Source organism: Ictalurus punctatus, chromosome 22, assembly GCF_001660625.3.
Source record: "Ictalurus punctatus breed USDA103 chromosome 22, Coco_2.0, whole genome shotgun sequence".
Lineage (NCBI taxonomy): Eukaryota > Metazoa > Chordata > Actinopteri > Siluriformes > Ictaluridae > Ictalurus > Ictalurus punctatus.
This window is the reverse complement of record NC_030437.2, coordinates 5,429,083-5,573,261: the sequence shown is the minus strand read 5'-3', so window position 1 is coordinate 5,573,261 and position 144,179 is coordinate 5,429,083. Positions and strand designations below refer to the sequence as shown.

The 144,179-nt window shown below is 39.9% G+C and overlaps 8 protein-coding genes across 14 annotated transcripts; 4 read left to right on the top strand and 4 right to left on the bottom strand.

The window, feature by feature from the left end:
- Positions 1–38,799: 38,799 nt before the first annotated feature.
- Positions 38,800–70,329, bottom strand: ebf2 (EBF transcription factor 2). 3 transcript variants are annotated; one of them, XM_053674645.1, is made up of 17 exons: positions 69,942–70,329; positions 69,730–69,839; positions 67,747–67,903; positions 66,122–66,179; positions 65,659–65,714; positions 65,465–65,538; positions 64,353–64,421; positions 47,781–47,862; positions 46,259–46,409; positions 45,591–45,721; positions 45,222–45,348; positions 44,960–45,048; positions 44,800–44,865; positions 43,493–43,670; positions 42,491–42,673; positions 40,327–40,494; positions 38,800–40,018 (listed from the first exon to the last, which is right to left on the bottom strand). In XM_053674645.1, exons 2-17 carry the CDS (start codon positions 69,792–69,794, stop codon positions 39,987–39,989), a joined length of 1,686 nt encoding a protein of 561 aa, XP_053530620.1. In that variant the 5' UTR covers positions 69,795–69,839; positions 69,942–70,329; the 3' UTR covers positions 38,800–39,986. The 3 variants fall into 3 exon arrangements, with proteins under 3 accessions (XP_053530620.1, XP_047005856.1, XP_017306849.1); XM_047149900.2 differs by having other exon boundaries at positions 69,730–70,329; XM_017451360.3 differs by having other exon boundaries at positions 46,268–46,409; positions 69,730–70,329.
- Positions 70,330–81,067: 10,738 nt separating this feature from the next.
- dguok (deoxyguanosine kinase) lies at positions 81,068–88,391 on the bottom strand. 2 transcript variants are annotated; one of them, XM_017452548.3, is made up of 7 exons: positions 87,994–88,391; positions 87,281–87,399; positions 86,936–87,132; positions 86,693–86,840; positions 83,221–83,336; positions 82,711–82,810; positions 81,068–82,502 (listed from the first exon to the last, which is right to left on the bottom strand). In XM_017452548.3, exons 1-7 carry the CDS (start codon positions 88,247–88,249, stop codon positions 82,476–82,478), a joined length of 963 nt encoding a protein of 320 aa, XP_017308037.1. In that variant the 5' UTR covers positions 88,250–88,391; the 3' UTR covers positions 81,068–82,475. The 2 variants fall into 2 exon arrangements, 1 of the variants encoding a protein (XP_017308037.1); XR_008393251.1 differs by lacking the exons at positions 81,068–82,502; positions 86,693–86,840; positions 86,936–87,132; positions 87,281–87,399; positions 87,994–88,391 and adding an exon at positions 84,344–86,674 and having other exon boundaries at positions 82,789–82,810.
- Positions 88,392–93,668: 5,277 nt separating this feature from the next.
- Positions 93,669–106,260, bottom strand: mob1a (MOB kinase activator 1A). Its single transcript, XM_017452054.3, has 6 exons — positions 105,965–106,260; positions 99,164–99,330; positions 98,741–98,834; positions 98,527–98,660; positions 94,731–94,894; positions 93,669–94,582 (listed from the first exon to the last, which is right to left on the bottom strand). The coding sequence occupies exons 1-6, from the start codon at positions 105,976–105,978 to the stop codon at positions 94,505–94,507; spliced, it is 651 nt and encodes a 216-aa protein (XP_017307543.1). The 5' UTR covers positions 105,979–106,260; the 3' UTR covers positions 93,669–94,504.
- A 7,517-nt stretch (positions 106,261–113,777) lies between these two features.
- mthfd2 (methylenetetrahydrofolate dehydrogenase (NADP+ dependent) 2, methenyltetrahydrofolate cyclohydrolase) lies at positions 113,778–123,211 on the top strand. The gene is made up of 8 exons (XM_017452055.3): positions 113,778–114,001; positions 117,052–117,236; positions 118,864–118,986; positions 119,483–119,635; positions 119,891–119,998; positions 121,097–121,189; positions 121,441–121,566; positions 122,179–123,211. The coding sequence occupies exons 1-8, from the start codon at positions 113,922–113,924 to the stop codon at positions 122,325–122,327; spliced, it is 1,017 nt and encodes a 338-aa protein (XP_017307544.1). The 5' UTR covers positions 113,778–113,921; the 3' UTR covers positions 122,328–123,211.
- Positions 123,212–124,201: 990 nt separating this feature from the next.
- Positions 124,202–132,476, top strand: arl6ip4 (ADP-ribosylation factor-like 6 interacting protein 4). 4 transcript variants are annotated; one of them, XM_047149720.1, is made up of 6 exons: positions 124,202–124,357; positions 126,903–127,089; positions 128,037–128,406; positions 128,679–128,796; positions 128,945–129,014; positions 132,167–132,476. In XM_047149720.1, exons 2-6 carry the CDS (start codon positions 126,961–126,963, stop codon positions 132,221–132,223), a joined length of 744 nt encoding a protein of 247 aa, XP_047005676.1. In that variant the 5' UTR covers positions 124,202–124,357; positions 126,903–126,960; the 3' UTR covers positions 132,224–132,476. The 4 variants fall into 4 exon arrangements, with proteins under 4 accessions (XP_047005676.1, XP_017307546.1, XP_047005677.1 ...); XM_017452057.2 differs by having other exon boundaries at positions 124,203–124,357; positions 128,071–128,406; XM_047149721.2 differs by having other exon boundaries at positions 124,220–124,357; positions 126,846–127,089.
- Positions 124,801–126,630, bottom strand: LOC128628965 (uncharacterized). Its single transcript, XM_053674663.1, has one exon. The coding sequence runs from the start codon at positions 126,628–126,630 to the stop codon at positions 124,801–124,803; it is 1,830 nt and encodes a 609-aa protein (XP_053530638.1).
- A 1,424-nt stretch (positions 132,477–133,900) lies between the features above and the next one.
- On the top strand, positions 133,901–136,090 carry mtrfr (mitochondrial translation release factor in rescue). The gene is made up of 3 exons (XM_017452445.2): positions 133,901–134,223; positions 134,297–134,528; positions 135,822–136,090. The coding sequence occupies exons 1-2, from the start codon at positions 133,954–133,956 to the stop codon at positions 134,516–134,518; spliced, it is 492 nt and encodes a 163-aa protein (XP_017307934.1). The 5' UTR covers positions 133,901–133,953; the 3' UTR covers positions 134,519–134,528; positions 135,822–136,090.
- A 1,732-nt stretch (positions 136,091–137,822) lies between these two features.
- Positions 137,823–143,916, top strand: rilpl2 (Rab interacting lysosomal protein-like 2). The gene is made up of 4 exons (XM_017452443.3): positions 137,823–138,414; positions 138,824–138,972; positions 140,155–140,292; positions 141,837–143,916. The coding sequence occupies exons 1-4, from the start codon at positions 138,121–138,123 to the stop codon at positions 141,856–141,858; spliced, it is 603 nt and encodes a 200-aa protein (XP_017307932.1). The 5' UTR covers positions 137,823–138,120; the 3' UTR covers positions 141,859–143,916.
- The last annotated feature ends 263 nt before the right edge of the window (positions 143,917–144,179 follow it).

Here is a 144,179-nt window from a genome sequence, read left to right as displayed (position 1 = left end):
CAGGATTCCCCCTGTGAGGCAGCAGTGTGTCTGACGTAACCAAGTGCCTAGCGTTGATCAAAAGCAGTGTGAGGTGCTGAGCTATCACTGGGACCATCTGGAGCCTGAACGGCTCCCACACCTATATATGGGCACAGTAGATTCATAGGAATGAAACTGGTTCATATTACCTCGGGGTGATAGGTAAGGAAATAAGAAAAAAAATGAGCATGCCAGAATGAAGCACATTTTACTGCACAAGCAGTGGGAGTAAAAAAAAAAGAGTAGAATACAAGCAGCTAATATTTTAATAATGATGCATCTATAGAGGTGAAATTGTTAGTTATGTGACTAAGTTATATATTCGTTGTTAAAATGTTTCCTATAATTTATTGTACAATAAAAAATGTGAGTGTGATGATTAACATTAACTAGTAGTTGATAAAGTTTAAGGCAGTCTTACGTATTGTTATAGGAAGCGACAGTATAATTAGACATGGACCAATTTGGTTAATTATGTGTCTAATGTCTTGGAATGGAAGATTTTAACATTTGGCATGGCGGATTTAGTCATACGTGGTCAGGGAAGGAGGCTTTCATAAGGAAAGATCAGTTTCAGTGTGGACATAACAGATGGTGTGAAAATGCTGGTTTTGCCTAGAGGGACTCCATTACACTGCATCATGAACTGGATGTACAAGGGGAAAGTGTGTGTGTGTGAGTTGGAGAGATAGAGAGGGGGTAAGCGAGGGCATATGAGCTGATAAACCATTCTGGCTGGCAGTGAGAGAGGCAGTACATGAATTTACATCATTTGAACTGGTACAGTGTATCAACACTAGAGGGCGATGTCTGTATCTGCTTCACCAAAAATAACATTCAACTACATCTTATTTGGTATTCGAAGTAATAATGCATCCCACCTCAAATTCATGAATATTTCTTAACGAAAATGTCATGGCCTAGTATTCAATAATTCTGCGGTGACTCTTTACATTTTGTAAAATTGAGACCTTGGATAAGTTAATGTTTTAAATATGTTATTTATACTTGCCATTGAATATATGTGCGAATATTGCCCAAAAGTATTTTTAAAAATAAAGACATATCTGCTAACGCTTATGGTTATTTTTTATTTATGGCTCATTGTCTTAAAATCACAGAATTGTCAGATAGAGCTTTATTAATTGAAAGGTCTCAAATTGTCACGCCATAAGTATTACCATATTACAGCAATAAAGAAGTCTCTAAAACTAGTTAAGCATATATTTTGCTGTTTAAAGCTCTTTTTAAAATATTGCTTCATCTCATCATAGAAAGTTAGATTAGCTCATCAACATATACATATACCTTCAGCTATATTTATTACTTATTGAAAGATTTAAATGATTCTTTTTAAAATCTTTCTGCACAACAATTGAATTCATTTATATAATTAATGTTTGAAAACAGTCTGTTGTTTTTGGAGAAAAAATTTTTTAGAAGTGGATTTGTTTGTGTATGAATTTATAAATATGTAAAATATATAAAATAAAAAATACAAATAAAAATTTTACAAATGTAAAATTTAAATCCTGAATTTATATATTTCTGTAAAGCTGCTTTATGAATAAAATTGAATTGAATTGAAATTAGAGCTCTCCATTGAATTTATCTGGCCAGTTTGTATATAAAATATTGTCATATACCAGTATTTCTATTAGTATGTTGAGGACAGGATCATTTATTTGATATTTTCATCAGCTATTTTTGCCACTTTCTTGCTTCCTCTCTGACATTAATATATGTTTATATATATATATATATATATATATATATATATATATATATATATATATATATATATATATATATATATATATATATATATATATATATATATAAATATATATGTGGCAAATACAGCTTAATGTACGTATATATAAATAAATTTAAAAACTAAATCCTAGGGCCTTTTCAGTTTTAATACTTGTCTCCATGAGGGTGGGATGTTTGCTGCAGCACAGAATTGGTAGGACAGGAAAGGTTGTAACAATGCAAAGCACAGCACTGACCAAGGACAGAGTCATGGTTCTGTCCTTTTTAATGTACAAACTGCATTTGGAAATTATCGCTAGGATTCCATTTCATCCTTGTTGATGACCATGATGGAGTAAGAGAATGTGAATAATAAAATAAATGGAAGAGACTGTCATAGGCCATAGTGAGGTTATATAGTCTGGAAATTACTTCTGGTGCATCACTGTCCACCAGGCTCGCTGGAATCTTTGATCACTCTTCCATGCAATATTCTTTCAGTTGCAATATTCTTGATTGTATCCTTCCCAAATTCCCAAATTCTTCTTTTTGAGCCATTCCTTGGTGGAGTTGCTAGTGTGTTTAATATCATTATCCTGTTGAAATGTCCAGTTTCAATTCAACTTCAACTTCTGGACAGATGGCCTCACGTTATCTTCAAGCACACTTTGATATGATGCAGAATTCTTAGTGCCTGAGGCAGCAAAGCAACCGTAAACCATAACATTTCCACCACCGTGCTTCACAGTTGGTATGAGGTGCTTCTCCTGAAAAGCTGTCTTTAGTCTGTGCCAAACATGTCTGCTGTTACTGTGGCCAAACAACTCTATCTTTGATTCGTCTGTCCAGAGCACATTATTCCAAAAGGCCTGGTCTATTCCTATATGCTCATTGGCAAACTGTAGTCTTGCTTTAATGTTCTTTTAAGACAACAAAGGCTTTTTCCTGGCACACCTCCCATGCAGGTCAAATTTGTGCAATCTCTTTCTGATTGTAGAAGCATGAACTTTGACACCAACAGCTGCAAGATTTACTAGCAGAACCTGTGATGAAATTTTGGGTTCTTGGAGACTTCATTTTGCATCAGAGAGTCTGCTCTTTGGCTCAGTGTGGGAATGTGCTCAGTCGCCCAGTCCTGGACAAATTGATAGTCGTTTGGCTCAATTCTAAAATGTTCTAGCATTAAGATTTCATTTATACAAACTGACTTTATCTGGCTTTCTGAGTTTATTAAGATATGACAAGAAAAAAATTCAAGCAGTACATTTAGTTCAAGATAAATGAATGTAGCAGCAGCGAACCATTCCTCCAAAGCAAACACCTTAATAGAGCCATTTCCACTCTATAATTAATGCAGCAGTAAAACCCTAAAGTCTGCCTTCTTAAAGAAATACATCAATCTATGCATATACTTTATATATATATATATATATATATATATATATATATATATATATATATATATATATATATATATATATATATATATATATATAAAAGTCATATGAATATACCAGGACTATTTTTCATAGAATTTTAATGATAGCACAACTACAGTGTCAGTCCATTTCCTTTCTGAAAAATCTCTCTCTCTCTCTCTCTCTCTCTCTCTCTCTCTCTCTCTCTCTTTTGTTTTGTTTACTGTTCTATAGTGTAAGCTGATGTTTTGTATTACGCTTAAGAACAGTGCTCAATGGTTTATAACAGTTTATAAGTAGTGTGGACTGTTGTGCCTATATAAGAGCTTAAAGCCTTTTAAAGTGCAGATGGTAATCAGTTACATGTATGAAGTACTTTTAACAATTTCTGAACGAAGTAGAGGAAACCTTTAGTTGAGAAAAAATAATCATCTTCAGTAGATGTGTATAACCACAAACCAAATTACAGTGCAAATCTTAACTCTGAGCCTAGCAGAGAAATAAACCCTAAATAATGTACGTTTCACCTACACATGGACCTGCAAGTTTAAGTAAGGGAGAAACTCCTGAACAGCTGTGGATAACCACAACACAATATAAGCTCCAATTCTAAACCCAGTCCCCAGACACGGCACAGAATTAATATTTTCAGCCTAATCAAAACCTTAAGGAAATCTATCTTAGCCTTATCTGGGATAACCAATAAAAATTTAATAATGACACCATCTTTATCCACGAAAGAAAGAAGAGCTCTATACGGAAAATAAAAATCAATCAGCTCATTGCTTCAGGTCACCTTTGACCCAAAATAACACAGAGTCCAGTACATTGATTGTAACAGGTAAAGATAAAGAAATCAATGTATCTTTATAAATAGGTAGAATATTTCTTTCCACATTTATCAGCAACAACAACTTTTTTTCCCCCAAAAAAAGTATCATTAACTATCTTACTTTATAAACGATTCAGAAATGGTTCATTCAAAATGGCATAGAAAAAACATTGGAGACCAAGTAAGCAATTGAGCCCAGTTAGCATAAACTGCATAATCCTAACTGGTTCATAATTTGTTAATAGAATTATTAAACATAATTTGGCGTATAGTATACCTTTAGAGATGAATACTGCCATTTTCTAAATACAATTCTGAAACAGTTGGGACAATATGGAAAATACAAAAAAACAAAAAAAACAAACAAACAAAAAGAGTCAAGCAAAATTTCAGTTTGCCCTGTAATATATTGAAAACACATTATTAACACATTGATGTTTTACTTTGTGAATTTATTATTGAAAATGTGCACTCATTGAAAATCTGATGACTGCAATACACTCTAAAAAAGGTGGGACAATATCGACTGTTTACCGCCGTGTAACATCACCTTTTCTTTTAATAAGACTTATTAAGTTTTTGGATGCTGAGTGAAGACACCATTTGGTTAAATTTAGCAAGAGGAATTTTCCCCCATTGATCCATTATGCATTTCTTCAGATGTACAACTGCACGAGGCCTTCATTGCCTTATTTTGCGCTTCATAATGTGCCACACATTCTCAATGGGAGACGGGTCAGGACTGCAGCAGGCCATGCTAGCACCCGCACTCTCTGCTTACGCAACCATGCGCTTGTAATCCGGGCAGAATGTGGTTTGGCGTTGTTCTGCTCTGGATGGCAGCATGTGTTGCTCCAAAATGTGTACATATCTTTCTGAATTAATGCTGCCCTCTCAGGTGTGCAAGTTACCCATGCCATGGACACTGACACACTCACATACCATGACAGGCTTTTGGACCTGACACTGATAACAGCTTGGATGGTCCTTTTCCTCTTTGGCTCAGAGAACACAATGGCTGTTTTATCCAAAAACGATTTGAAATGTTGACTCATCGGACCACAAAACACGATTCCACTGTGCTACTGTCCATCTCAGATGAGACTGAGCCCAGAGAAGTCGGCGGCGCTTCAGGACAGTGTTGATGTATGGCGTCTGCTTTGCATAGTAAAGCCTTAACTTGCATCTGTGGATGCAGCGGCGAATGGTGCTGAGTGAGAAAGGTTTACCAAAGTATTCCCGAGCCCATGTCAGGATCTCCATTACAGACTCGTGATGGTTTTTAATACAGTGACGTCTGAGGGATCGGAGATCACGCGCATTCAGAAGTGGTTTTCAGCCTCGCTCTTTACGCACCGAGATTTAACCGGATTCCCTGAATCTTTTAATGATATTGTGCACTGTAGAAGGTGAAATGCCCAAAATCCTACCGATTTGTCTTTGGGGAATGTTCTTCTCAAAGTGTTGGATTATTCACTGACGCATCTGTTGGCAGATTGGCGAGCCTCGATCGATCCTTGCTCCTGAAGGACTAGGCCTTTTTTGAAGACTCCTTATATACTATGATTAGACGATTTCCTCACCTGTTTCACATCACCTTCTTATTTCAACTTCTCCCATCGCTATTAGTCCTAACTTTTTTGGAAAATGTTGCATGCATCAATTTCAAAATAATTTACTTTAAAAAGAAACTATGCTGTTGATTAATTAAAACATCAAACACCTTGTCTTTATATGTTTTTTGTTTAAATACAAGTCAAAGCACATTTACAAATCACTCCTCTTTGTTTTTATTAGCATTTTCCATTCTGTCCCAACTTTTTCAGAATTGGGGTTGTAGTAACTGAAAATTATTTAACTGTCCACTTGTCCCAGCTTTCAGAACCAAGCTAAACAGACACTTATAGTGTAATTACACATTTGGTTAATTAATAATAAACACAGCTGGCAAATATCCCTTTGGCCTTTTTTGTATTTTTTAGAGTATAACATACAATATAAGATGTACAAATCATTTTGATAACCTCACTCAAATAAAACATGTCTTAAATATTTCAGTAGGATATTAATATTATTAGCGTCATGGTGAGCTACTGTCAATTTTGAATTGATTAAATTCAGTCTTTGGAGGAAGAATCGTTAATTTCTTCCTAATATAAGTCTAAACACACAAACACACACACACACACACACACACACACACACACACACACACACACACACACACAGAGGTGCAGAAACACCCACATTCCCTAAATTGCAGAGTCACGCAAGCTCTACAACCTGCTATAAAAATGATTGAATTATTCGGGAGTGTGTTGTGCTGAGTCATGCACAGGACTCCCTCCGGGGAAGGAGCCAGAGCACAGAATGGCAATCACCAGCTGAATGCAGCTGGAAAATAACAGTGCACCAGTCAACTGGACATGGGTTTAACTTCAATTAACTATCTTAGTCAAAACAGAAAAAGAAAGAACTCTTTGCTGAAGGCCAGAGCTAATATGGCATCACATTATTTTGGATATTTTATTATTTTGGGGAGAATTTTAGTTAAGACTGTGGTTATATATGAATATCTGAAAGAAGATCCATAGACGTGGGTTTTATTAATTCATTAAGTGCAACAAAAGCGTGAGCTGCATAGTGCTAGAAACAGCTATGTTTTTGTTCAGAGTCTTGAGTCACATATATACATACATACATACATACATACATACATACATACATACATACATACAGAGCTTAACAGGATCCTCTAAAACCTCTAAAACAAAGCACACCTGCATTCCGGAACCTATTTACGTGGATCCAGCACCTCTGCAGCTGGATGTAAAGTCTATCGCAGCAATATTATCAAAACAAATTGTTTTAGTTTTTAATTCACCAAAAGTAAAACAGAACAACAAGAAAAAACAGCAACAGAAATGCTCAACTAACACTAAGAGCTGATCAATGCCTCTTTCACATAACGTAATCATTTCAAGATCAGTGTTCACCTGAATTTGTTGTCATGAAGCGAAGCCTACATTCACGTAGTATGTATTGTGGAGTGTTTTCATGGCAAAAAGAAAGCCGTTCTCGTTACCAGCAAGAACACAAACAAAATACTAAAAAGGCAATAGTCCAAGAGAGCGAGCAGCAGCAGGTCTCTGATGAAGCAGTTTGGTGACCGTTCCCACAGCTAGCAGTGATAACGCTAACCTGACTGTGAAAGGCTTTTAGATGCGCTTACGAGGCTAAACGTTGTCAATCTGCACATGGCTTTGAAATTGAGATTGACTGCCAGAAATGAAATACAGTTAACAGCCCATGTACAGTCATTCGGGCTTTAAGGGACTACAGGGACTCAAATAGACAAAAAGTTCCAGAAGGACGGAGGCAACTGATGGCTACTGTGAACACCACACTGATCTCGAGTGGAGCGTGAGCAGGGTTTCCCCAAAATGAATCTCATTTGTCGCTCGCAGCGTGAATCCCTTCTAATCCCCACCATCTCATCTCCGAAGTTTTTGAACATCATGGGTCCACCGCTTACAGAGTTCAATCCGTTTGTGCGCTTGGATACGTAAGGGACACAGGGAAGAGGAGGAGGACGTCGACATGACAGCTTTGTGGAATATTTTGTTTTAGATAAGATGATTTTTTTCTTGATTATATTGTGCAGTTAATGTTTATTGTACGTACGTTTACTGTATTAAATGTAGCTTTGTTTTTGAAGTACTTTGGGCAAATGTGTTTTGTAGTTAACTGAGGTGACAGCACATAAACTGATAGAATGTGCAACCCATAAATGTTTCCCTTTGTACTGAGAATACTCACTGCTGTTAAGTTCATTATGCTATTATGTCGCTGTACCAGTGTGATCAGTTACACAGGCCTACCTGTCAGCACTGAATATCGTTGGCTACCTGGGATGCTGAAAGCACTTTTACATGTCTGTACGTTCGAGGACCGTGACCTTTCGCATGCCTCCCGACCTGATGGATCACTACCCTGTTATTATTCCGGAACCTGCAGGTTTGAAAGTTATGCGCTGCATACATACGTACATACATACATACGTACATACATATATACATACATACATACATACATACATACATACATATATACATACATACAGTTGCAATCAAACTTATTCAACCCCCAATGCAAATCAGGTTTATTGTCAAAATTTAAAAGCAAACTGAAAATGCAACTTAAAATGATTTCTCCAGTTTCAAAATTATTCAACCCCCTGAATAGAATCCCTCACAACAGCACAAATATGGAAAATATATGTTGTTTCAAGCAAGGGCTTTATTAGATGCACCAGGTGTTCTTGAGCTGGAACACGTGAAATACCTGAACTGGCTAGGGGTAGAAAATGTATGAAATACCTGAACAGGGCAGAAAAAGCAAGCTATAAATGGCTGCAAGCAGATTTCTGAGAAGACAAGTTGTGAAAAACCCACGAAAGACTACAAAAGACCTGCAGCAAGACTTGGTGGCAGCAGGCACTGAAGTTTCAGTGAGCACAGTATGGCACGTACTAAACACAGAAGGTTTCCATGACAGAACTCCAAGACGTTAACCACTACTGACCCAAAATCGCAAGAAAAGTTGCTCAAAATCATATAAATAAACCACAGAAGTTTTAGGATTCTATTCTGTGGAGCGACGAAAAAAAAACTGGATCTTTTCAGCACGATGGATCAGCGGTATGTGAGGAGGAAGAAGAATGAAGAAAGAACACTCTTTTCACAGTTGAGCATGGTGGTGGCTCGGTGATGCTCCGGGGCTGCTTTGCGTCCTCTGCCACTGGAAACCTGCAGCGTGTAGAAGGCGAGATGGATTCATTGAAGTATCAGGAAATCCACGGAGAAAACATCATGCCATCTGTGAGGAAGCTGAAGCTTGGGCGTTATTGGACATTCCAACAGGACAATGATCCCAAGCACACCTCAAATTCCACCAAGGCTTAGATGCAGAAGAAGTCCTGGAAGATTCTACAGGGGCATCACAGTCACCTGACTTGAACCCCATCGAAAATCTCTGGTAGGATTTGAAGGAGCTTGCAGCACGCAAACCCAAGAATATTACTGAACTGGAGGCCATTGCTCATGAGGAATGGGTTAATATTCCCCAGGAACGCTGCCAGAAGCCATGCATCTCGTTTGCAGCAGGTCATAACAGCAAAAGGAGCTCTAGTAAGTACTAAAGATGCTCGCCATGAAGGGGGTGAATAATTTTGAAACTGGAGAAATCATTATAAGTTGCATTTTCAGTTGAATTTGGGGAAACCGCTTGAAGCATTCGTTGTGTCAAACTATTTCAATTGCTTTTGTTTGATTTGTTCATCACAGACAGCTGAAAGTCTGTAAATTTTGACAATAAACCTGATTTGCACTGGGGGTCGAATCATTTTGATTGCAGCTGTACATACATACATACATACATACATACATACATATATACATACATAATTAAATAACTTTATTAAAAACGTGTCTGAATTTCTGAAACTATAACCAAACTCTGACTTTGCAGAGAGGTCAGTCAATAATATAATTAGGAAGCTAATGTTACCACATCTACTTAATCGTTGGATATTGTTACTCATTCGGTGTGATATTGACAGCTTTTTCAGTATATTTTCTTTCCTCAGACACACCTCCCTGATGTGTTGGGAATTTTAGTTGGGAATTTAAGAATGATTCTTATTAAGTACTAACACTAACCATTTTTCCAATTACAGTTAATGTTTGGATTTTTTTTTTTTTAACTCTAATGTAGCTACCTACAGAAAGGTGTGTTTTGCTTAATAGTCTTCTGAATTATCTAGATTATTTAATACTTTGAATGTCAGGTCAGATTTGAGATGTAGCTCATGACAACAATCACAAGAACAGCAAAAGTTTTATAGACAAAGAGAGCTTGTCAGTGTGTGTACTGCTGTGCATGAAATCATCTTTTACAGTCCGGATGTGGAAACCACCAGGACTGGGATGTTTTGGCTCTGATGTGCCATCTAGTGAACAATGCTTTTAAATCTTCTGGAGGTATATGAGATACACAGGCAAGTGTGTGAACAATGGCACTCACATCACTGCTGCTTCTGCATGCACACACAGTGTCATGTATAAACCCAGTTTTTCTGCTTCATGTCTGTCCGTATCACACCACCCAGGCATGTATCATTTTCAGTCAGTGACAGGAACATTCATTTGGTTTTTAGTCACTTACATCATGCTTATGTATTCTTACTGACATAATAAATGTTCAAATATTACAGTAGTCCTAAATGATACATTTGGGATTTAAGGCATGTAAGATGGTCATCGCTAGGGGTCGCAGAAAATCCATAATATCCATTTAGAATCATTTGCCCAAAACGTTTGGGAACCCCTGCATTAATGTAAGCTAGTATAAAATAAACTATTACTTTCTGTAACATACATTAGCCCCATAGTATTAAACATTTATTTCGAGCTTAAAATAATACTCATTTCATTTATTAATTTTTCATGCATTCATTTTCCTTCCATTTTTCCAAGTGGATAATACAGTGACAACAAGCTAGAGATACAGAAATCCAGCCAGAATTTCTCTATCCCCAACTGCAGGATCGAGCTCCTCTTTGCTTTGGGATCCCTAGATGTATATTCACCTCAAGGTGAAATATAATCTCTTCTGCATGTCCTGGGTCTGCCCCAAGGTATCTGTCCAGTGGGGTGTACTTGGTACAGCTCTACCAGGGAGCTTCCTTGTGAGGTGCCCAAACCACCTTGACTGACTTGATTCACAGGAGCAGTGGCTATACTCCAAGTTTCTTCTGGATTATTGAGCACCTCACCCAATCAGGGAGAGTAAGTCAGCAACCCTACTGAGGAACCTAATTTCTGGTGCTAGTACTTGCAACCTTATTCTTTCTGTCAGCTTGTGACCGTAGGATATGGACATAGATAGACCAGTACACAGACCAGTACACAGACCAGTACAGCAACTGCAACACTGCTGCTGCTGACCCAATCCATTTATCAATCTCACAGCATTCTTGAATAAGATCCCAAGATACTCCTCCACCAGGGGCAAGGCCAGGAATATCCCACTCTTTTCTGGGAGAAAACCATGACCTTGGTGCAGATGTTCATCCTGCTGCTTCACACTCAGCAGCAGCAAAATGTCGCAGTGCAGGTCCACATCCCATACTGGACACCTCTCCATCCTTGCCTGTGTCTTGATATCCTGTCCATGAAAACCACAAACAGGATTGAAGGCAAGACACACCCTTGTTGGAGTCTGACAACCTCCGACAACTACCACAAATGGTTTTAACTTAATGTAAAGAAACATGACACTCTCACTGCACTCCTACAGAGACTGGACTGCAGTGCTGTACCACCCACAAAAAATGTTACAGACCTTCTCCAAATCCACAAAATATGTGTAGACTAGATTAGCATACTCCCATGACCCCCAAAAGAGTTGATTCACAGTTCCACTAGCTGGACAGTAACTGTACTGTTCCTTCGGAATCCTAAGAGCGACTATCAGACGGAGTCGGATGGAGTCAGAACCCTAGCATAGACTTGTGAAGTGTGATTCCTGTAGATTCCTGTGATTCAAGGCTGTGAAAAGTGATTCCTGAACCCAATTAGCAGTGCAATTTGTAGTTCCGAGACTATGCTGATGTGCTGTATGAATAGCATAAAAGTCAATAAACATGAATTAAAATGTTTAGATTATGAAAACATATACACAGTACACATATTAAGTTCAGGTGAATGAGCTAATGGTGGTGTTGAACAGTCTGATGGCTGCAAGGACAAAAAGGACCTGCAAAGGCAGGACTAGCCAGCTGCTCAATGTTCCCTACAACACACTGTCTTTTGAAGTGGGTGGGAGTGGTTTCTCATGATGGCTGAGATCTAACTATTACTTGTGAACATGGGACAGCCAGAACGTGATCAAATTCAATAAATAAAACACATTTTAGGTGGTTGAAGTACCTAACTATTATGAAGAAGCAAAGCTATCTGTTCTTTAGGTAAGTTGAAGTCTTTGTCTGTTTTTGAAGTTTGAGGTTTGAGGACTATGATGAGCTGCACAATAGTGTGGAATTTTGCTTAAATGAACCTTAAACTTAAATTATGAAGATTATAGAGAGCCTCTCATTCCCAGTCACTATGAATACCAATACATAGTAAAATTTGTAGACCCAAGAGCGGTAGCGTTTTAAGTTGACTGGAGGCCCCAGGCTACGCATTGTGTAGACTGTCCAACCCACGAGTTTAGAACAAAAGCTTACTTCTACCGAGTCGAGCAGAATATGACGCAGAGTACACAGGGGACACACACGTACATAGGGAACAGTAGTAGAATAGCCTACGCTACTATCCCGATTACAGCATTGTTTCACAGACTAAGCTCACCGGGATGGAATAAATTCAACCACATACTATAAAGTATACATTCATAAGATTGTTGCCCCACAATTCATTTAGCGTTTAACTATTTTCAGATAAACTCAACAGGTGTACTGTTAGTGAATGTACAAATGATTCACAGCCAAACTGCAAACTGACAACAGAGCTAATTTGCACACTAGCTGAGACTGGCCATCAGCACCAATAACAGCAACTGTAGCATCAAATAAAACTTAGCTATATTACAGCCAATAGACTGTAATAAACCATTAACATGGCTACGGATATAGAATAGGACAGATAGCCTGATAAAAGACAGTAAATAAATAAAATGGCATTGCATAACAACAAAGCATGTTCTTACCTTTAGTGGATTTTCTTTCTTGTTTTTCTGGCAGCAGATTCAATCTGCACATGATATCACTCTCTATGGACATCAGAACCAGCTGATTTAGCCTCTTCTGATCCATTGTCGATCTAAGCCTAGTTTAACCAGTGCCGGTTTTGAAAAAGATCACTCCCTGTCTAACTGGCAAAGTCGGGAAAAATCGGAGCGCAATATCAACAATTGGAAATACTGACTGCAGTTTCCTCCACCTAATTTGTTGTAGTCACAGCCTTGCTGATGTGTTCTCATTTCCTTTAATAAATTCCCTGATTTATCAGATTTCATTTGCAAACTCCCCCTCCAAATCACATGCATATTCCTGCTGGACATTAGTTGCTGATACACAGTAGTGACATGAAATCCACAAAAATCAATTGAACATTTGAACTCATCACAGATTACCAATCGTCAAATCATAAATCTTAGACCCCCTAATCTGGCCGGTACCTAGGATACAGTCTGCTAGCCTGTGTGTTAATCTGCCTTTGCCCAAGAGCCTCTCACAAATCTTAACTAAACATTATGTGATTCTGCTTATTCCACAGTTGCAGAGGGCAATAATATTTCTGCTCAGTTCTTGAACACCAACAGTGTTGTTGGAGAGAAGGCTTTCTCACCCGCCTGAAGTATCTTTTTAGGCTTCCTAATGTACTGGGTTACATTTTTTCTGTGTTCAATCATACTGGCTTGTTATTACCTAAGCAAAGTGGCCTAAACCTTGTCCTTGAAATCAGTAATTAACAGTGTTTAATACTTCCATCAATCCATCCATTTTCTGTACCGCATATCCAACACAGGATCGCAGGGAACCTGGAGCCTATCCCATACTTCAACATTATTAAATAACTGTTGAGGCTCTAAGCACATGTATGCCAATTATGGGTGACTTTTCACTTCTAAATCTCTTAACCTGTCATATGTTTCCACTGATGACCTCATGAATCCTATTAGCATGTTACAAGCTCAAATATAGTTAAAGCCTGTAATCACTGAGAGGCTTGTTATAAAAAAAAAAAAAAATTAAAAAGAAAGAAAAAAGAAAGAAAGCCTAAATGATGAAGCAGAGAAAAAAATAGCTAAAAAAAAAAAAAAAAAGCAAATTATGAGCAAAATACTACTATAGCTTCAAATAGCATAATCATGGCATTGTTCTGGACAGGGTGTGGATGGTCTGGGATCCTGGGAGATCCTGATTAGAGCAGCATGTCTTTGCAAGGTGGTGTGTTGGTATTCTGCTGCTTTATAAGCAAATTTAAGGTTAAGTTGTTCTTGGCCATGTCAATTTCAAACATTACAGTAAGGTGGAGGGGAATACTGGCTCAGAAGATGATTCTGTTGGTAAGTTCAACTCTCACATAATGTCACCCATCAGTAAACCTGAACCTCAGTTTTTTGGGGGCAGATGTCATCAACGTTGTGAGAGAAAGCAACCATTTGGTCTCCAGCAGTGGCATTAGATTTTGTCTGTGCTGCTTTTTTAAACAGGACGATTCAAAGTGGTGGTCTCTCCATTAGAATAATAATGCTGATGTTGTGCAGATATAGAAGGTTGATCCTCTCATCAGTCAAGTCATCTGTCTGAAGGAAGCCAAAGACTGCTAATTTGCTTAGGTTAAGCCAGACTAACCAGATCTCCAACCAAATTTAAGATGATGAAATTGAATCCCAGTGCCGGCTTGTAGTTTCTGAGGTCCTCGGGCTAACTGGCTTCCAGAATCACCACGAGATGGGCCATTTATGGGTTGAACACATTTAACAAGGTGTCAGTTTTACTAGTCACAAACACAGATGTCGAGGGGAAAGTAAAGACTTCTCCTCTTATTAACATTCAGACAACCAATGAAATTAGAGGTCATCTCAACAGAGCTAGTCACTAAAGATATTCTTGTCACAACCTATCACTTTACTAATGCAATAGTAATGGCAATGAAAGAACAAAAGCAAGTCATGTAGCAAGATGCCTGTCGGGAATATCATTAGTGCTTTTTGGTGTCCTGAAAAAACTTTTGACAAGCAAATCAATTTTGAATCCCACACCATTAAAGAACCGCACTCCTTTCATTATCCCTAGGATATTAAAAATCAGAACGAGGGCCATATTTTGTATGTTGGACATGTTGAACACATAGAAGATACCTATAGATATTGCCTTTGGACTCCTAGCAACCAACAAAGGCTTTGTCATGTCAATAAATGAGAAATCTTTACAGTCATTCCTAACAACTTAGCAGATATTGAGAATTTAGGAACGGTTGAGAAAAATCAAGACAAGTATTCACAAGGCTTTCAGTGAAATAGTTCATAGGTTTAGAGAACTGGGTCTTGGCTCTTCCTTAGAAACAAGCACCAGTTTTCAGATTGCTAGGAGCCTGATATCTATATTGTCACCAAAGGTATGGGAGCTCTACCTGTCAAGTCATGCCATTTCATAGTATTACAAAGTTCAAAATCAAGGCTATTTTTTTCTATATCCCTGAAATTATTGGAGTGAGATGACTGCACTAAATCCACACTTGATCCATTTTATAACTTTTGAAAGTATTGGTATGCAGCTGCACTAGGGTTGAGCCACCTTATCATGATATACAGATGGTTGACATATTGAAGTGAAAAATGTAAAGTGCCTTAGTATGGTTTTGAACTGGCAGATTTCTTCCCCGTGGTAAAGGCACACCTTTGCACCAAATTGGAAACAAAATGCTCACATTTCAGCTGTTGCTGCAAACTCCCACTGCCGTCCATGCATATACATCTTATTATTAAAATGGCTTTCAACAAAAAAAGCAGCCTCAGCTTCAGATGGTCCAGACATGGTCTACAGAAACTGGTTTCTAATGAGAAAACAATCTGTTGAATATTACCACACAATGAGTTTTCAGAGCCATTATAGACTGACAGAAGAAGAAAAAAATCATTAAAAAGGTTATTATAGAGTTTTATTTGATTAAACAAGGTAATCTTGTGTGTATGCAGATTGCCTGTGATCAAAAGTCAGTGGTTGATCATCTGTCATGAGAGTCTCTCTATCCAATGTTAAAATTCTTGTTTGCTAGACCAATAAAAAAATAAAAACGAGAGAGACAGATGGTGTTGACCTGCACAATTGCACAGTTTAGCTCATCGCTTGGGTTTCAAATGAACTGTTATTTATGACCTCCATACAATGAGCTGTTTAGAGAGGTTGCAGGAAAGCAGCCCTTCCCGAGAGCCCCACATATAATGCAGCACCTAAACACCACCACATGTGAATAGAATTACTACGACATTTCTCTGTTATGCTCAGAAAATGAGAACTAATGAAGAATGATGATATCATGAATTCTGCTAAGTACCAAGATATTTTGGCCCAAAATCCCAATTATGACCCCAAATTAACATAGAAATGGTTTTGCAATGGACAGTCTCTGGGTTTAAACCATGGGGAACCTGTGGTCTGAATTGAAGAGAACACTTCGCATATATAATACACCTTTTTTAATTAAAGTGGAAAGCATATTTGGGAATGTGTAAAGATTTCAGTCTGACTGAAAGTGAATAGCCGATTGATATGGATGGCACTCTGAATGTAGCAACATTCTAAAAAGTAAATCAAGATCTTATCAACAAAGATACGAAGCTGGATTGATCACCAAGACTGTATACAAACTAGTGAAAATGTGTGCATGAAATATCAGCAACACTGCAGTGCTACGTATTCTAAACAACATACCGTCTCTGCAACAAAACAACTACACTGTTACTTGTTCTTGTATAAATTCTTTTATACCAAAGACAATAGAGAAGACAAATATAAGATGATTTTTTTCCCCCTGAGGGAGACACCGAGTCATGACTCTTCGTTCCATAGCATACAGCATAAATCATGCTCCAAAGTAGTAGGCAGGAAGAGACTTAGAGAGTGCTGGCTCAGCACCAATGGGACCAAGAGCAGCACAGAGCCTGTCTTGGCTTAACACTGAATATAATGTTGTGTTTGTGAATACTGTACACGTTGCTTATTATTATATTTCAGGCAGTCATGTGTCCACGCACAAAACTGTCTCATCATTGAAAATTTTCATCATTTTGTATAAATAAAGTCATCAGATGTTAAACCAGTAAACCGGTCTCTATTCCTAACTATTGTTTGCGTATCTTTTGAGTTGGGAAGGGTGAATCCTTCTGATGACAGAAGGATTCTACAACTAACTACAACAAACACAACAATAAATGTTCAGTCAGTAGTACTATAAGGGGTTATAATTTGAGATAGCAATATTTGTAGATACAAACTCTAGCAAACTTGAGCGCCAAGATGAAAGCCTCTAAGCATTTCAAATATAACCCCAAAGTGTGTGTGTGTGTGTGTGTGTGTGTGTGTGTGTGTGTGTGTGTGTGTGTGTGTGTGTGTGTGTGTGTGTGTGTGTGTGTGAAGCTTTGTGGTATTAATATAATAACCACATGTAGCAGACAGGCAGACAGAGAGAGAGATAGATAGATAGATAGATAGATAGATAGATAGATAGATAGATAGATGATAGACAGACAGACAGACAGAGAGACAGATAGATAGATAGATAGATCGATAGATAGATCGATAGATAGATAGATGATAGACAGACAGACAGACAGACAGAGAGATAGATAGATAGATAGATAGATAGATAGATAGATAGATAGATAGATAGATAGATAGATAGATAGGATGACAGGCAGGCAGACACATAGAAAGATAAGCAGTCCACATGGACAAACAGTATAAAATCCCTGAATAATACTACATTTAAAGGACAACAGTCTTAAAACAGCATGTGAATACAGGTATGAATGTAGACAATTCTCACCAAATATCTTTTCAGACTACAACAAAAACGTTTTTGTTTTTTTTTCTTCATTATTTGATTGTTTTGCATGGTTTTTTGGTTATATATTGAAACAGTCACCCAACTGTGGTCTTTTCATTCAGCAAACAAGCACAATAGACAGAGAGAGAGGGAGAGAGAGAAATGATTTATGTCTGTCCCACCACAGACACAGGTACACAGACACCCTTCCAGTGAGCTGCACTAATATAACACTCTGCAGTGCTCCGGAGGAAACTAGAATCACAGCTTGCATTGCACTGACCATCAGCATGACAAGCAGAAACCAATTCTGCTCCATACAATTCATAATTGGTCTCATAGAGGTGTTGTACTGTGTATATTCACAGAGGAACCGGTACATGCCAGAGGAACCGGTACATGTTCATGATGTGCTTGAGGCTTGCACTGCACTCTGTGCACCTTCCTAGAATGAGTATGTCTGTGTGCTGTTCATATTCCTTACTGTCCCTCCTCATGTCTCATGCATGGCTTAGTATGTAGATGTCTGGGAGCATGTTTTCTGCAGGTGTGTTTCCCACGTTGCACCACTGCTGTCCCAACACCTATCTAAAAAAATGATCTGCGTCCAGTCTTTTCTCGTTCTCCCGCTGCTTTTCCCTTCCCTACCCGTTGCTCCATCGTTCCCTCTCCCCACGCTCCATCTGTCTTACCCCCTTACCTTGCGCTTTTTGTCCCGTGAGCGACTCCTCTTCTTCACTCTCTCCTCCTCCTTTTCTTTCCTCTCTTGCTCAGCAAGAGCCTCTAAATCCTTGTTCTTACGCAGGTGTTTGGCGGCTTGTGCCATGGCCGGTGGTCCAGGACTCGGCTGCTGGGTCTGTGCTGGTGCAAGTGTGTGCCACCGGAGAGTGCTGCGTTGCTTCTGCTACGCAGCCCCGCAGCGGCCAAATGAGCCTGCCCACCCTCCTTTGTCAGTTCCCTCTCACACACTCTCTCTGTCTTTTGCACGCTCGCTCTCTCTCTCTCGCTCTCTCTCTCTCTCTCTCTCTCTCTCTCTCTCTCTCGTTTGTGCTGCAGGGGTTGTCAGGCAGGCTGAGCCACAAACCGTTTAGTGAGCGTAATGCTGCAGCAGCATAATGCACATCTCTCTCTATGTCTTAAACCCTTGCTCACTCACACCCAACTGTATTTTCCTGCATCTCTCTCTCTCTCTCTCTCTCTCTCTCTCTCTCTCATATCTGTTTCATATTGCGCAGAAGAGCAACAGTAAGTGTAAAGGCATTAGACAATCAATGCAGGGATCTCTTGCATGTTCTCTCTTACTTTGCCGCTTTACTTTGCTTACTTTCCCCCGCACCTCTCTGCTGTTACCGCTGAGCATGTCCATTCAATCATATGGAAGCAGTAGGCACCAAACACTGAGTGATAAATGGGAATTTGACGTGCTTAAGGAAGTATCAGTGGACCAGATCTGTGTCTTTACCCGTCATTTAGAGGCTTCTATGCTGCTCATTACAGGATGCAGCACACAGTTCTCTGAGCACACGGGAGGCATAGGGGGAGGGGTGGTGGTGGCACGACAGTAATCTTGCCTCCCTCCATCCTGCTGTGTTGTTTCAGTCCCCCACCCAATACACAACTCTCACCTTTCTCAGACGCAGTGATGAGGGCCCATTAGGTCTGTGTGTACATGGATACGTCTCTGTATGTGTGTGTGTGTGTGTGTGTGTGTGTGTGTGTGTGTTACAGACATACCAATTCACCCTACACAGAAATGGAAAAGTGAAAAAAAGTGAAAAAGTCTGATCACTATGATCACCACCATTCTCTCTCTCTCTCTCTCTCTCTCTCTCTCTCTCTCTCTCTCTCACACACACACACACACACACACACTCTCTCTCTCTCTCCCTCTCTCTCTCCCTCTCTCTCTCCCCCTCTGCCCCCTCTCTCTCTCACCCTCTCCCTCTAGCTCTCTTCCTCTCTCTATCTATCTCTCTCCCTCCCTCTCTCCCTCTCTCTCTCTCTCCCTCTCTCTCTCTCACCCTCACCCTCTCTCTCTCCCTCTCTCTCTCTCACCCTCCCTCTCTCCCTCTCTCTCTCTCACCCTCACCCTCACCCTCTCCCTCTCTCTCTCCCTCTCTCACCCTCACCCTCTCCCTCTCTCTCTCTCCCTCGCTCTCTCACACCCTCTCCCCCTCTCTCTCCCTCACTCTGAATTCAATTCCGTTCAAAATTGCTTTAACAAGACAAATATGAACATTTTTGTTGTAGTGTTGTAAGTTTAAAGACTTAAAGACAAACACTCAAAAAGATGAAACACTTATTATAAGAAGATTGTGAATAAAACCAAATAGAAAATAGAAATATTAGGTGTTGCGTGTGTGTGTGTGTGTGTGTGTGTGTGTGTGTGTGTGTGTGTGTGTGTGTGTGTGTGTGTTTCCCTCTATTTTGCCAGGTTTTCTCTGCGTAATGATTCCTTCAGGACAATCCAGAGAAATAGAGACATCTCAGACTTTCTCTGCTGGGCGTATGAAACAAATAGAGCCTGCACCGCTTTGCTTTTATTGCTACATATGCTGTATATCCATGGCTCCGTCTGCTTCTCATTCACTCACCAGTGCTGCTGATGCAGGCAAAAAAACTCTACCTCTCGTGCTGCTACAGAAACAGAATAGATAATATATAAGAAAAGCCTGGCATTAGAATCTCCTTTGTTTAAACTATGTTTAGATAAGGGAATAGCACTTTGAACAGTGCTTATAATGTATGGCATAAATTATGCATGGATGCAGACACACCTCTGTGCTGCAGATATTTATGCATTTTAAGGTTATTGAGATCAGTTCATTCATTTGTCTTTACAATAGTAAATAATTCTCTGCTCTGAAAATATTCACTGTGAACTGTATTAGTAATCTTCAGCATAACAGCCACTATTAACTTCCATAACAGCTGCTGTTTGAATGAATGTTTGAATGAATTCCAGCATTGAATCATAATAAATCTAGAGTGAACATCTGTGTTCTCATGCCCATCTTTGTAAATGACTTTAAATGAGTTTAAAGAACACAACACATGGCTGCCAGAATTCATTTGAAATTCTGCATTTTTCAACTCAGCAGTGAAGGCAGGACATTGCACAGCATAGTATTAAAAATCCATGAGCTTGTTTGACTGTCAGGGAAAAATGCTGAGAGCATGTGCCCTCTAGTGGTAGGATATATGTCTCACTTTCACTGGTAAAAAGCAGCACAACTAAGCCTATTAAAAAGAGTGGCATTAGATATTATTTAATAGTATCAGAGCAAAGATAGCAAATGTTACAGAATAAAAATATATTCTCAAGCCCTGGTATTAGGGTCTAATTCTGAGTGTTATATCTCACAACAGCAAAAAAATGATGCATTCATTTTCCTTTTACATTTTTTTTTTGCAAGTCTAATGCATGCATATAGGACAAATCCTTTCTAATAACATCATATTTAAAAAAAAAAATACTGATTGATTACAGAGGTAGATATTGACCTGCTATGACATTACTGCGTGTCTCACCTCCTCCAGTGCCCATAAGATTACCACTCTTCCTTCAGCCTTGCCAGCATGCCTAATGGAATCAAAACTATACAAGCCTCCCCAGTGACTAAAACTGTAGCAAGCCTCACTGGCACCATTAATGCATGCTCAGTGCCACTGGTTCCATATGGTTTCCTCCTGTTAAATCTAATACCACTCAGGCATGCTTGCTTAACACAACCAGAGCCATACAGACCTTCCCAGTGAATAAGGATGTGACAAGCCCCACTGGCATCATTAATGCATGCTCAGTGCCACTGGTTCCGTATGGCATAGGTCGTCACCTGGCATAGGTCGTCCCCTGGAACGTCTCCTGGTGGCGGAGCAGTGGTAGGGACATCTCCCTGCCCCCTGTTTCTAGACCTTGGGTTAGATATTATTACCCCAACACTTCTCCTTTCTCCTCACCCAAAGCCAAAAACTGCTGTTCTTGCCTCTTCAGCCAGGTCTTTCAGGGCCTTTTGCTGGTTTGCTCCAGTTACTCCCATATCCTTCAGGAGGTGAACAGATGGTGTTCCAATAAAGCCATGGCATCCTACTTCTACCAGATGATGGTTCTTCAGCCAGCCGTCTTACACTCATCGATGAGATCTGAGTACTTCAGTCTCTTTCTCTCAAAGGCAGCTTCTATTCCTTCCTCCCATGGGTCAGTTAACTTGATGAGACTTGTGTTGGTGATCTCAATAGAGAAATGGAGTTTTTTGCCAAGATCGACTCTCATTCTCCAGTCCTGGGTGAAAGAACCTATCCTTGATGGAACTCTTGGCATGGTGCTTGTTCTGCTCTTCTCCTGCTTGTAGCCCATGCTGATGGATTGCAATAGCAGCTGTAAAATGTTCTTTCCAAAGAGACCGGTTTCATAGCAGCATCATGGAAAGCCCAGCTACTGTCAGATGAAAGAGTTGGCTTTCCCATCCATCTTGCTTATTGTGGATAGAGGGATTTCACACAACTTCAATGTTGTGCCATGTTATTCTCTGATACAGTGAGGTATAGAAGCACCACACCTTTTCCTTTCCTGGAAGCTGACTTTGGTCAATCATTGCCAAACTGTCAGAAAGCAGTTTCAGCAAGCTCTTCCCCATGTGTTTATCCGAGAGCTCAGCCTTGTATTGTCTCTCATGCTTTTGAGACACTATTCAGCCAGCAGTGGGATTTTTTCACAGCCCATGACAAAGATGGTGTTGTCATTCCTAACCACTTTCCTGTGTGAGAGACTTTGGGACTTTTAGCAGCCTAGCTTTACATGGCACTGTCAGTAGGAGGCTTGTGACGTCATCCATGTAGCTTCTTGTAACATCATCATGAGCTCTGATGTGGCACTGATCCATACTTGTTCATGAGGTCAAGCCGAATGATGTGCAGATCTTTCCTTATCATGCTTGGCCAGTTGGATTTACTCCCAAATCAAAGATGAGCGCTCCACACACCCTGGGAAGCCTGAAACCCCTGCCATCTGGCAGCTGTCAACATAGCCATTCTCTGTGAGGTAGTTGATTATTCTCTGTGACAAAACAGAGAAGAAGCTCTTTCCTTCAACGTTGAGCAAGGTGATGCTCTTGAATTGACTGATCACTCTAGAGTCCTTTTCCTTGAGGATGAATACCACACCGTTCTTTGCCACTTTGATGGGAAGCATTGCTTTTTCCAGGAGGCTTACACGAGGGTCCACATCAGCTTCAGCACTGCAGGCCAGTTCCTATAGAGCTTGTAGAGTATCCCATTGGGGCCTGAAGCTGCTAATGATCTGGCCTTTCTTACAGCCTCTCTGACCTTGCTGAGCTTGGGGGGGCAAGATGTTAAACTGGGACATGAGTAGGGCTGGACGAGGCACGTACCCTGGCAAACCCAATGGCTCATTTGTTGCTGGGTTATTATACTGCCTTCTGATGTATTCTTCCAGCTCCTCCCTTGTCGTTTCTAGATTCCCACTCTTTGCTTCCTCCAACAGCTGCCTGGCATGCTTGAAGGTATTCTTGTAGAAGTTGGCTCGTTCCTTCTCCTTTCTCTTCGTGTGCTTTCAGATGTGCTCAGCCCTAACCAGGCTGGCTAGTCTGTTTGATATCCTTCCACAGCAATTTGAGACCTTCAATCTAACCCGGTGTTGCCTTCATCCAGTTCTTTCGGTTTTGTCGTTGCTGCTACACAGTTACTCGATCTCTCTCGCCTCCCTTTTTGTACTGGCGCAGTGATTTTCTTGGTGGTAGTCAAGCAGTGCTAAGTCTGTAAAAGGAACTTGAGTATGAGAATCAGTAGCGTTTTAAGTTTAAGTGTCTTGTATCAAACTAAAGTTATCAACTGTTCAGTGATGGAGAATTGAGAGTAAACTGTTCTTAACAATTGCTGTCTTAAGGCTATCCAAGAAAGAACATCAACTGCCATCTTTAGGGTATGTGTGTGATACCATCCACAGGAAACCCATGGTGATCTGTAGACTAACCATGCATGGCCATATAGTAAGAGTGAGTGATGTTTATGTGAGTGAGACTCCAAGCAGAAGTGTGTCCATCAGGAACATCAGGCATGTCAGGAGGGCAGAAGGTGTCAGGATCAGTGGTATCTCATGAGTAAAATATGAATCTGAACATGCAGACAGCAAAGCATTACAGTCATTCAACCTAGAGGTAACAAAAGCATGAACTAGTTTTTCCTGCATCATGTAGTGACATTATATTTCTTATCTTTGCAATATTTTTTAGATGAAAGAAAGTTATTATCTACGTAAGCTTCAAATGTGAGACTGGAGTCAATAGTCAAACCAATGTGTTTTACTGCTGTACATGATGAAACAGAAAGGCCAATCAGAGTTACTATGTACTCAGAAAGCTTACTTCTAGCTGCCTGTGGTCCTAGTAGAAGTACTTCTGTCCAGTCAGAATGATGAAGGAGGAAGTTACTCAGCAACCAGTGTCTAATGTCCATTAAACATTCCTCAGCTTTATTAAGCTGTTGTCTATAATTTGGCTTTACTGAAAGGTAACCGTGCTAACAGAACAACAGTGGAAGCTACAGTAATACCATGTTTGCAAATACAGTGCATCCGGAAAGTATTCACAGCGCTTCACTTTTCCCACGTTTTGTTATGTTACAGCCTTATTCCAAAATGGATTAAATTCATTATTTTCCTCAAAATTCTACAAACAATACCCCATAATGACAATGTGAAAGAAGTTAGTTTGAATCTTTGCAAATGTATTAAAAATAAAAAAAATAAAAGCGCATTTACATAGATATTCACAGCCTTTGCTCAATACTTTGTTGAAGCTCCTTTGGCACCAATTACAGCCTCAAGTCTTTTTGAGTATGATGCTACAAGCTTGGCACTCCTATTTTTGGGCAGTTTCTCCCATTCTTCTTTGCAGGACCTCTCAAGCTCCATCAGGTTGGATGGGGATGTTCAATCGGGTTGAAGTCTGGGCTCTGGCTGGGCCACTCAAGGACATTCACAGAGTTGTCCTGTAGGCACTCCTTTGTTATCTTGGCTGTGTGCTTAGGGTTGTTGTCCTGTTGGAAGATGAACCTTCACCCCAGTCTGAGGTCCAGAGCGCTCTGGAGCAGGTTTTCATCAAGGATGTCTCTGTACATTTCTGCATTCATCTTTTCCTCGATCCTGACTAGTCTCCCAGTTCCTGCCGCTGAAAAACATCCCCGCAGCATGATGCTGCCTCCACCATGCTTCACTGTAGGGATGGTATTGGCCAGGTGATGAGTGGTGCCTGGTTTCCTCCAAACATGACGCTTGCCATTCAGGCCAAAGAGTTCAATCTTTGTTGAATCTTTGGTCTGAGAGTCCTTCAGGTGCCTTTTGGCAAACTCCAGGTGTGCTGTCATGTGCCTTTTACTGAGGAGTGGCTTCCGTCTGGCCACTCTACCATACAGGCCTGATTGGTGGAGTGCTGCAGAGATGGTTCTTCTGGAAGGTTCTCCTCTCTCCACAGAGACACGCTGGAGCTCTGTCAGAGTGGCCATTGGGTTTTTGGTCACCTCCTTGACTAAAGCCCTTCTCCCCCGATCTCTCAGTTTGGCCGGGCGGCCAGCTCTAGGAAAAGTCCTGCTGGTTCCAGACTTCTTCCATTAATGGATTATGGAGGCCGCTGTGCTCATTGGGACCTTCAATGCTGCAGAAATGTTTCTGTACCCTTCCCCAGATCTGTGCCTCGATACAATCCTGTCTCGGAGGTCTACAGACAATTCCTTGGACTTCATGGCTTGGTTTGTGCTCTGACATGCATTGTTAACTGTGGGACCGTATATAGACAGGTATGTGCCTTTCCAAATCATGTCCAATCAGCTGAATTTACCACAGGTGGACTTCAATCGAGTTGTAGAAACATCTCAAGGATGATCAGTGGAAACAGGATGCACCTGAGCTCAGTTTTGAGTGTCATGGCAAAGGCTGTGAATACTTATGTACATGTGCTTTTTTATTGTTTTTTATTTTTAATAAATTTGCAAAGATTTCAAACAAACCTCTTTCACATTGACATTATGGGGTACTGTTTGTAGAATTTTGAGGAAAATAATGAATTTAATCCATTTTGGAATAAGGCTGTAACCTAACAAAATGTTGAAAAAGTGAAGCGCTGTGAATACTTTCCGGATGCACTTTATGTTTGAATAAATGTGTAGGAAAGGGATCTAGTACACAAGTTGATGATGTTGATGAGGAAATCAGTGAAATTAGATCAGTCTCTTGCAGGGGAGTGAAGCGTGATAATCACTGAATTGATGTGGTCATATCACCATTTACAAGGTCGGTTGTCATAATGTCTGGCTCCACAGAGGACATAGCCCCCCCCCAGCTTTGCAGTAGTTGTCGCTCTCCCTCTGGCTTTGCCCTGAGCTGTGCTCCCCTAGCTGGCTTTGTGGTGGCCATCACGCCACTCACATTGCTCCACCTCACTGCTCTGAGAAGGACGTTGCATCTCTGGCCTGCAACTCTAAAGGTACCAGTCCTCGAATGGGTAGATTTATTTTTTCTGTGGCTACATATGTTATGATAATATAAAAAACTTCAAATGAATCAAATTCATGTCCAGGTTTTTGTGAGGTACCTAGATTATCATTATAAATAACTGCGACATCTCCTCCTCTGTCAGAAAGATGAGGCTGATGTATAAAAGTGTATCTGGGAGAATTAGCTTTATTCATGGTTTAATACACAGTTCTGTTAAACACAGTACATTAAACTCCTAATCAGTAATGATTTCATTTACAATAAGCACAACAATAAAATACAAGAGATCTAATATTTAACAGTTCTAGCTTCAGATCAAAGGTGCTGGGTGTACATTCGATATGATATAATGTTATGTTAATTAGGTTACTAAAGCAAACTTCCTGAGTGTTTTTAGATTTTTGTTTAGCTCAGGGAACAGACAATATGGTGGAACCTGAGTGACGTCTCAAAGCAGCTAGCAGACGGTCAGTTTAGCCTGCTTGTCTGCTCCCTGGCTCTGGATCGTCATCAATTAACTAGGCCTGTTATGAGAGTATGAGTTGTGTTGCAAGTAATGAGAAAAGCACCTTCCCTAGTGAGATGGGTACTGACCTGCCCTGCCCTAACAATCCAGTCTTGCCCTCAAAACTACTCCAATTATCAATAAAGCCCACATTGTTTTCAGAGCACTACCGGGACATTCAGCAGTTTGGCAACCATAACCTGCTCTAAGCTACATCACCATCCAGTCTCTGGAGTGTACAAAGTATGGTGAAAAAACTGGAGAGTTGAAGATCAGATCAACCTTGCCTTGTCTAATGAATCTTGATTCATACAGAATCAGAACATACACATAGTTGGCTCATAATTTTGTCTCAAGAGCATGAATCCATGGACTCAACCTGCCTTATATCAACAGTTCAGGCCAGTGGTGGGGTAAAGGTGTGGGAAATGTTTTCATGGTACACACTGGGCTGGTTAATACTAATTAAGAATCGTTTGAATGCTACAGCCTATTTTGAGAGTTGTTTCCATGAGAAATATGGCATTCATAAAAACCGCATACATTCAGAAAAACATTCATATGCTTCTCCTGCTTGTTAATTTATACATAACAAGACTAATTATGTAAACCTAATATAACTAATGTAAACCTCAACTTGATTGACTTATATTGACAAATAAGATAATTTGCTTGGATTACTGCATCCTTATATATATATATATATATATATATATATATATATATATATATATATATATATATATATATATATATATATATATATATATATATATGCATTATACTGTCAAGGATAAATATCTTATTTAGAGTAAGTTTTTACATTAAGCAGACGACCTTATCGAAAGCCTCTTATGGAAGTGCTTTGGATTCTTTATCAAAAACACATCCTAGATCAGGGACTAAGAGTACAATCGAGAAAATATTTATATTATTATTGGTTTTAATGAAAGAATATGAAAAATACAGAAACCAAGACAAACCCATAACTTAAGACAAATAATACTACTCATTCAATTATGACAAAATAATGATAATGTCAATGAAAATGAGTCTTTATTGGTCACCTATACATTATAGCGCAGTGAAATTATTTTCTTCGCATACCCCAGCATACCAGGAAGCTGGGGTCAGAGTGCAGGGTCAGCAATGATGCAGCGCCCCTGGAGCAGAGAGGGTTAAGGACCTTGCTCAAGGGCCCGACAGTGGCACCAGGGTTTGAAATGGCACCGTATGAACAGAAGACGGGGCTGGTCTGGCTGCGCACAGCTGTAAGCCATAAGCAAATGCCTCAGCTGACAGAAAATTTAGCACTTGCTTATTATTATTAATACTATATATATATATATATATATATATATATATATATATATATATATATATATATAGTATTACATATTTATACTGGCATAGTAGTGTAGGTTTCTCATTTGTAAGTCGCTTTGGGTAAAAGCGTCTGCTAAGTGAATAAATGTAAATGTAAATGTAAATGTAGTGGTGAGTCAAATTAACTTCCACTTCTATCTTTCAGTCTTTGCCCTCATAATAAACTTTCAAAATAACTTTCAACATATCATTACCATAGCAGTTCAGAGCATTGGGTTAAAGACCTTGTGTCACTGTAAGTCCAATTTTATATCCCACACATTAACAGCACACTGTAAAATAAACCTCAGTATTTTATGTTTTATTGGCAAATGAAAGCTAAAATGTCTTTTGGAAAACACAAGACACTTATTTTAATCATAATTATTATGTTATCATAATTTCTTTTTTTTTTTCTTTCTTTCTGAAAATGAGATTGTGAATGTAGCTGATGTCTGACCTGAAATAGATTTTTCTAAGTGCCTGTCACACATGAAACCCAGCATTCGGGTTTTTTTTTGTTTGTTTTTTTTTGGGGGGGGGGGGGGTTGTTTTGCCTGATAATCCTACACATGAATAAAGATTCAATATTAAATATCTATAGCCATTCTTACATATTACCTCCTGTAATAACTCCCTCTGCTCTGTTTGTGGGTGGTAATTTTGAAGGTTAGCTGAAATCTACAAGTATGTCTGACATTTTATTCATGCTAGAGAAGTTAAATCATCACATACATATAAGCAGAGTTCAAATGTGAGATCAGGTATTCTGTAGTCACTGGCTGAAACAAAGACCAATGAAACAAAATTAACATCAGATTTCAGTGACATATCTTAACTTTTTTTTTTTGTGACGATGATGATTCATCGTCACACACACACACACACACACACAATCAATTCCTAATGTAATGTAATGTAAAGATGTGCTATGTAATTATTAATTTTAAAAAAAAAGGGAATATATTCAGAAGTCTGTATTTTTAATGTGTTTTAAAGACATCTTGCAAAAGGGGGGCCTCGGTCAAATGTTAATTCCATTTGGGGGGCCTTGCCCTGGAAAAGTTTGGGAGTTTGGGAACCCCTGGTATAATGGACGTTAATGATAAAAGCTAACTAAGTTCTGCTTCCATAAAGCCTGTGTAGTTACATCTTCTGACCAGAAGATGGATTCCTAACTCATAAAATTCCTCTACAGACCACAATGTAAGGAAGTAAGATACCCATTACATTTTATCCTAGGTGAGCCATGGTATATTTACATTAAGATATATATATATATATAAAATCAGACTCCAATTATTAAAAAAATAAAGAATCTTCCAGGTTTTACTAAAAGAAAACACTTTCATGCACACATTTGACAAATGTGTTCAAAGCCTGATTTAAAAGATAAAAATCACAGAAGTAATATACCCATGTTTCACGGTCGTATTTATCTGTAAATTTGACTGTAAACTGTAACATTAAAAATTATGTAAAAGTCTTTATTCTAATATTTTGAGCTACTAGATTTTAAAGCCGTAATCATCGAGATTAAAACAAAAACAAAAAAAAGCTTGAAATATTTCACTTTATGTGTAATGAATCACTTTTTGAATTAAATTACTGAAATAAATGAACTTTTCCCACGATATAAATTTTTTTGAGATGCACCTGTACGTATATCCAGTGAGAACAGAGAACAGTGAAGGAAAGAAACCAGGAAAGTAAAGTTTTTTGAGTAATTTACTTTTATATCAATTCTGACTGGTCGTTCGACCGCTAATGGATAACTTCTGGTGACATAATGATTTTCCAAAGATTTTAAGTGTGGGTCATTTCCTCAGGGAAATCAGAAAACAATAAGCTCTGCATCTGTTGTTCCAGATGTGATGTGGTTCCGTGTATCCAAGTCCGTTGCGTCTCTACAGCAGGGGACAGCATTGAGCCAGTGTCAGCGTCTCACCTGTTCAAGCCAGAGAGGAAAGCTGAAGTTTCTGTAACATAACACAACATTTCAAAATGAGTCATGGTCCTACATATGCACGCTAATAAGAGAGAAATGAAAATCTGACAATTTACATAAAACCTATGACTTATTGCTCATTACTATCCGCTGGCTATTTCATGCATTTGTTACTAGGGTAAACAAAATCTGAATATGGAAAATTCCAGCACATAAACAGAGTCTTAATTTGATCAGTAATCACATATCCACACACACACACACACACACACACACACACACACGGAGGCAGCAGGTGCTCCTTCTTGAGCTTTAATTACATGATCTCTGATTCATCTAATTGATATGCTAATGAAAATGTAATTAATGCATGAGAGAAAACATTCGCACCCCTATTAATTAATGGATTTATTTGATCATATATAGCCCGCATATTTAATTATAGACTGCACTTCAGTGTGGGGTTGAGAATAAAAAAATAAAAAAGAAATAAAAAATTCTTAAACAGTTTGAGGTTTTATTTTAGGGGGATTAACTCACACAGATGCTACTGTGTGCTTTAAAGTGTCTTTCCTAACGTTTTTATTTCATCCTTGTCCTGTTGAGATGCTTTTTAGAAGATGAATATGTTCAAAATTGTGAATTTAATTGTTGTTGTTTTTTTAGTTTTTTTAGATATGATGTAGATGGAGAAATGATGTCCATTTACTACATGGTTTCTCCTGCATGCCTGCATGAGATAAAATATCAATTTATTTATCATTGTTTTAAACTTTGTGCTCAGTTGAAGATGAGATTAATGTGTGTGCATGAGTTTTGCATTTTCTCCCCATGTCTATGTGGGCTTCCTCCAGGTTCTTCAGGTTTCCTTATGGATAACCTAAAAAAATAAGATCATCTGAGTATCATCCATTTTTTAGTGGAGAACCTCAGTTGGATGCTATCGATTTAAAGCCAAACGTTCTACTAAAATCATAAAAGACCCTGCTGCTCATAATGAACATTCTTTCACACACAGTTTGAGCGTGTGAAACTCCAGTTCGTGACTTTACAGCATACGGTTGTGGAAGCGTAATGATTTATAATCACACAATACGGTGTCACCCACATGAGGACGCGTTCCCTTTTTGCGTCTGGTACCTCGCAAGGTTTCTTCCACCACCGTTGTCACTGGCTTGCTCATTAGGAATCCAAATCCACATCTGGATTTCTCCAAAACTGCTTTGTGTTATTGTCCATTGTTAAACGTGGTATACAAACAAAAATGTAATTGAACTGAACTGCCCCTAGGTGAGTGTGTATACATGTGTGCATGACGCCTTGTGATGGAATGGTGGCCTAGTATTCCTGCGCTGGATAGGCTCCAGATCCACTGCACCGCTGCACAGGATAAAGTGGTTACTGAAGATGAATAAATGAAAAATCCTTTGGTTTCAACAAATCTGAATTGTGCATGCACGACAGTATTACAGATCATATAAACCTGTGTAAGATACGATGTATATGATACTACAAGATTTATAATGATTTTTACTCTGTAAAAATAAGAGAAGGACTAGATGCCAGGATGAACCCCACAAGCCCATGTTCATGTAGCCGCAGAAGTGTGGCAGAGGTGTAGAGGTATTCTTCCACATTAATAGATCTTATTAAGGTAATCTCACCTTGAGCTTCATGAAGAACAGAGAAATCCATGCCTTGTAATAAATTGCTTGATTATTGTATGTCAACAAAAACCCGGCTTTACTGCAGCTGCAAACAAATTTATCAAATGTATCCACATGTTCTTTTCGCTGAACTGGACACAACAACAAACCATACAACAGAAAGAGACAACACATCACAAACCAGGCAAGTAGGATCAGAAAATGTCTATTAAGTAGACTTTGGTTGCAGCTGCAGTAATGCCAGGTTTTTGTTGACATACAATAATGTGAAGGATGCCACGTTAATCATCAATTTATTACAAAGCATGGATTTCTCCTTCTGTTCATCCCTTCTAATAACTAAAGGTAGTGCATAAACCTGAATATCTCCTTGTGCACATGTAGGCTAAGGTTTTCCACCAAAATAAATAAATAAATAAATAAATGGTCACGCACTGACATATGATGCTGTATTCACTGTAATTACTGCCATCATACAGCAATCATGCTCTCATTCTTTATTACCTTCTTACATATTTACTCCATGACATACATCCCTTGAAATACCATGCACCGCTAAATGCTTTTTAATTGCTAAGCCTATTATTTTTAGGTGGATTCTTGCTTATTCGACAATCTTTGTTTTGGTGCATTCCCCATACACAGATACTTGTTTTTCTACACTTGGGTCAGCTTGGCCACATATTCCATGTTGTACCAAGTGGGTAGTCAGTAATAACCATGCTCATGCAGTCAGAGTCTGCATCTCTTGGAAGCTGAGGATGGGCACACACCAACGTAGAGCTGCAACCAATAGGAAGCCCAGAAAACAGACTTACTCTCTAGAACAGAGGTGCCCAAACAAGGGCTCGTGGGCCAAAGTTGGCCCGTGGTGACTTTTGATTTGGCCCACCATGCCATATGTGAGAAGAGGGAAAGTGTTGAAAAAGTGAATTAAACTGGGAGAATATGGCAGATATTACACCTGATGGAGTCCCGGCAATGGTAGGGAGGAAATGTGGCCTTGACACCTTGGTGTCTCAAAGTCAGTGAATGTGGGAGGAAAGTGGTAAAGTACTACTGTATTTTACATCAAGTAGAGCTGTGTGTCAAATCCATCAGGCTTGTGGATGTGATGCATGACTTTGTGTTGTTTGCTCAACCCTTCACCATCAGTGTGGACACAGTCAGAGATGATCTTCAGATGGAACTAATTGAGCTTCAGTGTGATTAAGAACTCAAACACAAGTCCCTTCCCTTGATAGACTTCAACAAGCCTGTCCCACCAAACAGGTACCTAAAGATGTGCAAACAGGCACAAGTGATGCTGTCTGTTTGGCATACCTACCTCTGTGAGCAGACTTTTGATGAACTTAAACAAGTGTAAACTGAGAAGCAAAGTAACTGACTCTCACCTACATAATACCCTGACTTTGTCAGTAAGTCAGCTGCAGCCCAATTTGGAAAAACTTTTGAAAAATAAGGACCAGCTTCATGTCTATCATTAGATGTCACTGATATTGCAAGCATATGGATGCATTGCTTATAGCTTGAATTATTAGGCATTGAACTCTACTGTACTATAAATGGGATTGTTTCTATGTTTTCATTGTACTGTAAGTTTCATTGAACTATAAAACTTGAAAATAAACCTTAGTTAAGCAGATAACAGAGTAATGTTTTCTATTTATTTATTTATTTTTAAATATTATAAACGAGGGGAACCATGGCAACTTTAATTTTAATATCATACAGTTTGATATAATGCAGCGTTTACTTTCGGCCCCCAGCCCTTAATCAAGTTTGTTTTTTGGCCCTTTACAGAAAAAGTTTGGGCACCTCTGCTCTAGAAGAATCAACAACTTTGGGGCAGACATGGATTAGCTGAATTCAGGAGCTGAGGCCATAGAATTCAGAGGCTTGAACTTTTCAACAAAGATTTCCTTACAGTTCAATTGTCTGCCATCTTTCTCACTGCTTATCAAATAAGCACAATTATATGTGTCTACAGCACTGTCGAGAAGATTCTTTCAGGCTGAGAATAACCAACCATCTAAGATGCCACATTCATCTCTGGTCTCAGCAATGTCTGAGGAAGGGTTTAGTTCTGCCTCCGCCAGCTAGCAGGCACTGCTGATAGTCTCTAAACCAGTGCTCCCCAGCCCTGTTCCTGGAGATCTACCTTCCTGAAGACTTTAACTCCAACCATAATCGTGCCCACCTGACCATCTAATCATTGCCTTAAGAAGTTCTTAATCAACTTAAACAGATTTAGGCTAGAGATGAAACCTGCAGAAAGGTAGATCTCAAGGATTGAGATACTTGGCAGCCCAAGTAGAGTTGGAGAGTACAATGGAACTCACAATACTGGCCCTGGGTATGACAGCACACATCTCAAAATCACAAAGCCAGAATGGCTAAATAGACCATTTGCGTGATACCTTTTACTTCACCACAATCTGGTTTTGTAGTCCAGTGCCCACAAGGGACTTGCCTTCCTCTCACTAACCTTGGTGGAGAAAGACTCACATACATTTAAGGCATCTTGGTACTTCTCATCTATCCCATGGGGTGGACAGTTACTTCTACATTCGTCTCTGGATGAAATTTGTGTGTGTTGCCTCCAAGCCCAGCCCATGACAACTGATTGTTTTGTTACTATAACCAACCCATAGCTAGAACTACACATGGGAGTAGCCAGTAAGGTACTTAATAAAAAAAAAAAAAACAAACAATTATCATATATCTGGAGATCTATGAAATTCTATTGTTTTGAAATTGAAGGGTTTTATCAGTTTTGATTCAATTCTATTCAATTAAATTACACTTATATCACGCTGAAAACAATGGACATTGTCACAAAGCAGCTTCACAGAAATCCAGATATAGATGTCGATTTCGATCCCTAATGAGCACAGAACTAGACTCAAAGGGCAACACATCCTTTCAGGGTGACACCAGACAGTGTGATTATGAGCTATTACTCTTCCACAACTGTACACTATAGAGACAAGCAGTGTTAAGTGTGTTGAAAGGAACTTCAGTACAAGCATCAGGGTCATTTTTAAAAATGTATCTCATTATAAACTTTATGTCTATAGTATCCAAGTGAAGTGATCCTCTGTATAAAGAATAAGAGTGGAGACAACATCCAAACATCCCAGTTTGCCAGAACTCTCTATAACACATAAAAACAAAACACACACACACAAAAAAATGGTTTTAAAAAATTCCAAAGCAGTAAATCTTTCTAATAAATTGTTTTCTTCAGAGCACTCTGCACGACTGTGTTTGCTTCCCAACTGGTGAATTACTGTATACTGTACTTCTGAAAAATCCCCCCTTAAAACTTTATAAAAAATAAAACCTATAACTATACAATACTATACTACATTACACAATAAAATTATATAACTCAAATATAGCCAAGCATTGCAGTTATGAACGATAATTACGGTGAAAAGTATTTAGCACGCAGCCTTTATGAAGTGGTAAAACACTGGACATCCATAATCTAGTGAATTGTCCAGAACTGTTAAAACATATACCGTGTTGCATGCGCCACCACGATAAGTGAAGCGATCTATTTATACTTGTGCTCTCTCACACAATAGCATAATATTGGGACTATCAGTCTCCTTGTGAGTTGGTCCTATTTCAATATGAGCCTTTAGGCTATTGATTATTTTAAAAAAAGTGTCAACTGACCACCAGGCACCAGTAACCACCCCCACCCCAACACACATCACTCTGCTCCTATACCCCAGCACACACACACACACACACACACACACACACACACACACACACACACACACACACACACACACACATATCTGATGCACTTAGAGGATCTAATAACATTACATCAACCTAGTCACTATTAAGTTGGTTAAGTAAGAAAGCCCTTGCTTAACGCCTCACAGACTGGGGGCTTGGTTGAACCCCCAGAGTGATTGATGGTCTAACAGAAGCCAGGTCAATTAGCCGGTGGCTTTTCCTCCATACGTACTGTTGGGGGCTGCTGTCCGTCCCACTGCTGCCGCTGTCAAACAACACCAGTTTAATTTATCACCCAGCCAAAAGCTTCACTGTAGTATACACTGCAATTACAAAAGAGCCAGTGTTCACATAAAAAGTAAGCTGGTGAAGACAGAGAACAAAGACAAAGTTTATTAAATGGCTTGACTCATTTTCAAGAGACATAGAATGTCATGAGAATAAATTCAAGAGGATTGATTTGGAAATTCTTCTTCTTTGAGGACAGGTGTTATGCAGGTGAGATTTAGTTAATCAGCAAGCCAGAAGTGGCAGTGGCAAGAAAAAACTCACCGAGATGGCATGAAGAAGACACCTTGAGAGGAACCAGATGCGAACGGGAACCCATCCTCTTCCGGATGACACTGGATTGTTGCAGACGAGTAAAAACAAACAGTACTAAGTGCGTTGAATGTGTACAGAATGTTCCGATGATCATGTCTCTACAGTAAATAGGAGTCACTATTCGGAATCACTTCACTTTTCTTTTCATTCAGAAATATGAATTCAGGTTATGTTTATATGATATGATTATAATCATTTATTACACAACAGTTACTTCCAGTCCACTCATTTGACTGGACATGCGGTGTTTCCAAGAGTGCTTATATAATAAATATAAGCACTCTTGGAAATGTGGTTTCCAAGAATTATCTCGGTGGTTATCCACACCGAGAAGTTCCACGGTTTGAATCCCTCCACTCGTCTGTGTTTGGCATGTAAAATTCCAATTCTAGCCATATTTTTTTACACTACTATAGTACTGTTCACAACATCATCAGCAGAAATGGCAATGGACGCATTTTTTTTTTAATGATATACCTTTCTACTTAAAATATGAAAGCTTGTCAGATGAAGGTGAAAAAAAAGAAGGAAGCCAATTGCACTGGAAGCACCATTAACGGGAATGTCCAAATCAACGTGAGCTATCTAGCCAACGGCTATATAGCGAGTGTAGCATTTTCAGGATCTACAGTAGAGTGCTCTGGCTTGTGCAATATTGCTTAATTATAACCATTAAATAATCTAATTATTGTTCATGGTTCTTCATATGTATCCAAGCATAGCATTATGTAAGTAATATCATTAAATTACAAGAGATGTTTAGTATGACAACACAGAGAGGTATTCCAAGATTTTCTTTGTGTTCATTTGAGTTGCATCATATGGCCTCTCACATGAATTACACTGAGCATGCTGTTGAACGTTGCTCAGATGTAGATAATAAGCAAGGATATAAAATGTGCATTAGGTCCTTGTAGAAAGTGTTTAGTAGAGATTTTAGTGTGTGTGTGTGTGTGTGTGTGTGTGTGTGTGTGTGTGTGTGTGTGTGTGTGTGTGTGTGTGTGTGTTTTGTTTTGTTTTGTTTTGGGAAATGTCCCATGAGACTGCTCCTTGTCAGTTCCATCTGCCACCCCACTCTACTGACACCCAGGGGAGTGGGGAAGGGAGTATGGGTCCACATAAGCTATAATGGTCTACAAAAAAGGACACACTGATTGGACCAAAAGTGTGGCGAAGGGGCTTGTGCACACAAATAAATATATTTCCCCATAGGCAGTGCCCTGAAAGCCTTGCCTCAGAAATTCCGAGCACAAACGCATACAGTCAAACAGATGCACACACACGGACAATGCTGGTCATATTAGCTGAGTAGCCACATAGCTAATTGAGGAAATTAACTCTACATCTCCCTTGAGGAGAGAGAGCTCCCTTTTTTTTTTAATGATACTGTATGTTTACAGGTTATTTAAATATAGACATTGTAGATTTGGGGCCTCTCAGTTTTGTGTAGATCAATCACATTCTCTGTGTTCTGGGAATTAAAAGTGTATAAAAGCAAAGAAGTAGAGGGGGGGGACTGAATTAAAATCAGACAATGTTAAAAAGGCATGTCTGATCACTCAGCCAGATAAACATCAACAAAATCAAGCCAAGGAATCATTTCGAAAGCAACATATGGCTGCTGTGCCTCTAGGCAGAAGGATGTATTAGACTGATGAGTGCCGAGGCGCTGACAACAAAGCAGAATTTAACTTGTCAAATTAGTAGAAAGAAGAGGAGGGGGAGGGTGACGGAGTCAGAGACTGAGAGAGAGAGAGAGAGAGAGAGAGAGAGAGAGAGAGATGACAGAGAAGGAAGAAGGAAATTGAGGCGTAGACAACAGCTTGGATTTTCATAGCAAGTGCCACTCGAAGGTGACAGAAGTAGTCAGGGACTGCATTTGTAATAACTCCTATCCTTCTGAGAGCAGTGGGGGGAAAAAAACTTTGCTGACTCCACCGCAGCTCCTGAGAGGCACGACTGTGAGATCTTCAGTGAGACACAGTGAAATCTGCACTCTGCGAATGATAGTTTTTAGGTCTTCTGTGTGTGGCGCATTCGAATGAAACAACATCTTTGAGGTTATATTGCACGCGGCGCAGAAGTTTAAGTTGCTGCCTCACATCTCCACAGTCTCCAGTTTGATCCTGAGCTCGGGATACTACTGTATCTGTGAGTTCCGCATGTTCTCCCATTGTGCACACAGGTTTCCTTTGAGTTCTCCATTTGCCTCCCAGCACCCAAAAAAAAAATGCTACACTCAATAACCCCTAGGTGTGATGAGAGTGCAAATATGTGTGTGACACCCTTTGATGGACTGGCAACCTTTCCACAGCACTGTGCTCCTGCCTCTCACACAGTGTTCCCAGGATAAGTTGTGAAGCCACTGCAGCCCCGACCCGGTTAAAGAGCTCAGAGAAGATGAATGTGAATGACCTGAGATTAAAAATAATGTTGCTCAGTTACACTTAGCATTGAACCATCACACCTTGTACTGCACATGCTATGAAAAAGAGCCTTATTTCATGTTTGTCAGGTACCATGTTAGCTTAGCTTTGTTTGTGGCAATCATTGTTGCAATACTACGATGTAACATTCACATAGTGATTTCTGTATGTCTGTCGACACCAAATCACTGGAACCCAGCATCAAATGACTTTGAAGGAATGCATCACAGATGTAAAAGGAAAATGCACTTTTTTTGCTGTTGTGTTTTTTTCTAAGTTAATTCGACTAAACTTTATGGAGAAAGAAATATAAATAAGATTGTTGACATTTTTTATTTCTAAACGCAATGTCGTATTATAATGCTTCTTTTATTTGCGTTAATGACATACAGTGATCACAAACAGTTCAAGCCTAACCATGTACTGCATAGTTACAGAGTGGTTCTGTGGGGGGAAACAAAGTGTAACACTGCTGGAACTCTCCAACACACTACTGATCAAAATGCAGCTGTGACTAACTGGATTACACAGTATTTCTCATCTAGAATTTCTCTCAACTACACAATTTTGTAAACATGTACAGTAGTATTTACTGTACAGCCTATGCAATAAGAGCTTGCAAGCAAACTCTGAATATAAAGCTAAGAATTATCCAAATTACCAAACAACAAGAGGCAAGTTTATCTACGATCCTGGGGGATAACACCTTATAACTGTATGCAGTGCCACACTTGATACAGTTTAAAAAATATTTCGTTTTTTTTTTTTTCGATAAGAAAATGATTTCGGGATTTAAACCCGGAAACACTTGGATTGGAAAAGAATAAGGTCATACCATTCATTATAAACTGACAACATAAAAATAATATCAACATAGTAATAAGATATATCAAGTAGAACAATTACAAATAGGATAATTAAAAAAAAAAGGTTTTATTATCACTTAAGCTAGAAAATAATAACTTATATAGCATTTTCTTTAAATAAGTCAATATATGAGGTCATCAAATCACATCTCTGAGAGGTACAAAGTATAGTTTCCCTTGTTTCGAAGCAAAGAAAGAAAATAAAATTCTCCACATCTATAAATGGAATGTTCAGGTTATCGTTGTAAAACGTCTTTTATGGCCAACCTTGAAAAAGCTTTGGACAGTTCTCTCAGAGAGTTGCACCGTGCTTCTTTAAAGTGTGGTGTGAGTCCTCTGATCGTACTGTGCGATCCCGAAATCTTTGTAGAAAATCATCATAATTGACTGACAGACTGGTGAAGCCTCTTCGAGCTAAGCAGAAGTTATGCAAATATGAAAATATCGTCTTTTCTGTGTGAAACTCCTCAAAGCTGTTCACTTTCCATCGTCCTGCCCCGTTCATATTTACTTCATATCTAGTGAAAGATGGATTTCACTGCTTGTTCCCATTTATGGTTTAAAGTCGCAGTGTGTCTCTGGGTGGTTGATGTGTGTTGTTGTGAGTCATTAGAAGGTAAAGACATCACTAGTCTCAGTATAACCCTGGAGCATCAGCTGGTGAGAAGGTCTTATCTCATAACCATTTGTCTTCTACATTGGTGGGACAACAAGACCAGTCATTGCTAAAGAAAAAGAGAACAAAGAAAGAAGCTCTTAATAAAAAAGAATAAATGTCTACACACTAAACATTGAATAATAAAGGTATATATATATATATATATATATATATATATATATATATATATATATATATATATATATATATATATATATATATACAGGCTTATAGAGAGAGACTACTGGTTTTTTGAGTAATTATATTAAACATACTCACTCTTATCTATCTATCTATAGGCTACTGTATTTATGTTTCATATTTATTATTTATTCATGTTTAATATCTTCAGAATTTCAGTGTAACTGTGGTCACCTCTGAAGCCATTGCCTCCTGAAGAGGGACAGACAGGTGAAGGTGAGCCTTGTGGTCTCAAGACAGGAGCGAAAGCACTCTTCTGTTTGGGCGCGGAAGGAAAAGATGAGAAGGGCAGAAGAGAGGAAGACGAACTAGATCCTGGTATAGTAGGACTAGATGGCATAACTGAAAAAGACAGAAACAGGGTGGACGATACTGTTCGAAATTATTTTTGCTTTTGATCCTTGTGAGCAGTCACAACAGAATATCAGCTAGCAAATATAGAAAGAAAAAGGGACGCCTCCCCTTTAACGCTGCCACTTACAATAAGAAAAAACTAAAGGTCCAGTTCTATATCAACTAAACAGCAGTAGTAGGAATGTAACTTTGGGTAATCTTGACAAGCAGTTTAATCAGTTAATCAATCTCTCTATTTTGTTTATTATTCTTATTGGACTGTCATCACATTATAGGAAATAGAGACCAATTCAATCTTTGTGAATACTGTCCAAAGCTTTTATACAACATAGGAAGCCACTGGCTTATAAACATACTACCTCAAGAACTAAAAACCTGTATAGGTTCTGATAGGTACAATCAGGTCCATAAGTATTTGGACAGTGACACAATCTTTGCCATTTTGCCTCTGTACTCAACCACAATAGATCTGAAATTAAGTAATAAAGATATTATTGAAGTGCAGACTTTCAGCTTTAATTCAACAAAAATATTAACCATTAAACCATTATTATCCGTTAACCAGTTAGGAATTCAGCCATTTACCCTCCATTTTCACAGGCTCAAAAGTAACTGGACAAATAATAATTTGATTATTTTTAATAATTGGATGCAAATCCTTTGCAGTCAGTGATTGCCTGAAATCTGGAAGCCATGGACACGATTAAATGCTGAGTTTCCTCCCTTGTGTTGCTTTGCCAGGCCTTTATTGCAGCTACCTTCAGTTGCTGCTTGTTTGTGGGTCTTTCTGCTTTAGTTTTGTCTTCAGTAAGTGAAAAACATGCTCAGTTTGGTTGAGGTCATCAGATATTGAAAAACATTTAACTTCTTTGCCTTAAGAAGCCCTTGGTTGGTATGTTTTGGGTCATTATCCATCTGTACGGTTAAGTGCTGTCCTATCAGTTTTGCAGCATTTGGCTGAATATGAGCAGAAAGTATAGCTCTATATGCCTCAGAATTCATCCTGCTACTTCTATCAACAGTCATCATCAGTAAACAACATGCCTCAGTTCCACTGGCAGCCATACATGCTCATGCCTCCAGCATGTTTGACAGATGATGTGGTATGCTTTGGATCATGAGCCCTTCCTTTCCTTCTCTCTCGTCCCATCATTCTGGTGCAAGTTAATCATGTTCCAGGACTGGACCGGCTTTTTTTCTCCTTTTTTTTTAAATCTGGACTTCTTGATTGTTACCAGCAGTTTGCATCTTGAGGTATACCATCTGTATTTACATTCCTGAAGGCATCTCTTGATTGTAGACTTGTGCTAGATGTTGTGAAGAAGTTTTTCTTCAACAAGGAAAGAATTCTGCATCCATCCACTTTAGTTGTCTTTGGTGCTCTTCCAGGCCTTTTGGTGTTGCTGAGCTCACCAGGGTATCGTATTCCTTCTTTTTTAGAATGTACCAAATTGTTGATTTGGCCACTCCTAAAGTTTCTGCTGTCTTTCTGATAGGTCTGTTTTGTTTGATGGGCTCCTTCACTTGCAACGACACCTCTTTGGACCGCATATAGAGAGTTACTTTGAACATCTGCCAAACACAAATTCAACACTTGGAATCTACTCCAGACCTTTTATCTCCTTAATTTGTCATGAAATAATGAGGAAACATGCCACACCTGGCCATGAAACAGAACTTTTGAGCCTGTGAAAATGGCTGTAAAAAAAAATGGCTGTGGTGTACAGAGGTAAAATTACAATAATTGTGTCACTGTCCAAATACTTATGGACCTCACTGTTTGTTATAAGAGTGTGTCTAGGGTTTGAGGAGAAGGGTAATACTGCATACATGTTCTCCTACTGAAGCTCATAATTGCTTTCTATGTCATAGGACTGAGTGTGTCATTAATGATTTTACATCAAACTTTTCTGTTTGATGCCACAGGCAAGTTATAATCTTTTGGAAAAGTGCCGCTTTCTAACATAAAATAAACACTCATTACCATAAGCAGAGCTGTTTGGGGAGGCACTGCTGAAGCCAGGGGACCCGGGCACACCCAGACTGCCCATGGGTACAGCTCCATATCCTCCACTCATGCCTCCACCAGAGCCATAGGTGGACTGCTGAGGGGTGGAGGCGGATGGGTAGCTCCGTGGAGACAAACTTGTAGAATTACGCATGTAACCTTTGCAAGAAGGCAGAAAGATGCAAACTGTTAAGAGACTGTGACTATTTCTAATAATTCAATCAGTGTGCCTTTAAAAAAATCATATTGTCAGTACCCCTGACAGTTTTATATTTGTACAATGAATTTAATACGCTTTCATGCACCCACTTTAGAATAGTGACTGTACCTCTCCATCCTGTTGCTTCGATCTTTATTATTTTGTTTTTTAGATGTTGGTCCAAACATATTTTAAATTATAGTGTGATGTATATTTTTAGTTAGCACGTTCGCCGCAAACCGCTAGGGTTCGGGGTTTGATGCCCCGCCGCTGCCCTGTGTGTGTGGAGTTCGCATGTTCTCCCCGTGCTGCGGGGGTTTCCTCCGGGTACTCCGGTTTCCTCCCCCAGTCCAAAGACATGCATAATCTGACTGGCATGTCCAACGTGTCCGTAGTGTATGAACGTGTATGTGATTGTGCCCTGTGATGAATTGACACCCCTTCTAGGTTGTACCCCACCTTGTGCCCTATGCTCCCTGGTATAGGCTCCAGGTTCCCCGCGACCCTGAAGGATAAGCAGTATAGAAGATGGATGCATGGATGTATATTTTTATGGCATTTGGCAGACGCCCTTATCCAGAGAGACTCACATTTATCTCATTTATACAACTGAGCAGTTGCGGGTGCTCAGGCCTTGCTCAAGGGCCCAACAGTGGCAGTTTGGCAGTGCTCGGATTTGAAGTCACGACCTTCTGATCAGTAGTCCAACATCTTGTGCACATACAATATCACAAACTAGTCCATATTCTTCAGGACACTCTTTCTTTGGCCTCTCTTACCTTGGCCACTGCTTTGTCCAGGGTCTCCAATGCTCACACCGAGCTGAGATGGGTAGGAGCTTAGTCCCATGACACTGCCATGCACTGGGGAGCTGGGCAGAGCCTGTAGTTGACTGTGGGGACGTGGTACACTATACAAAGCTTCAGCAATGTCTGCTGCCCTTTTCAATAACATGTCCTACAGCCGAATATGAGGAAAAAATAAGTTATACATATTGTACAGTACTACTATATATAGAGTCCTCATGGTTTTTATAGGAATCACAACATGGTATCATTTAGTGCTCTCACTATATTATTAAAAATACTTTCAATGCACTTAGTGCAGTACTGTTTTGTAGAAGAGTAAGGATTTATAATCTCATAAAGTCATGTTGTCTCAGGCACTTTTTCCTTATCATTGTAACTGGCTTGCTCATTGAGCAATACTGCCGGTCCTTGTGAAATTCCCCCATTGGCCCTTCTCTATCAATAATCCCCATCCCTGTATTGGCTACATCGCTCTCTCCTCTCCACTAATAGCTGGTGTGTGGTGTGTGTTCTGTGACTGCCGTCGCATCCTCCAGGTGGATGCTACACACGAGTGATGGTCGAGGAGATTCCCCCCTCCCCATACTGTGTAAAGTGAGTGTGTAGAAAAGCACTATGTAAATGTAACTGTAACTAACTAACTAACTGCAGTTGGTTGAAATGAATTTGATGTGTTAAGCATTGAAAATGTGCAGTGCTTTTGAGTTGCACCCCAAGACTTACCCACTGGACCTGCCTGATTCATTCTGATACAGTTTCTACTTAGAGACTCTACCCTTGTGACTTCTAGCCTGCTCCTGCTGATATTGTAACGATTCCCAAAGAAATAGTTTTAAAGTCTTAACATTTCTTCAGTTGGTAATCTCACCTGGATACTGTAGCTTTATATCGTACTGTTCAGTCGTTCATACTAAAAATCCTTTCACCATACTTAGTAATGTTTTGTAAAAAAGTAATGATTTCCATAAAGTCATGATGTCTCGGGGAGTTTTTTTTTCTACATCTGGGTTTCTGTAACTCTTTTCTATTGTAAAAAAGCAAAATACAAATAAACCTGAGCTGAATTGAATTGACGACTATTTGAAGTTAAAATTAGACAGTATTTTTGAAGGTGAAAACTTGATTCCTATGTGAAATGTACCTGCTCAAGCTCCAAAGGGATATACAGAGAGTGTTTAAGTAATGATGGTGATTCATCTTAGCTCGGTTAATCAAAGCACATATTTGGAGAGTCGATGTCTTACACCGATTTGAGTGCAGCCCTGTTTTGTGGTTACCTGATTACTGTGGGTATTTCCATAGACTGCTTCTACGAGATCTGCTGCTCTTTTAAGCAGCATCTCCTACGCAGAAAACCAGAAACGAGCCAGGTTAAATACTGTCAATACACATACAATTAAGTGATTTAGATGTTCAGTGTAGCAGGAAAATCCCTACTTTTGCCAGTTTGTCAGGGTCCCCAGGATGTCTAGGGATGACCTTCTGAAGTCTCTGGAAGCCATAGTCTATGGTTGGTTCATTCAGTGCTAAGGACAAATTCAGAGTGCACACTGACCCAAGATATATTGATATATATTTCAAAAGTCACACATACGTCTATAATACATTAGAAAAAGTAAGTTCATTTTGTTTAACTTGTATGTAAAATGTATAGAAAAACACAAACACTAAGGAAAGACCAATGAGACTTTCTGCATACCTGTGTATATGAATCTCCCTGGAGCTCCTTTGCAGAACTGTTTTGATTTGTAGGACAGTGTGACTTCTACTACACCTGGAATGTGTCTTGGAGGTGTCTGAACCCGGATTGCATGAGGAGTGATTAACTGAAGAAAAAAAAACCCATACATACAACATACAGTTAGCAGTTAAATTCAATAAAGAAGGACCATTCCTGTGCTTGCAAACAGCAGCTCTAGTAGTTATTACCACTACTCACACTGTAGATACATTTATTATGATCAACTTGAGTTGTAGTAACAGTGAAGTTCCACCACACACTCATAATAAAAATGAGATCCACTGAATGATTCTAGTGAAGTTATTAAAGTCTTCTAGCATTCCTAACCTCACTCCACACCAGCATGCTCCCAAACACAACCTGCAGACCATCAAAGAAGTTCTCGCCGATAATGATCACCATCGCTCCACCTGTGGTCCAGCCCTCACTGGGGCTGATGGCTTTGATACATGGGGTGGCTGTTTATGTAGAAAGATACGCAAAGATAGACATCATGTATCAGTGTTAGCATTGAAGCATTTGTACATTTTATATATATATGCAAAAGAAATGCTGTAAAGCAAATTGCCTTCAGAAATATTTAAATGAAATGTTTCCACATGTAAAAAAAAAAAAAAAGATTAAGAGAAGTAAGCAGTGATAAACTAAACAAAGACAATATTTGGTGTGACAACTCGTTTCTTTAAATAATAGTCTTTTAGTTTGATTAGTAGTCTCAGGTACACTTTGTGTAGTTTTATAAGGAAATTAGTTGGTAAGTTTTATTGAACATCTTTGAGAACTTTTTTTTTTTTGCATACAGAGTCTTTTACCAACATACTAACATTTTTTTGGAAAAGTAATGTTTGGAAATATAAAATGTTGTACAAAGTCATACAATAAACATTTATAACAAAATTTGTTTAAAAAACAAAAAAAGCTGGCTAAGACCTTTGCACAGTACTACAGTCTAACGCAGTATACAGTAATAAAAAGACAAAACACTCATTTCTTACTCGTCTCACCGTATTCCATGGTGTTCTCTAGTGACTCGCCTGGCTCCAGTCTTCGTGCTCGTCGACCGTGCTTGGAGTTGTTGTGTACAAACATGTTGTCAGATACTGCAAGAACGTGGCCATCCACACTAACAGTGCTTGAGAGGACCACCTAATTGGGGAAAACAGATTCAAATGTTTTGTAAAGCATTCAGAAGGTTTTATTAGTTGGCTGTATCTCTTGCTTTCCGTTTAAATGATCCCTCAGTGGCACTTGTGATTCATGGAAAATTGACTCTCCTTAACCTTCATAATATTTAATATGATTTTCACATCATCTACCTTCAATCTCTTTCTACTCATTCATTCCTCTTTCAGCCATCATTCTCAGCATCCTGGAAAGCTGTCCTTCATTTTCCATTCGGCTTTCTCCTGTCCATCATCACCTCCTTATGTACTATGGTCTATGAGCAGGAAGTGTATAGGAGATCTCTGAGGTCCCCCTCATCCCTCAATGCCATCCAACATATGGTGTGAATCTCTTCTGGCTCCTTTGAGATACACTGACTGATGATGTGTTCTGACCCCTAATTTCACTTTTTAACTGCACAGTGGCCCTGTGATGGACTGGTGTTCTATCCAGGGTGTTTCACTGCCACACAACCGGTGTAAAGTAAAAGTGAGTAAGGGTTAAGACATTTGAGGGGGGTCAAATCATAGGGGAAAGAACAGATCATAAGCAAGTCTTAGGTGGAGTATAGCAGGGAGATGCTGGCCAGATGTTTCATGTGGCTAGATGGCTAAAAGTCAGAGTGCACTGTATGTTCTCGAAATATTTAATTGTAAATTAGAGACACAGTCCAGGCTTCTGTTCAGGGATGTACCGAGGTGTGGGACCCACATGGAAGTCATTTCTCAGCATGTGTCAGAGGGAAAGGGTTAAAACAAACATGATGGAAGGAAAGAAGAAGGGATAGCATGGGAGGGCAAGAGGAAGAGATGTCAGAAGGGGGGGGGGGGGGGTTAGTGAAAGACATGTAGGAGGAAGTGAGGAGGGAGGGTCCCCAGTGAGTACTTCCTGGGTCATGGAACCTGACCTCCCACATCTGGAGCCAATCACTCAAATCTTGACAACTTCCTGAAACATCTCATCTGATTTCCTGCATCACCCAGTAAACCCATACTACTTTTCACTTTCCTTCTCTCTCTCTCTCTCTCTCTCTCTCTCTCTCTCTCCCTCTCTCTCATCAGATTTAGTTTTTACACATTCTTATTTACCCTCAAAACATACATATGTCTATATGGATTCTGAAATCTAAAAATATTACCCTATAAGGAATCAAATATGGACTAAAAAATACTGCTGTTTACCCCATGACCCCAACAGCAAATTCTTCCTTTGTACATAACTGTTACATGATTACAATCAAAACGTTAATAATGTTTACCACGGAATGCACTGGGGAAAGCCAACTACTGTGCATTTCCATGAAATGTCTCCTATAACTGCAAAGCATATGCAAAGCTTAGATTGATTTTGTACCTGAAATCGTCTCATATCTCTTGGGTTCCCTGCTGTCTTCAGACAATTTTGGTTACACTTGAGAAAAAACTTCAAGAAAAATCTGTGGGGGAACAGAAGATAGACTTTAATACATGTTGGTCTGTTCAAGATTCCATAAAGCTTTTCATTTACAAATGAAAGACACAAATATGTTGTTGTTGTTGTTGTTTTTGTTGTTGTTGTTTTAAAGAAAGAAAGAAAAAAAGAAATATCATAAGCAATGAAATAGTTGCAACTCTGAAAATCCTAACACTCATATACAACTGAACTTAATACAAAAAATACTCAAAACAGCAGTGCATGCCCAGGGGACAACAGTATCCCACAATGCAGTGCATGAAACTCCCATGGGGCACGTCTGTGAGTAGGCATCTGACAGTGTGTGAGAGGGAGGCATGTATATCTACAGCATGTTATATTCATTTATAATTAATTTCTATAATGATTTGTTGCGACTATGTGTTCTTAGGTGTGAATTTGCACGTGTGGTGTATTGAAGTAAACAGCAGTGTATATTGGGAGACATGGGGAGAAATGAGGGAGACGAGGACGAGAGAGAAAGTGGGGGGGAAGAAAAGACTTCAAATCACAGGAGTGTATCGTCCAGCAATATGGCACTGCTGCCATGGCAACCCAGATCTGCCGCAATCCCAAAGTCCCCAATGTAAAGCAAGGAGGGACAGAAAAGTAAAAAAGCAAGCGGGAACTAATATTCCAGCAGAAGGCAGACTGAGAGAAGAGGGAGGAAGAGAGTCTCATTTCAGAGGGAGACTTTCATTGTATGGCAAATCCTAATGTAAAATCTGTCTTTCTTTTTTTTTCATCACAAACAACACATAAGACCAGAAACAAAAATGAAAGCTTAGTTTCAAGCCAGTGCCCAGTGAAGCAAAAGACGGTCAACATCGTTGTTGGCAGAGCATGATTTTTATTTATCATTTAGACCTAAGAGAGCTGGTCTTTCCAACCCCTTACACACACGCTCACACACAGAGACACTCACATGAACTACTACAATAGGACCTAGGATGTTCGCGTCGTTGACGGCAATGCAATTATTGCATTGAACTTAAGAAGCACTACTATTACATGAGGGGATCTGAACACATAATCATATGTTTGGATATTTACTGTAAGTGTTATAAGATATTGCGGTGCTTACATTTGGAACCCGTGATCACATTTATAACTTGAAAACCTTAAACATTAAGCCAAGGTCATGTACGATCTTTGCACTTTACCAAACTTTGGGTCTTTTTTTGTCAGAGTCGAGCAAAATTAGCTTTCTTGGTTTGTGGTACGTGCTTCTGGAGGAAAAACATTCATCAACCGCTAACATTTGGCAGCTTGCTAGTTTTTGGTTTGTGAGCGATGAGACATTACGTTGGCTAGTGATTGCAGAAGTGTAGCTAGTGTGTTAGCATTATATACCATCAATAACAAGTTTGTTGTTATGTTTATACTACTGTTATAAAACAGTGTCCTAAAGCAGTAATAATAAGCAGTTCGTCCATGTTGTGTTTTTCCGTAATATATGACCCCTGCCCCACTCTCTTATTTTCTATTGCCGGACTCTTCCAAGACTGGCAATAAATAAAGCGTGAAGCAAAATCGGCAGAGGTGGATGCAAAATGAACTGCTACTGGAAGCGAATCCTTTCTCAAATACTGTTTCTTTTTCTTTTTATTGCCATCCAGTGTCAAGATGACCTTATACAGATGTGCACAGTACTATATGCATAGAACTCCTAAATCTTCACTTTAACAACATGTATTGTATGTTATAAACATTAAATTCTTAAATTCATTCATTCATTCATCATCAGGGACGCAGTGGATCCGGAGTCAAGCTCAGTATCATTGGCCACAAGGTGGGAGAATGAACATCGTATGGGATGGCAGTCCATCGCAGGTAGACCACGCACACACTCGTTCACACACTCATTCAAACACAAGGGCACAGCCAATCCACCTACCTGCATGGTTTTGGACAGTGAGAGGAAACCAGAGAATCTGGAGGAAATCCATGAGAACACAGGGCAAACCCCATACAGACAGTAATCTGAGTTCAGGATCTAACCAGTGACCCATGTGAGGTTGGGTCAAACCAGGATCTAACCAGTAACCCATGTGAACTGTGAGGTTGGCAATGCCACCCCCTGTTCTGCCCACTTTACCACATTCAACCATAAAATTATTGTGCTTTTCAGCACTGCAGTTTTTCAGTCTTCTGTTTACTTTTCTGGTTTAAAAATTGTATCCGTCCTCAGTTATAAGAAAACTACTCAACCACACCTCTTGTTTTTAAAAGGCAACTCGGAAAGCATTAATCAGTGCTGCAGAGGGAATGGGGCGAGTTGGGGGAAAGGGGAGGGCTTATCAATGTTTTAATTGCAGTTGTAGTTCACCTTGCAGACAGCAGAGGGTTCTAAAATGATGAAATGCTTCTTTAACTTTCTTCCTCATCTGGAATGTTAGTCCTAGACAACTTTATTTGTTGTGTGAAACACACCCATGCCACTGTTCTCATCCTCATCCACTTGATCAACTTTTCACCCCTAAAAGAGTCAGTGGCACCCAGCTGTGAACAGCTAAAATTAAAGCACGATGGCCACGCACACATTAGCATGCATTAGTCACTTCCCCCTCCCTGCCCACTTAGCATGCAAATCTCCCAGGCTCAGTGCCTCGCACCTTCTGCCATACAGCCATTTGCTGCATTATAATTAGAGCTATCCTGCATAATTAATTAGGCCTCCAAAACATCCCTGTATTGCAACACAACATCCCCCTCCCCCCTCCCCACCCACCCAACCAATCTCAGCTGTTCTGAAAGGGAAAGTTTAATATAAACAATGTTTGTTGTGGTTTGTTGTGATATTTAGATTTAACAGACGGAGGGGTTGGGAGTAGTAAATGATAGGCATTGATGAATGTGTGCTAATTAGTAATTGAAAGCATTAATTTAAGTTTAAAACAAGAATTTGGTCAATTATGCGATCATTGCTGTATTAAATTATTATTTCATGTCTAATATTTATATTTCTTCATTCATAGCACTAAAATCAGGAGGACATTAATGATTCGTTTTAGACCTTCCTTTTATATAAACGCACAATGTTGCAGAAGCAAAAGCACTGGCCCCATTCTGAGCTGCAGATGTCACTGGGTGTATTAATCTATAATGTCAGGCAACGGTCAATTCTCTTTGCATCTCTAGGAACACTTGTTAGGAAACAAAAGGTATGGTTGAGTCTTAAGCCAGGGGATCAGTTTCCACAGTGCCTCAGAGGGAGTCCCTGGCCAGGCCTCTGAATGGCCTTTGTGTGCATCTGCCTCACTTCTCAAGACCAAACACGACACTCTCAGCATGGAGCTGCCTTCTAAGAGTGACAACTTGCTTAATGTAGAAAAAAAAACGGGCACAGTGCACTGGTAACAACACAGTCCATAATGCAGAAGTATCTATAGACTGGATTGAACAGTAGCTGTGGCATGTACTGTTCATACACAGGAGTCCATTTTACTCCTTATATTAAATTACAGCTGCCAACGTTTTTACATTCGGCTGAAAATGTAATATAGAGAAATCATTTATTAAAAAAGTAAGAATAAATTGTGATTATATTTTACAACTTTACCATTTAGGAGGTGTCAGACCTAGGAAACTGGGTCAGCGAATGTAAACCAGCTTAGTAAAACCTGCTTATGTATTTATGAGTCACGTATTAACACTTTTATGATTATGTATGATTCAAAAGTTTGATTAAAACTGTGATAATGAAGGATAACAGATAAACCGATAAGTTTCTATTAACAGGAGTGTGAATCATATGAGAAAATGACAAAATAAAAAAAATAATAAAAAACAAACACGTAACGAAAGAGAAAGACAGAAAAGGAGAGTTGTGTTGGTTTTTTAGATTTAGGATCATCACTCATCAAAATCCCTTTCCTCCACCTAAACCCTCCACCCTCCCTAGAAAAACAAAACAGTGTCATGACATAGAGGGACTCGGGGTTGGGGGGGAGGAAAATTAGGATACCAGATGTGAGGCATTAAAACTATTGACATGCTGAAAGCTTCTCCAGCACCACTGAAACACTGGGAACTGTAAGTCACAGACACGTACTCATAAGTAAGTGTTCGTAAGTAAGCTTGACTGCATACTCTGACATTAATCAGAATTTGTCAACTCCAATAACATCAAATTCGTCTTAATCTTCACATGTGTGGATATTTTGTAAAAGGCATATGTCGTTTACACACTTTACGTACATGACATACCGCTGCATGAATGGAACAGGCAGATGCTGCCGATGAACTGCATTGCACATCAACGCATATGCAGTAAAATCAGGCATCACTCTAAACCTTAACAGCTTCCATTCCAGGTTAATGGGACCGAGTTCAATGACAATCTATGTAGCAATCATAAACATTTAGAAGTTTATCAGTTTGCATATGAATATTCTCTGTATATTTCTGTATATAATCACATTTTTATGGATGCGTAGAAAAGAGCGGGATAACTTTCTTTATTGCTTCAAACAGGGGGAAGTTGTAGGTGAGTGCAGTGCGTGAGGGGGGTGTTTGAAGAGTCAGTCATAAATACTCTGGGCTCCCAGAGTCCCATGGCAGACCAGGGCTAGACTGGTCATAGGGGTTAACACCCTGTGCAGGTGACCTCTGACCCCGCTAACAGGGTGCATAGAGCAGAGCGGCTAAAGCGATACCCCCGTCACCACATACCACACCGGGACCTTTCACACCCGGCTCCATGAGTAAACGAAATGGAAACAGCACCAGGTTTTTTTTTCCAGGGCTCTCACCTTTCCATGTCAGATTCCGTCTCCTTGTAAAATACCTAAATTAAGGCTTTTTTTGTCAAACAAATTTTGTCAAACAAACGAATCCTGAAGTTGCCTGATTTATTCCGTGTGAGAAAGAAAAAAAAAGTTGTCTCATTATTAGGATCTGTTTGTATGAGTCTATCAACATTCATGTAGCACTTCAATGTGAGGGGTTTTCTACTGAAGCACAGATTTACATTGATTTATGGGACATTATGACTGCTTCATTTGCGCACACACACACACACACACACACACACACACACACACACACAAATAAAACTTTCAAATGTCCAAACTGAGACCTTTGTAATCTCTCTAGGAGTGACACGGCAGACATGCACTGGACTGGCATCTATAATGGCTCAAGCATTAAAATAACAGAGCTTCTATGGTCTTGGATTGATCTTGGAATAATAGCGGCTGTTTTATTCATTTTCCGAGGAAGACACATATCTTGCAGTGGTTGAGGCAGTGGAATTTAAAATGGACGTTGGCTATGGGTTCGTCATGCGGGGTTAGATATGGGGTTCACTGAAGATATTTAGGAAGGTGGATGTGAGGGGGATGAGCATTTAACAAAACACATATGTATCTCAACATTATTTATATATTTTACTAATGAACTAGATTATATTTTACAGTCATTGGGATAATGAGATTATTGGACAGCAAGCAGTGGTTAATAAATAAATCATTTTGTATATTTTGTAAAGTTTCTGTAAATTTACTGTAAACATGAAAAATTATAGGTTTACTGTAAGTTTTATTTTAAAACAGCAATGACTTGCTATGCAATCACTCTGTTCATACACCTCACACATACATTGTTAATGTAGTACCTAAACTTCACCGAGCACCATTAGAACTACAGTTTGAGTTTTGTGTTGTGGTCAGATGAAGCAAAATCAAAATCTTCTCACCATGTACACAATCAGCGTGTTTGGTGACAAAAGGGGACCAGGAAAAGCACCTTGATACTTGGCAAGAGCACATTGTGGCTTGTAGGTCTGGGGCTCTAGTGAAGCTTGGTGGCATCATGGATCATTTTACCAGGATATTAGGATATTTCAGCCCAAAACCTGGTTGCCTCTGCCAGGAGGTTCAGACATTGCAATAGATAGAGCTTTCAACACGATAAGGTGCCAAATGTAAAGTGTGAAGTCAAAATCAATGTCTCTGGATTGAATACTACTGAAATCCTGTGGTATGAATTGAAGAGGGACACCCACACACGCAAACATAAGAATTTAAAGAAGCTTTAAACATGATAGGAATGGATCCGGATCTCTCCAGAAGTGTCTCCAACCTTGTTCGACATTACAAGAAGAGATTCATTGCTGTTCCGTCTCTGTATTTGTAAACATGCTTAAATACAGTGTTCCTATATGTTTGAGCTTAATGTGTGTGTTTATCCTTTTTCATGAAGGTGTCCAGTAATTCTGGAGAATGTACTGTATATGAGATTTTTTTTTTTACATGAAATAATATCCAAAAAGCACCCAAATCGTACCCCAGCTACAGTACACTCCATGATTTTCCTGTTCTGTCAAATCTACAAAATCGTCAAGCCCCTAAGAGTAGTAACACAAGCATACGCATCACAGTGAATGGGATACACCTTCATCTCTGTAGGGGAACAAAGCCTGGACTATCTTTGAGAATTAGTGAGCAGCAGGCAGTAGAAAACAGAGAAGAGATGTCTGCTTAATTAGCCAGTAATGATAGGATCTGACAAACAACATCTGTTTCCAGATAGAGTAGGGGAGAGATGGGAGTGAAAGAGAGAGAGAGAGAGAGAGAGAGAGAGAGAGAGAGAGAGAGAGAGAGAGAGAGACTTGAGGATGACAATAGTCACTAAACTGAAAGTGTCATCACAGCAAAAATCTTGAAGAAAGGTGTGAGAGGAGAAGAGGGCAAGAGAGAGAGATGGAAAGATGGAAAATGACAATACAACCAGAAGAGAAAAAAATGATCAGGTTTAAAAATAAACAGACAGATAAACAGAACAATAGACAGGATGGGTGGAAGGAAGGGTGGTCAAGGTGAACAGAAAGACGGTGGTGGTGGGGGAATGTGTGAAGATATGGGTAAGGAATCATTCAAAGGTCCAAAGGTACTGTAATTTACTGTCCGTAACTAATCCATAGCAAATGTGGAGGGATGCAGACAGGAGAGAAAAAGGAAAGGGGAGGTATGGAGCAGGGGAAGAAAGGAGGTGGAGGGAGGGAAGCGAGACACTGGCGGAGCTCACAGCAGGCCTGCTGAGAAGCTGTCAGCGGGCCCATCAACCCTGCCCTCCATCCTGACAGATTCATCACACACACACACACACACACACTCTCACTCAAATACAAGCGCGCACATTCATTTTGCCTAATAGTTTGATCTCACTCCAGGGATTCTCAGATGTGCTAAATGGTGAGATGATATGACATGAGTTGAGCCACAGTGCACCATGACTCAAGAATACATAAACTGAGAGGTAGAAAGAATAAATGATCTTATCAGTGCACGGCCTAAATCTGGATGAGATCTCCAGATTACTATCCAGCAGACATACAAACAAACAAAGCAGTGGGGCCGAGCAAGCACCAGGAACTAGCGTTAAATCATTAGTGAAATTTAAGACCTAACACCACTCTCCACACAAACACACACGCATACAAAAACACACAAACTTAACTAACGGCCTGCTCGAGTTACAAATCAGGATCTGGCACACAAAGATCTCTGAATTTCTAATGTAAACTACACACACACACACACACACACACACACAGTTCTGTACTGAGCTTTCACTCTGATCTTCAAATATTCTGAGTGTTGCCTTAATCAACAAATATAATAAGTGGTGATGACAAATAATAGCATGTAATTACTTTTTTTCACATATATATATATGTGTGTGTGTGTGTGTGTGTGTGTGTGTGTGTGTGTGTGTGTGTGTGTGTGTGTCATTCGTATACATTCATGTTCTAGGCTTTTTGTGCATTTTTAATAAATCAGGTGAGTAAATTCAGCACGTGGCTTCCACACGTGTATCTGCTGTCTGCGTGTTGCCCTTCCTGTAACAACACCATTCCTTAACTGCATTTGTGTATAAATTCACAATGACTTTAAGCATGAAAGTGTATGAGTTGTGTTTTAGGTCAATCATAAAGTCAAAAAGAATGACTGAAGACCAGAGTTGGGTGTAACGCGTTACTGTAATCGAATTTCTTTTTTCTGATAAGGCAGTAATGTAACGCATTGCATTTTAAATGTACACTACAGTTACTGACGTCAGTAAAATTAGGTTACTTTCTAAATTGTACATTTATTGTCAAGAAAACAATATCAAGTAAAATGTATTTTAAAAGAAATCACGTTTTGCCACGAAGAGTTTTTTTCTTTATCCCTGAATAATTCTCCACTCGGAGCAGTTTGTCACTACGTAACTGAACGTCAGTAGAAGAAGACAGCGGTGTTGTAATTTAATATATTTAGTGAACGGAGGCGAGACCAATCAGACAGGATTTACAGGAAAATATGTGGAAAAACTCGTGTCATTGGCTGACAGTCTCTCAATTCTGCCAAACACTAGCTCACACAGTCAGTGTGAGGAAAAATGGATATGCGCCAATGTTTTTTTTTTTTTTTAACTAGTAAATGGTTTGAAACTGAAACAGTAAGATGCTCTGATGCTGAACAGGAAAACAAGATGTGTAAATGTCTGTATGAGTTCCAGTTTACATTAACATGATATGAGCAGAGCATCAGGAAAGATATTATACTCTGCAACCCAGACAATGAGAGCTTAGTTGTGCCTGCCCTTGACTAACAACACCAAACTAGCCTAGTTAGAAAAGTTTTATATTTTATCGGTCTGGTAGTCCTACAAACAGTGACCTGCCTGATCCATCCTGATGCTCTACCTCTGGATGGAGCGCTCATCAACTGGAGGCTACAGCTTGGAGATTGCTGAAGATGGTACTGCTTGAAGTACCATGAAATAGCTTTGGACCTCAATTCCACATGGACATTCTCGCTGTGGTTGCTGGGACTACGGTTGCTGCTTTGGCCTTAGGACTGCAATTACCACATATGATTTTGCACTCAGGTCTCCTTTAGTGAACAGTGGACGAGTTCAACAAACAGACTTCATGTAAACACCATAATGAACTTTCTTTTACTTTCGCACTATCCGTTGTTACCCAGGTGAGGACGGGTTCCCTTCTGAGCCTGGTTCCTCTCCCTCATCTTAGGGAGGTTTTCCTCACCACCATCGCCACCAGCTCGCTCAATAGGGATTACACACTTAAAATCTGTATCCTGTGTTTATATGTTTCTTTAAAGCTGCTTTGAGACAGTGTCTATTGTTTAACGCATTACACAAATACAACTGAAGTGAATTGAACTGACACCCAAGGCAAGTTTTGTGATAAATTCAACTTTTTCTGATCATGTCATACGCTGGCGTGCGCTAAAATTACTGAAAGAACGATGAGTTTCACTTTGTAGTGTATTTTTGTAGGTTTGATAGGTTTTGAAAGTAACGTGAAAGTAAAGTAATTAGTAATCTGTAGTGGATTACTTTTTTGGGAGGCAACTTACCCAACACTGCTGAAGACATTACAGACCTCTCAGAGCTACAGGGGAAAAGAAAGCAGATGTTCTCACAACTTTGTTTTAAATCCAGTGTATGGATCCTTGCTTTTTATATTCGCTAAGTATTTTCTCATTAGATCAGGATCACTGGAGTGGTCACTGTAACAAACATGCCACAAAACTTGTCGCTTATTCTGTTCAGAACCACAAAAAATGGCAGTAACGAGAAGGCATAATTACTACAGATAAACACAAACATACAAACAGAAGGAAAAGGGATAAACCCTCAGCCATCCATATGTTTCCTTGTCTCTTGGTTTTTAAGAGTACTAGGCACATTTGATATCCAGAACTTAATGCTCTCTCGTTCTTGCTGTCAAATTCTCAAGGGAGCAGATGTCCTCTCCTGTGTGTGTGTGCACATCTGTGCATTCTCTCTCTCTCTCTCTCTCTCTCTCTCTCTCTCTCTCTCTCTCTCTCTCTCTGCATACTTGTGAGCGTGTATCAGTGAAAGTGTTTATATGAGGTATGTTAAAGATACACTGTATGTAACAATGCACATGCGATATATGAAAATGTTTGAGTGTGAAGGAAAAGAGACATTTATTTGTATGATCAATTTCTTAGACCACTGAATACCACATACATGACCCTAGGAAGTATGAAGCTGATGCCTCTACTCGAGGTAGCTATTCTATTTAAGCCAGTGCAGAGGAAAGACTAAAAACAGAAAACTTTTTATGCGGTTTTGGATGTTCGTTGACATGACAACAGCGTTTCGGGGCCTGAAAACGCAAACTGTTGAAAACGATTTGCAAAGTGCAAGTTTTTGAAAATGACGCCGTTGTCGTCTCCATTGAAATGTACAAAAACGCGAATTTGTGAAAATGATGTTGTCATGCGCACGCGTATTACGCATTCAGTCTATAGGCATGTGCGCGAGTACTTCAAAACTACAGGGCTGTGTTTGTTCTGCTCAGGATTTTGAGTTTATTGATGCTTCTGCAGCAAAGTGTAGATTTACGGCATCGCTACTACGACCAGTTACGGCGAATTATTAACCCACACCTACGCCAACGAAAGGTATTCAAAATCTTATCATTATCTTTGTAATTGTCTGTATCCTTTTATTGCTAGTAAAATATAGAAAGCCAACTGACTGCCAGTGTCTCACTATTTGCATTATTTCAGGGGGGTTTTTTCAGTGTTTAAAAATGAACGAGCTTTGTTAACAGAATTCTGACCTGGAGCACAAGAAAAGCTAAAAGGTGGGTTTGAAGACAAAAAATCCATTTCCACAATGAAAAAACCTTTATGCGTATTTCATGTGCATTACATTACATTAGGGACGTCTCAGCATTTATTAACCAAGAGAAATAAGTAAAATCTATGCATGACAAGCGTGAGTTTTCACAATTCCTTATGACAATGAATCATTTTCCAAGTCTAACCATCGAGATTCTGAGTAACTGGAGACAGATCCATTTTTTTTTTACTCCACGTAGATCATAAACCATTGAAACTGTTTGAGAAATGTAAACATTGTTGTGCTTTTTATCCACAAACACCACAGCTCCCCTGTTTACTTGCATGTTTATAGGGCAGTCTTGTCCATACCAATATGGTGGACATGTTGAAGTGAATGCTTATGTGTGCAGGCATGGCATGCATAATACAGCATTTATTTCACAACGTTGTCTTCTTTATGCAAAACTTTTCAAATACGTAAAAGAAAAACATTTTTAGGACATCGTTGTCGTGTAAATGTACACTAAAAGAAGACTGAAAACATCCCAGAGATCTCAGAAACATGGGGGAAGGTGAAGGAGAGAGAGGTGAGAGTGTGATGTGACCTCTGACATCATTTGCTGTTTCCAATAACCATCTAATTGTTTAATGTGCTTTTTCAGGAATTTCTTTAGGAAAGGAGTGCAAACTAACCCAAACAAGGACATCCCAACTATTTTCTCCAAGCACTCATCCAAATCTGTCCATTTCATTTTCAAAAGGGAGCAAAGCAGCTCCACAATAGAAAAGTCTACAGACAGCTATCCAGAAACACTCAATATCAGCCCAGTCTGTAATAGGAGTTGCAGCTTTATATGTGTATACGTATATAGGAATAACCTTTATATGAGAAAATAAAGGTTAGTAGATTAGCAGCAGTCAAAGCAGGACTTCTTTTAGAACTTCTGGAATTTCATGATTACAAATGTACAAATGGGAGGCAAATTTACACACATCAGGAAGCATAATAGGAACATTCCTCTGTCATGAAAAGTTCTTTTACATAATATTTACGGCATTTGGCAGACCCCCTTATCCAGAGCAGTTTACATTTATCTCACTTATACTACTGAGCAGTTGAGATTTAAGGGCCTTGCTCAAGGACCCAGCAGTGGAAGCTTGGCAGTGTTGGGATTTGAGCTTATGACCTTCTGATCAGTAGTTCAACGTCTTAACCACTGAGCTACCACTGCCCCTCACTGAGATACCACTGCCCCTCTCTGAGATACCACTGCCCCTCACTGAGCTACCACTGCCCCTCACTGAGATACCACTGCCCCTCTCTGAGATACCACTGCCCCTCACTCAGCTACCACTGCCCCTCACTCAGCTACTATTGCCCCTCACTGAGCTACCACTGCCCCTCTCTGAGATACCACTGCCCCTCTCTGAGATACCACTGCCCCTCACTGAGCTACCACTGCCCCTCACTCAGCTACCACTGCCCCTCACTCAGCTACTATTGCCCCTCACTGAGATACCACTTCCCCTCACTGAGATACCACTGCCCCTCACTGAGATACCACTGCCCCTCTCTGAGATACCACTTTCCCACTCTGAGATACCACTGCCCCTCACTGAGATACCACTGCCCCTCTCTGAGATACCACTGCCCCTCACTGAGATACCACTGCCCCTCACTGAGATACCACTGCCCCTCACTCAGCTACCACTGCCCCTCACTCAGCTACCACTGCCCCCACTGAGATACCACTGCCCCTCACTGAGATACCACTGCCCCTCTCTGAGATACCACTGCCCCTCACTCAGCTACCACTGCCCCCACTGAGATACCACTTTCCCTCTCTGAGATACCACTGCCCCTCACTGAGATACCACTGCCCTTCACTGAGATACCACTGCCCATTTTGCTGTTCATAAGTATACAGACATATAGATATATACTATAGTCAGTATGGGCTTAGAAATGTACTATTTCTGAATTGTTTGAGGTTTCCTGACATGGTTAAATTAGGAAATTTAATGTTTACAAAGTTTCAGTGATAATCTTTGGTTTCGTCTCAAATACACAAGTTCTAAACTCATCTCCATAATAAATATTAAAGGATAACAATCTCTGGTGTTCTTTCTGTCACTGGCATTTCATTGTGTCACTGGTGTTACCGTGTTTTTCTTTTCAATCACAATAAATCAAAAGGGTCACATTTGACATACATTACTTCATATTAATCGACTGCTGCATCATTCCAGAATTAGGATTGTAAGAGTTGTATCATTACATATTTAGAACTCTGCATAAAATATTTTTATGATTATAGCAAATATATGACGGGCAAATGAGCAAACATCACGCAGTCAGACTTTTCACAACCTTGATTGATATAAATAAAAGGTTAATCTTCTCATTTTCTGCATTATCATTATAACTCTATGCCTGTGACTACATGCGCAGAATAGATTGAGAAATAACATTTCTAAAATGCCTTTATGTTTGCCAAAAATATAAGGTGGGAAGAAAGGTGGCATAAGCTTTGTTTAACTCAATGTACAAAAATAAAATAAAACCCAATAAGCTGCCACTTATGTAGATTCCTAAAGTCAAAAGGTTAACCAATATTGTAGTGACAGGTGACTTCTGACATAATTTGTATGTATGAATGGATGCATGTACATAGGGTGGGTAAGCCCATTCTCAGGCTTAGTGGTTAGCACGTTCGCCTCACACGTCCAGGGTCCCGACCCTGGGTTCGATTCCCACCGTGGCCCTGTGTGTGCGGAGTCCAAAGACATGCATGGTAGGCTGATTGGCATGTCCAAAGTGTCTGTAGAATGATGTCTGTAGTGTATGAATGGGTGTGTGAGTGTGTATGTGATTGTGCCCTGTGATGGACTGGCACCCTGTCCAGGGTGTACCCTGCCTTGTGCCCGATGCTTCCTGGGATAGTCTCCAGGTTCCCCGTGACCCTGAAGAAGGATAAGTGGTATAGAAGATGGATAGGTGGATGGTTAAGAGCACAGACCTGTCCCATATTTGCTCTGTTTAAATATTTTACACGTTACACATGTTTCACATTAGTCTATACATGCTTCAGAGTCCTTCAGCTGGGTGTTCTCATAGCTAAAGTAAAACAGGCAGACCCAAATGTACTGTAAGCCCCTGTGTCGAACCCTTGTAAAGCCATCTGTTTCATAGTCGGGGGGATGGTAGGCTGATATTGATGAAACTGGGGTTCTCCTATTGATTCTTCTGTTTTCTTGGAGCATAAGCTTGTTAAGGGAGACCCTACCGGAAAGCGCAATCAATTAGATATACATTGCAGAGCATTGATCCTTCTCACCCTCGCTCTCCTTAAGCTTCGCCATGGTTACCCCACTGTTTTTTCACATCCATATATTGATTTTGGTGTGGCACTGACCTGCTAATACTCAAACCCTTAACAGGACTGTACATACATCATCTGCTCAAGAAGACACTTAATAGAAAACAACAATCATAATATTAGTTGTACACTTGTGTTTTTTTCCCCTTAGCTTAGCCTGTTACCTGATTATACCATCAAAGCCGGCGAACTATCCAGGGTTGTATTACCAGATTAAAACCATATCTATTAAGATATTTAGTCTTACAAATTATACTATAAGCTGTCAGTTACTAGTCATATCTAATATGCATGTTATAATACCAACAAAAATATATGTAGGATAGTGAACCTTAAAAACCTCAGTTCTGTGTTATGTGCATTTGATTCATGTATTATCTCTGTACTTAAACTGAACTGCTTTCAGGGGTCACTGATCAGTGAATTGGTAAATTGATTGAGTAGATCTACCAATCAATTCATCATTTCCATGAAACAAATTGAGTTAAAGAGTTAAAACACGGAGGCGGTTAAATCGACAGGACAGGACAGATAAACAAGCCAATAAGAATAATGCAAAGAGTTTCACGAAGTAGGAAAATGTTGGATCAGGTCCTCATTAAGCCTCTCTATGAAATAATGATATATTTAAACAAAATATGTCTATAAACAAAGCGTTCATACATTTTTTTTTATTAGCAACCCCTTGCTGTGTGGTGCATGCTGCAGTTATATACAGCAATGCCAAAAACAAGCATGTATTTTTTAACAATCCAGTCACTGGCATAAATGATTGGATGAGAGTGCATTTTGTGCTTAAGGTCCAATTTAACATCGGCCATACCAATGCTAGATAATCAGTGGGACAAGCATCAGATGTGTGGGTCATAAAGTGGCAAAAGGCACGCCGCCTCAGGGATCAGATGGGATCTCTTCTCTCTCCTTTCACTAATAACTGGATTAGTAGAGGAAGGGGTGAATAGCAGATTGTGAAGCGGGGGAGGAGAATAAAAGACAAGGCAGGGTCCAAATAATATGGAGGCAGATTAAAAAAGGGGGAGGGGGGGTTGGGGCTGGTAGGTGGCACATTGGGGATCCCAATTCCCATGTGTATTAAGAGGTGCCCTGATGAGGCTTACTAATTATGACAATATTACTTTAAGGAAAATGTTGGGAGGTGGAAGTGTTGGGTGAGGCTCTGTGTGTGGGTGTGGGTGTGGGTGTGAAAGAAAACAGAAATATTCAGAAAACCTAACAACAAAAAATGTATGAAAGAATTCATGAAAACTGTCCTGTAAAAATGAGCCTTAACAATGATGATAGTGTAAATTTAAAAAGGAAAAAATGTCAAAAGTCTAATGAGCACACAGGCAGGCATATCATACTAAATATGACCTTGTAGAAGAGCATGGTTTTAGGCACTAACATGCCTGTAATATGAAGCACTGATGGAACGATATGATGAGTTTACAAGACTGTGTAATACAAGCTCCAAAAAATGGTGGCACCTCAAACGACACGGTTTTGGTACCACAACACCCTGATTAGCCTGATGAGTTGACCTGCCAATGAGACACTTCCTCTGAGACGTTATTGGCTATCAACTATAGAATCAGGTCTACAAGTCACTGGAACGCAACGCTACTACACTAACAGCCTGTGAAGTCCAAAATACTCACCCTGGATGCCTCATTTTATGAGCCCCTGAGTAAAATATGGCTTTTTAAAATGGTTAAGGCATAGAAAGAAGACAGAGTGAACGATGGAAGGCGAGTCAAAGAGAATCGTTTCGTAAAGGAGAAAAACAGATGCCATACTCAGGAATTCTGGAAAAATCCAACAACAAAAAATCCCAACAACAGCTCATATTTTTCCCTTTCTGAGAAAGTTTGAATGGCTCCACTGAGACACTGTAAATAGCAAGGGCTCTGAGAGAAAGAAAGAAATTAAGAAAGAAAGAAAGAAAGAAAGAAAGCTACAAAAACCCAGATAGTAAGACAGAAAGAGAGAAAGGCTACTGTTGTACTAAGACATATACTTGCAAATTAGAAAACTGCTCTATATGCTCGGAGGCATGGGATGAAGGCTTAGCAGCCATGACAAAACAGTAGCGTTGTTATGAAGCTCAGATTTAAAATATGAAAAAGTAAATAATGACTATAATGTCATTTTAAATAATCCAAACACAAACTGTCATAAAATCAACAGAAAGTCACCGTTCTATTAGAAACCCTAAATTTGAGGTTAAATTTGTTTGAAAAATTTCTTCAAGAGAGCCTCTGTGTGAAAGAGAATTGTGTAAACCAACAAACGATAACGTGCAGAAGAAAACAAATACAGAGTTGATTTGTTCTTTCTTCTTCCTTTCAGGAGTGTTAAAAACAACTGTGTGCTAATCATGTCTGGATTTAATGGACCAGAAACTTTTGCTGGGTCAAGAACCCCTCATGAATCTCTGGTGTACTATAGTGTGATGATTAGCACGGGTTTACAGTTCTTACCTGTCAATGATGACGGGGTCTGACGGGGTCTCGTTACGATTTCCACAGCTTTTTTTCTCACAGCAGCGACTATATACGTATAGAAGATGAAGATGCAATATTACGATTTTATATATAATAAATTGAACATTTATTTTCACTTTAAAATACAGTGAATGATATCAGGTAGCAATAATGCACACCAATAATCCATTATTACCTAATATTAAAGCTCATTAGTTGAATAAACAGTGTGTTGTAATTATAGGTCAACATTGCACCAGCAAAAGCTATAAACACAGGCAATAAAAAGAATGAAAGACTTGTGAATGGACAGAAGAACCTTAAAAAAAGAACGAAAGAAAGACTGTGACTTTGTGTAATTTCTCCAAACTTTCCTGGCACACTCTGCACTGTACGATATACAGTGGCCTTTATACAGACTATAGAAAACAACACAGTAAAAGAAAAGTGACAGTCAAAAATCATCTCTGAAAATCCAGACACATATATAGACAACAGACAACACACACGCCAGCACCAAGCATCTCTTGTCTGGGGGCAGCCCTTTTACCCCCTCCCCTATACTCCCCCCACTCCGCCCATCCTGCATAACAAAAGTGCCCCCCACCCCTGGCCATCTGCCCCTCTGCTGTCCTCCTTTACCCCCTGAACCCCCCCCCCCAATCTACCACCATCACCACCACCTTAACTCCCCCTCTGTCAGATAGAGCCACTCCCCAGCTGTGTCGTTTGCCCTCATCCCCCTCATCGCCCTCTCCCCCTCTCTCCCCCTCTGTTATTAGCCAGCTGTGAACCCCACTCGGGCATCTGCTGGCCGCACAATGGGGGCTGAAGCTGATTTCCACTCCCATTCTGCCCTCTACTATCGTGTCCCTGAGCCTGAGGTCACAGACCCACACGCCTCCTCGTACCTCCCCTCAAAACAAGCTGTCTGTTGGGATAGCCACGTCTATCTGTCACCCGGTGTCCAAGTCTCCGCTGATGCACGTTTCACAGTTTGCCCTGCTGTTTAATTCAGTAAAAAGTGAAATTGTAGTACATGAGAAAGATTGCTCGCTTGCTAACATGGACACCTCCTTGTGCATGAACATGCAGCAATGTCTTTTTACCTGCACATGACCTCGTGAGTCAGCAGAACACGGCACATTTCAGGATTCTTATTTTGCCCCTCATATGATATCGGCTATATAAAAAAAAAGGAAAAAAAATTAAAATAAAAAAGAAAGCAGCATTATTTGTAGGTTATATATCCAAAGTGGCAAGCTTTATGAAAAGTTTGCAGCTGTCTGAGGAAGACGCTTACCTGTTTGGTTACAGAGTCAATAAGACGAGCATAAAGGTCTTGTTCAGTTCGTACACCTGTTAAAAGACAAGTTTACAAATTTTAACTTGGTGAGAAGTGTTTAACTTGCACTGAATGAAACAATGAAAACACAGTACGGACCACTTGCACGGTTTCATTTGATCAGCTGTCAAATTTTAGGCTTTGTTAAGGCTTTATTTTCGCCTCTGATTTATAAGGTGTTTCCAGAACTGATGAGAAACTGGTCATTTGTGGAAGCCATCATCATCTCTTTTAGGTCTTTATTTATGAATCACACATAAGAGTGACGTGTTGTGCCCTAGGTTACAAAAGTGAGAGTCACATTTTAGGCGATGTGGAGGGTTAACTACTTCGATGATGGCTTTAAAAATGACTCGATGTTAAAAAATAAAATACAATAACCGAAGAAATATATTGACAAGGAAAAGAGTCTGAATCATACCATTACTGTAAAGGAGCTGCAGTTTGTAGTGTGTGCCATTATTCGTTTTTTCTCCCGTCTGCTCCTTGGAAGAACAGTTCAAACAGACACAACAAAACACAGCCCTGGTGAAATAAATGCAGCACTGGCAGCAAAATGTCCAGCGTGCATGAATTGTTTCAAGATATCAAAGTGAACTCTCAGGATCCCACTGTATATGCAACATACCTCAACGAATGAGATGTTTACCATTTAAATTAAGCAATGCTTGGCTACTTAATGTTCTCTATGAATTCACTTTCACTGTGAATAATAGGCCAGTTGTTGGTACTTCAAGAACAGGGACAGGAAGTAATATAACACTTTCATTTAAACAAACAAACAAAAAAAAAAGCATAATATGCACATTTACCATATCTTCTCTGTTGAAGTCAGATCATAAATAAACAGTAAGAGAGCAAAAGAAAAAAAAACATGATTAAAGATGCTCAGAAATGTCTAAAGAGGTTCACAATCCTTTCAAACGACAGTCATTTAGTCTCGTACACATATATAATACAGCAATCGTAAATAGATCGAATACACTGCTGTTTAATAGAGATGTATACATGTTTGTGTTTGAAGAGAGAGAGAGAGAGAGAGAGAGAGAGAGAGAGAGAGAGAGAGAGAGAGAGAGTTGCCCTTGAAGCGAAGAAAGAGAAGCTCCAGTCTGGCTTTAGGCCTATAAACCAACCCCCTTTCGAGCTTCTCCTGCTTTCCAACTTCTCCCTTATTAACTGGCCTCCAGAGAATGCACCAAGACTCAATACCCCAAGGATGGATGGAAAAATTGGAGGGAGACAGAAGGACAGAGAAGCTACATAGGTTCCTAGTTTCCACTTACACTGACTGGTCAGTTTATTGGGAACATTTTGTCTAAAATAGCAGCTCAGTGTACTAATGATCAAATAATTATATCATGAGTTATTATATATATATATATATATATATATATATATATATATATATATATATATATATATATATATAAATCTATACACACACAAATCTTTAATAATTGTAATAACTCAATTATATATTATGTAAACTTGTTATGTATTGTTCTATATGTTATTGTTGGCCATATTATTGAACAGTTGACTTTGTCCTTTAATTAAGGCCACACTGCTTCATTCTAACCACAAGTTTTTACTTTTGACTGGACTCTCTCTCTCTCTCTCTCTCTCTCTCTCTCTCTCTCTCTCTCTCTCTCTCTCTCTTTCTCTCTCTCTCTCTCTCTCTTTCTCTCTCCCTCTCTCTCTCTTTCTCTCTCTCTCTCTCTCTCTCTCTCTCTCTCTCTCTCTCTCTCTCTCTGTCTCTCTCTGTCTCTCTCACTGTTTGTTGTACTTTATTTAGCTTTGTTTACCTACATCTTAAAATATGGTACATGTTACCGTTCCACTGAAATCACAGCGAAGTAAACAGAGCAAAAGGGGGAAAGGTCTGAAAGGTTTGACATTTTTCGGACTGCAGTGAGCTTGCAATATTTGTGAATTGTCTACAGATATTATCTATGAGGAGAGTCCTACCCTTCTCCTTTAATTCTAAATATAAAATAGTCATATAAAGCATATGCACTCCGATCTATGAACACAACTCACATGTACCTTATCATGCTCAACGAAGTCGATGAAGGCTGTCCTCTCGATTTCCACCGGCTGTCCATGCCGGTCGTACAGGGCCAACACAAAATGGAAGAAGTTGGACTTCCGCAGGTTGGAGGGCGGCTGTTTCTCAAAGTGGGCACGAGACAGAGCTACTCCACTGTAGATATAATAATTTGGCATGAATGTAACACTTAAGTTACAAATCTGTCACTGAATAAATCTGATGTTAGCCTATTTATTATGGCAGGATTATTCTGGGTGTACATGTAGCACGTTTGTGCTACATGTACACATGACTGTACATTAAACAGGACAACTCCTTAGAATTACATTACCCCGAATAGCTCATAAATGTGCGACATATTTTATAATTCGGCTGTGGAAACGGAACTATTAATCCTGAAGGATGTGTAATAAACGCAATGAATCCGACACCGCGCTTTTTTTAAATACAGTTTTTCGTTAAACTGTCATCAGTTATGTAAGTTATGTCAGTTATCCTTTATAATGTATAATATTAAATGATTTTAAACAAGCGGTTAGTTTTACTAACGCACTTTTTGGGGGGAAAATGCCATGAGACTTTTTGGGTAGATTTGATTAATTGTTCATAACACGATTTTAAAAAAAAAAAAAAAAAAAAAAAAAAGATGATAAAAAAATACATGTAGTCTGATGTCCCTCTGCATCTCCAGCTGACAAAGTTCAGACCGGTGTCATTAATCAGTAAATACCCATTACTTACCAAGCACGCTAACACGCACATTATCATCTATATTACATATTATCATATAATCATATATATAATAGATATTATCTATATCATCTGCTATTACAAGCAGAAGGCAAGGTATCGACGGCGTTATGTTTTTATTTTCACTAGCCTACTATTTATTTATTTTTTAAATCATCTACGCAGCAAACAAAAGTTTCGTTCAAACAGTTCGTAAAACCTGAAGAGAGAATCACATCTCTGCCTGTAAATACCAACAGAAGCTTATTTCGTTATGAATCCAGTCAAGTTCGTCTCTCACTTTACTTTGTAATAATTTGCAGCAGAATGAACATTAAAACGTGTGAAGCGTTATGCAATATATCTTTAATATAGACTGGATAGGCTGTGTAATAGATCATTAGGTCAAACTATTTATAAGTCACTGTTTCCATCAAGATACAAACCTGAATTCGTTAAAAGTCGAATTAACAAGACAATATATATATATAAATATAAGCAAACTTGAAATAGGCTACAATAAAGAAATGTATTCTATTTAAACCTATATATTGCAAACATCCACCAAGTTATACTAATTGTGTATCAGCTATAATAATACTACTACTACTAATAATAATAATAATAATAACAGTGATAATAATAATAATAATAATGATAATAATAATAATAATAATAATAATAATAATAATAATAATAATAATAATAGCAAATTTATTGTTATCAAGTATTTCACTTTTTATTAAAGTCCTCGAGTTAACAAACGAATCGCAGCCTAAAGACAATAAACCCTCGAAACGTGTCATAATGCGGTCGGAGGTCAGTTACTCTTAGGCGTGTTAGTGAATGTGTAAAACAGCCCAAGTTTATTCTGTTAAAGTGTCTTTGTAGTGCTTCTTTCACGGGGCTCAAGACTCCTCCAGCTCCAAGGTAAGTGCTGGAGACCCGAGTCTGTGTCGTTTTTACGTTCACGTAGCTGAAGTTATCCATCTGTTGATGGGTCATGTATGGCAGTGGGAGATTAGTTATGATGTTTAGGTAATATGTAGGCACATTTAAGCTTGCATGTGAACATGTCCCCTGTTATATGGCATTAGACTCTATGTGAGGGGGAAATAGCCTATATTAGGGCAGTGCTGGAATGTTTTCGTCTATCTGGAATAGAATTGTTGCTGAACATTTCCTTATGATCCGTTAATAAATCACTATATTTGACATGCACAGTGTTATAGGTAGATGAAGTGTACTACCTCTGAGCTGCTACATTTGCATCCACGACTCCGACATTACGCACCCAGGGGCGGACTGAATCCATTTCTTCCGCAAAAGTTCGTTCTTTCACAACAGTAGCAAGATGTTCCTGGATTCCGAACATTTACACACACACAAAAATAAAAAGCCACGAAAAAAAAGATCAAGATCCGAGAAACAGTCCAAAGAGTCAGAAGATGCTGATGCTTACCGACTTCCTAACACTGGCGAGGATATCTAAAGGTTTGATATAGAGAGATAGTAATCTCTCCCCTAATTAGTTTTTCCGCGATGTTACAGTTTCTGACGTTGGCCTGTGTTTATCCAGCTTGGGCATCGTTTTAAAGGAAAGTTGGGAAAATGCGCTCCAAAAGATCACCTGCTCTGAAAGTCATAGATAAAAGCGCGCACCTTCCCAGTTCAACCACACGACTTCAAAACATCTGGAGAAAACCAAGCATGTATCCACAAGCAGCCCTCGGAGAGCCTTCAGGAGCCGGTCCGATAGTCCCACATGAAGAGGTGAGGATGCGTGGAGTCGTAAACCGCTCGGGACAACGGGCACGTAATGATGCTGCACGTCTAAGCTGTACATTATGAAAGCGCAGCACAGCCAGGGCAAGGCGGCGGGGGAGGGGGAGGAGGAGGAGGGGGGCGGAGCTTCACGATGTTTAGATTGATGGACAAGTTCTCTCTAGGCTAAATACTTGCATGATAACATACGGTCACATCTATCAGTTTAACCGAAATGACAGGGATTAATGACTGCTAGGAATCAACAAGCTTTTACTGAGACACTGAAGATGACCCGATCGAATTTGTAATGGAAAGACAAATCAGCTGAGTGTATATGAAGAATAGACTCTTCACCTGCATCAGAGTTATCAAGTCGGCTGCGGCTGAAAAACACCTTTGATCGAGAGGAGCATATTTTTTAATTATTATTATAGCACCAAATATTCCAGGGTTTCCTTTATTATTATTATTTTAAATGCTAGATGTGATTTTGTTGTACATCTAGACGCTTTCAGCATCACTAACAGTTGTGATGTAGAATCTGTACGTTGATAGCTTCATAACCAAATGCAGTTTAATAATTAAACACAAGCAAATCGTGTTTAAAAAAAAAAAAAAAACAAGAAGATTTCTTTAAACTTTTTTTTTTTTTTTTTTTTTTTAATTTCCGCTTTTTCCTCTGAAAAGAAGAGGCTTTTCCATCTTTTCTCGCTGTTGGCTGGGGTCATTGTCTGTGCGTGGGGCTAGTACGTCTAAACAATGAGTGTGACCCCCTCCCAGCTCACACACACCGCCAGCCGGCTTACACACCAGCCATCTGCCAGCGCGCCACGGAGTCAGCTGGGCACCCGATTACACACACTGCCGCGGAATGCGGACACACACACACACACACACTGTCAACTCCAGGACTACTGCTTCTTACCGCACTCTCCAATCATCCCCAGTCATTAAAACGTTCAGCTTTAATAGCCTAGACATCCCAGATTTTATGATGTACATGACAGAACAGAGAGCAAGTCAGTGATGTCACACTGGAGACTCACACTTACACTTTTACACAATCCACACACCGCTGTGGAGTGACGTGACCGCGAGAATCTCTTCTCTATCTGCTTTGGACCCAAACTCACTTCTGATTAGACGTTTATTTAAGGCAGATCAGAATTTACACTCGGATTATATATCGTCCACAAGCACTTTCCACTTATCATAAGTGGAATTTAGGTGCATATAGGCTGTAATCCACGTACTGTATAGGCCTATATGATATATATATAGAGAGAGAGAGAGACTAGCTAACGTAAATTCCTTTTCCGAGTCTGTTACACTTGCAGATTGGATATCTGACTGCATGAATAGACGTCGCAAGTAAACATATGTAATACATAACGTCCTGGCATGATCAGACTTCTCTACTATGTTATTTTGATCTAGAAAAGTCCAGGAGCGAAATTTAGGCTACAGGTGTCTATACTTTATGATCATATTATGGATTTTAATGTAAATGATCATATTTTGTATCAGTCCACATCCGAAACATGACAGAATTCATTGTTATGACGCAGTAACTGGTAAATTGTATTGGTTTTCTTGTACTGCGCTGGACGGGCGTCCCGTGTCGGGTGTGTCCTACAGTGTTCCTGGGATAACTCCCACATCCACCGCAACCCTGACCAGGACAAAGCTGAACACATATTAACCCATATAATAAAACTCCATCAGAGTTCAGATTTTATCAACAGGTGTGCGTTATGCTTAAATCCGACATTATTATCAAATGAGTAAAAATTGGTTTCAAATACTATTGTACTGAGGAGAGATGTTAAAGATAATGACGCACAATGTCACCAAAAAAAAACCCGCCTCTGCACCAGTAGTAGCCTATAGTTTCAATATTATAGCTAGATTATAGACATTTCATGCTGGGAGAATCTACCCGCAGTTCCAGCTGACCTCTCGGTGTCCAGGCCGGTTTAAAGAGGGACAGACCCGTGCTCTTATTTGAGCAGATGAACAAAGAAGTATCGTGTGCCGCCGCACAGCCCCTCTCCTTTCTTCACGTCCCCTGGGGAATCAGAAGCCGAAGTGAGCGGCTTTGTGCGCGAGAGCAGCGCGTGGGTGAGGAACAAAAAACTGCCCTCGAGCTTCAGCTAAAGGCTCGTGCATACACCACCACCCACCGGACATGAGACCGGACCACGCAACGACAGAAACGACAGAAACGACAGGTGTATTTGTATCAAACTCGTGAGAAAGCAAATATTTTGTTTTTTGTTTTTCCCCAAAAATATATTGCATAGACTCCCACGTTTAGGAAGTGTTCAATAGGCCTAATCTAATGAGCTGTGGAGCTTCTCATATTAGTTGTAAACAATGATGAGCCTATAACACCCCGGAACAGTGAACAAAACTTTAACTCGTTTGTATGATGCGCCATCTATCGCCAAGATGCAGAAGTGCATCTTTACAGAGGTTTTCAAGAAACAGTACAGAATTAGCTAGTGCTGTTCAGTAGCACAAAAAATAAATAAAACAATTACAACTTCATAACAGATGATGAATAGCCTATGATATGATAACACCCCTACCTCAATGTTAACCCGTGAAGTTCGGTATAGGTGTAACGCATTTCAGTTGTTTACAGTATTACAACAATGAAATCAATAATAACAACAACAAAAAACCTAAACCGATGTTTTTATTTCAAAACAGCAAAACTTTTACAGTGACACCGGCTTTACACAATCATGCCATTAGAAGTCACACCAAGACCTATTTTAACAGCACAGGACCTTAAACAATGATCATTAATGCTTTGGCATCTTTTTTTTTTTTTCTTTTTTTTCAAGTGAGCAATAACAACTGCATCAGGGACAGTGATAAAGTATGATGATAATACACACACACACACACACACACACACACACACACACTTTTAATAGTTATCAGAAAGCAATACAAACATCTGCAATGGGTATAAATAGTCTACACACCCCTGTTAAAACTGCAGGTTTTTGTGATGTAAAAGAAGAAGAAGAAGAAGAAGAAGAATCTTCTTCCATTTGCTGACGCAAAAGGCAAATGCATTTATCGGCTTTGCAGATGAACCTTGTGCTTCAAAGTCTGACGCAAAAAGGTGGACGAATGAACAAAGCACAGTCATAAATAAAGGATATTATGTTCTTTAGTGCTAGACCATAGCATCATAATATTTTAATGACGATTTTATTTTTATTAGTAGGCAAAGTCTGATTACTTGTTTGTGGAAATCTCCTCATTAAGTATTTTCATTATTTTTGGTGCATGATGATCTTATAGCTAAATTATATTACGCTGTTTGACCTCCCTATATTTTCAAATGTGTATACTGTTTCGTGCTTAATTTTTTCTAAGTAATAAGATACAGATTAAAAATACTCCCTGCTTGGGAAAATACAATAGATAATAGAAACCATCAGAGAAATGCTCATGTTTCCACTACAAATACCAGTACAAACCAATCAGCTAACAATTAAAACCATTACCATTATTGGTCTTTAATGGCATCCACTAGACATAACATGCCACCAATAGAAGATAACAAATTACCAGTAGACATGCACAGGGACCATTACAGTTTGTGTTAAAACCAATACCATTCCCATTATAACCATTAAAACCATTACAAATTCTATGAAGTTTTCTACGGGTGCTCTTTTCCACCTATCCAACCAGCAGTTTTACTAGAAGTCACAAATACACTTTTTCAACCAATTTCTGGTGTCATAATCTCCTCTGCTACCTGAGATGCATCCCCTATACAACTTGAACCATGCTAATTGGGCAGGGGACCTCTTTTTTTTGTATCCACATCTAAAATATTTCTGTTAACATGATAAAAATGTTAGCAGTAAAGATTTCTACACATTCTAAAACTGTACAATTACCTATGTAATGTAACTTGTTTTATATAAAAATTAGTGTAGTCTTCATTCATATACTGTACATATGAAAGGATTAGATAAGAGTTAAATGTTAGCTAAATATATTTACAGCTTACACAATATTTTGTGTAATCATACACAGAAGTGTGCATTCCTTGATAGGTGATTTTGATGTTTTCCACAGTGTTCTTGCAGTCTACCTGGACATTTTCCTGAAGTTCCTCCATAAACCACTCGTGGCTGACATTATACTCCAAAGTCCCACGCTAGTAAGGGTCTTTTGTGAGGCACCATGATCTCATAAATTGTGTCCAGTGATGAGAAAGAAATTCAAATTCAAAGAAAAACAAACAAATCATTAAAACCAATGTGTTTAAATGGAAATTTTACATCTTAATTAGACAGGTCTAAATGTGATGCTGCTGCATTTCATCACCTCTACACAGATAATTATCTACCGGTATGTCATGTCTCTTTCAGTAGTTTCATCCTCGTTCTTTAAGGGGAAGCCTCCACAGACCAGGTAAAACAGGAGCACACCCAGACTCCAGAAGGTAGCAGGATACCTAGATACTGTCTGTCACATATCTACTTGGAAGGCCAGAAAGCTAGAATTCCTGAGTGAAAAAAGAAGACAATACTATATATTTAAAACCTGGAAAATGTTGATCATCATATTTACCACAATAATCCGTTCCACCAAGGCCACTTTGATGCTGGAGGAGAAGTTGGAGCCTGCTCTAGCAATGGATTCACAGTATTCAAGAGCAAGACTAGAAAATCCAGTCTTGGCTATCATTGTGGCATGAAAGGCCTTGTATTTCTAAGACAGAGAGAGTCATAAATTCTCAATACAATGGTTCCTGCTTAGATTTGACAAAGAGAAATTCTAACCTGGAAATTTGGCTGGGTGAACCCTGGGGTGAGGAACAGCACATATTCATAAGCCTCAGTTTATAGCTTCCCTGATGGCTGATTTATTCACAGGCAAGCTGCTGCAAAAGAGAATTAGTTGTTAGTAGCAAGTGAAGGAAAATAATCCCAAATATGCCCACACACATACACACACAGACACACTAAATGTCTGTGACATCCAATCAGATCAAAGCTGTAGTCACGATATGATCCCAGCTCCATGTGTGCTACCACCAACAGATATGCACCGCAAAGGTCTGTCCTTTTTCCTCTGCAGGTGAAAAGCCTCAGGGTCCATGAAACAGTCCAGATTTGATTATATAGTTACAAGATTCCAGAAAAATATTGTTATTGTGGCGCTTATCCATACCAAGACTGTCTGCCATTTCAATCAAGGCTTGTCTATGCTTATTGTCTGGGGCATAAAAGGCGCACAAGAGGAAGGCACCAATCTTCCTGGTTCTCAATACCAACAAGCTGGAGTAGGAATTACAGTACCATGTTAGTCAACATGATACTGACAAAAACAATGCATAAATACACAATTACAATATAGAATACAGACAGATGCTGATGCTGATGTGGTCATATACTAACTGTTGATGCCTTCCCTCAAACAGCTGTAAACCTAGAGGCAGGTAGCGACTTCGACCATCAGTATTTACATATCTTTAACTTGCATGTCTGCCATATTTATTCGTGCACTTTTTAAAATATTTTTCATTTTGCTTCAACAATCACATAATGAACTACAACACTTACTCAGTTTTGATCACAGAACAGCTCTATCAGAAGAAATAGGCTTCCTCTTGCACAGGTTCATCCGCAAGCAGAAATCTCCTGAGATTTCTTCTGGATAAAAGCAACCAGGTCTTCCATCTGCATCTGACTGCTGTAACAGATGTTGTGAAAGCACATAACGTTACTTCTGAAATAGCCTGCATAGTTAATGCTTGTTATGTGAGAGAAGAAAGAGGGTCTCAGCTCAGCAGAGGGCCAGGAAAAGTTCAGTTCCACCCATCAGACACATAGTTATCACCATGGCCCAGGTTGCTGCCATCTACTAGGTTAAAAATAACCCAATTTGACCCTACTCATGGGTACAAATGACCACATAACTGTGCCATGATAAATTATGTCATGATAGACTTTTTTGAGATATCTATACAATGACAAACTCTGTAAGCAGATTTGATATGCTTTTAATCTTATTACACTTTTTATAGATTTTCCTCCTTTTCAGCATTGCTTAATTTTTCTAAACATAAATATATACAAGTACTAATAAAAAATATATATATATTAAGGTTTACTATTTCAAATACAACTTTACTGGCAGTTTGTCACAAAGGCTATACAATATATATCCGGATCCTGATAGCCTATCGCATATCCTTTGAATATCCTGAAATATCATGATATGCGCGCACGGTGGCTTAGTGGTTAGCACGTTCGCCTCACACCTCCAGGCTCCAGTTGGCATGTTCTCCCCGTGCTGCGAGGGTTTCCTCCGGGTACTACGGTTTCCTCCCCCAGTCCAAAGACATGCATGGTAGGCTGATCGGCGTGTCTAAAGTGTCTGTAGTGTATGAATGTGAGTGTGTGCGTGATTGTGTCCTGCAATGGACTGGCACCCTGTCCAGGGTGTACCCCACCTTGTGCCCGATGCTCCCTGGGATAGACTCCAGGTTCCCCGCGACCCTGAAAAGGATCAAGTGGTAGAAGAAGGATGGATGGATGGATCATGATATGATCGTTTTGTCCTATCGCTTTCTGCTACATTACAGTGTGCACATTGTGTGAGCAGCTTTCCTATTTTCATATCAGCACAAAAGAAGCTTCAGACAGCAATTTTTCCCCTACAAAAACGTGTAAGCAGCCTCCCTCGATTAAAACAACACAACAGCCTATCATACGAGCATATATTTTGAAAACACTGACGAACATAAAACAAAGGATTAGCATGCTAGCCGATAATATGAGATGATGTCACTGAGAAAACCTGAGGTAATTTCTAGTTTTACGTAGCAGCCCAAAATGAGGTAATAGTAACTTCTATTACTAGTATTTTCAAAAATGTTCAGATTTTTCAGAGCCATCATGGATGACCTGACTGTCACGACAACATCTGTGCCAGGATGCTGATGGCCCCTCCAAGGGCGGGAAAGGCTCATTACACTGGCAAGAATGATGTTCAAACCAGGATAATGGAGCTTGGTATTCTGCCAAGACGTCTCTGGCCACTGCTGACATATGAAGTTCCTTCGCAGGTGGCTTGTTCTAACAAAGAGCCTAAGCAGCATTGCTCTTTATGTGCACACCAACAAGCTGCAGCTTCTTTTCACCAGTCTGACAGAGAAATGTAAAGACACCAGAGCCAGAGAGGTGATACTTTATAGAGCCTCAAACAACACCAGAGTCTCCTCTGCAGGCATCACAGTTAGAACCTTGAGGAAGTGGCAGGAACAGGAGGTAGTCGAACAGGCAGAAGCAAGGCTGAGACATGGCATTCTTGTAGGCTCTGTCGCTCTGTGTGGAGAGAGAGACGCCAGCTGATCCAGGGAGAGATCCGTGCAGAGGTGGAAGAGGAATGCTGCAGTAGGACAGTGGCTTTGAGCCAGCAGGGAGTTTGGACTAATTTGGACAATACAACTGGCTGTAAGATCACCTAGTCAGAGCTTTGGAAGTCAGAACCAGCTAGTCTCAAGTTTCTGATCTAGTCAGTATATGATGGCATCCCAAGTCCATCCAACCTGCATTTCTGGTGTCTAGCCAACACCCCGTCATGCCTACTGTGCCTGAGAAGAGGTTCCTTGGAGCACATCTTGAGCTGCTGCCCAAAAGCCTTGGGAGAGGTGAGGTACAGGTGGCACAATAACCAAGTGCTGAAGGCAGTAGCTAACACAGTCTGCATTGGAATCCAACAGAGCAAACATCAGCTTCCAACAAGGGACAACATCACCTTTGTCAGGGTGGGAGAACAACCTTAGGCTGAGCTCAGAGCCTCAACTGGGCTGCTAGAAGCAGCTGAAGTTCCCGGAACACATTGCAAGGGTGACACTTAGGCCAGATTTGGTTTTAACATCTGACTGTTCTAAGCAAGTGGTTCTGTTGCAATTCACTACCCCCTGGGATGACCAGATAGAGGAGGCCCACAAGCGTAAGAAGGCCAAATAGCTCTATAAATATGTGGAAGGCATGGGTAGAAGGCCTGCTGCAAGCCCATTGAGGTAGCTGTAGATCAAGAGGGCTGATACATTGTGTAGCATACCACTTGGACACAAGCCAGGAACTGATCACCCCCAGTTGGGTCAACTGGGTGATGGTGTCTGAAGATCTAAAACCCAAAACATCCTATTACCCTGGGTTCATCACTGATGATGTGTCCAAGTCGCACCATCTGGTCTTTCAAGAAACAAATTGGTCTTATTTAGTTGAAGCAGCTAACTTTTCCATATCCCCAGTGTACTTTTGTCAGCAGGCTAACATCTGCTATCAAGCCAGAATACACATTTTTATTAAAGTTATTACCTACATAATAATACAGAAATATAAATTCAGAAGCTTCATCTGAATTATAAATTAAGTTAAATGATAACAAAAATGTACATTTCTTCTTATAAGCGCTAGTTTCTTTTACTTCAGACTCTTGTTTCCTGCGCTTTCTCGCAACAGGTGCCGTGGAAACTTCTGAAAAACTTATCTTGACTCAACGTCAGCACGCTGGATTTCCTCTATTATCAACTCAATTTGAGTCACGACGCAAACTAAATCCAGCAAATGAGTAAACGTAACCCGACTTTAAAAAAAAATAAAAATAAACGTGTATACATTGTTCAAAGTTCAGGAACAAATACCACAGGACTTAGCACTGTGCCTCAACACATAGGAAGAGATCATTATGCAATCCAAAGTTTGCCCCAGGATTTGTATTCACTCAGCATTCTCTCTCTCTCTCTCTCTCTCTCAAAATCAAAAGTCAAAGTCAAAAGGTTGCTTTATTGGCATGACAAATATTAACATTGCTAAACCTTGGGTACAGACAAATTAGAAAATAACTATAGAAATAAATAAGTAGAAACAAATGTACGTACATTCAACAATACAGTCAAACAGACACACTAGTAACGAGGACCCTGAGTGGGTAGAAAAAGAAGAAAGAAAGAAAAATACACATACATATGCATATATGTATACATGCAAATAAACACACATACATATACAGACCTACTTATACGCATATATACATACACAAAAAAGAGAAGAAAAAAATGCATGTATGTATGTGTGCTTGAGACATGGTCACTCTGTCCCTCACCTGGTGGCAGATGTGTGTGTACAGTACAGCTAATAATAATGATAATGAGTCTTTATTGATCACATATACATTACAGCACAGTGAAATTCTTTTTTCTTCACACATCCCAACAAATTAGGAAGTTGGAGTCAAAGTGCAGGGACAGCCATGATACAGCACCTCTGGAGCAGAGAGGGTTAAGGGCCTTGCTCAAGGGCCCAACAGTGGCAACTTGGCAGCGCTGGGGCTTGAACCCCCGACCTTCCAATCAATAACCCAGAGCCTTAACTGTCAAGTCACCACTGCAGCTGTAGGTGGGGCAGTTTGAGAGGCAGCTAAAGTTGAGGATGATTCTGTTCATTTTGGTGAAGAATTCAATTTGAATGTGATTATTTTTAGTGCATTCGGTGAGGAAATGCAGCTCTGTCTCTATTTAACTCAGTGTGCACTGCTGGCACAGTCTCTTCTCTCGGGGCAACCAGGACTGTCTGTGTCGGCCCGTCTCGATGGCTCACTGAGTCTGTGCTTCGTCAAGCTGTTTCTCAGTCACCGTGCTCAGATAATCTGCCACGCCGTACTGTCTGTTTCGGGCCAGATAACACTGCATTTTACTCTGGAGTTTAGTTTGGGTTTACCAATAGGACAAATAGTTTACTTTCAGTATTTGTGTAATTTGGTTTTATCTCACTGGGTTTGCAAAATTCTTCTGTTCCTGAGTCTTTACTGTGTTAGTGTGTGTTGGTGTGTGTTAGTGTGTGATGGTGTGTGTTAGTGTGTGATTTTGTATGTTGGTATGTGTTTGTGGGGTGTTAGTGTGTGTTAGTGTGTATTGGTGTGTGTTGGTGGTATGTTACTGTGTGTTGGTGTGTGTTGGTGTGTGTTGGTGTGTGTTGGTGGTATGTTACTGTGTGTTAATGTGTGTTGGTGGTATGTAACATACTTTTCAATACTTTAAAAATGGCTTAAAATATCCAGCTATTACAGAACCGATTAAAACTAAATCATTGCCCTAAAACAATTATCCAGTAAAGACACTGGTACATTTCCAGATTTAGATCACTGTAGTTCAACTTCACAGCATTTTTCCTGTTGAACCTCATTCTGAAGTCTCTCTTCAGTTTAAAATTCTTCATTTCAATTTTTTTTTTTCATTTAATTGATAAACCATGTTTAGCTGAGATTTAAAGATGTTGATTTTTAGCTTTGATTCCAATTCTCACCTTTTCTACAATGGTATATACACTATATGGCCAAAAGTTTGTACCTGTCCAATCACACCTATATGTGTGTGTTGAACGTCCCATTCCAGATTTAGTCCCCTTTCCTGGTATAATAACCTCCACACTTCTAGGAAGGCTTTCCACTAGATTTTGGTGCAGTCGGTGTTCCAGTTCATCCCAAAGGTGTTCAGTGGTGCTGAGGTCAGAGATCTGTGCAGGACACTCGATTTCTTCCACACCAGAGTTGGCAAAACAAGTCTTCATGGAGCTCGATTTGTTCACAGCATTTTCATGCTGGAACATGTTGGAGCCCCTTAATTCCAATGAAGGGAAATTGTAACACAAACACATTTACTGGCTTTGCAGATGAACCTTGTGCTTTAAAGGAGAATGAATGAACAATCATTAAAGGGGCACAGTACATAATAAAACTAACACTTTCATGATTTAATTGAATTCCAGGTTTAATTGAATGTAAATTTTATTACGAAGGTTAGTTTCTGTATTTTAATACAGGTGCCACATGAAATCAGTGAGACAGAACAAGTGAAGGAAATTTATCCATGATGTATAACTTTCTGAAAGAGCACCACAACCCCTTCCAGTAACCTGCATAATATACAGAACAAACCGACACTGAACAGAAGCACACGGCAGGATGTGAACCGTTACATGTTTCCGTATCTTAACATATAAGGAAAACCTTTGGATATGAAGAAAAGTAAATATAAACCAAACATAATGTAAATTGATGTTCAATGACTCTGCATAGCAAGCTGCCTAAAACAGATCACGTGTGTGTCTAGGTAGAGAAAATCTCCAGGCTTAACACAGCTCTGTGTTTACTTCCAGGGCTGCTGATTGGTCATTTTGCTTAGTACCTGATGACGTTTCCCTGATTAGCTTTATGACAATTATAGACTTTAGGAAAATGTGCACAAAATTCTGAATGCCAGCAATCACCATTGCAATCACAAAAAATAAATAACTATGAGACAGTTATTCTATCCCAAACCACACACTTTAATAGGAACACCTGTACATCTGCTCATTTATGAAGTCCAAACATTCAATCATGTGGCAGCAGCACAATCACGCAGAAACAGGTCAAGCGCTTCAGTTAATCATCACATCAAACATCAGAATGAGGAAAAAGTGTGATCTCGATGACTTCAAATATAGCATGGTGGTTGCTACCAGATGGGCTGGTTAGAGTATTTCAGAAACTGCTGAGATTAGGATTCACACACAAGCAGTCTAAACTCTAGAGATGGAAATTCCTTTGTACCCCTCTACTGCTCGATACCTTTTGACAATAAGGTAAATAAGACCAATAAGATCCTATACATGTTTCGTAAGGTCTTAGTGGTCCATGGCTTCGGCAGTCGACTGAAACCAAGATGTCATGAAAATCCTACAGAAACAGCTGGTCTTTATTTGGGGTTAATCGGAATCACTTCATCCATGACAAGTTTATGATAATCACTTTTTAACATGAGTTTGAATGTGACCGTTTCATATTCACTGTATACTCTATGTATGTATATAATTTCTACGTTGTCCATGGAACAAAACATGCTTTCAAGTCTTCAGAACTTTGTAACAAATGTATAAAAGATGTGTACACTGTAGTCTGACTCTCATATATACTCATAGAGGAATCTTAAGTGTTTCTTGGAAGGTAGTAGCTTTGGTAATACTCCAGTTTTGGCAGAATGTATCGGTATGAATATTTTAAAAGTTTTGTGAGGTTGCAAGCATTGAAAAATAAAATACACAAACATTTATTTTGAAAAACTGTATCAAGCTTGGAAAAAACAAACAGATGGTCCAGAAGTCCGAGATTTGTGTTTGGTCCTTTCCTTTGATATTCATAATTCCTTTAAGAAGTTAGTGACCTAAAACAAAAAAATACTTTATCAATGAATTATAGTGAATTCTCTCTCAAGTAGAACAAATATAACCAATGGCTTTAGGCAGAGTGTTTGCGTGTGCGCGCACACAGAGTAATATGAAGAACGAAAAATATTACAGTACATATAAATATACCACATTTATTCAATTTATTCAGAATCACATGCACAATAATACACACATATACTGTACCTCTGTTATAAACTTGGCCTGCATCTCAGAATCACTCTCAAACTCCAGACTACCATCCAGCACCAGAACTGGAATATTTTTCAGGTGATCAAAGTGAACCCTACAGTGGAAAGACCAAAACTGGGATTGTATTGTTCTCAAGACATTACAGTAGTTGGTAATTTACAATACATTTATGGCATTTGGCAGACGCCCTTATCCAGAGCGACTTACATTTATCTCAGTTTTTAAACTATTGAGCAGTTGAGGGTTAAGGACCTTGCTCAAGGGCCCAGCAGAGGCAGTTTGGTGGTGCTGGGATTTTAACTCACGATCAGTAGTCCAATATCTTAACCACTGAGCTACCGCCGCTCTCGGACTTTTACGTTTCTAACTATTTAGCAATTTATGAAAGCTATTTCTAAATGTATATCATACAGTACACACTAATGTTATTGTTTACATTTATTTCAGTGCTACTAATACCAGTGATACACCAATGACCTGCCGGTGAACGACGGGCAAACTCACTTTGTAGATTTGTTTATGAGCCAATTGTCATGCTGCTTGTGTAATGCCTCAAGGTATTCCAGCTGTATTCCCTGCTCCTCTTCTCTACCTCGGCCACTCATTCGCTCCATGCAGGTCTATGAAACACAAGCAGTACATTTCATCCTAGATTAGAATTTATATAACATATTTACAGAATATAAATTGATGTTGACGGGGATGCCGTCGCTGCCAATAAGTCTAGTCTTTATTGTTACTAATTTGTCTGACTGAAATACCTTCAAAATATACATTAAAAAAACATGAATGAAGCTATAGAAGATATTTATTTCAGACATTTGACCTGGCCGTGACCTTGACCCTGTTTGGATCACTTCCAAAACGTAATCAGTTCATCTGTGATAATTCCATATGCCTTGTTGATGAAAGAGGTCAGAGGAAAATGGCCAGACTGGTTCAAGCTGACACAAAGGCTACGTAATTGAAATAACCACTCTTTACAACCACAGTGATCCAAAAGCATTCCAGGATGCAGAACACAAACCTTAAGGAACAGCAGAATAACAGACCTGTTCCACTCGTTACATCTCCCCAGACCTCCTCAACCTTTGAGCTCATGGCTTATTTTGTTGTTGCTGTTTTTTTGCTCTGACATTCCCTGCCAGCTTTATATTGTCAGAGGAATTGCTTTTTATTATTCTTGCAGACGTGCCATATTTAAGTAAGGAATAATGCACTGCAGACCATGTGCGTATACGAAATTAATTCTCTTTGTTAGTGGCATGATGTGGCACTCACCACCCTGTGGTAATCCAGTAATAAAGTGGTACCACCCAAATGATCCACCACCAGTGGTCTGGAGTGTTTTATTCCACTTATACCACAGCAATTTGCCAACGATAACAATGCTTAAATGATTTGTGAAAGGCATGTCGCACTTTTAAATCCATGTGTATTCAATTCAATTCAATTCAATTTTATTTGTATAGCGCTTTTTACAATTGACATTGTCTCAAAGCAGCTTTACAGAAATATCAACACGGTATACAGATATTAAAGGTGTGAATTTATCCCAACTGAGCAAGACACTGAGTGGCGACGGTGGCGAGGAAAAACTCCCTAAGATGTTTTAAGAGGAAGAAACCTTGAGAGGAACCCGACTCAGAAGGGAACCCATCCTCATCTGGGTAACAACAGATAGTGTGAAAAAGTTCATTATGGATTTATATGAAGTCTGTATGGCGTTAAGAGCAGCCGTAGTCCCAGCAGTCTGGAATTAAAGAAGATTTGAGCTCCATCCAGAGGCAGAATGGATCTGGATCTCTAGTATCTCCATAAAATTGTGTGGGGCTCGGCGAAAGGAGAGAGGGAGAAAAAAGATTATTATGACTGCGAAGTAGTAGAACAGAATCTAGTCAGGGTAGGCTTGAGTAAACAAATACGTTTTAAGCTTAGACTTAAACACTGAGACTGTGTCTGAGTCCCGAACACTAATAGGAAGACTGTTCCATAACTGTGGGGCTCTATAAGAGAAAGCTCTTCCCCCTGCTGTAGCCTTCACTATTCGAGGTACCATCAGATAGCCTGCATCTTTTGATCTAAGTAGGCGTGGCGGATCATAGAAAAGCAAAAGGTCGCTTAGATATTGTGGCGCGAGACCATTTAGTGCTTTATAGGTTAATAAAAGTATTTTATAATTAATGTGAGATTTCACTGGGAGCCAGTGCAGTATTGATAATATCGGTGTGATTTGGTCGTATCTTCTAGTTCTAGTTAGGACTCTAGCAGCTGCATTCTGGACTAACTGGAGCTTATTTATATTCCTACTGGAACATCCAGACAGTAAGGCATTACAGTAATCTAATCTAGAGGTGACGAATGCATGAACTAGTATTTCCGCATCATGTAGTGACAATATGTTTCTTATTTTAGAAATATTTCTGAGATGAAAGAAGGCTGTCCTAGGAATATTATCTACATGAGCATCAAATGATAGGCTGGAGTCAATAATCACTCCAAGGTCTTTAACTGCTGCACATGATGAAACAGAAAGACCATCCAGAGTAACCATGTGATCAGAAAGATTACTTCTAGCTACACGTGGGCCTAATAAAAGTATTTCTGTTTTATCAGAATTAAGCAGAAGGAAGTTAATTAACATCCAATGTCTAATGTCCTTTACACAATCCTCAACTTTACTAAGCTTCTGTCTGTCCTCTAGCTTCGCTGAAACATACAACTGTGTATCATCAGCATAACAGTGGAAGCTAATTCCATGTTTACGAATAATTTGACCCAGAGGTAGCATATATAAAGTAAAGAGCAGTGGGCCTAAAACAGAACCTTGTGGAACTCCAAAAGTAACCTCAGTATGCGTGGAGAAGTCTTCATTTACATCTACGAACTGATAACGATCGGTCAGATAAGACCTGAGCCAGGAGAGGACTGTTCCCTTAATACCAACAACATTTTCTAATCTGTCAAGGAGAATAGTGTGATCTATAGTATCAAAAGCTGCACTAAGGTCGAGTAACACAAGCAGCGAGACACAACCCTGATCGTAAGTCAGTAGAAGGTCATTTACTACTTTAACTAACGCTGTCTCTGTGCTATGATGAGGTCTAAATCCTGACTGATATATTTCATGAATGTTATTCCTATCTAAGTACGAGCATAACTGCTTTGCTACAACCTTTTCTAAAATCTTAGAGATGAAGGGGAGATTTGATATTGGTCTATAGTTGGACAATTGAGACGGGTCAATACCAGGTTTTTTAATCAAGGGTTTAATAACTGCTAATTTAAGTGATTTAGGTACATAGCCAGTGCTTAGGGAAGAATTGATTATATTTAGAAGTGGTTCAATTACTACTGGACCAATCTGTTTAAACAAACACGTAGGTACAGGATCTAGTATGCAAGTTGATGAATTGGCTGAAGAGATTAATGTAGCTAGTTCGGTCTCTCTAAGCGGAGCAAAACACTCTAAACATTGATCTGATATTGCTACATTGTCATGTAATGGGTTTGATACAGTACTGTCCAGTTTTAATTTAATGGCCTGTATTTCACGTCTAATATTTTCAACCTTATCAATGAAAAATTTCATGAAATCTTCACTGCTATGTAATGATTGAGTGTTTCTCTCTGTAGTGGTTTTATTCCTAGTTAATTTTGCTACTGTGCTGAAAAGGAATCTAGAATTGTTTTTGTTATCTCCTGTGTATGAGCTGTTACTATAGAAACAGCGTATTAGAACGAGCGCATTATATAAACCAATCCGAGCCGTGCTGTAGATTTGTTAACTGTTAGATTTCACACTGCTATTTGTACTGAAATGAGTATTCTGTATGCTAGGATTGGTCATATGTTGAATGTGCTTAATTGCCAAGACTTGTTCCTGTGTACTTGTCAATAAAGTATTTTATTCTGATATTTCAGACAAAACTTTCATGCATTTATTTATTTTATTTTATTTTTTAACATCACTGACCTGTGGAGACGCTCTAAGGTATATGATTCCCTCCAGTTGTACCTTAGGACCAAACTGCTCAACAAGAAAGGAATGCCAGTCCTGATATACAGCCCACTCTGTGGAGTTTATACTGCCTAGCTCAAACATATTCTGAGCAAAAATATACCTGAAAAAGAAAAAGGAACAGCACCATGAACATCAGAGACAGGAAATCACTGATGAGAATAAGCTGAAGCGAAGATGTCGAGTACACGAGTTCACCTGTCACTGTAGATGGAACGTTCATACACCTGTACAGCAACGTCTCCTGCTTGCAGTAACCGTGCGGGAGGCGGCTGCAGCTGCGTGCGCATACGGCTCATACAGGAAAATGTCTGAAAGGTGTAGGACCAGCGTTTGGGGTCTTGATACATCATTTGCAACAAGTTGCCGGCTGTCTGCTGGGGAGACGACGCTGGCTACAGGAAAGCAGAAAGGGTAACGGAAACATCATAAAGGTTCGCAACGAAATACAGCCATTGTTGGGATTACAGTCGTGAGCCGTCACCTCACCTCACTTCTCGTGTCCATCAGTGGTCCCGAAAGGATTTACAAGGAGATTCATACCTGTCTTATTTGTGAAGTCGCCTCTTCGACGTTTTGCCATTTGCTAACAGGTTCAGGTGTGACTTCCCAGTTTCGCCCTGCATTGCTCAGCAACCTTGCAAACGTGGACTTCCCCACCGCTGAAGAGTCCAAAAGACACATATAGCAGTATGACAGCAGTTAAAAAGGTCACATACTGTATACTAATAACAATATATAAAAAATAATAATAGGGCTTCAACTGGAATAATAACAGTTTACATCTGCGTCGACAATCTTTTCCTTTATTTAGTCAGACAGTTGTTCATTGGCACGTTACAGTTTCTGCTGGTTAGGAGTGTTTTTAGGTCTTAAGGTGCCTCACACTCATTGTACTGTCACAGTTCAACGCAACCATAAGCAGCGGTTCTACATTAATTCATTTGGCGTGTGCTTTTGGTCCAAATCACAAGTGCGACAAAATCCAAACCCAACATGCACTTTGGAGTTAAATGGTCTTGTTCAAGAAGACCTAACAGCCAACCCAAAGCTTCAGGTCTGAAAGTCAGAAGTATGTCTTCCTTCATTCTTACATTTGTGTAGAACATGTTACAGGAAAGCCACAAGGCTGTATATCGAAGAACAGAGGTGGACCACACCAGCCCAGTGGTCTTCATGGATGCATGCAGAATCATGTGTACATTTTAAAGCGCGTACAGAGGTTAAAGGGTTATTACTGAAATATTACTCCCTACCTATGTTGCCCTCGATAGAGAGCCTCTTTACGCGTGCCATTGCATCCAGTGTTTGATTATTTGCATGGCCCTGGGATGAGTGTTGAAGGAACCGCCGTGGCTCCAGAACTCTCTCTAACTGCGTGTTTATTCTGCGTGTCTTTCTGCCACAGGAGGAACCGGCTGTACAGAGAACCCGTACAAACAGCACGCACAGTTTCAGCTCAGACTTACTACACTTTAGTACGCGCTTAAAGGGGGCACAGTGAGCAGACATGGCGACAGATCACCTGCCGCGTGCTCCAATACAGAGTCTATGCAAACTCCAGTGCAAGAGAACTGATGGCAAACTCGCACGAGGAATCAATGGGAATTATGCGCATGCGATAAACAACTGACTTGTTATTTTCGTTCGCTGTGATCACGTGGGCAAAATTGCAAAAGCATATCCGGGTCATTTGTTACGGGGGGAGGGCTTTAACCTTCAAATTAAAAGTCTTTTTAAATGTACGTATCAAAGGCATACAAAAAAGCATACAGCATACAAAATGTGCAAATGTGCCCATGTTTTCCTGAGGAGGAAAGAATAACAGAAAAAAAATAATAAAGGAAAACAATAATTAGGGGTCATCAATCAAACAAGAATCCAGATTCATGCAGCAGGTACAAGAGTTTCTTTCCACTGCCGTTTTGCAGATTTTTAAGGAAGTGAATTTTTATTTTTATTATTATTTTTTTTTTTACAAAGTCATTATGATACTGCGCAAGAGATGTTGCTTTTAGACATATGCATTTATGCACACAAACCTGGCAAACAATACATTTAGAACAAAAATATTATCGTGAAAGCTTGTTATATCTGTATCAATACCAAACACTATGTGATCTCTGGTGAAATGAAAGTTCTCTAGTATGTCATGTTATTCTTATTGGAGTTTCTTGGCAAAGTTCATTGGTAAAAATCCATCCATCCATCTTTATCTTCTATACCGCTTATCCTACAGGGTCACGGGGAGGTTCCCAGGGAGCATCGGGCACAAGGCTGGGTACACTCTGGACGGGGTACCACTCCATCGCAGGGCACATTCACATAAACATTCATACACTACGGACACTTTAGACACGCCAATCAGACCATCATGCATGACTTTGGACTGGGGGAGGAAACCGGAGTACCCGGAAGAAACCCCCGCAGCACGGGGAGAACATGCAAACTCCGCGCACACAGGGCCACGGTGGGAATCGAACCCCCGACATTGGAGGTGCGAGGCAAATATTACACATAATTTTGTTAGTGAGACTGCTACTATCCAAGTCAACCTTCCTGATCTTCAAAGAGATTATCCAAGAGTTTGAAGTGTATTGAATTGTGTTCTGAATTAAACATATAATGTTTTCGAGGAACGGCTTTGGAAACTCGATTAAAAGTCTTGCGTGTACACTAAAGATGCTATTTATTGTAGAGTTCCTCACATGTTAATAACTTGCCTCTGTCGGTTAGTAGCTGTATTACTGACCAAAGACCTTTATCCACCCTGTCTTTAAGAAATAAAGGCTTTTGACTCATGAATATATACCTATTATTCCAAATAGGGGTTGAGTGTGGGGTGAAGTTGGGATTGTGTAAAAGTGTCCAGTGAAACCTGCTGATGAAATGAGGAACCTCACATTGTGATCACATTGTAAAAGGAAATCTATTCCCCTCTAATTTCTTCAAATAAATTTCCCTGGGGACTGAAAACCAAACACTGTCATGGTAAGTTAAAAATCGTCTTAACCAGCTGATTTTAAGAGCACCATCAATACGTTCAAAATTCAAATTGCTTGTACCCTCATTAAGGTAATGCACTTTGGTTTTCCATATAAAATCAAAATTCAGTTGATTTATAGATTTAATGTCTTTACTGGGAATAGTTAATGAATATGCTGGTTAAAAGTGGATCTTCCATCTTGGTCATGCAGACCTTATATTATATATATATATATATATATATATATATATATATATATATATATATATATATATATATATATATATATACACACACACACACAGTATCTCAGAAAAGTGAGTACACCCCTCACATTTTTGTAAATATTTGATTATATCTTTTAATGTGACAACACTGAAGAAACACTTCAGTGACACTTTGCTACAATGTAAAGTAGTGAGTGTACAGCTTGTGTAACAGTGTAAATTTGCTGTCCCCTCAAAATAACTCAACACACAGCCATTAATGTCTAAACCGCTGGCAACAAAAGTGAGTACACCCCTAAGTGAAAATGTCCAAATTGGGCCCAAAGTGTCAATATTTTGTGTGGCCACCATTATTTTCCAGCACTGCCTTAACCCTCTTGGGCATGGAGTTCACCAGAGCTTCACAGGTTGCCACTGGAGTCCTCTTCCACTCCATGACGACATCACGGAGCTGGTGGATGTTAGAGACCTTGTGCTCCTCCACCTTCCGTTTGAGGATGCCCCACAGATGCTCAATAGGGTTTAGGTCAGGAGACATGCTTGGCCATTCCATCACCTTCACCCTCAGCTTCTTTAGCAAGGCAGTGGTCGTCTTGGAGGTGTTTGGGGTCGTTATCCGGCTGGAATAATGCATACTGATCATGCTCTGCTTCAGTACGTCACAGTACATGTTGGCATTCATGGTTCCCTCAATGAACTGTAGCTCCCCAGTGCCGTCAGCACTCATGCAGCCCCAGACCATGACACTCCCACCACCATGATTGACTGTAGGCAAGACACACTTGTCTTTGTACTCCTCACCTGGTTGCCACCACACACGCTTGACACCATCTGAACCAAATAAGTTTATCCTGGTCTCATCAGACCACAGGACATGGTTCCAGTAATCCATGTCCTTAGTCTGCTTGTCTTCAGCAAACTGTTTGCAGTCTTTCTTGTGCATCATCTTTAGAAGAGGCTTCCTTCTGGGACGACAGCCATGCAGACCAATTTGATGCAGTGTGCGGAGTCTGGTCTGAGCACTGACAGGCTGACCCCCACCCCTTCAACCTCTGCAGCAATGCTGGCAGCACTCATACGTCTATTCATTGAGGGAACCATGAACGCCAACATGTACTGTGACATACTGAAGCAGAGCATGATAAGTATGCAGTATTCCAACATGATAACGACCCCAAACACACCTCCAAGACCACCACTGCCTTGCTAAAGAAGCTGAGGGTGAAGGGGATGGACTGGCCAAGCATGTCTCCAGACCTAAACCCTAATGAGCATCTGTGGGGCATCCTCAAACGGAAGGTGGAGGAGCACAAGGTCTTTAATAACCACCAGCTCTGTGATGTTGTCATGGAGGAGTGGAAGAGAACTCCAATGGCAACCTGTGAAGCTCTGGTGAACTCCATGCCCAAGATGGTTAAGGCAATGCTGGAAAATAATGGTGGCCACACAAAATATTGACACTTTGGGCCCAATTTAGACATTTTCACTTAGGGGTGTACTCACTTTTGTTGCCAGCGGGTTAGACATTAATGGCTGTGTGTTGAGTTATTTTGAGGGGACAGCAAATTTACACTGTTACACAAGCTGTACACTCACTACTTTACATTGTAGCAAAGTGTCATTTCTTCAGTGTTGTCACATGAAAAGATATAATCAAACATTTACAAAAATGTCAGGGGTGTACTCACACAGTGAGATACTGTGTGTGTGTGTGTGTATATATATATATATATATATATATATATATATATATATATATATATATATATATATTCACATGTAGATGGTCAATAGCTTGAGGATTTCAGAGCTGTTTCATGTGCTGGGTATTTTGTTTTATTAATGGCAAGAAAACTTAGACAAGGCATAAATTCAAAAACGATCCTAATATATTTGAATTCACCCTAATTCACCTTTAAAACATAGTACTATGCATTTGGCAATGACGATTTACTGATGCTGGAATTTAAAAGCATCAAAATGTAAACGCATTTTAGGAGATTTTGAGGTTTTGGTTGGGGCAAATTTTTTCATGCAACTCTGGACACTGGAGCAGCCAACCTTGTATCGTTATAAATGGCAAGCTAAACAGATTTTTTTTACTATATTAAATACCCAACAGGTAGTTTTTAGTTGTGTATTTAATACAGAAAATTATAATTAAGTATTTCCATGGTCTAACTATGCATATTTATCTTTATGATGGCAGGGGATGATGCGTTTTTTCTTAATTGGGTCTCACTGCTGCCCAATATGGTGTACTATCATGTAGTGAAAGTGAGTGATGGATTTCAGACAGGGCTTTAATGTTCACACACACACTGTACAAACACCACACTATTTTGGAAGTCATGTCTCAAATAAAATAACATGCTCAAACTTTGAATTTGTTTATTAATTTCAATTTAAATTGACAAAAATAAACCCATGATTTTTTTTTAAATCCAGGAGACTGAAGTTAATCGCAGGAGTTCCATGGCTTATCTGGGAGGGTGAGAAATCTTGTTCCACTTAAAAGGTCAAGGTTTGCAATTTATCTCTGACATGCTCTGCAAAAATGATATCTTAGCAAGTACTGTATCTCGAACAGTCAAATATATCTAGTGTTTCCTATATAAGATTATTAAACATTTTCTAGACGTTTTATTATTGTCAAGTTTGTTATTATTATTGTTGTTGTTGTTCTATTGGTAGATCACTTTGCTCATTTTTAAGCATTTATTCCTATAAAGATAAGATGTACCTTATCTTATCTCCCTGTGGGAGAAATTCAGTAAAAGCAGCAAAATTATCTGCCAATAGAATAAGACAATTTAAAGCTGGAAATGAGTAGAAATTCTAGCAATAGGTTTAATAATCTTGTATTTGGTTTACTGTAATCTTATAATACGAGACAACAGATCACTCTGATAATATTCAAGACCTTTTTTCCATCTCATTTGCCAAGATGCCATTTTACACAGTGTGGAAACAGTCTCTTATCCACAGAGAGACAACAGGTGAGCCCAGAAAGATTCTAAATGTATGATCGGTCAGAGTGCCCATGCTGAGCCCTGTCTACAGCCGAAAGCACCTACAATGGGCACATGAGCATCAGAACTGGACCATGAAGCGATGGAAGAAGGTGGCCTGGTCTGTTGCATCATGTTTTCTTATATATCATGTGGACGGCTGGGTGTGTGTGCGTCGCTTAGCTGGAGAAGAGATGGCACCATGATGTGATATAGGAAGAAGGCAAGCCGGCAGAGGGAGTGTGATGCTCTGGGCATCTGCTGGGAAACCTCGGGTCCTGGCATTCATGTGGATATTAATTTGACACGTACCACCTACCTAAACAGTGTTCCAGACCTTGTACACCCCTTTATGGTAACTTTATTCCCCAAGGTCAGTGGCCTCGTTCAGCAGAATAATGCGCCCTGCCACACTGCAAAAACGGTTCAGGAATGGTTTGAGGAACTTGACAGAGTTCAAGGTGTTGACTCGGCCTCCAAATTCCCCGGACCTCAATCCGACTGAGCCTCTCTGGGATGTTTAGGCAGCACAAGGGGGACCTACACAATATTAGGCAGGAGGTTTTAATGTTATGGGTGAACTTTTACTTTAAAGTTTTTGTAAGATCACTGAGTATACTTTCTATATGTAGACGAAACTTGCCAAGTGTTTCATCTCGACCGCAGGTCTGTCAAGACCATTTCAAATTTTACAGACAAGACGAATATTGATGCAAATATAGGTTTAATCCTCATCTTAAAAAGTTATTCATAGTCCTGAAAAGTCCAGAACACCATGTTTATTTTTACAAATTTGAGAAAGAAAGAAAAAAAAAAAAAAAAAAAAACAACAACAACAACAACAACAAAAGACAGTAATCAGTCATGGTCCATTCATTTTTCCTTGGAACCAAATATACTTTTCAATCCCTCATATTAAAGGAAAGAACTACTGATGATATTAAAAACGCAAATAATATTTTTTAAAAATCAGCATTTTGTAAATGAGTAAAATCAGCAGCTTGCAGACATTAGCATTACTGTTACAGTCTAAATTTCAAAGCACAAATACTGACCTACATAAAAACCTTTTCAGCATTGAAAGGAATGTTAGACGCTAGCAAGAACGTACACATGTACTAATCACAGAAACCAATAACCTTCCTACTCCATTTCACCTTCAATACAAAACTGAAAGATGGTATTGGTTTTTCTCTACCATATATTTATATATGGTAAGATCACATGCTTGAATATAAAACAATAAGAAAGGTTTAATACAAAAATCTGCCTGCAGTTTCTATCTGGTTTCTATCTGCCATCTACTTTGTCCAACGACTATATAGTTCATGAAGCCCAAATAAAAAAGACTGATAAAATCAAAGTTAAAAACAGATCATCCTAACATGTAATGGGTACATAAACATTGTTAATCTACAGTCAGCACATTATTAAAATACACCTCTATTGCTAAAATATACTGACTGTGGCTTTAAAATTCTCTGAACAAAAGGAGAAATATTTCAGTGATGCTGGAATATGTTGGTATGGTTTGTTTGTTTGTTTATCTGTCCTTGGTGCCTAGTTTCTCGATAAGTTCCTGCAGAGGAACCAGCTCTCTGCGGTCAATCAGGTTGAATTCCTGTCCATATGCACGCAAACAAAAAGGGGAAGAAAAACAAAAAATTAAATGATTACAATGAATCATTGTATGATGAATCAGCAATGAATCAGTAAAGTATGATTAAAAAAAGCATGCTAATTAGAAATCCCCAGCCAAGCCCCATCACCTGCACGAAGAAGATGAAATGCTTGAAGGAAGTGTTGAGATGGGCCTCCTCCTGTAGCTGCATGACAGAGTCAAAGTGCTGGTGGTAAATATGAGCATAGACTCTGAATAGACGCTTCAGAATAGTTTTAGCCACTGACATGAAGTTTTTCGGGAAAGGCACACCTAGAAAGAAGTTAAAAAAATGTCATTGTGCAATCATATATTACACTGTCTAGTTAATCGTAGCGGGGTGTCAAATTTCAAAAATGATCTATTAGGACCACATCCTTAAGAAGTAGCTGTCCGCAAAGGTCTCACATAAGATATACTTTCTGAGGCAGACTCATCAAAAGAAAGGAAAAAATAATCAGAAAGTTGCGTATGTATCCATAGTTCTACAACTGAGTGGAGGACCAGGACGGTTTCCTTCATAACAACTTAGGCTTTCCTGTTTGCTTGTTTCCTTGCTAGCTAATAAGAAAGGCGTCACCACAGGACATGAAAGAGAACCACTGGATTCACTGCATTCAATCTCAAGTTCAAAAGTATTTTTCATACAGCAGTCATGAATTAAATTGGTCTAATTAATCCCAAATAAAGATCAGCTGTTTCTGCAGGATTTTCTGATCTGACCATCTCCTTGTTTTCGTCTGACTTCTGAAGCCATGGTCCGCAAAGAACTTACAAAGCATGTACGATATCTTGTTGACGAGTATCGATCAGGAGAGGGGTACAGAATTTCCAAAATCATTAAATGTACCATGGAACACAGTGAAGTCCATCAACAACAAGTGGAGAAAATGGGGCACCACAGTGACATCACCAAGAACAGGACGTCCCTCCAAAATTTACAAAAGGACAAGACAAACACTTACCAGGGAGATTACCAGGGGACCTACAGCAACATTAAAGGAGCTGCAGGAATATCTGACAAGTACTGATTACTCTCTGCATGTGACAACAATCTCTCATATTCTTCACATGTCTGGGCTATGGGGTAGGGTAACCAGGTGGAAGCCCTTTCTCACAAAAAACATCCAAGCCCCGCTAAAGCACCCTAAACCAGGTGGTCTGATGAGACCAATTCTAAAAGGTATAATAAGTGCATAATTCCAAAATGTATGTTTGGTGCAAAAAAAAACAACATACCCACGGTGCAGGATCATTCTTTAGGGGCTGCTTCTTTTCAGTCAGAACTGGGGCTTTAATCAAGTTGGAGGAATTTATGAATAGCTACAAATACCAGTCGCTTTTAGTGCAAAACATTCAGGCTAGTAAGCTAAAGCTTAAAAAGAATTTAAACTTTTAGCACAACAAAGAACCAAAGCATACATCCAAATGAACAAAGGAGTGGCTTAAACAAAATAAATATGTTTTTAAATGACGTAGCTAGAGCCCAGACCTGAATCCACCTAAAAATCTATGGGGTGACCTGAAGTGGGCTGTGCACAGGACATACCCTCACAGTCTGATGGGTCTAGAATGTTTTTGTAAAAAAACAGTGGGAAAATATTGGCAAGTCAACCTATGCCACATTGATGAGATGCTTACTCCAAAAAGACTGAGTGATGTAATAAAATTAAAAGGTGCTTCAACAAAGTATTAGTTTAAAGGTGTGCACACTTATGCAACTAGGTTTCTGATTGTTTTTCCACTTCATGTATACTTTGCAATTTCACATTAAAGGTGGGAAAAGAACTGACATGATTCATCTTAGTTAAATTTTTTACTTCACAAAAACCTGCCATTTTAACAGGGGTGTGTAGACTTTCTTTTTTACGTCAACTGTACTGGTTACACAGTCCTGTTATGTGAGCTGCAGAGCTGGATGACCACAGCAGTGTTAGCAGAGGAAACTCATGGAGCCATAGGTTTGGCCTAGTGTGCACCAACACACCCTGGCCTAAAGCCTTCGTTTCTGCACTGTCTGTGAACCACACAGGACAGTATGTTTTCTGTCTATTTGCAACTACTCTTCTGTAGGTAGTCACCTTATCTGAACTAGCTATCTAAATTTGCTGATAGGTAGACAGATCTAAAGACACATCTATCTGAGCTTAGCTGTACAAGTGCAAAATCACATTCTGTGACCACTTGGTTCTTGTAAAGCACCACCGTCAGTTCAAATTAACATGTGTGAACTCCTTAAGGGTTTCTGAAAATGTTGCAGCATTAGCCACACAGATTTAGTTTCTGCCATATTGGCACTGATGAGGGATTTTCACATGCTTCTCCAGTCTTGCTGGTAGTTATCCATCATAAAGGCTTCTCTTTACAGGGAAAGAATGTGTGCTGGACCAATGCCTCTGGGTGGTTATACACTAGTGACTAGTGACACCTGCCTCTGTGATATAGCTGACAAGCACGGAGCAACATACCAGATTTCAGTACCTCAGTGCTAATCTTCATTATCCTGTTTAGGGGTGTGGTGCATCTGAAGCCTATCCAGGAAAAACTGGGTTTTAAGCTTAAATGCACCCTCCATGAGATGCCAGTTCATCAAAGATCACTATATATACACCAATCACTATATAGATCACTATATATACACACCAAAACCACTGATCGGCATCTACCACAAACAGAAGAACCTGGAGGAAACCAATGCAGACATATGAAAGTGTGAAACTCCACACAGACAGTAATCCTCGATCAGCATAAAATCTGGAGGCCCTTCGTGTTTTTGGAACCATAAAATATCTAAAAATAGCTCAGCCATGCATTCTGATCTGTGTACCTCTAGTGTATTTTGTTGCCTGCTTTTCAAAAGTCAAAAGTCAAAAGTGACTGTACTTCTGCAGTTATTACTGCCAGTTGGCTTGGGTCTTGCACCCTTGTGGGGACCACCGTGGACACTATGCTCATTAGCCAATGGTCTGTTGTAATCAAGCTCCAATGCTCTAGTTGCTACAGACTTAACACCAGCCTTTAGGGCATTCAGTGTTCCTGCTTTTCACTATGATATTCGGTCTGGTTCAATGTTGAGCTACCAGCACTCTCTGCCAAATTGGGAATCAAGTTCCAAGAATAAGATTTACAAACAACAGTATTTTCACAGTCTGTGAAGCATGCTTCACAAATCCCTAACAGCATTATGCTGCAGTTAGGGCAAGGCTAGGTAAATGCCCGTCACAGATGTTCAGGTCTGGGCAACACTATCAGGGCTTGTTAAGACAAACAATTCACCACCAACAACTTTGCCTGTCATACTTGGCAAGAAAACAAGCAAGCTCTCTACTAGTTAGAAAGGAATCCACCCTTGGGTACAAATGGAAGTATAATTATTTTTCTCCTGGATAAATTAAAGACCGTATTGAACCTATTTTTAGTTAAATCACTGATCTCATTTTACATTTAATTTCCTGATTTGTTATATCATGTTATTCTTCTTTCATGCAACCTTCCAAACTGTTGTTATGAAGGTGGTGAACTTCTGAAACCTGAAACCCCAAACTGTGCAATTTTAAAACATTGATCATCAGAGTCTTCTTGGTCCGTGTTCACTGTTCTTCTCACGGCGAAGGTATTGTTTTTAGATCTACTATCTGAGTGACACATAAGTGATCAAAGGCATTAACTTCACAGGCATTTCACAACCTTAAGTGTCATTGTAAATGGTTAAAATGTATGTTGTGTCATACATTTAATTTCTTAGTTCTTTTATAAGAGGAATAAAACACTTTGGGGGTGGTAATCTGCTCACACCACCCCATCAGTGATTATTTTCTTACAACAGCTCACCCCACTGTTTTATTGTTTACTTATTCATTTCCATACTGTATACATTCCTCACTTAATCCATATGCCATGCTAACCAATTTTGGAAGGAAATAGGGTTTCATCATCCAGCTGATCTTGGACCCAAGTCATCAAGTAGTCAATGTATTTTGGAGCCGAGCATTTGATTGGTTTCTTTATGTTGGTACCATCAGCCCAGTGATATTCATACCTGCAGAAACACAAGAGACACTGTAAACTATCCAGTTGTATTTATGTAGCAAGTAACAACCATATGAGATTTCATCCTACTTCGGCCCTGCGGACATGACGGGGCAGTTGGTCTCAGTGCAGAATTCAGTGATGGTGCCATAAAGCATGTTGATCTGGTTGAAGAAGTCGACAGCTAAAATAAAACCAAAAGTATTTATCACCAATGACAAGACCCAGAACACATTGTCTGCCTTACACAGAATTGAGGAAGAAAGATATTACTACAAAGTAGTAATATTGCAATAAACTATGCACAAAAAAATAAAACTAAACAAAAGAAAATAAGACTAAACTTGAATTTGTTTGGAAAATACTAAATTAACAGTTTTGGATAATCACAAATCTTGAAACAACTACAATAATTTACGACAGATACTTTAAAATGTGAAAATCTCACATATAGATCCCTTAAACTGTTTCACATGATGTTTAGCAGACAAGCATGCAGACATGCCCACTCACTATTAACAGCGATCCATTCATTAAGGTCTTCTCCTTCTGGTAACATCACAGCAGCTCGAAGGTTACCACTTCCCAATGTTGCTTCAGCATGTTTCAACAGCTCATACTGGTGAGAACCCTCCGGAATGTTTTTCTTCGGTTTGAATGTCTTTGAAGACCGACTGCCACTAAAGCAAACACACAATCATCATTTTTTCACTTTTTCAATTAGATACTGATCACATTTGATTGTTTCTGCATAACGGCTTTGTAGCATTGATCGCCTGCACAAACCTGTTTTTTTTCCCCAAGAAAAATTGTGATGGGAGTCTTATATTACCGTGCCTTGTATAGGTATTGACCCAACTTGAACTTTTCCACATTTTTACTGTGACACAATATGTCTAACATTTCAAGTAACACAAAAGGTTCAATAAAAATAAATAAATAAATAACCATAAAAAACAGGTTGCATAAGTATTCACCCCTCTAGGTCAATACTTGGTAGAAGCAACTTTAGCTGCAAATACAGCTGGGATACGTCTCTATCTGCGCTGAACATCTGTGTCATGTTATTTGTGCCCATTCCTCTTTGCAAAATTGCATAAGCTCTAACACAGATTCTCAAACAGATTGAGGGCTTGGCTTTGAATGTGGCATTCTAACATGTTCTTGGGTTTAAACCAATTTAGTGAATCCTTTGTCCTGTTTGAAGGTAAACCTATGCCCCAGTCTTAAGTCTCTTGCAGACTGTACTAGGTCTTCCTATAAGATTGCCCGGTATCTGACCAGTTTATCTGATCAGAGTCCTTGATGACGAAAAGCATCTCCACAACACGATGCTACCACTCTACCATGCCTAACCACGTTCTCAGGTTGATGAGCAGTGTTGGGGTTCTGCAAAAGTTGGGGCCTTTGTGACAAGGCCAAAATGTTTAATTTTGGTTTCATCAGTCAGTACGTTTACATGGACAACAATAATACGATATTAACCTGACTAAGACAATACTCTGATTAAGAAAATTAATTAAATTAATTAAAGTTAATTAACTTCCTTCTACTTAATTCTGATAAAACAGAAATACTTTTATTAGGCCCACGTGTAGCTAGAAGTATTCTTTCTGATCACGTGGTTACTCTGGATGGTCTTTCTGTTTCATCATGTGCAGCAGTTAAAGACCTTGGAGTGATTATTGACTCCAGCCTATCATTTGATGCTCATGTAGATAATATTCCTAGGACAGCCTTCTTTCATCTCAGAAATATTTCTAAAATAAGAAATATATTGTCACTACATGATGCGGAAATACTAGTTCATGCATTCGTCACCTCTAGATTAGATTACTGTAATGCCGTACTGTCTGGATGTTCCAGTAGGAATATAAATAAGCTCCAGTTAGTCCAGAATGCAGCTGCTAGAGTCCTAACTAGAACTAGAAGATACGACCAAATCACACCGATATTATCAATACTGCATTGGCTCCCAGTAAAATCTCACATTAATTATAAAATACTTTTATTAACCTATAAAGCACTAAATGGTCTCGCGCCACAATATCTAAGCGACCTTTTGGTTTTATATGATCCGCCACGCCTACTTAGATCAAAAGATGCAGGCTATCTGACGGTACCTCGAATAGTGAAGGCTACAGCAGGGGGAAGAGCTTTCTCTTATAGAGCCCCACAGTTATGGAACAGTCTTCCTATTAGTGTTCGGGACTCAGACACAGTCTCAGTGTTTAAGTCTAAGCTTAAAACGTATTTGTTTACTCAAGCCTACCCTGACTAGATTCTGTTCTACTACTACGCAGTCATAATAATCTTTTTTCTCCCTCTCTCCTTTCGCCGAGCCCCACACGAATTTATGGAGATACTAGAGATCCAGATCCTTTCTGCCTCTGGATGGAGCTCAAATCTTCTTTAATTCCAGACTGCTGGGACTACGGCTGCTCTTAACGCCATACAGACTTCATATAAATCCATAATGAACTTTTTCACACTATCTGTTGTTACCCAGATGAGGACGGGTTCCCTTCTGAGTCGGGTTCCTCTCAAGGTTTCTTCCTCTTAAAACATCTTAGGGAGTTTTTCCTTGCCACCGTCGCCACTCAGTGGCTTGCTCAGTTGGGATAAATTCGCACCTTTAATATCTGTATACCGTGTTGATATTTCTGTAAAGCTGCTTTGAGACAATGTCTATTGTAAAAAGCGCTATACAAATAAAATTGAATTGAATTTAATTGAAAGAAACTACCATGTAAACAGCGATTCTGTTAACCTTAATCTGGCTAAAATCATACTCGAAGTAAACACAAATGGAATTAAGACATGTGGAGTAATCCTGTTTTAGTTGCATCATTGGAGTGTATTATAGACATGTACACACTTTAATCACTCTATTAACGTCATGTGGGTGTTTTCACCGCATTTTGTGACAGGACAAGTACACACATGGCAGCGCTCAACTGTTTGACGGCAAACAAGAGAGTACAGCTGCGTCCGAAACCGTAGCACTTATGTTGATACCTGAAATTCTGGAAGGAACGTCGGACGGCGTTGCGCGGTGACATAATGACGTGTGCCATTAATCGCTCTATGTTCTATAACACGTAAACGGGAACATGAAAGGAGTATTCTAAAAGCGATTCATGTAAACACCTTAATCACGATATTGTCTTATTCGGAATAAGGTCAATAATTAGATTACTGCTGTCCATGTAAACGTAGTCATTATGGAATTACTCCACAAGATATTCAAAGTTTAGGCTATTACTTTATAATAAAACTTCTGGGCAATATTTTCTGAACTTTGTCCTGGGCTTTTGGTCCAGGAATAGGTGTATTTATATTGAGATCATGAGACACTTTAATTGCACACAGATGGACTCAATTTAACTAACTGTGTGACTTGTGATGGCAACAGGTTGCACTGCACCAGGGTAAATACGTATGATATATCAACTGTTTTTAATTTATAGATAATTTAGCAGTTGATTTCTATGGGAGTACTATGGGATATATTGTGTAAAATCATGATTATATATAATCCCGATTAAGTCACTTCAGTTCCGAGTTACAACACTACAAAATGTGGAAATGTTCATGAGGGGGAAAATTATGCAAGGCATTGTAGTTATTTTTCATGTTGATAATGTTTCAGTGCCCAAGGTAATCTTTGCACTACTTTGCATTTATGTTCAAGGTTCCAAGGGTCACAAAAGAGAAAGATTGCATTTTTCTGCAAGGACAACCACAATTTCTGTGGGGAGCTGAATGAATGAGAACCAGATTGGATCTGGGGAAAAAAGCTCATCCAGTATTGGTACACAACAATGCAAATCTGATATCAGGAAAATCCATTCTACTGGGGTGGAATTACACATTCACGATACTAATAATTCTTTAATTGTATAACACAAAGAAATTTTAAGGTCTTCAAAGTAGATTTAGCTACAGCTAAATTAGACAAGTCCAGAGTCTGGTGCTATAAATGCCAGAGTAATCTTTTACAGTCCAGAGGTTCTGAAGCGCTCCCACTGAAATTTACAAATAATGCAACTGACTACACTTTTACTTGATTAAAATCTCTCGAATTCTCTCAATATGAGTGAATGATACAATTATGAATAAATATTCAGTTATTATATGTAGATGGCAGTTAAAAGATACGGCTGATGCTCGTCTTCATCCTCAAATAACGAGCGATGAACACTTCAAACAAAAGTTTCTTTTCAAAGCATATACACTCATGTAAAACATGGTGGACAATTATGCAAAAATGCCTACAAGAAGTTATTTCTGCTAAAGAGGGCAATGCTAGCTAAGGGCAAAGGGTGTTGTATTCTACAGAAGAATATCACATCTATTGACATTTCTCTTAAATAAATGATCGATAAAAAGCTCATTTTAATGGTGGTTTTGTTCAAATACATCAACCTCATTAATAGGCAGTGTTTCAAAGATGATCAAATGTTTGCTTGTTCAAATAAGTAAAAAAAATGCCAACAATTTCCATGGGGGGGTACTTATTTTTAAATTACATGTACACTGACAGACTTTTCAGATGTCCCACCTAGTGCTGCACAATATTGATCGAATATTGATCTCGATTATGATTTTGAATGTCTACGATTACATGAATATGATCGACAGTGATATTGACGTTTAAGTTTTGCCCTCCGCTCATAGAAAACTCCGCTGCAGATCAAATCAAGCGCTTCCTACACTTACAGCCAATCACCACAGAGTGGTGCAGGGATGACGTCATTTTGTAATGCCCAAACCCGGAAACAAGTAAGCATTTTAGCGCTCGAGCTGCCAGCTTCGCTTCGTGCTCCAGCGCTTGCGCGAGGGGAAATCATGACACTAACATGTTGCTAAATGGGACTACAGACGTTGTCATTAAACGTCCTCATGACGAACAGGAAAAAACTTTGCAGATAAACTGGTTCAGGTGTGCTGCGCAAAAAAAAAGTGGATGAAGATTCATCCACAGAGTAAATCTGTATTATGGAAAATGTTTTAAATAAAAATATGTTGTCCCTGAAATCAATGAATAATCGTGATAAATAATCGTGATCTCAATATTGACCAAAATAATCGTGGTGATCATTTTGGACATAATCGTGCAGCCCTAGTCCCACCCATCCAGCAGTCATGTTATATTTAATGATACATCTTGTTTCATATAAGATCAAGCAAGAATATTAGAAGTCATTATGTTTACTAGGGGTGTAAGGATACAGCATGACACAACATACTATGATGCAAAAAGTTCACGCTGTGCATCATGGGAATGTGCATTTCACATAGTGATACTCAGCATTCTATTCATTATGCATCTAATAGAATTGCACTGTTTGAACACCAGAGGTCCCAGTTTATATTTACAGATATGGTGATCGTGTACTACATTTTCTTTCCAACATTAAACCTCTTTGTAGCAACTGTTGACTTATTTAGTTTTATAAAAGTGCAAAAATGCACATTTCTTTAAACTGTTTATAATTCAGAAACTCAGAAAAAATGAGTCTTTTCAGTCATCATTTTTCTTATTCAAATTTTCTTCAAAGTATTCAGAGAATCAAACTGAACCATGAAGCCAGTATTGTGAATCGAACCGTGACAGGATTACACCATTACACTTCATAACATTTACTTATAGCACAGCACTGCTGATTTCCTGATTCTGAGTGGTCCAAAGGTGTGAATTAAATTTCTACAACACCATTTCTGACAACAACTCATGTACTTCGACTCACATAACAAATGCGTTACATTTTCCAAGACTAATGTATTTTTAAAACATTTTGTTATTTAATGAAGGAAACATCTCATTGTTGATAGAGAAGCCCTCTGTAAAGAAATGTTTGTTTGAGATTTATGGAAGGAGTCTCAAATGTTTTCTAACAGTTTGTACTTTTTTTGCCATGGGAGAGTCTTTATAACTTAAAAAACGAGAAAAAGAAAGAGAGGCTGGTGATGTTATGGCTATTTATATCTGCTATAACTTAAATGATAACAAGAACTAGATTGTTTCGTGGATGATCCACAACATTAAATGCGACTATAAACGGTTAAAACGTATGCCGTGTGGTTCTTACTGCAGTAAATTGATGGCGCAAGCATCCATACAAGAGTGCTGATATTTAGTATAACTGCACTGGCCCATTTCACCGCTTGTATAACTCCACTTGTCTGTGTTCTACATAAAATTACAATTCTAGCACCTGTTCATTATTATCGAAACCGTCGCTACACTTATTCCGTGGCTTCTTTGGAAACTACTGTGTCTGAAATGTCAGTGACTCGATATGAATTTCTTGGTTAAAGAACTCTTGCAAGAAAACACTCAATTATGATTACCTGCCGCCTCCTGCCTATACAGCCGAACCGCAGGTGTGTTGATGTTCACTAAAACAGCACTGTTATACATGTGATACTGGTTATAAACACAACAATGTAATCATTGGCAAACAGTAGTGGTGTCAGAAGAACAAAATACTTCAGCATGGGCTTTTATAATAAAATGACCAACTTCAGGATGGTCAGCTGAATCAAACCACCCTACTAGCAAAGGGGTTTTTATTCCTCATTACATGTTAGCTTCTCTGCCCATGTGTGTATGGTGATGCAGTCATAAAAGGGCATAAAAGTCATTACATATGAAAAAAAGGAAGGATAAGTGATATTAATATAGAGCAACTGTATGCAGTAGGCCAAGGACAGGACAATGTAGTGTCATTGTTGGCTTTAAGAGGTTAGCTCATATTCTAAACATTAAACAAGTCGCTTTTAATCGCTTTAATTCATTTGCAAACTTTTTTCGTTTCAGCTAATGCTCAGTTCTCCATCAGTCTGGGCTTTAATCAGCTCTCCAACGCGACAGATGGTTTATAACTTCATTTATTCATCTTAAGTGCTTTAGCGGAAGCTTCATGGAGAGCCTTCGAGGAAGAGAAAACACGGCCTAATAAAGGCGTCCAGGGGATTGATGTTTCAAATATAAACTTACACTAGTGTTGTATACGCTAATATAAAAACTAATATTTGATATATTTGTTAAATCTTACCGTGGTTGTAGCTGTGTTGGCTAACTAACGTTACTCATAAAGCTGGCCTGAGCCACATGAGGAGACAGGAAAGTTACTCTAACTATGGGCTAGTAACTAGTTAGTCTATTACTGACTGTTTAGTGATGGTTTACATCGATTCAGCGGGGATTATCCCACCAAAATATCTCTAGTTATCTCCAAACAACCACCACGTCGCTGCATAATAACAGACAGAGGTCTGACTAGTTAGCTAGCCACCGTTACTTACAATAAGAAGCTCATTTCCGTTAACTTTGCTTCGAGCGAAGCTTCCAGACAGCGTGAAGTCGAGGATTCCCAACAGAAATTCTTCACCCAAGTCTTGTTTAAGGAATCAAACCGATGTAAACAACGTAGTCCCAAAGTTTCAAAACTTTAATCTAAGCGAACATGAAACCGCGCTGGAACAGGAAGTGTTTACACCGCCGCAGAGAAAAAGGAAACAGCAAAGACGACAGAGTCCGATGTTGTTGCCAAAATCGCACAGTATGAGCTGCTAGTGCGAGTGCAGTTAGAGCTGTGTGAGTGCAGTTAGAGCTGTTCGTGCGAGTGCAGTTAGAGCTGTGTGAGTGCAGTTAGAGCTGCTAGTGCGAGTGCAGTTAGAGCTGTTCGTGCGAGTGCAGTTAGAGCTGCTAGTGCGAGTGCAGTTAGAGCTGTTCGTGCGGGTGCAGTTAGAGCTGTTCGTGCGGGTGCAGTTAGAGCTGTTAGTGCGAGTGCAGTTAGAGCTGTTAGTGCGAGTGCAGTTAGACCTGTGTGAGTGCAGTTAGAGCTGCTAGTGCGAGTGCAGTTAGACCTGTGTGAGTGCAGTTAGAGCTGCTAGTGCGAGTGCAGTTAGTGCTGCTAGTGCGAGTGCAGTTAGAGCTGTTAGTGTGAGTGCAGTTAGAGCTGCTAGTGCGAGTGCAGTTAGAGCTGCTAGTGCGAGTGCAGTTAGAGCTGCTAGTGCGAGTGCAGTTAGAGCTGTGTGAGTGCAGTTAGAGCTGCTAGTGCGAGTGCAGTTAGAGCTGCTAGTGCAAGTGCAGTTAGAGCTGTGCGAGTGCAGTTAGAGCTGCTAGTGCGAGTGCAGTTAGAGCTGCGAGTGCGAGTGCAGTTAGAGCTGCGAGTGCAGTTAGAGCTGCTAGTGCGAGTGCAGTTAGACCTGTGTAAGTGCAGTTAGAGCTGTTAGTGCGAGTGCAGTTAGAGCTGTTAGTGCGAGTGCAGTTAGAGCTGCTAGTGCGAGTGCAGTTAGAGCTGCTAGTGCAAGTGCAGTTAGAGCTGCTAGTGCGAGTGCAGTTAGAGCTGTTAGTGCGAGTGCAGTTAGAGCTGTTCGTGCGAGTGCAGTTAGAGCTGCTAGTGCGAGTGCAGTTAGACCTGTGTGAGTGCAGTTAGAGCTGCTAGTGCGAGTGCAGTTAGAGCTGTGTGAGTGCAGTTAGAGCTGCTAGTGCGAGTGCAGTTAGAGCTGTGTGAGTGCAGTTAGAGCTGCTAGTGCGAGTGCAGTTAGAGCTGCTAGTGCAAGTGCAGTTAGACCTGTGTGAGTGCAGTTAGAGCTGCTAGTGCGAGTGCAGTTAGAGCTGTTAGTGCGAGTGCAGTTACAGCTGCTAGTGCGAGTGCAGTTACAGCTGCTAGTGCGAGTGCAGTTAGAGCTGCGAGTGCAGTTAGACCTGTGTAAGTGCAGTTAGAGCTGTTAGTGCGAGTGCAGTTAGACCTGTGTGAGTGCAGTTAGAGCTGCTAGTGCGAGTGCAGTTAGACCTGTGTGAGTGCAGTTAGAGCTGCTAGTGCGAGTGCAGTTAGAGCTGCTAGTGCGAGTGCAGTTAGAGCTGTTAGTGTGAGTGCAGTTAGAGCTGCTAGTGCGAGTGCAGTTAGAGCTGCTAGTGCGAGTGCAGTTAGAGCTGCTAGTGCGAGTGCAGTTAGAGCTGTGTGAGTGCAGTTAGAGCTGCTAGTGCGAGTGCAGTTAGAGCTGCTAGTGCAAGTGCAGTTAGAGCTGTGCGAGTGCAGTTAGAGCTGCTAGTGCGAGTGCAGTTAGAGCTGCGAGTGCGAGTGCAGTTAGAGCTGCGAGTGCAGTTAGAGCTGCTAGTGCGAGTGCAGTTAGACCTGTGTAAGTGCAGTTAGAGCTGTTAGTGCGAGTGCAGTTAGAGCTGTTAGTGCGAGTGCAGTTAGAGCTGCTAGTGCGAGTGCAGTTAGAGCTGCTAGTGCAAGTGCAGTTAGAGCTGCTAGTGCGAGTGCAGTTAGAGCTGTTAGTGCGAGTGCAGTTAGAGCTGTTCGTGCGAGTGCAGTTAGAGCTGCTAGTGCGAGTGCAGTTAGACCTGTGTGAGTGCAGTTAGAGCTGCTAGTGCGAGTGCAGTTAGAGCTGTGTGAGTGCAGTTAGAGCTGCTAGTGCGAGTGCAGTTAGAGCTGTGTGAGTGCAGTTAGAGCTGCTAGTGCGAGTGCAGTTAGAGCTGCTAGTGCAAGTGCAGTTAGACCTGTGTGAGTGCAGTTAGAGCTGCTAGTGCGAGTGCAGTTACAGCTGCTAGTGCGAGTGCAGTTACAGCTGCTAGTGCGAGTGCAGTTACAGCTGCTAGTGCGAGTGCAGTTAGAGCTGCGAGTGCAGTTAGACCTGTGTAAGTGCAGTTAGAGCTGTTAGTGCGAGTGCAGTTAGACCTGTGTAAGTGCAGTTAGAGCTGTTAGTGTGAGTGCAGTTGGAGCTGTTAGAACTGTGTGAGTGCAGTTAGAGCTGTTAGAACTGTGTGAGTGCAGTTAGAGCTGTGTGAGTGCAGTTAGGGCTGTTCGTGCGAGTGCAGTTAGAGCTGTTAGTGCAAGTGCAGTTAGAGCTGCTAGTGCGAGTGCAGTTAGAGCTGTTAGTGCGAGTGCAGTTAGCTGCTAGTGCAAGTGCAGTTCGAGCTGTTAGTGCGAGTGCAGTTAGAGCTGTTGGTGCGAGTGCAGTTAGAGCTGTTAGTGCGAGTGCAGTTAGAGCTGTGTGAGTGCAGTTAGAGCTGTTAGTGCGAGTGCAGTTCGAGCTGTTAGTGCGAGTGCAGTTAGAGCTGTGAGTGCGAGTGCAGTTAGAGCTGTGAGTGCGAGTGCAGTTAGAGCTGCTAGTGCAAGTGCAGTTAGACCTGTGTGAGTGCAGTTAGAGCTGCTAGTGCGAGTGCAGTTAGAGCTGTTAGTGCGAGTGCAGTTAGAGCTGTTAGTGCGAGTGCAGTTACAGCTGCTAGTGCGAGTGCAGTTACAGCTGCTAGTGCGAGTGCAGTTAGACCTGTGTGAGTGCAGTTAGGGCTGCTAGTGCGAGTGCAGTTAGAGCTGCTAGTGCAGTTAGAGCTGCTAGTGCGAGTGCAGTTAGAGCTGTTAGTGCGAGTGCAGTTAGAGCTGCTAGTGCAAGTGCAGTTAGAGCTGCGAGTGCAGTTAGACCTGTGTAAGTGCAGTTAGAGCTGTTAGTGCGAGTGCAGTTAGACCTGTGTAAGTGCAGTTAGAGCTGTTAGTGCGAGTGCAGTTAGACCTGTGTAAGTGCAGTTAGAGTGCAAGTGCAGTTAGAACTGTTAGTGCGTTGCAGTTAGAGCTGTTAGTGCGAGTGCAGTTAGAGCTGTTAGTGTGAGTGCAGTTGGAGCTGTTAGAACTGTGTGAGTGCAGTTAGAGCTGTTAGAACTGTGTGAGTGCAGTTAGAGCTGTGTGAGTGCAGTTAGGGCTGTTCGTGCGAGTGCAGTTAGAGCTGTTAGTGCGAGTGCAGTTAGAGCTGCTAGTGCGAGTGCAGTTAGAGCTGCTAGTGCGAGTGCAGTTAGAGCTGTTAGTGCGAGTGCAGTTAGCTGCTAGTGCAAGTGCAGTTCGAGCTGTTAGTGCGAGTGCAGTTCGAGCTGTGTGAGTGCAGTTCGAGCTGTGCGAGTGCAGTTAGAGCTGTGAGTGCGAGTGCAGTTAGAGCTGTGAGTGTGAGTGCAGGTAGAGCTGTTAGTGTGAGTGCAGGTAGAGTTGTTAGTGCGAGTGCAGTTAGAGCTGTGTGAGTGCAGTTAGGGCTGTTAGTGCGAGTGCAGTTAGAGCTGTTAGTGCGAGTGCAGTTAGAGCTGCTAGTGCGAGTGCAGTTAGAGCTGTGTGAGTGCAGTTAGGGCTGTTAGTGCGAGTGCAGTTAGAGCTGCGAGTGCAGTTAGAGCTGTTAGTGCGAGTGCAGTTAGAGCTGTTAGTGCGAGTGCAGTTAGACCTGTGTAAGTGCAGTTAGAGCTGTTAGTGTGAGTGCAGTTGGAGCTGTTAGAACTGTGTGAGTGCAGTTAGAGCTGTTAGAACTGTGTGAGTGCAGTTAGAGCTGTGTGAGTGCAGTTAGGGCTGTTCGTGCGAGTGCAGTTAGAGCTGTTAGTGCGAGTGCAGTTAGAGCTGCTAGTGCGAGTGCAGTTAGAGCTGTTAGTGCGAGTGCAGTTAGCTGCTAGTGCAAGTGCAGTTCGAGCTGTTGGTGCGAGTGCAGTTAGAGCTGTTAGTGCGAGTGCAGTTAGAGCTGTGTGAGTGCAGTTAGAGCTGTTAGTGCGAGTGCAGTTCGAGCTGTTAGTGCGAGTGCAGTTAGAGCTGTGAGTGCGAGTGCAGTTAGAGCTGTGAGTGCGAGTGCAGTTAGAGCTGCTAGTGCAAGTGCAGTTAGACCTGTGTGAGTGCAGTTAGAGCTGCTAGTGCGAGTGCAGTTAGAGCTGTTAGTGCGAGTGCAGTTAGAGCTGTTAGTGCGAGTGCAGTTACAGCTGCTAGTGCGAGTGCAGTTACAGCTGCTAGTGCGAGTGCAGTTAGACCTGTGTGAGTGCAGTTAGGGCTGCTAGTGCGAGTGCAGTTAGAGCTGCTAGTGCAGTTAGAGCTGCTAGTGCAGTTAGAGCTGCTAGTGCGAGTGCAGTTAGAGCTGCTAGTGCAAGTGCAGTTAGAGCTGCGAGTGCAGTTAGACCTGTGTAAGTGCAGTTAGAGCTGTTAGTGCGAGTGCAGTTAGACCTGTGTAAGTGCAGTTAGAGCTGTTAGTGCGAGTGCAGTTAGACCTGTGTAAGTGCAGTTAGAGTGCAAGTGCAGTTAGAACTGTTAGTGCGTTGCAGTTAGAGCTGTTAGTGCGAGTGCAGTTAGAGCTGTTAGTGTGAGTGCAGTTGGAGCTGTTAGAACTGTGTGAGTGCAGTTAGAGCTGTTAGAACTGTGTGAGTGCAGTTAGAGCTGTGTGAGTGCAGTTAGGGCTGTTCGTGCGAGTGCAGTTAGAGCTGCTAGTGCGAGTGCAGTTAGAGCTGCTAGTGCGAGTGCAGTTAGAGCTGTTAGTGCGAGTGCAGTTAGCTGCTAGTGCAAGTGCAGTTCGAGCTGTTAGTGCGAGTGCAGTTCGAGCTGTTAGTGCGAGTGCAGTTCGAGCTGTTAGTGCGAGTGCAGTTAGAGCTGTGTGAGTGCAGTTCGAGCTGTTAGTGCGAGTGCAGTTCGAGCTGTTAGTGCGAGTGCAGTTCGAGCTGTGAGTGCGAGTGCAGTTAGAGCTGTGAGTGCGAGTGCAGTTAGAGCTGTGAGTGTGAGTGCAGGTAGAGCTGTTAGTGTGAGTGCAGGTAGAGTTGTTAGTGCGAGTGCAGTTAGAGCTGTGTGAGTGCAGTTAGGGCTGTTAGTGCGAGTGCAGTTAGAGCTGTTAGTGCGAGTGCAGTTAGAGCTGCTAGTGCGAGTGCAGTTAGAGCTGTGTGAGTGCAGTTAGGGCTGTTAGTGCGAGTGCAGTTAGAGCTGCGAGTGCAGTTAGAGCTGTTAGTGCGAGTGCAGTTAGAGCTGTTAGTGCGAGTGCAGTTAGAGCTGCTAGCGCGAGTGCAGTTAGAGCTGTTAGTGTGAGTGCAGTTGGAGCTGTTAGAACTGTGTGAGTGCAGTTAGAGCTGTTAGAACTGTGTGAGTGCAGTTAGAGCTGTGTGAGTGCAGTTAGGGCTGTTCGTGCGAGTGCAGTTAGAGCTGCTAGTGCGAGTGCAGTTAGAGCTCCTAGTGCGAGTGCAGTTAGAGCTGTTAGTGCGAGTGCAGTTAGCTGCTAGTGCAAGTGCAGTTCGAGCTGTTAGTGCGAGTGCAGTTCGAGCTGTTAGTGCGAGTGCAGTTCGAGCTGTTAGTGCGAGTGCAGTTAGAGCTGTGTGAGTGCAGTTCGAGCTGTGAGTGCGAGTGCAGTTAGAGCTGTGAGTGCGAGTGCAGTTAGAGCTGTGAGTGTGAGTGCAGGTAGAGCTGTTAGTGTGAGTGCAGGTAGAGTTGTTAGTGCGAGTGCAGTTAGAGCTGTGTGAGTGCAGTTAGGGCTGTTAGTGCGAGTGCAGTTAGAGCTGCGAGTGCAGTTAGAGCTGTGTGAGTGCAGTTAGAGCTGCGAGTGCAGTTAGAGCTGTTAGTGCGAGTGCAGTTAGAGCTGTTAGTGCGAGTGCAGTTAGAGCTGCTAGTGCCAGTGCAGTTAGAGCTGCGAGTGCAGTTAGAGCTGCTAGTGCGAGTGCAGCTAGAGCTGCTAGTGTGAGTGCAGGTAGAGCTATTAGTGCGAGTGCAGTTAGAGCTGTTAGTGTGAGTGCAGGTAGAGCTGTTAGTGCGAGTGCAGTTAGAGCTGTTAGTTCGAGTGCAGTTAGAGCTGTGCTGAGATGCCATGTTGAACTTCCAGTGACCAGTATGAGGGAGTGTGAGAGCGATGACACCAAATTTAACACACCTGCTCCCCATTCACACCTGAGACCTTGTAACACTAACAAGTCACATGACACTGTGGAGAGAAAATGGCTAATTGGGCCCAATTCGGACATTTTCACTTAGGGGTGTACTCACTTTTGTTGCCAGCGGTTTAGACATTAACGGCTGTGTGTTGAGTTATTTTGAGGGGACAGCAAATTTACACTGTTACACAAGCTGTACACTCACTACTTTACATTGTAGCAAAGTGTCATTTCTTCAGTGTTGTCACATGAAAAGATATCATCAAATATTTACAAAAATGTCAGGGGTGTACTCACTTTTGTGAGATACTGTACATATACATATACATATGCAGTATATATATATATATATATATATATATATATATATATATATATATATATATATATATATATATATATTGTGTGTGTGTGTGTGTGTGTGTGTGTGTGTGTGTGTGTGTGTGTGTGTGTGTGTGTGTGTATAAATTGGTTTCACTCTTCCCACATTTTACATTTTTTCCTACAATCTTTTGAAATGTCCATGGAATGAAATAAAATAAATCAGATGCTGTGAGTGAACCTTCTACCATCATTTACACATTTGAATGAGCAGGTAAAACGAAGCGATGTGATAACATGAAATTAAAAGTGATCTTATATGGCCATGGGCGTTGTTTCGACTCAGGACAGCGGTCATTTGCTGCCGTTGTCATGTAATTGTTTGACTCCGTACACGACAACGCTTCATCTTCGCGTGCTCACTGAGAGTACACTCACGGGTGAGAGGCAGGGATTTGGCCAATTATTGCTGCAAGCCTTTTATAATCGAGCAATTGATGTGCGAGAAGGTGGGAATTACAGAGAGAGGTTAAAGCAATGCACACACACACGATGCAGTATTACACCATAAACACATCAGAATGAAACTAAAGCCGAATCCCGGACATTTTCTCACATTTAGATGCTTTTTTAAGGTCTGAAAAAGAGGACATGTCCGGGAAAAAGAGGACGTGTGGTCACCCTAACGAAAGCAGTTCAGAGAACAATGTGTGTTCATTTAATTCTACCCAATTAACTTCGCGCAAAATGTATTCGCCCATGCACCAGGAGGTTGTTCGGTGAGTCACGACTAGACAGAACTATAACCAAGCAGCTGTGTATATCGAGTTATGTCAAAAGATTCATTTCTTTGCTGTTAAATGTAAAATAATAATATTAATAATAATTAATCCTGATAGTATTCCCATTTGTTTTTTTACTAAATGTACCTGTAATCTGATTAATTTGTTTTTTGACATTACCAGGTATTTTTTGTGTGTAACCTGATTTAGGTATCGCTGTGACGTATTCCGTTACTCCTCAGGCCTGGGTATAACGTCACCACCGCTACAGATGTAAAATTGGTCAGAGGTCATAAATTTCTGTCTGTGTGCGGGTTTGGCGCAGTGTGTGATGGGCGGGGCCTGCGACTCGGACACGCCCACTCTGTGACGCGTGTGAGGATCGAGAAGATAATACAGGCCCTTCCTTTCCGGGTTTCTCAGCACTTGGTAGTTTCTTCAAGGACCTTTCTGTGTGTTTGTAATTTTCATGTGTATATATTTCGCTATTAAACACTACAGGGGCTGAATTATGGCCGGTGTAAGAACGTTGCGGAAAGTGTGCCAGCGCGCGCAGCATCACGCACGTGACCTTCATTTATCCGTGTCGAGGTAAGAGTCCTCAACTTGAACCCCGTTCATACACACAACCTAGCTGCTAATGAATTAATCCGACATTCTGTATGCTGTATTTGAAGGAAAACAAGCTGTCGGTTTATTTACAGTTATTTACGCTTGACACTTAAACCCGCGTCCTTTTAACCGTCCAGTGGTCCGATACTGATACTGTCTGGGGTTTCAGTCTGATCTCATTTCCGAGTTACGCTTCAGTTACGCGTCGGTGGGTACAACCGGTGTACTCGTCGTTCCGGTGCGGTGTTTTAACGTTATTAAAAGGTCATATTAAACCCGAAAGCGAGCGTGCTAATAGCGCTTAATTAGCGCGCGCCCTCGTGCGGCTTGCCGGTGGATCACGCGCCACTTGTGGATGATGAAATCCTGTAGAAAGCTTGCACAGAGCCAAACCTACGCGGGAGTCTACCGCAGCTCTGTCAGCTGTACATCTCCTTGTGTGGATCCGGATATAGATCTCGGAGTTAAAAAAAAAAAAAAAAGTGCCCTCTTTTTGAAAAACCAGAATATGGTCACCCTAGCTTTTGTGCTGCAATCATTTGTTTGTTTGTTTATTTATTTATTTTCTTAAAACAAATCCAAACCTTGAACATGTTTTTGAAACTCTAAATAAAAGTATTTTAGATTGATATTGCTCTTCTCTTGATTTTATTTGCATACGTGACCCTGGAGTAATCCAAAATGAATCAGATTACGTTACGTTCATATATTGTGATACTTTTGTGATGCTACGTTACTGAGGACATTTTTTGTGAAGTAATTTGTAACTGTAAACGAATACGTTTTTAAAGTAACCCTCCCAACCCTGTGTACATGTATACATTCTGCTAACTCGTACAGGGAGGCATTGCATCGTCACGCATGCGTCATTGTTCGTTTTTCCTTCTCCAAACACTCCAGATCCAAACACACCAGGGGCACTGTGAAGAAAAATAATTTAACTGTGCTGCAGTGTATATGTGACCAATAAAGACTCATTATCATCATCATATCTGATTCAGGGCTTGATCAGATGGATCTGGTGTGTCTGGATCTGGTGTGATTGGTCCAAACAGACCAGAGCCATGATACAGCACCCCTGGAGCAGAGAGGGTTAAAAGCCCAACAGTGGGGGGCCTGAAACCCCGACCTTCCGATCAGTAAACCAGAGCCTTAAACGCCAAGCCACCACTGCCCCTGATGGACAGTGAGCATTCAGAACTGGAAATGTAAACCCTGCTATGTATGTTAATTACAGCGAAAAACTCTCTCTCTTTCTCTGTCTCTCTTACACTCTCTCTCACTCTCATCCTCTCTCATTTTCACTCTCTCTCTCGTTCTCTCACTCTCTCTCTTACTCTCTCTCATTCTCTCTCTCACTCTTACTCTCTCATTCTCTCTCTCACTCTTACTCTCTCTTTCTGTCTCTCTCTCACTCACTCTCTCTCGCTCTTTTTCTCTCTCTCTCTTTCTCTCTCGTGACCTGTAAGTTAGTTATCTGACCACCTAACAACCAGCATGTGTTAATGCTTAATGTTTGTCATTTGCACCGTGTGGTCTAAAGCTTTCGAGATGACCCTGCACGTGATTATTACCACATCATGCAAGAGTTAAAACGAAATAAGACATGTTTATGGCTGCTCGGGTTCACCCTCGTCCAGGGGTATCCAGTCATGCATGTTATATCAATTTTAAGTTGTTTTAAGTGTTTTTTTCACTTCATTTTTTCGCTCATTTTTACCCTTACCATATTTGTGAAAGAAGGCTGGAAAGAAGCACATTGTACTCAAAGTCCAAACTCTGTTCATTTCACCAAATAATGATGTTTGAAATTGAATGAAAATATATACGTGGATCACCTTAACTAATAGGAAGAATAAACATGTGGAAATACGTATGTAATTATTTTGAAAAGGCAACCAAAGGACATAAAGGAGACAGGCAGAATTTCTTGATAGCTATTATTGAATTTCTCTTCCTAGCTTTGTTGGCCCTGTAAAATCTTTCTAAACATTCACAGTTTTATGATCTGTAAATCAGATGAACAGATTCAAGAAAGTTAAAAATGGCTTCCTGGTTAAAAATATGCATCACCTTTAAATAATGTTTCAACCAAATGACATGTATTCACAAATAAGTAATAAATAATTAGTTAATTAATTAATAATTATCTAAGGCTGTATTCACACGTAATGTCTTTTTTTTTAAGCGGTCAGCACCTGTTTTACATAATAATACTCTGGCATAGACTGTATTTTCAAAAACACCCTAAACGTCTTTTGGAACAGTGTTTTCATCTATATATTTATTTATTTTATATGGGGGGAATGCTTTGACCAGAAAAAGACGTTATGTGTGAGCACAACCTACCTTTGTTTAGCTAACAAGCCACATACTAATAGATACTAATGTTAGTTCAGTCGAGGTATCTTTAACGTAACATAACGTAACTTAATTCAGTAAATGAATATCTATGTAAGTTAGCTAGGTTACCACCATTGCAAGCATGACAAGAACAGGACGTTTCTCAGTGGTAAGTTTATATGTAGCTTGGCAATAACCTGAGTTAGCCGGTTAGCGGAGGCTATATAAATGATATTATGTAAAGCTAAATCTCATTCTGAATTTTTAACAGTCTGTAACCATGACCTCCAATCAAATACACTGTGCGTACTTTCTTGTGACCTGTTATCTGAGTAGCGCATTCCACATCAGAAGGCACTGGCTGTATGGATGCCATTCCAGAAGTTTCTGGTCCACAGAAACTGAGCATACACTGAGCATACACTGACTCCAGCAGGGGGAAAGAGTAGTACCCAATGGTCATTTAATTTATCTATGAATTGAAGATGCATAACAATGTTGTCAGAATTATTTCAGGCTTAATATTTTAATGGCAGTGATGATAAAACTTGGACAGGAATGACCAGGAACAGTATTTGTGTACCTTTTTTTTTCTAAAGTAATCATAATCAATTAGAAGTTGTGTGTGTGTGATCAAATTAGTCATAACATACTCCCTGCTCTGAACATCGACTCCTCACCCTCAGGACAGAAGCTGTGGTCATCTCTGGTAGGAAGTTGGCCCGTCAGATCCGCGATGAGGCACGGGTTGATGTGGAGAAATGGGTTACGACTGGCAATAGACGACCTCATCTTAGTGTGGTGCTAGTGGGCGACAATCCAGCCAGCCATTCTTACGTACTCAACAAGACCCGTGCTGCTGCTGATGTAGGTAAGGATCGATGGTACACTACATATTCAAAATATATTGCATCGACAATAGTGTGCTACAATAGGGCTGCACGATATGGGCAAAATACTGATCCCTGATAAAGTTGGATACCATGATGACCACGTTATATGTGATAAATAAATATTATCGCCCCTTCTCCCCAATGTGGGAATATTTTTATTATTCGAGACCTGCTGACACACTAAACATTTCTTTACACAAAAAAGGTTTTTCTTTCTCATTGTGTGTATTTTTGTTTCTGAGGTCCTGCCCTAATGACCTCACTTGCATGCGCACTACGGTTATTGCACCGTCACAGTTTCCTGCTTAGTCACACTGTATGCTTGAGTGGATGCTTCTCTCGCTGGTGACTTTTTATTTTCACAATACAGATTAAAATTATATATACATAATACAGATTACAGTTTTTTTTTGTTTTGGATCAGCGTGACTCCTTTCCTCACATTCAGTGTCTCTTTCAGCTTGTAATGACCGCGTGATAAATACTCGCGTTGTAAGAGACTGCACTGTTGTGTTTCTTTCTATAAACAGTGTTGGAAAGGACTTGTCAGTGCTGGTTCTAAAGGTTTTATCGAAGTTAATGATTTCTTAGCTCATGTGTAGCCTACATGTATGTTATGGTCATGTGACTAAGGATCAAGAGCGACTTGGCTCAAAACAATCAGTTTGTATGAAAACGTGTATGTCCGCAATGTATTTAAAAAGTACAGATGGAATTTGACAACCGTGTGTACATCACGAAGACCCTCCCATCTCTGTGATTTTATACAGAGATCTCTTTTCCCTTGCGAATCGGACATAATCATTACAGACATCATCCAGCAACATTGTTCATATAACAGTAATTACAAATGTCCTGAAATCTTGTCCTGCAGAAAGAAGAACAGACTGGGGATTTCATCTTGTTGTTTCCTTTTGGTAGTTCTTATATGCTGTATACAAGGATGTGCAAAAAGTCTTTTGTACAAATATTTAATACAGTTTTCACCACTGGCGTGTGTGTTTTTAAATGGTTGATTAATACCATGATAACTGTGATTATTTTTATACTAATGGAAATTTTGTTGTATCGTGCTATGATCTATCATATACTAATATATAGATGCACCGATACTAAATGTAAAGGAAATGTAAATAAAAACTTTATTCTCTGCATTTCAACAAGTTGCTTCACAGTAACTGGTCTCATAAACGGAAAACATTTACTCTAATGAACATTAACACATGAACTCAATTCTGAAGATTAAAGTAAGATTATTAACTTATTGAATGTTATTAATTCATATTAACACTGACTGAATTCTAAAAAAAAAACTCCTGTTAGTCTCACATTCATTCTCCACAAACAAAAGCATTTCTACTTCATCATTAACATCAAACTGGTAATATATCTTCTTGCTGTTTACACACTTCAACTCTGTGAGCTATGTATTTTATGGAGTTTTGTGCATGTCACCAAATGCAAATCAGCTGTTCTGTGCACCCGCCTGGTAATTTACAGGTGTGCATGTGACAAGAAAATCAGTGTTTATTTTGGTTTGATATATTGATTAGTGATTTTTTTTTGTTTGTTTGTTTGTGCTGTCTCTCTTGGGTTTGTGTATAGGTATCACAAGTGAAACCATACTAAAGCCTTCTTCTGTCTCTGAGGAAGAGCTCATGGAGCTGATTGACAAACTCAACTCCGACCACAGAGTGGATGGTCTTCTTGTACAGTTGCCTCTGCCTGGTAGGATTATACATTTAATTTAAACACAATTTTATATTGTGCCTTAAAGTTTTAGGTTGTAAAGTATAGTGCACGTTGAATTGCCATTTCATCAGGTAACCCTACAGTATACAGTCAACTTTTTTTATTATTACTGGCACAAGTGAGACCAGAATCTGACTTTTGGTTTATGCGACAATCCAGAAAGTTCAAAATGTATATCGAATACATTATATGTACTAATTTTTGCTCATTTTAATGACGGCTGCAGATAATTCTGCAGTTGAAATTGGGTGTACAATAATTGATTGTGCATGATTGACTACTCTATCTATTATTGGACCACCACAGGACATGGAAATCTGCACGTGAGACTTGGAAATGTAAATGTCTACCTGCAAAGTGATGTGTATTGTATATTATCTGAGGAATGCTAAATCTTTGTATAGGTCTACCTAAAAATCTGCTTTGAATCCTGATCACGAGCTTTAAAGGTGTTTGACTGTCTGACTTGCAGAGCACATCGATGAGCGGCGTATATGTAACGCAGTCAGTCCAGATAAAGATGTTGATGGATTCCATGTGGTCAACGTTGGTCGTTTGTGCTTGGACCAGTCCTCCATGTTGCCTGCCACACCGTGGGGAGTATGGGAAATCATTAAGCGTACAGGTTAGAAGTACTTAATATCATGAATTAATAATGAGTTTTAATGGGTCCTGGCCCAGTTGGTTATATATACATGTGTGTGTGTGTGTGTGTGTGTGTGTGTGTGTATATGTGTATATGTATATATATATATATATATATATATATATATATAATATAATATAATATAATTAGTATGTGTGTGTGTGTGTATATATATGGAAACCATTTTTTTAGTATTGTTTATATATTTCTGATTGCTTTCTTCTCTTTCCAAAGGCATTCCTACTCTGGGAAAAAATGTATTGGTTGCTGGTCGGTCTAAGAACGTGGGAATGCCGATCGCTATGCTTTTACACACAGATGGAAGGCACGAAAGGCCAGGAGGTGAGTTAGTCATTAAAGCTTTACAGTAGTACTGTATAGGAGATGGCACCGATCCTATATCCATTTAGTGCTGATCGGAATATTAGACCTAAGACCTAATCTGATATGATTCTGAAACAAGCTAACTTTCTATTATAAACATGCTATTTATTGCAATTCATTTGTTTAACATGAACTGTACTCAAATGTTATTCTGGAATTATAGTTCATGTATTTTGAATTGAATTTTGCGCACAAGGAAATCTGGGTTTGTTTGGGGTTTTTTTTTTAATCTAGTTTTGTGTAAATCAAGTTGATGGCTATGTATTTCTTTCCTGTAGAGCAGTAGTGTGTTTAGGGAGTTTTATTATAATAATTTAAGAAATTCGGTTACACATTTAAAACTTAGTAGTATAAAACCAGCTTCCGAAAAGAAAGAGTGATCTCTAATCTCTCAGTCTCTAATTAAAAGATATTGTCGCAGTTAAGGTCAAATGATGTTCTTGTTTATCCTATCATTACTTAAATGATTCCGTTTTTGCTTTAAAGTGCACCGATTATGGGTTTTCAGATATTACCTTTCATGTAGTGTGTTATAGAGCTGTTTGTGACTGTAAAAAGTCTGCAAAGTTTCAAAAATCAAAGCGCACGACAAACAGGGTTATTGACTTACTAAAGAAGGAACCGATTCTGAACAGCTGAAACGAGTTGTTGGTAATTCCACACTTACTTCCTGTACTAACCTACGTAGGTTTGTAACAATAAGCCCCGCCTCTGGTCTTCATCGGCTGCTCACTGACAGGCGGAGCAGAAACTCGTTACGGTAGTGGGTGTTTTTGATGCACGCTGAGCACGGTAGACCAATCACAACAGACTGGGACATCTGACCAATCAGCAGATTATGCTCTCTGAAAGGAGGAGTTTAGAATGAATCCTTTATAACGGATCATGCTGCAGTTTAAATTATGAGCACATTAAAGTGTTTTTAGACCTCGGATACATCTAAATCTATTGTATGAGACCTTTAAAACAAAATTAGACACGTTTCAAAACCATAATAGGTGCGCTTTAAGAACAACGGTTTGTACAGTTTGTATTGATGCTCTTTTGCGTCTTTAGGCGATGCTACAGTTACTATCTCTCACCGTTACACACCTAAGGAGCAACTTCGGCAACACACAAAAATTGCTGACATCATTGTTGCGGCAGCAGGTAACAACCTTCTCTACTTTCTACTGCCATTTCCTGGTGTAAATGTGTTCTACATTCATAATATGCATTAAAGAACATGAATAGCTGCACAGTGCAGGTCCATAGTGTGAGAAATAAATGCATGGTCTTGATTTTAGATTTTATTATCTATTGCTTTTAACTGTACACACTCTGTGGTTTCACACACAGTTGCTCAAGATTTTCTCCATAGCAAATTCCTCAGATTTTGCCATCTCTAATGTTTCTCGAAGGTATTCCCAACCTCATCACTGCAGATATGATCAAAGAAGGAGCAGCTGTCATTGACGTGGGCATCAACAGAATACAGGACCCTTTGACTGGAAAGGACAGACTTGTTGGTGATGTGGACTTTGAAGGTAAAGATGGGAGGAAGTGGAACTGAAAGAAATCAGTCACCATTTCAGCAACACATCTGTCTGGTGTGTGTAGGGGGTTTTCTGCGTTGTATTTAACCCTTCGTTTTAGCGAAACCCTTAATAGAGTAGTGCTGTCGGATAAATCACAGACATTAACAGACATTTCAATCCTAACATAAACTGTTCAACAATAAATTAGATATATGTGTTAGACTAACGCAGCTTGCATGACATTCAGGAGCAAGCAGACAAATTTGGTACGTCAAATAAGGTGGTAACTTGGAGATAAGCCAAAGTATTAGAAACCTGTAATAGACACCTGAGCATTACAGGCTAAAATTAGCTTGTATCTTATTTCAGGATTTTCAAATATAAGACTAGTTTAACGTAATTGTATATCGAATGAAATGTTTCTTCCCAGTGTGTGTATACAATTTGAAGCCCTCCTTCTTGGTGATGGAGAATATCCCTGCCAGCCCACTGTGATTATCCCTGCCCTTAGCAGATTCACTGCAGGACTAGATTAGATTTTTAACTAGCTATTTCTAAAGCTATGATGCTGATACTGTATCTTTCTTCTTCTTCTTCTTCTTTTTTTTTTTTTTTTTTTAGGGGTACGAAAGAAGGCCAGCTATATCACTCCGGTCCCAGGAGGTGTTGGACCCATGACTGTTGCCATGTTAATGAAAAATACTATTAAGGCAGCAAAAAACCTCCTCCTGACCCCTCCAGAGCGGATGCGTATGGTGGCATCCTCCTAACACACCTGTTCACCATGCTCCTTGTGTTTCACATTCCACATCCTACTTTGGGAGCAGATGGCAATGCAATAGCTCCACGTCCTATTTTTGAGTACATCACTTGGTTTGTAAATCACAACCTTTTAAAGTCAAGTCAGTTATATGGCGTGAACTATTTGAACATGCTAAAGGCTTAGTGAAGTGAATGTATTACAGTCATGTCTCCTTCAAACACGCAGTTTGAAACACACTTATGAGAGCCTTGATAAATTAAGAGAATTGGATGTGTTAAATCAGGTGAAACACTCAACTTTGCAGTACGTTGTTCTTCCAGGAGTCGAAGTCTTCGCTCCCAGTCTAGATAATGCGTCAACTATATTACTCCCTCAGCACAGCTTAACAGTTTTGCTATTAGAGCTATGACGGCCCTTTATATATGGCTTGTGGCTTGTTATACAAAAATATTTATTTATCTTCAATGTACGTGCTTTTTTTGACCATCATTAGGACATTAATGTTTTCCTTATTAATATAAATGACTCTTTGGTTTTTTTTGTATTGTTTTAAACATGAATGGGGCTAGTCAAGAGGCTATGACATACCATTACCAGTCCATGTGATTAAGGCCTCTTTTACTTCCTTGTGGTTATTTATTAAAGTTGGTTCATGGAATGACACTTGAAATAAGAAGGTGTTTGTCAAGTAACACACTTTTCTTGTCCTGTTTAGGAGTGTAGCAAGGCGTGTAATCTTAGACCAGTGAAAGAGAGCCATGATCACTATTTGCTCTATGAGTGGAGATAAATAACACATGGCACTTCAGACTTCTGTATGAGAAATGAAGCTTTAAGTTAGCACTGCAGGTGCCTTTGTATGTGCAGATTAAATAAAGCTTGAATGAAGTGTTTCTGTCTTTTTATGGTTTATTTCTGTATAGGGTAATGACCTAGAGCTCATTCAATACATTGGACAGTTGCTAATGTCTGTTCAAATACTCATTTGAATTGTTTCTAGGATTTATTTATTTATTTTTCAGATGTAAAAGGTGTTAGCCTTCATCTTCCCTGGTTGTTGGCTGTGAAGTCCAGTTCCTCTTTAGGAGCAATTTCCAAGGTGCTGTGAGCCTCTGTACAAACAACTGTTTGCAAATATAAAAATCTTTCCACCACAAGGGAGGCACAAATGAACTCCTAGGGATGAAGGAACTTTGGTCTTAAAGGTTCAAGTGTATCCCAAGACAGCAACAAAGGAACTAGTGAAGGAGCTGGAGCCAAACAATTGAAATGAGTGTATACTCCTCAGAATTATCTCTTTCCTGACCTGATTGATTTGTTGCCTCTGTTCAGCACATACACTTCAAGGGTGTGATCATTCATGGCACCATTCACTCAATCATGAAGGACTTTAACAACTGAAACTAGAAATACTTTATTTATTTTTGTTACTTTTACTCAGATGTCCTGAAACTGAAATTGTACTTTTTGTATACATTGTGTGTGTGTGTGTGTGTGTGTGTGTGTGTGTGTGTGTGTGTGTGTAGGGTAAATGTTTAAAATCAAGAATAACACTACGTTTACGTTTAAATATCGTTCAGGTAATATCTACTAATAATATCTCGTTATGATTTACTCAACGAAAACTGGGTTGTGTAAGTCCTGCTGGATAAGTGTCTACCAAAGATGGTAAATGTCAATGAAAATGAAAGTATATCAAATACCAGTATACAAACTGGTAATAATAATAATAATAATAATAATAATAATAATAATAATAATCGTAGTGTACGCTTTACATGACAATTTGAGTAATCTGGTAACTGCCGAAATCAGATAATGACCAAATTACGCGATGTAAACAAGCGTTTACTGGAACTTATATTTTGAAATATGTTGAATACGCACCGGAAGTTGTGTTCCGGAACCAGTTAGTACGTTAAGAGCATTCTCGGAGTATGGACATACTGATTTACCACAAAAGAAGAAAAGAGACTTTACCTGTTCTTTAATTTATTTTATAGAAAATAACCTGAGGGGGTTTTCTGCTTAAATTCGGTAAGTGATTACACTGTGGTACAGGTTCATTAAAGAGAAACACTGTGGTACAGGTTCATTAAAGAGAAACACTGTGGTACAGGTTCATTAAAGAGAAACACTGTGGTACAGGTTCATTAAAGTGATTACACTGTGGTACAGGTTCAATAAAGTGAAACACTGTCTCTAGGCTGTTTATTTAGCTGACCAGCTGGCTCTCTGTACACTGGAGTGTATACTAGTGTATACTCATCAGAATTGTCTCTTTCTCATCAGAATTGCATCCACACATGGATAAAGCAGGCCTTAAACTTATTTACCTTAAAGTTTCTCATATTTGCGGTTATCTAAAAAAAAGATATCTCGCTTTATTAGTCTGGTCACTGCACATGAATATTCCTAACTATCAGAGTTTCAGGTTCACTGGAGACAAGAAGCTCAAAGCAACGCATTTCTGTCAGGTGTTATGAATGAATACATATGATACAGGCGGGGATACGGGAGGGGATACGGGAGGGGATACGCTGTACGCGGGGGATACAGGCGGGGATACAGGAGGGGATACAGGAGGGGTTACAGGCGGGGATACGGGAGGGGATACGCTGTACGCGGGGGATACAGGCGGGGATACAGGAGGGGTTACAGGCGGGGATACGGGAGGGGATACGCTGTACGCGGGGGATACAGGCGGGGATACAGGAGGGGTTACAGGCGGGGATACGGGAGGGGATACGCTGTACGCGGGGGATACAGGCGGGGATACAGGAGAGGATACAGGAGGGGTTACAGGAGGGGTTACAGGCGGGGATACGGGAGGGGATACGCTGTATGCGGGGGATACAGGCGGGGATACAGGAGGGGATACAGGCAGGGATACAGGCCGGGATACGGGAGGGGATACGCTGTACGCGGGGGATACAGGTGGGGGTACGGGAGGGGATACGATGTATGCGGGGGATACAGGCCGGGATACTGGAGGGGATACGCTGTACGCGGGGGATACAGGTGGGGATACGGGAGGGGATATGCTGTACACAGGGGATACAGGAGGGGATACGGGAGGGGATACGCTGTACGTGGGGGATACAGGTGGGGATACGGGAGGGGATATGCTGTACACAGGGGATATAGGAGGGGATACGCTGTACGTGGGGGATACGGGATGGGATACACTGTACGCAGGGGATACGGGAGGGGATACACTGTACGCAGGGGATACAGGCGGGGATACGCTGTACACAGGGGATACGGGAGGGGATACGCTGTACACAGGGGATACGGGAGGGGATACACTGTACGCGGGGGACACAGGTGGCGATACAGGCGGGGATACGGGAGGGGATACACTGTACGCGGGGGACACAGATGGCGATACGGGAGGGGATACGCTGTATGCGGGGGATACAGGCGGGGATACGGGAGGGGATACACTGTACGCGGGGGACACAGATGGCGATACGGGAGGGGATATGCTGTATGCGGGGGACACAGGTGGGGATACGGGAGGGGATACGCTGTACGCAGGGGATACAGGCGGGGATACGGGAGGGGATACACTGTACGCAGGGGATACTTGTGGGAATACAGGCGGGATACGGGAGGGGATATGCTGTACGCGTGGGATACAGGCGGGGATATGGGAGGGGATACGGGAGGGGATACGCTGTACGCGGGGGATACTTGTGGGGATACAGGCGGGATACGGGAGGGGATACGCTGTACGCGGGGGACACAGGTGGGGATACAGGCAGGGATACGGGAGGGGATACGCTGTACGCAGGGGATACAGGCGGGGATACGGGAGGGGATACGGGAGGGGATACGCTGTATGCGGGGGATACTTGTGGGGATACAGGCGGGGATACGGGAGGGGATACGCTGTACGCGGGGGGCACAGGTGGGGATACAGGCCGGGATACGGGAGGGGATACACTGTACGCGGGGGATACAGGCGGGGATACGGGAGGGGATACACTGTACGCGGGGGATACTTGTGGGGATACAGGCGGGATACGGGAGGGGATATGGGAGGGGATACGCTGTACACGGGGGATACTTGTGGGGATACAGGCGGGATATGGGAGGGGATACGCTGTACGCAGGGGACACAGGTGGGGATACAGGCGGGGATACGGGAGGGGATACGCTGTACGCGGGGGATACTTGTGGGGATACAGGCGGGATATGGGAGGGGATACGCTGTACGCAGGGGACACAGGTGGGGATACAGGCGGGGATACGGGAGGGGATACGCTGTACGCGGGGGATACGGGAGGGGATACGCTGTACCTCATCTTGTTTGTTTTTTATTAAATGAAATGGAACAACCAGAAACCACCTGTGCAGAACAAAAGAATACATAGTGATATAAGCTTATATTTAATGCATGAATGGCAAGTGAAATATTATTAGCAATTAAGGGTCACATGTGCACAGTACTGAGTGGAAAACTGCTCTCTATTATCATGTCTCTTCATTAACTCTATTTCTCCTTTTTGCATTGTTTTAGCCTATCCATCCAAGATTAAATGTAAGAGCTTTGCATCTATTTGCAAAAATACTGCAGGTTACAATGGGGCGAAGTCGGTCCCGCAGCAGATCTCCTGCGATCTCTGTGAGTAGGCATGGAAAAGAACGAAGATCATCAAAGAAAGAACGTCACAGATCCAGCTCTTCGTCCTCCAGCTCCAGCTCTGCAAGTCCAAGCCCTCACAAGAAACGTGCACATGGTTCCAGCAAGAGCCGAAGTGCAGGTATTTTGGAGTGTTTCTCTCTGTCTTTGTTTTGTTGTTGTTGTTGTTGTTGTTGTTTTTGTCTGAAAATTTCAATTTTCAAAGATGTCTGTTTTCAAAAAACATCTTTGGATGTTGGACTAATCCATAAATCACTTAAATTAGTTGGGTAATGGTTTGTTTTTTCACTTTATAAGTATGTGTGCTATAACTTATCAGTTCCCTTTTAAGAATGTTTGTATAAACATATTAACGCATTATTGTTTACCACATATGCAGCTTTTGGTACCGTATTAAGCAAAATACAAGATACCAACCACTGAGGTATACTTTAGCTCTGTATTGTCTGGACTCGAGCTTTGATTTTCCAGAAAGTCCCCCTCCGTGAATCTTTTTTCGCTGTGCCCTCTATTTCCGTATAATAAACAACACTGTATCACGTAGTGGTTCGTTTAGATTTGAGTCGCTTCATCCAGGGATCTCTTTTGACTTACTATATGCGAGTTCGTCAGATGAAGATGAAAAGGACGAAATGAAGCCAGTTTCACCAGAAACACCTTAAATGAGAATGTACAAATCGATGTGAGCTATCGAACCAGTGGGCGTGGCTTCTTCGGGATCTATTTCTACTAGCAGAGCAAAAATGATCAGAACCTTTGGCCGTAATGTGTCTGAAATGTCAGTTACTTAATATTGCTTTCTTGTTCATAGAATTGTTGTAAAGTATAAAATATTGCAATCGATCGCAGGGTTATACAGAATATCAGCACCGCCGCGATTAGCTGCAGCACTCAGCCTGTGGGCTTGGTTGTGTATAATAAAATGTTTGTGGTCAATTTATGAATATATATATATATATATATATATGTATATATATATATATATATGTGTGTGTGTGTGTGTGTGTATATGTGTATATATATGTGTATATATATATATATGTGTGTGTGTGTATGTATAATGCACAGCTTTTACTTGAGACCCGAATGCACTTGTATTTAGAGTGCAAATCTGAGAAGAAAAGCCGGAAAAGAAAACATCGTTCTTCCTCTTCGTCAAGCAGCTCATCGTCTTCGTCTTCATCCAGCGATGACGAGGCCAAGAAGAGAAAGCATAAAAAGGCCAAGAAGCAATTGAAGAAAATTAAAGAAAAGGAGAGAAAAAAGGTGAAAAAGGAGAAGAAAAGGCTTAAGAAGATGAAGAAGTTAGCAGCTAGGGCTGAAGCAGCAGCAAATAAAGCTCCACTGATGATCCCTGTTCCAGTACCTGTTCAAATAGAAAAAACCCAGTCCTACATAGAGACCTGGCAAAGCGATGATACCACAGAACATGGTCCTGGTGAGTGTATCAGATGAATTGAAATGTATCATCCACCTATTAATCCAGAAGAGAGGTGTCCAATCTTATGATCTGTGGATGCAGGTTTTTATTCCAACCAAGCAGAAGCCATGCCTGAGGCTATTGAAAGCCAAGATCAACTGATTGAACAGGTGGAATCAGGTGCTTGGTTGGAATGAAAACCTGCATCCTCACCGGCCCATTGTGGATAAGATTCAACACCCCTTATCCAGTAGAACAGTAGTATCATAATGTCCTTTCATTTACTTCAGTGATGACCGATGAACAGAAAGCCAGTTTCTCCACCAAAAGGCCCATGACGAAAGAGGAGTATGAAGCCAGACAGAGCGTCATCCGGCGAGTTGTTGACCCTCAGACCGGACGTACCAGGTGTGTCACCCCCTCTAGTAGCACAAATTACCTAGATATGGGAAAAAAGGACTAAATAAATCATTAATAAAATAAGGAAATGATATTCTCTCATTCACTCACTGCACCCACAGACAATAGACTGAACTGTGTATTACTTTACTCATAGGCTTGTGAGAGGAGATGGCGAGATTTTAGAAGAGATTGTCAGCAGGGAGAAGCACAAAGACATCAATAAGGTATTCTATTTATTGCCATTTCACCACTCTTACAATTCAACAAATTTTCTTATACTTTACATATAGTTAAATATAGAGTTTCTACTAGTGTAGAGTTTCTACAAAAGTTTTATGGTCTTACATGGCAAGATTTGTGACATTATCAATACAAGGTGTCAATTTCATTGAAAGTATACAGCTGGGTACGGCAGGGTATCATCTTTATGACGATAGCCCATGAAAGGAACAGTGGCATGCTCCTTCCCGCCATAGTGCTTAGGGTCTTCTCCTTGGGCAAGAGAGAACAACCCTCAAGCCCCCCTTGCTATAGAGTCACAGTTATAAAGGTTTTTCCACCACGAAGAACCCAGAGTTTAATAGATGCCTATTTTTTTTTATTTTTTTTAACCTCTTTACTACTATAAGAAATAGTAGTAGAAACGACTCGTTTGCCTTGAGTTGCAACCTATGTCGGTGGAGGAAGGGATCCTGGTTCCAGAGAAACGCGGTTTGCTGCAGACGCCATTATATTTCAACATGGTACTTTGGCTCCTACTCCTACTTCACCTAGGCGAGAGGTTGGAATGGCTGGGACTGCTCTATGTAGGATAACTGAACATCAAATATTTCTCAGTAGGCGTTGGCTAAGGGTTAATCAAGTAAACGGAGCAACTTCTTGCTCAGTTTGCTTGAGTATGTCATCCCTGTATCCCTGATGCATAATCTGCTGGAGATCCACGGTGGAGATCCACGCTGTTCATCCCTCTCTTTTGGGCACCAAGGTGGGTGCGGAGCAGAGATGATGAGACTGAAAACCTAAAACATGGCCTCAAAACACACCTTAAAAAACGTTGTTTGGACTTAAACACCTGGTAATACTTCAGAAAACAGATGTGCCTCTATACTGAATAATGATGACTGGACAAAATCAAGAGAGAAGAGCAAACAATCAAAACTAGTATGTATATCCTCGCTTTTAATGAACCGCTATTTCCAGGAGAAATTCGAATTGGATACCTAAGTGTTCCGGTGGACCTATTTGTACCCAACCCTCTGCTGCGTTTCAACTGTCAAAGGTATGGACATGGATCCAATGGCTGCAACAATAAACATATCTGTTGCAACTGTAGGGAGGAGGGCCACGACAAAGAGGGTTGTGAAAACCACCTAAATGTTGTAACTGCTCATCATGTTGTAAATGTTACCCAGCTGCATCAAAACAGTGTCCCATGTGGATCAAAGAAAAAAGAAATACAGAAGATCAAATGTACTAAGAGAATCAGTTATCTTGAAGCAAAGAAAATGGTGGCTGCTGTCCCTGTGTTTATTCTGTATAAAACCTTTGCCTCTGCTGCTGCAAAAAAAGAAGCTGTGAGAACAATAGATTGCCCGACAGATGCACAAAGATAAACCCCAAACTACAAATTATACTATATATATATATATTTGGAGGATACTCCCCCAAAGAAGAATACAGGAACCCAAAGCGAAACTCTTCTAAATGACATTCATTCCAATCAGAGCTTGCTAACCGAGAACCAAAAAGCAAATACAAACAATAGAAAGGCAAGCTCTTCACAATCAAAAGCACCCCAGGACGAAACTTCAAAGTCTGGGCAAACTAGAGAAGTGGAAATGAAAGAGAGTGAAGGTCATAGTAGAAGTCTGTCCCCTAAAGGCAGAATCAGGCCACCTGTCCCTATTCTTTCTAACAGGTAATGGAGAATTCTATCATCCAATGAAACTGTCGTGGTATCAGGGCTATCAGTTTAATTGCAATCACCAATCCTGTAGCCATATGTCTTTAGGAAACACAATTACCATCAGATTGTACTCTCTCTTTTAAACCTTTTACAATTTTAATATTTCAAACCTTTGGTCCTAATGACAAGTGAGCTTCCAGTGGTACAGCCATTTTAATAAGAAATGATGTGATCCATAGTCATGTTAATATTAAAAGCAACGTACAGGTGACAGCAGTATGACTGACACTGCAGAAAACCACCACAGCCATTTGTATCTACATTCCTCCAAACTCAAACTTGACACACACAGACTTAGATCATCAAAGTACATGCTTCTACAATCAGAAAGCGATTGCACAAATTTGACCTGCATGACAGAATAAAGCCAAGACTACACTTTGTCTACATATGTCTTAATAAAGCCAAGACTACATAGTCTTTGCAAGACTACACTTTGCCAATGAGCATATAGGAATAGACCAGGCCTTTTGGAATAATGTTCTCTGGACAGACGAATCAAAGATAGAGTTGTTTGGTCACAGTAGCAGCAGACATGTTTGGCGCAGACCAAAGACAGCTTTTCAGAAGAAGCACCTCATACAAGCACGGTGGTGGAAATGTTACGGTTTGGGGTTGCTTTATTGCCTCAGGGACTTGACAGCTTGCATTCATTGATTCAACTATGAATTCTGCATCATATCAAAGAGATAATGTGAGGCCATCTGTCCAAAAGTTGAAGTTGAACTTGAAAGTGGACTTTTCAACAGGATAATTATCCTAAGCACACTAGTAAATCCACCAAGGAATGGCTCACAAAGAAGAAATGGGGGGTTATGGAATGGTCTAGTCAAAGCCTGGATTTGAATCCCATTGAAATGTTGTAGGGGGATTTGAAACAGGCAGTACATGCAAGACAACCATCAAACATCTTGCAACTGAAAGAATATTGCATGGAAGAGTGGTCAAAAATTCCAGCAAGCCTGTTGGACAATTATGCAAAACAAATACAAGATGTTATTTCTGCTAAAGAGGGAAATACTAGCTTCTGAGGCCAATTGTGTACTTACTTCTTCTACAGAAGAATATCACATCTATTGATATTTCTGTTGCATAAATGATTGAAGAAGATCATTTTCCTTGTGGTTCTGTTCAAGTATATCAACTTCATTAACAGGCGCTGTTTCAAAGATGATCAAATGTTTGCTTGTACAAATATGTCAAAAAAGCCAACAATTTCTATGGGGTGTACATATTTTTTCACATGACTGTATCTTCCATATTATGTAACATGCTATTGTGTATTTTGTACATATTCACTCTAAGTGTAGTAAAATTATTGATTTACATATGTACACCCCTACTCCCCTGTCACAGTCCTGCTGGAACATAATGGGTTTTTTCTTACCTAACTTTGGTTTCTTCCATTAGCAAGCAACGAAGAGAGATGGCGATGCATTCCAGAAGAGACTAGGGATTAACAGGTAGAGGAACACTTCACTTCTTCACTGGACATGTAAGAACTATATCCAGATGGCTATAAGCCTAAACCCTAAGGAATCTCAAGAAAGCATCATCTGTTCAATTGAATAAACAGTGTGTTCATGCCTTTGAAATTGTCTAAAATGTGTTCCTGATCTACTTCTTGAAATGCTCTAAAGATTATCTGAATATTCCTGCTTTTGCTTTTTTTTTAAAAATTGTATTACAGACCAGCAAATAAATGATCAAATAAATAGCATCTTGCATGTGATCATTTGATGTACTGTTGGAACACATACTCCTATTCATTATTGTGTGACCGATATTGTAGTCACTATTAAGGATCCATGGAATTGGAGGACATGCCAGTAAAGCCGGGGCCTCATTTGTCAAGCTGGATATGAATGAACTAAGTTATACCGTAAGTCATAGGACAGTTTACATAAAAAATTTGGTGTTAATGAAAATCTTGTTAGGATTTGTATTTGTATCCTTCGAGAGCTCATGCGTTTATGTAAAGTTATGTATAAGGAAACTCATTAATGTGAACCTCTGTTGATTGGCTTCAAATCATATAATGAGTTTTAGGCAATGAGTGACTGCTATTATATACGTGAGTTAGTGTCATATTTCATTATTATTATTTAATTAAATTACATGAACAAATTGAATGGAAATTTTGTGAAACCCAGCCATTTCATAGTAATAGTACCAATTAAATACATTTTAAATAAGGGGAAACAACAAAGCTACCAAGCCAATACAAATTCACAAACTGAGACAAATAAACCCACTAATTCAGTTAAGACAAAATAAATGCTGCGGTTATTGCCATAGCATCTTTTTTTAATGCTGTAACCGATCTGGTATGTCTCGGTGTGCACTGAGCAGTATTCTCCGTGGTGTACTGTGTGCCATCGTCAGCTTCTTCCACACGATTGCATCACTTTTCAACCAATTTCAACAATTAGTGGTTAGCACGTTTGCCTCACACCTCCAGGATCGAGGGTTCGATTCCCGCCGCGGCCCTGCGTGAAGGCTCATTGCTGCCATCTGCTGTTCGGTCTGAGTTCCAGAGTTGTGCCGCGTCTTCTACTCTGACTAAAACAGTGCGCCCCTAGCGGATAATTTAGGAATAGCATTTTATTTCAAAATTTCTAGTTCGCGTCTTTTATGCATTTTTTCACTTTCAAAATTCATCCTGCTGGCCGGATTGACCACCCTAGTGTGACACCCCTGGTTTAAAGCCTTTCTTCAGCTTTCTAGAAGGGGCTTTTCAGGTATTCTCATGTAGTGTAGAGAAAGAACCGGGAAGGCAGTGCAAGTGTTTGTGCAATGACCTCATTCCAGTCTTAGACAAGTGGTTCAGCGTTTAATTTCACTGCAGCAGCTTTTATTTTGAAAGAGATGGCTTCCGGGTCATCAAAAAGCCACTGGCATTTATATTATATTATATTATATTATATTATATTATATTATATTATATTATATTATATTATAGTATAGTATAGTACAGTATAGTATAGTACCAGTTACCTTTAATTTTATAAAGCATGTTAAGTTTCATGTTTGTTTTTATCCGCAATGTAATAATGTGTTTTACCTTATCGAGATTTAATAAAGAATTGTGAATAACCGTGACGCTGGCCAATGTCTGCGCCTGCGTTTCGTCACTTCCGGCACTTTTTTTTTTATATATATACTTAGCGTTATAATGCACGCAGCGTTCACACAAAATGTCACCGAGGACTTTCATCCTGCGTGCTTTATTCTGTTTAAGACTCACAAGTGAATCTCAAAGACATTCTCAGCTTTGCCAGAGTCCAGCAGTCGGTTGGCCCAGCATCCAGGCAGCAGGGAAGAAACACCGGTTTGACCTGCCGTTATTAAATGAAGAAGACTTGGAGGAACAGTTCGTCCGTGGCTCCGGACCAGGTGGACAAGCAACTAACAAAACCAGTAACTGTGTGGTGTTGAAACATACCCCGACCGGTGTCGTTGTAAAGGTATGTGAACGGTTCTGTCTGAAGTGTGTGCTTTCCCGACAGAACCGGTATAAACTGGACTTTTCTCCTGCAGTGTCACCAGACCAGGTCTGTGGAGTTGAACAGGAAGCGCGCGCGCGAGATCCTGCAGGAGAAACTGGACATTGTTTACAAAGGTGAAGACAGCGAGCTGCTAAAGCAGAAGGAGGAGTCCAGGAGAAGGAAACAAGTCAAACGGAAGAAAGTGAACGAGAATGTAGAAAAAAAGAGGCTGTTCAAGGAAACATTAGAGGCTGGCTTCAAGCAAGAAGATTAGAGGGAATAAGGTTTGTGAACAGGTCCTCTAAGGCATGAAGAGATAAACAGTGCCATAACTTATACTCTTATTCTGTGATGAGGAGAAAAACCTGGGTTTTAGTGATGTCCATGTAATGGTTAATATATACCATAATGTTGAATCAGTATTAAATGAATTAAGTAAATCAATTCAAGTTAAATACCTCGGTTTCCGGTTCTCGCTCACTGTGGCAGATAAAATGTCTATAAAAATTGAGCAGTGATGACATCTTACCAGCTGACCTCAGAGCAGTCCTCACTTTTATCCAGCGTGACGTTTGTTACAGATACAGCTGAGCAGTACAACTGAGACACCTTCCATAAATGTCTCCTGACAAAAAAGTCACCACACCAACGATTACAGGTTTTATTCTGTTAAACGTTTGAGGTTTTTTTAAAAAACAACAACAAACTATTTAGTATTAGTTGTAGATTATGTGGAGCATCTGCTGTGCAAATCCCTGGGTATGAGCTGTTAACGGAAACGATAATGTATTAGGATGAGTCTAGTAATATTTTCCTCTTGTTTGGAACAACTTTCCAAACTGTACTTTTATACGAAGAATAAAATGAAATAACTGTTTTCTATATTCTAGGCTATTGTGCTTCAGTCTTTTCAGTCATGGATTTCCTCCAAGCAAAGGTTGTCCTGATTTCATTCCTCAGGTTTCTACGTTGTCTGACAGCTCAGCATATTTATTCTGACGCACTTGTATTCTACAAAGACACTTAGTAATATTTTTTGTAAAGATCATTCTGTTAATAGTAGGGGTATACTCCGGTGTCCTGGTGAAATTGGCCCTTCTCTATCATGGTCCCCTAATAATCCCCATCTCTGAATTAGCTATATCACTCTCCTCTCCACTAATAGCTGGTGTGTGGTGGGCGTTCTGGTGCACTATGGCTGCCGTAGCATCATCCAGGTGAATGCTACACATTAGTGGTGGTTGAGGGGATCCCCTCCTCATACTATGTAAAGTGCTTTGTGTGTGTAGGAAAGTGCTATATAAATGTAACTGTAAAAAAAAAAAAAAAAAAAAAATGCAGCCCAAATAACATTTATAATGCATGGTTGTTATTCTAACTAAAACTTTTGATTACAGTTGTCATGAAAAATATATAGCATAAAATAAAGTTATGACTGCTTGATAAAGGGTTAGTACTATGGTGAGTGCATTCAGTGCAGTTAATTACTGATGCAGCTTTCGGAAGCCATGAAGCTTTCCTACCAAGGGTGCTTCTCAATACTCAAACTGATGCTTCCTCGCTCCTCCATCCTCCAGCCCATGACCTGGAAATTGAAAACCATCTTGAAGGACATCAATACTCTAATTGCACGGCGAGGACCAAGGAGTGAGAAAGCTTCCAGAGGAGCTATGAGCGTGGATACACAGGTGTATCGTATGCAGAAGTTTCTCTTTTAGAAAATACCTGACGCACGTATAAATGCCCCTCCTCCTTTACATCTGCACCAATCTCAACCAAAAGGTCCTTTGATGATGCGATGGAATTTTGTGTGAAATATAATTAAATAATTATATGCTTACAAAGAGTATTGTAATGAATTGTTGCACCCTTGCATGTTTGGATAGGCAAAGCTGCACAAAAGATGCAATAATTTATGTATTGTTCATTAATTCATTGTGGAAAACCCAGATATTTCACATACTATCCGTGCATTTTGCTTTATTATTAAGAATGTTGTTATTAACCAAAATCCAGCAACATAACTGCAGATCCCTGAAGCGCAGTGAGGTCATCCATGAGGCTGAGAACAGTCATCATTAATCGACGTCGCTTTGAAGTGACGCTTGAGAGAGTGAAGAAGTTTCCATTCGACTTGCTTCGGTTCCTCTCTCCTCACATCTCATCCTTGCATCCTTCTCTCACATAACCGAGGGGGTGGAGCTAAGACGCGAGGAAAGGAAATGAGGACGCGCAAATACGACATGAGAAGCACCCAGCGCGCGTGCGCCTCGACTACGGCGAATTCCAGCGGAAATAGTTATTTATTTTATTTTTTATTTTTATCAATGCCAATGTATCGAAAACACAGATACATAGCAAAATGTAAAAATTACATACAATGGAATGATAATGAAAGCAAAGCATAATTTATACATAGATTCATATAAATAAATAAAAACCCAGAAAGCGTTCCTGAAATAAATTGCACCTTAATTTCGCTGAGCCTGGATTGAACTCGTACATTAAATCAAGCGACTGGAATAAAGTTGGTTTGAAGTTGGATGTTCGATATTCGCAGAAATGCGGAAATTAAGGGACCGTCTCTAAAGTTACATACGACATTGTTAAACGCGATTCTAACTTCAATAGCATTTGAAGGGAATGATTTACAGTCACACACTATATATATATATATATATATATATATATATATATATATATATATATATATATAATTATTTCAATAATTATATATATATATATATATATAATTATTTCAATAATTATATATATATATATATATATATATATAATTATTTCAATAATTATATATATATATATATATATATATATATATATATATATATATATATATATATATATATATATATATATATATAATTATTTCAATAATAGGACATCTATTTTTTGAAGAACACCATTCAATCCAGTTTTGACCCCCTTTATGCATTCGTGAAGGTTTTTTTGGTTCATGTATTGTAGGGTTAAATATCAAAAATCTAAAAGGTGTGCGTCATACCTGACACCTAGAACACTTTACAGTTGGTTGTGTTGCTGTAAGTCATTCCCTTCAAATGCTATTGAGCTTTAAATTATGGCTATTTTGTGTACGAGCCCATTCGGTAGTGAAATTCATATCTAATTTCCATATGATTTAATAGTTTATTTTGTTAAATATCAAAAATCTAAGAGGTGTGCATCATACCTGACACCTACATGAACACTACACAGTTGGTTATATGACTGTAAGTCATTCCCTTCAAATGCTATTGAAGTTAGAAACGTGTTTAACAATGTCGTATGTAACTTTAGAGACGGTCCCTTAATTTCCACATATCTGCGAATATCGAACATCCAACTTCAAAACAACTTTATTCCAGTAATTAAGCGAGTTTTATTAGCTCGCGTCATGGAATCTCCATACATGCACTGCCGGTGTTTACACGTTTACAGCAGAAACGTCTTTCATCGGTCAGTCTCGCGTTAAGGATTATGGGTAATGTAGTACCTCACTGGCATCTTTAATTACCTTTAAATTACTATTTCAAAATAATAATAAAGTTTCACACGGACAGATGGCTGACTGATGTCTTCTACAGTTAACAACCTCGCAGTTGATGTTGAGCCAGGTTTTTTATTTGTTTTTTCACCAGTTTTACATGATCTCTCTGTGGTGAAAATGGGATGTGATTTGTATTTCCGGAACCGGACTGTTCAGCCGTTATGGGAACACGGAAGGGGAAGTTTTTGGAGTAGGATGGACTTTACCAGTATTCCCTGAGCCACTAATGACCGTAGCCTATCGTTTAGGTTTACTTTCACATTTGAATTCGAGCTATTGCGTTGTTTATATTTTGTACACAGAAGACGGAAATGGCAGACTCGCAGGACGAGTCACTGGGTCCTGCTTTCGAAAAAGACCCGCTGGAACTTGGGGTTGAAGATGTTTATGACATTTCATACGTCATTGGCAAAGACTTGTTCAAATTAAACAGTGGCGGTCAGGAGGTCTCAGATTTACAATTCAAAATTGTCCGAGTTTTGGAAATGTTTGAAATAATGGTCAGCAAGTATAACCTGTCGCTGGAGGAGCTCCGGATGGAGAGGGACAGCCTGAAGGGAGAACTGGACCGAGTTGTTGAGGGTTCTCATGAAAACGGTAACAATGTGAGTGATGTGTGAGGAACTGACTCCAACATGGAAACTTTTAAAACAGTGGAAACTTTTAATTATGAAAAGAATTTGCCATGCTCTATAGCATGGCAACATACCTCTTCTTATAAATAAAAAAAGAAGATTGAATGTTGCATTGTTTAGTAACAAATATAAATACTCATTACATTACATTTATGGCATTTGGCAGACACCCTTATCTACCCTTACCAGAGCGACTTACATTCATCTCATTTATATAACTGAGCATTTGAGGGTTAAGGGCCTTGCCCAAGGGCCCAGTAGTGGCAGTTTGGCAGTGCTGGGGCTTGAACTCCTGATCAGTAATGCAGAGCCTTTAACCACCGAGTCACCCCTGCACACACATTTGATAACTTTTTTTTAATTGTACCTCTTGGAGCAGATAATTGGGCTTGACAAGCTGGTGATCGATATGAAGGACCCAAACCGACCACGATTCACAATGCAGGAGTTAAAGGAGGTTCTACAGGAGAGGAACCAGCTTAAAGCACAGCTACTGGTGGCCCAGGAAGAGCTACAGTTCTATAAAAGGTATGATGCTATACCACAATAAGAGTCTAATGACGTAAATCAGTGGTCACCAACCCTGTTCCTGCAATAATAGCCTAGTAATAATAATAATAATAATAATAATTATTATTATTATTATTATTATTATCATCAACAACAAGATCAGCTCTTGGGATTTAATGTATTGGTCATCCCTATAAGTTTAGTTAGACTTTAGCCCTCCTAGTTAATATCACCAGTTCTCTAACCAAGGAACAGGAAAACAAAAGCATTGTAGTCTCTTATTAACTTAAGAAAGTAGATTAGACTAGCCAGGTTCACACTTCACAGACAGACGCCAGCAGACACGTTTAAAGTCTGAGCAGTGTGTATGATTTTCTATCAAACGCTGACGTAATCTGACCTTGGTATGAACCGTTGCCACGACGACGATGCAAGCGTCCCTGCAAACTCCACAGAAGCGAAAGCCCGTGCGCTTGGTGCTAGGCTCCCACACTTCTAAATCAGTGCTTCTCAAACTGGGGGCCGAATAGAAATTCTAGAACATTGTTTTGTTTTGTATTTTAATTCATGTATGTAAATCAGGATTGTGAACCTTTGAACTATGACGTACTTAAAAATGACAAATATTAATATTAAAGAAATTTAAAGAAATCAATTATACAAAGAACACTAAGAGACACCAAACAGAGACATCTGTTGATTATACTAGTGTATAGCAATGGGTAGTACTGTATATCCACTCTAGGGGGCCATAAAGGGATGCACGCTGCACAAGGGGTAAAGCTGAAAAAGTTTGAGAACCACTGTTCTAATTGAACAGTTTCACTACATTTTTTCTTGCATGTGAGTTACATAAAACTTGCCTCGGGTGTTATCACTGTTTGCAGGACTGCAAGACCAATAAAATATCAAACTTTTTGGCTATCTAACATGAGTCTAGGCTAGTTTTTATGTTGCTATCCAAGGGGAGGCACAACTAAGCTATCACTGTATGGGTTTAGCTGCTACAGTGCCATGCAAAGTACATTATCTGTCCTTATGCTCTGCTCCATGTTCACATAAACTGGAACTCATGTAGACATTTACACACCTTGGTTTCCTACGAGAGGATGTTGGTGATTGTCTGCGTTGGTCCGTGTCTGTCTGTGCCATGTGAACCGGGCTTTTAACTTCATTTATCTTTGCCTTTACATTTTACAGTGGTGTTTTACCTCAGCCAGAACCAAATATGGTGGAAATAGATCTGGGGACTCCTTCCTCAATGGACCCCCCACTTTCTGCTCCTACAAAGGAGAACAAAGAACAACACAAAGAGGAGAGGACTACTATTCAAAAACTGTGAGTCTGCTATTCAAATAAAATTTTAGACTGATCTATCTTATGAATTTCAAAATAGATATTCTCACAATTTTGCCAGGTTCCAGTTTTATCCTAATGATTTGCCCTAATTTATGGGTAAGATTGATATCTTCCTTCTTGCTATTTGTGGAAAGGTCAAAAGAAAAATGCTGTACAAAACAGTTAACACGTTTGCCTCACACCTCCAGAGTTGGGGTTCGATTACCACCACTGCACTGTGTGTGCGGAGTTTGCATGTTCTCCCCGTGGTTCTCCCCATGCTTTGGTGGTTTCTTGTGTTTCAAGTCCAAAGACATACGTTGTAGGCTGATTGACATCTCTAAAATTGTCCGTAGTGTGTGAATGTGTGTGTGTGATTGTGCCCTGCGATGGATTTGCGCTCTGTCCAGGCTGTCCCCCACCTCATGCCCCGAGTCCCCTGGGATAGGCTCCAGGCTCCCCACAACCCTGTGTAGGATAAGCGGTATGGAAAATGGATGGAGGTTATGTTCTGTATTTTAAATGGGGTCAACTGAAATTAATCACACATTAATTATTTTTAAACATTAATTATTAATAATTTTCTTATAATTATACAACTGTGCGTGTGTGTGTGTGTGTGTGTGTGTGTGTGTGTGTGTGTGTGTGTGTGATTCACATCATGAAAATCAGCATTTATGCAGTTGCACTGTTTGAACACCCGATAGCGCCAGATTACAGCGACCAGAAAGCATTATATGTGCATAAATTATATGAATATAAAGGACCACATTATAGTATTTAAAAAGATCCTTTCAGTAGCTATTAAACAACACCAAGCTGCAGAAACTGGGCATTTGAGGGTCTATTTATGCCATGGAGGTCGTTATGTTTCAGTCAGTCAATTTCAAAGTCCCAGGTCAGACAATTTGTTTATTCAAGCCAAAAATTTTGGCAGAAGTTATACATTTATTTATTTGTTTTTTTAGATATGATGAACCTGTTGTACATTTTGTTACAATATTGAAAATCTGTTCATAGCAATGTTTGATTTATTTACATAAGAAATTGACCCAAATTACATTGTTTTGCATCATTTGTTTCAGAAATTAAAGACGAGTCTTTTCAGTCATCATTTTTCTTCTTTTAAATTTTATTCAGAGGAATCTGAGAATTGAATCAAATCAAAATTGCAAAGCCAGTATTGGGAATAGAATTGAATCATGAACAAAGTGTAGTGCATTTGTGCCAGGACTACTTGACTAGCCTAAAAGGTTTATCGATACACTCCGATCATGATGCGTTTAACAAATACAGCTAAACGGTCTCATTTTACCAACAAACATTACTGTGAAAGATAATAATTTCACGCAATTGGAATTTCGCCAATTCTAGCTTTCCGCAAAAAAAAAAAACTCTGCAAATTGAATAGCAATTTTTTAAAAAATACACAGCAAAATCAAGCATTTTTGGCATCAGGAATCACAAAAAAATCCTGTATGGACTGGATAATTTAGGTGTTCAATATAAAAACCTCTCTCTCTCTCTCTCTCTCTACCCCTTAGGTTCTCATTTAGAAGAAAATGACAACAGCCCTGGGGATCAGAAGCATATTTTGAAGGACTCTGACGACATCTGTGTACTCAGCCTCATACTGTCCAAATCAGTTTGACAATATGTTGTACTTTTGAAAAGTCTTCCTGTTATATGGCAAGAATTTGTCTTTTTAAAGACCAATTACTTCATCTAGCAAGCTCTAGTTATCTTTAAAATGCCACATTTTTACTACAAAAAGTTTCATCACGTACTGTTGCTTCACATTCGTTTTCTTGATTGACAACTTATCAAATGATGTTTTTTTTAATCAAAAAGGGGGCTCCTGAGTGGGAAATATACACCCTGTTGTCAGGAGAGCTCCATTTTAAATCCTGATGATGTCACATGATCGCCCTGAGCAGTGGCTGGGAGATAAGGGAGAAAAGTTGTTATCTTGATGTTAAGATGTTATCACTGGGAGGGATACTATACGCCGTCTTCATATATGGCATTTGGCAGATGCTATAATCCAGCATGACGTACGACTATCTCATTGATACTTCTGCGCAGTTGAGATTTAAGGGCCTTGCTCAAGGGCCCAATGGTGACAGCTTGGCAGTTTGAACTCATTGCCTTCTGATCAGTAGCCAGCATCTTAACCACTGAGCTTCTCTCTCTCTCTCTCCTCTTAAACACAGTGACACTACTCAATTGTGGGCATATGTGAGCTTATGTATGCAGAAGAGGGAAGATAGTGCTTTCCTCCAGAGTGTTATGCTGCCCTGCAACACAGTATGAGAAGTGGTTGGAGTATGTTAGGCTTCAACCTCTCAGTTGGTAGATGTTGTTTGAAAGGGACAAGTTGACCATGGGTAGAAATTGGCAGGTGTCCAAAATTGGTAGAAAATGGGGGAAAGGTCTGGAAAAATTATCCACACAGGATACTCAAGGAACTAATACTTGCTTGGACAGTCTTTTTCTAATTACAGGTATCTTACAGCACTATTTTCTTCAAATTTAAGGGGGAGGTTTCTACTTAGGCTCTGCTTTATTAACAAAAGTCAGTGAAGATATAGTTAAAATTAAATAAAGACAAAAATCCCTTTTTTTCTTTCAATATAAGTTTCAGTATTTATTATTGAATGATGATAAAAACCAACTGTTTTGTACTGTTTTGTACATCCCTGTTATACATCCCTGTGGTAGTATAACATCAAATAATCACATCTTCACACAAATCATAAAAGTAGACAACTGGTACATGATACAAGCGATTAGTGTCATGATTTGGGCATGTTTTGCTGCATCTGGGCCTGGACAATTTGTCATCATTGATGGAACAATGAATTCTGAATTATACCAGCGATTTCTAAAGGAAAATGTCAGGACATCTGTCTGTGAAGTGAATCTGAAGAGAAAGTGGGTCATGCAGCAAGACAACGACCCTAAACACACAAGTCGTTCTACCAAAGAATGGTTAATGGAATTAAGTTAATGTTTTGGAATTGCCAAGTCAAAGTCCTGACCTTAATCCAATAGAAATGTTGTGGAAGGATCTGAAGCAAGCAGTTCATGTGAGGAAACCCACCAACATCCCAGAGTTGAAGCTGTTCTGTACTGAGGAACGGGCTAAAACTCCTCCAAGCCGATGTGCAGGACTCATCAACAGTTACCGCAAACGTTTATTGCTGCACAAGGGGGTCACACCAGATACTGAAAGCAAATGTTCACACACTTTTGGCACTCATGTAATTATTGGGTCGTTTTCTGCAATAAATAAATGACCAACTATTATATTTTTGTAGTAACAAGCCACAGGAAAAGCTGTGTGTTGGTCTCGAACACAAGATTGGACCAGGAATCGACTGGAAAATCTCAAATGGACATACACAATACACAGAACACTAAACATACAAAGACAAGTAACACAAATGGGACCATAACATCTGATAAAATTATATTCTAAGTGAAAACATTTCTTCTTCACCAAGCCTAATTTGTAATTTGATATGCCAATATATGAATATATCTGTGTTGAATGTTTGGAAAGTTTGTGTTTCAGATAATACAGTATACTTGTTGCTGTCTGTATAAATGGTTTTTACCAAAGCATGTGCTTATTTTGTCATAATTATATGAAATATACACTCACCAAACACTTTATTAGGAACACTAGACTAATACTGGGTAGGGCCTCCCTTTGCTCTCAAAACAGCCTGAATTCTTCATGGCATGGATTCCACAAGATATTGAAGACATTCTTTAGAGATTTCGGTCCATGTTAGAATGATTGCGTCACGCAATTCCTGCAGATGTTTCAGGTGCATTTTCGTGCTGTGAATCTCCTGTTCTACCACATCCCAATGTTCTAG

What these genes read in the sequence shown, in the direction of transcription:
- arl6ip4 (XM_017452057.2), top strand. Translation starts at nt 126,909, where the DNA reads ATGGGGCGAAGTCGGTCCCGCAGCAGATCTCCTGCGATCTCTGTGAGT. An exon ending in CAGCAAGAGCCGAAGTGCAG is followed by an intron (nt 127,090 to 128,070) that starts GTATTTTGGAGT and finishes ACTTGTATTTAG; the next exon opens with AGTGCAAATCTGAGAAGAAA. An exon ending in TACCACAGAACATGGTCCTG is followed by an intron (nt 128,407 to 128,678) that starts GTGAGTGTATCA and finishes CATTTACTTCAG; the next exon opens with TGATGACCGATGAACAGAAA.
- LOC128628965 (XM_053674663.1), bottom strand. Translation starts at nt 126,630, where the DNA reads ATGAGGTACAGCGTATCCCCTCCCGTATCCCCCGCGTACAGCGTATCC.
- rilpl2 (XM_017452443.3), top strand. Translation starts at nt 138,121, where the DNA reads ATGGCAGACTCGCAGGACGAGTCACTGGGTCCTGCTTTCGAAAAAGAC. An exon ending in CTCATGAAAACGGTAACAAT is followed by an intron (nt 138,415 to 138,823) that starts GTGAGTGATGTG and finishes CTCTTGGAGCAG; the next exon opens with ATAATTGGGCTTGACAAGCT. An exon ending in GAGCTACAGTTCTATAAAAG is followed by an intron (nt 138,973 to 140,154) that starts GTATGATGCTAT and finishes TACATTTTACAG; the next exon opens with TGGTGTTTTACCTCAGCCAG.
- mob1a (XM_017452054.3), bottom strand. An exon ending in GTCATGTCCGCAGGGCCGAA is followed by an intron (nt 98,661 to 98,740) that starts GTAGGATGAAAT and finishes GTGTTTCTGCAG; the next exon opens with GTATGAATATCACTGGGCTG. An exon ending in CCTATTTCCTTCCAAAATTG is followed by an intron (nt 94,895 to 98,526) that starts GTTAGCATGGCA and finishes ACTTCTTTCTAG; the next exon opens with GTGTGCCTTTCCCGAAAAAC.
- dguok (XM_017452548.3), bottom strand. Translation starts at nt 88,249, where the DNA reads ATGTCTGCTCACTGTGCCCCCTTTAAGCGCGTACTAAAGTGTAGTAAG. An exon ending in CTCATAAACAAATCTACAAA is followed by an intron (nt 82,811 to 83,220) that starts GTGAGTTTGCCC and finishes TTTCCACTGTAG; the next exon opens with GGTTCACTTTGATCACCTGA. An exon ending in AGGCCAAGTTTATAACAGAG is followed by an intron (nt 82,503 to 82,710) that starts GTACAGTATATG and finishes TTTTTGTTTTAG; the next exon opens with GTCACTAACTTCTTAAAGGA.
- mthfd2 (XM_017452055.3), top strand. Translation starts at nt 113,922, where the DNA reads ATGGCCGGTGTAAGAACGTTGCGGAAAGTGTGCCAGCGCGCGCAGCAT. An exon ending in CTTCATTTATCCGTGTCGAG is followed by an intron (nt 114,002 to 117,051) that starts GTAAGAGTCCTC and finishes CCTCACCCTCAG; the next exon opens with GACAGAAGCTGTGGTCATCT. An exon ending in GGAAATCATTAAGCGTACAG is followed by an intron (nt 119,636 to 119,890) that starts GTTAGAAGTACT and finishes CTCTTTCCAAAG; the next exon opens with GCATTCCTACTCTGGGAAAA.
- mtrfr (XM_017452445.2), top strand. Translation starts at nt 133,954, where the DNA reads ATGTCACCGAGGACTTTCATCCTGCGTGCTTTATTCTGTTTAAGACTC. An exon ending in CGACCGGTGTCGTTGTAAAG is followed by an intron (nt 134,224 to 134,296) that starts GTATGTGAACGG and finishes TTTCTCCTGCAG; the next exon opens with TGTCACCAGACCAGGTCTGT.
- ebf2 (XM_047149900.2), bottom strand. Translation starts at nt 69,854, where the DNA reads ATGTTCGGAATCCAGGAACATCTTGCTACTGTTGTGAAAGAACGAACT. An exon ending in CATGGAATACGGTGAGACGA is followed by an intron (nt 45,722 to 46,258) that starts GTAAGAAATGAG and finishes CTACATAAACAG; the next exon opens with CCACCCCATGTATCAAAGCC. An exon ending in GCATGCTGGTGTGGAGTGAG is followed by an intron (nt 45,349 to 45,590) that starts GTTAGGAATGCT and finishes TTTTTTCTTCAG; the next exon opens with TTAATCACTCCTCATGCAAT.